At 32.9% G+C, this 144,179-nt stretch overlaps 6 protein-coding genes across 7 annotated transcripts; 3 read left to right on the top strand and 3 right to left on the bottom strand.

Moving 5' to 3' along the window:
- The first annotated feature begins 16,050 nt into the window (after positions 1-16,050).
- On the top strand, positions 16,051-23,215 carry LOC134719602 (heavy metal-binding protein HIP-like). Of its 2 annotated transcripts, none has more exons than XM_063582593.1 (3): positions 16,051-16,250; positions 19,512-19,583; positions 22,769-23,215. In XM_063582593.1, the coding sequence occupies exons 1-3, from the start codon at positions 16,139-16,141 to the stop codon at positions 23,164-23,166; spliced, it is 582 nt and encodes a 193-aa protein (XP_063438663.1). In that variant the 5' UTR covers positions 16,051-16,138; the 3' UTR covers positions 23,167-23,215. The 2 variants fall into 2 exon arrangements, with proteins under 2 accessions (XP_063438663.1, XP_063438662.1); XM_063582592.1 differs by having other exon boundaries at positions 22,766-23,213.
- A 28,137-nt stretch (positions 23,216-51,352) lies between these two features.
- LOC134718785 (uncharacterized) lies at positions 51,353-55,970 on the top strand. Its single transcript, XM_063581507.1, has 3 exons — positions 51,353-51,473; positions 52,835-54,737; positions 55,594-55,970. The coding sequence occupies exons 1-3, from the start codon at positions 51,468-51,470 to the stop codon at positions 55,731-55,733; spliced, it is 2,049 nt and encodes a 682-aa protein (XP_063437577.1). The 5' UTR covers positions 51,353-51,467; the 3' UTR covers positions 55,734-55,970.
- A 5,202-nt stretch (positions 55,971-61,172) lies between these two features.
- LOC134719601 (uncharacterized) lies at positions 61,173-68,670 on the top strand. The gene is made up of 3 exons (XM_063582591.1): positions 61,173-61,281; positions 65,301-67,197; positions 68,509-68,670. The coding sequence occupies exons 1-3, from the start codon at positions 61,267-61,269 to the stop codon at positions 68,634-68,636; spliced, it is 2,040 nt and encodes a 679-aa protein (XP_063438661.1). The 5' UTR covers positions 61,173-61,266; the 3' UTR covers positions 68,637-68,670.
- An 11,333-nt stretch (positions 68,671-80,003) lies between these two features.
- On the bottom strand, positions 80,004-106,552 carry LOC134718784 (procathepsin L-like). The gene is made up of 9 exons (XM_063581506.1): positions 106,403-106,552; positions 103,756-103,901; positions 102,798-102,903; positions 102,255-102,401; positions 101,627-101,750; positions 101,074-101,174; positions 99,773-99,935; positions 94,774-94,879; positions 80,004-80,487 (listed from the first exon to the last, which is right to left on the bottom strand). The coding sequence occupies exons 1-9, from the start codon at positions 106,406-106,408 to the stop codon at positions 80,388-80,390; spliced, it is 999 nt and encodes a 332-aa protein (XP_063437576.1). The 5' UTR covers positions 106,409-106,552; the 3' UTR covers positions 80,004-80,387.
- Positions 106,553-107,778: 1,226 nt separating this feature from the next.
- Positions 107,779-121,650, bottom strand: LOC134718783 (procathepsin L-like). Its single transcript, XM_063581505.1, has 9 exons — positions 121,504-121,650; positions 120,026-120,171; positions 119,549-119,654; positions 118,448-118,600; positions 116,038-116,161; positions 111,779-111,879; positions 110,559-110,721; positions 109,828-109,933; positions 107,779-109,195 (listed from the first exon to the last, which is right to left on the bottom strand). Exons 1-9 carry the CDS (start codon positions 121,507-121,509, stop codon positions 109,096-109,098), a joined length of 1,005 nt encoding a protein of 334 aa, XP_063437575.1. The 5' UTR covers positions 121,510-121,650; the 3' UTR covers positions 107,779-109,095.
- Positions 121,651-126,287: 4,637 nt separating this feature from the next.
- On the bottom strand, positions 126,288-138,649 carry LOC134718782 (procathepsin L-like). Its single transcript, XM_063581504.1, has 9 exons — positions 138,511-138,649; positions 137,080-137,225; positions 136,503-136,608; positions 132,006-132,158; positions 130,797-130,920; positions 129,306-129,406; positions 127,924-128,086; positions 127,164-127,269; positions 126,288-126,909 (listed from the first exon to the last, which is right to left on the bottom strand). Exons 1-9 carry the CDS (start codon positions 138,514-138,516, stop codon positions 126,810-126,812), a joined length of 1,005 nt encoding a protein of 334 aa, XP_063437574.1. The 5' UTR covers positions 138,517-138,649; the 3' UTR covers positions 126,288-126,809.
- Positions 138,650-144,179: the final 5,530 nt, after the last annotated feature.

The raw sequence follows: 144,179 nt of genomic DNA, 5'->3' as shown, positions 1-144,179 counted from the left end.
TATTTTATAACCATAAATAATTATTTTCTTACTCCTTATAGATGAACACATACTATGAGTTTATGCTTCACTTGTTATACTAATTGAAAGAAAATATTACATTTTTCAAGCCTGAGTTGTATATCTTTATAAGTTTTAACATTAATAAGTAATAAAACAAATTAAACTTTACTAAAAAGTAAATGTTAAACTGATAAAATAAATTGAAAAGTAGCTCAATGACATATGTATAGAAATGACAGTTGTGCATGATTACCAATGGGTCAACTCTCCACCAAATACAAAAGAATTCATATCCTTGATTTTATATATTCTTATTTTAAAAACTTATTTCCAGAAACAGACTATAGACGAAAAGTGCCATTTGAATACATGTGAGCAACCAAAATAAACTTGAGTTACCTCTCTATTTGATTAAACACTTTTGATGGGAAATGCCTATTTTATTAGATTTTGAAAAGGTCAAAACGTGATTTAAAATAGCCAACCAATGAAATTGCTGGATGTTTTAAGACAGGTGAAGGTTATCAAATATTGATTTTTTTTAAAGGAAACACATAGATTTAGGACTTGATTTTCTTCCTGACATAACTACAATATAACACTTTGTATAACAAATATTATATACAGCAACAAACAAAATCAAATGAATTACAGGATTACGACTTATAAGAGGCACACAAAGAAGGCGGACGGGACAAGTAGGTTTGAAAGAGCCAAGCCTCCTAAATAAAAAACGTATCAGCACAACACAAGAATATATGCATGTATGCAAAACAATAAATGCAAAACAAATATGAGTTTATAAAAAAAACAAAAAATAAGGCAACTACGCAATAACATTATAAATGTATGACTTTTTTTTTACCAAAAAATAAAATATGTTATACGATCAATCATTTAAGTTGAGGTTTTGGGCAGGCATGTCAGTTAACTGCTAGTAGTCTGTTGTTTTATATGTGTTATTGCCATTTTGTTTATTTTCTTTTCTTACATCTTCTGACATCGGACTCGAACTTCTCTAGAAGTGAATAAATAACATGAAATTAAACCTAATTTAGGCAAACCTTTTAATAATTTTATGTTCAGAAAGGATCAGTGTGTTATTTCTCGATGTCGAATTGGTCATACTAGAATCACACACGAGTATATATCTTCTAAAACATGAAGATGAACCACAATTTGTACCTTGCAACTTCAAGTATAATATGACGAAGGCGCTACCTTTAATGCCAGCTTTATACTAGGACAATGTCCTATATATTGATTGGTTGTTGGTTGTTTAACATCCAGTGGCAAATATTTCATGCATGTTCAGAATGAATGTCCTAGGCTACATTAACGTATTGTTTATGTCTAAAATAAAATTATAAGTTTAGATGGATGATGTTTATGGAACGAACATTGAACTTGAAAAGACATGAAGGGGGTTATGGTATTTCTCCTGAAAAAAAAAATTCTGATTCCCAAATTGATGAATAAAAAATCTGAAACTTCTGCTGAATAGAAATATGTGGGTTCACCTGATACCTGTTTTCAAATTAGTCCATTTTGAAGTTTAAAGGATCCAAATTTAAAATGTGTTTGATTTCAACTGAAATAAACAATTTGGTGTTAAATATACATCTTTGGTCGTATCTGGCTGTGTGGCGAAGCATTTATTGCCTTTAGGTTGGTATTTTTTTTTTGGTCATGAAAATAAATTTGTAGTTCTGTTGTTAAGTTGCTATTAAACATGAGAATATCCAAATTGCACCTAAATTGTTTTAACCATCTTTTTTTATTGAACCAGACAAAATTTTATTCTGTGCTTTTTTTGTAGACTATCCTTGTTTACATTATGGTTACTCCAATTTAATTTAAGTCCATGTAGAGTCATTAAAAAAAGGGTTTGCAATTACATCCAAACAATCCCTGATACTGTAATGAGGTCAATACCTAAATTCTATACATCATTACATGTATGGTTAATTTCAAGTCCTTAAAACTGGGATATAAACAGATTTTGTTTTGTTTCTTCAAATATTTCGAACAGTTTGACATTATTCCATGCTTTAACTATTATTTTTTTAAGATAAATGCTGGTACCAATGATCGGGTTGTTGTCGCTTTGTCACATTCCCCATTTCCTTTCTCAATTTTAGTTCTTTGATTTTTTGTTTACAAACTGTTTTTGTAAATATATTGTATTAATTTGAATCATTGTATATAAAAAAGATGTGGTATGAGGATTTTCAGGGGTCCGTTGATGGCCTGTTGCAAGGCAAACTTTCTGTCCCTATCCAATATACCCTCATTTTCCAGTGGCAGTCCAAATTTCCCCGACCATCATCTCAGATGGCCTCTTGTTCTCGTCCTGAATATGCATGAAATATTTGCCACTGGACGTTAAGCAACCATCAATCAATCAGTGAATTAGCTTTCACTTGTTTATATACCTTTGATGCAAATGAGTAATGCTTCTTGCCGGCCGCAATGAAATTTTAGGTTACTGCTACTAGATGTGTTGTTCACTTCCATATCAAGTCTTGTGGGTTAGAATAGATTACAACTATTGTTTGTAAAGCATGAAGGACCCTTCTGCTATTAAAGGGGAGAAGGGTCTTGACGGCTTCAACTACAATGTTAGTCAATACAAAATGTACCTTTGTAATTGTAACAACATACATTAACATTCTGAAATATGCAAATCAAATCACTCTTTTTGGAAAATAATTTCTTTTGTTTTTATGTTTATATATATATATAGTTGTTAATGTTTGAGTCATTTTGGTCATTTGTGGATAGTTGTCTCATTGGCAATCATACCACATCTTCTTTTTTATATGGGTTGTCGCTTGCTACTGAAGACCACACGACAACCCCTAGATGATGTTATTTTTCTAGGTTCTAATGTTTCATTGGGTATTTTTTAATCATTGGCGCATGCCCCGTATCCTTTCTTTTTCATATATTAAGTTTATTGACACATTTATGACAGCTTAGATCTTTATGAAAGTGGAAAAAGAAGAAAAAAAACAGCATCAAATCCAATAAAAAGAAAAAATGCATAAGGAACAGCTTAGATCTTTATGAAAGTGGAAAAAGAAGAAAAAAACCAGCATCAAATCCAATAAAAAGAAAAAATGCATAAGGAACAGCTTAGATCTTTATGAAAGTGGAAAAAGAAGAAAAAAAACAGCATCAAATCCAATAAAAAGAAAAAATGCATAAGGAACATTCATACAAGTCTCATATCGTAGGTTACCCTTTGTTGTATCTTTTGTAATCTTATACCTTGTAATAACTTTTTTTTAAATCTCTTTTACAGTCTCGGATTAGGTGGGTATGACTCCAAATTTTTTTCTAACTCTAGAGCTTCTATAATGGGCGACTGCAAATAATTGGAAACTATTATTGACAGTGGCGGATCCAAGATTTTCCATAAGTAGGGGCCCACTGACTGACCTAAGAGGGGGCACGCTTCAGTGATTCCCTATATAAGCAACCACTTTTTTCCCAAAAAGGGGGCCCCTGCCCCCTAAATCCTCCTCTGATTGAAATGCAATATTATGTGTATTTGTCAATAATATTTTTTAGCTCACCTGGCCTAAAAGGCCAAGTGAGCTTTTCTCATCACTTGGCGTCCGTCGTCGTCGTCGTCGTCTGTCGTCGTTAACAATTTTTCAAACATCTTCTCCTCTGAAACGACTGAATGGATTTGAATGAAACTTAGCATGATTGTTCCTTAGTATATCCTGCACAAAATGTGCGCTTCGATTTTTGATCCGTCAAAAAATATGGCCGCCGTTACTTAAAATAGAACATAGGGATCAAATGCAGTTTTTGGCTTATATCTCAAAAACGAAAGCATTTAGAGCAAATCTGACATGGGTTTAAAATGTTCATTAGGTCAAGATCTATCAGCCCTGAAATTTTCAGATGAATCAAACAAACCATTGTTGGGTTGCTGCCACTTAATTGGTAATTTTAAGGAAATTTTGCAGTTTTTGGTCATTATCTTGAATATTATTATAGATAAAGATAAACTGTAAACAGCAAAAAGGATCAGCAAGGTAAGATCTACAAATAAGTTAATATGACCAAAATTGTCAATTGACCCCTTAAGGGGTTATTGTCCTTTAATGACAATTTATACAATTTGTTCATCATATTTGCTAACTTTAAAAAATCTTCTCCTCTAAAACTACTCAACTAAATTCAACCAAACTGCAACTGAATGATCAGTAGGGTGTATAAAATAAAGTTTGTGCTTTATTTTTTATTTCGTCAAAAAACATGGCCGTCATGGCTAAAAATAGATCACAGGGTTAAATGCAGTTTTTGGCTTATATCTCAAAAACTCCAGCATTTAGAGCAAATAAGACAAGATGTTAAATTATTTATTAGCTCAAGTTCTACCTGTCCTGTAATTTTCAGCCGAATTGGGTAACTGGTTTTACAGGTATAATGCCCCTGAATTGATGATTTTAAAGACATTTTGCAGTTTTTGATTATTATCTTGAATACTATTATAGATACAGATAAAGTGTTAATAGCAAAAAAATGTTAAGCAAAGTAAGATCTACTAATCAGTCAATTTGACCAAAATTGTCAATTGACCCCTTAAGGAGTTATTGCCCTTTAAAGACTTTTTTCACAATCTTCTCCTTTGAAACTGCTGTATCAATTTCAGCCAAACTTAGGCTAAATGAGTTTCAGAGTATCTAGTATAAATTTTATATTTCATTTCCTTGTATGTCAAGAAACATGGCTCCTATGGCTAAAATAGAACATAGGAGAAAATGATTTTTTTTTGCTTTTGAAGAAAAAAGGACGATTCAAAGAACATTTAAATAAATTGAAAAGCCAAAATAATCATTGATGAGAGATTTAACCAAAAAATTAAGGTGAGTGATTCAGGCTCTTGAGAGCCTCTTGTTTATTTATCAATAATTACATCAGATGTATGTTTCATTACAGTACTTTATTTTGATTGGCTGAATGCACATCACGTTTTATTCCATAGGCAATTGCAACACTCAATAAAACTTTTCGTTCATGATTACACGTGGTCCCATAATAAAGTGCACAGGTGAATAAAATACAAAAATTATAAAATTCGCATTTTCATGATCATAGATCATCATAGCTAAAAATTGTGATTGTTAGTATTGAATACTTCTTCTTGTAACTTTATAGGGTTGTAAAAGCGTTGACCGTGCGCACATTTTTAGTATGAAGCGCTTCCGCTTACAAAATGTACTTCGGTCAACGCTTTTACACCCCAATAAATTACAAAAAGAAGCATTCAATTCTTAAATATCAATATTAATGCACTAAAAGTCGCAATACAAGAGATAAACATTATTTGGTGTATTATGGAATTTTTTGTCAATTGCATCAATCAGAATTGAAATAAAAATAATCCTGGACGAGTCTAAAATTTCAAAAACAAAAAGTTTCTAACCCTTTCCTTTGTAAATTTCCTTTTTTTTCTTCTGTTGTTTCAGTTTCAATTTATCAGGTTTTGGCGGAATTAAATCTGAATCTGGATCTGGTGAACACGTTCTGATCCACTTGAAGATGTCGGACTTAATTCTCTTGGACTGAAACAAAATATACATGTAGTGATCAATTAAACTCCAAAAAAAAGAAAAATATAGCAACAGAAAAATAACACATTCAAATAATAATATTTATTTCAGACATTTTCAAAAAAAAAAAAAAATACCAATCTGGACTAAGATTGTACTTTGAACTTTTTTTATATAAATTGTCTTTTATACACGATTTGTAATGATTTAAATAATATGAATTCTACATATTATGTATTATCTTCACAATCTGGAAGTTTACTGTCGTCTATTTCATACCAATCTGGTATGTGCTCCCCACAATAACCTCTAAACCTTGACATATGGACAGTTATATAGAGATGATGTTTCCTTCTGAAAAAAAATAATATATGTTAACCAATGCAAGGTGAAGGTGTCACAAAGGGAGGGGAGGGCATATCTTGGAAATCTTCTTTTGATTTTACAGGAAATTGTACTCATTCTATATTTTACGGTACTATACATTTGTGCCAAGTCTCAAAAGAATTCATTCATCCGTTTTTGGTGTAAAACTAACATAACTATTTGACCAGGGACAGACAGACGGACAACTGGACATACACCATGTACACTAAACAGAAACCATCACACAGTACATCATAATTTAACTATGTATGATAGAGTGAAGAAAAAAAAATACACAATCAAAAATATGACAGTAATTGATATTTAAGTTGTTTCCTGTCATGTTTCTGTGAGAGAAAAAAGACATAACTAGTCCCCATTTACCAAAGAAACAAAAACAATTAACAGAAATACTTAATAGTTTCATAGTATAACGTTCCCCCAAGGGTGACTGGGGTATAGAAATATGGTCACTTGGTCTTCTCCCGACCGGCAGTAAAACGCTTGCCGAAGTGGGGCGTCCGTTTGGCTGTGCGGGATGTATCAAGTTCGCAGTCACGTCCGGTCAGAAGGAGGACGTTAAATCCGATGTCTCGTGTAAGGAGAGTGCCACGCTCTTTGCACGTTAAGAACCCTTGCAACAACTCTTTGAGGGGTCCGTAGGTGGCCTGTTGCAAGGCAAAATTTGTGTCCCTATCCAATATACCCTCCTTTTCCGGTGGCAGTTCAAATTTCCCCGACCATCGTCCCAGATGGCCTCTATTGTACAACCTACCTATTGTATTTATTGTGAACTTGTTCTCGTCCTGAATATGCATGAACTATTTGCCACTGGACGTTAAGCAACCAACAATCAATCAATCAATCATAGTATAACGTTGATAGGTCTCTCAATTTACAAACTAAGAACAAAACCCGCCGACATATTTGATATCTTTAAAACCAAATTTGAATTATACTAAGGCCGTGTTCACATTGACCTAAATTCGGTGTTGTGTTAGTGTAACTCACACGTAAACTAAACACAATTGCGTTCCCATTGATAAAACTCAATGTTTACATGTACATTTTATGTAGTTTAAATCAAGTTTTACCTACACACAGTCGATAGTCAATGTAGGCCTTGTGTAAGTTAAGTGTACACAAAACTAGGCATTTAGGACATTAGTTTTTTTCGTGTATATATTTAAGGAGGAAACTATTTTTGAGTAAAATTGATATTTTTGATAATTATTAGTTGTCTAATTCAAATGTTAAAAAAAAATAATGTACTTTATTTACCCCTAATCAAGACTCAAAGCAACATTATTGCAGATACCTATAAGGTAGCAACCAATTGATTTTCGGGGGGGGGGGCTATTATAGTTGAGTATAAAACATAAAGGCAAGGGGTGGGGTCGAGAGCTATGGATTTTGTTTTGGGAACAAAAAATGTTTCCAGTTTTTGTCCCTGAAAAAAATGTGTTTGTTTAACCCTTAGCTGCCACTATATGTAATGCTAAAATTGATTTCGACTTGTCACCAAAATTTGTCCTGGAAAAAAAATCAATGGCTCACGCCCCCCTCCCCCTCCACAAAAAATGAAGTAAATAGTTGCTGCCTAATTCATTTGAAAAGGTCTTCCCGAATCGACTTGACGTACACAGAAATATTTGCCACTGGTCTTTACTCAAAAAACGATTCACGCATAAATGCATGACTAAAAAAGTGTGAGGTAAATGATATGTTTGTCTAGTATCTCAGATCCGTTAAATAACACGTAAAATAAATTAAAAAAAAAAACGTTATCCTATTCCTTTACCAAATACTCCATGGAGAAGAAATACCATTTGAAACGAACAGAAAAGATGTAGTGATCCCTAATATCTCAATCCTTTTTTTTCGGCTGTAAGCACGCTGTTGCAGCTAACTTTTCTAATGCGTTATCGAGACATCTCTAGTATATTCAAACTACTGCAATTTGTAAAAATGGCTTTCATAAAGTAGCAACCACTTAACTTCAAAGGGGGAGGGTTATTTTTTTTTATCTGAGTCAGATTTTTTTTTCGCACGTACGTTTTTATTCTTTTTCTTCCATTCCCATCCCCCAACATCCCCCCTTCTGAAGTCAAATGGTTGTTCCCTTACCGCTAGAAAAATTTTCCAAAAACTTTGAATTCAGTTCTACGTAATAAACATTTAAATGACATACAGTTTACAAGTGGGAACAAATCTTATGTACAGCTAGCTAAACAAGGTGTATAGATGTGAACAAATGTAATGTGAAACCAGTGTACACTACACTAAACTAATTGTAAACATGTTTACTCTACACGGCGTTTGGTGTGAACACGGCCTTAGAAGTTAAAAGATGTGTGAAAAAGGAAAAAGTTATATAATATGATTTAAGGTTTCATAATATTAAATAATCAGAGAAGTTTGCAAATTTACAGTAAAATGTGATAAACATTATCAATACAACGATGTCAGGTTTCTTATTATATTTTATACAATTATCTTTCGAATATGGTCGATTTAAGATAACATCTGAATGAATAATCCAAAAAGTGGTAAAATTTACTGAAAAATAATGCAATTTTTCAATAAAGCTGTAGTTTGTTCAATTTAAATTCGAATACAATTCATATTAAAAAATCATCTTGATCAAATGACCGTTTTCAGGCCAACATCAAATACAATTATAAAAAAAACGTTTCCAAATTTACAGTAATAAATGAAAAAAATATCAGTACACCGATGGCAGGTTTGATGCTACATTCTATTCAAATATCTATCAAATATGGTCGATTTAATGTTTTATCAAGTACAATTCTCCAAAAAGTGGTCAAATTAGCTGAAAAAATATAAAAACAAAGATGTTGTTGGTTCATGTTTACATCAAATTCAACTGAACATCTCAGAAAATTAGTTTAAGGTAACATCAAATATAATTATCAAAAAAGCTGTCAAATTAACAGTAAAATGTGGCAAAATTATCAAATACACCGATGGTAGGTTTGGTGTTACATTCTATACAATTATCTTTAGAATATGGTCGATTTAAGAAATCATCTGAATGAAATAAAATCAGTTCTCCATAAAAAAAAAATAACAAACTTTAGCAACATAGGTGTTTCAATCGTTATATTCAACTATGACTGTATGAACTTTGTGCGGTAAGATTAAGTAAAGGATGTGCAATGTTATCTTTAATCACCAAATGCATAATAAGTATTATTTGTTATCTACAACTGTCTCTCGATGATTATTCTTGTATACAGTATGATTTCCCTATTACGCTTTGTAAACATAGTTGAACTAATTAGCACAAAAAATATGTTTGACACATGCGCATAAACTTACTATTTGCATTCTCGTTGTTTTCATTTTTAACCGGATTTTTGTGACAAAAATGTCGGTTATTGATTGGGGGATGCTCGGCGGGCGGTCGGTCGGGCGGGCGGCAATCAAATGTTGTCCGTGCATTAACTCATGAACCGTTCAACCAAAGCTTTTAAAATTTCAATATGTTGTTACTGACAACTAAATGAAGGTCAAGTTCAATAATGGCGATTTTGACCTTTACCGTTCAGGAGTTATGGTTCTTGAAAGATTGAAAAATGGAGTTTCCAGTCGTGTCCGTGCATTTACGCATGAACTGTTCTACCAAAAGCTTCCCAAATTTTTATATGTTGTTACTGGTGACAAAATGGAGGTCAAGTTCAATAATGACGATTTTGACTTCTACCGTTCAGGAGTTATGGTTCTTGAAAGATTGAAAAATGGTGTTTCCAGTCGTGTCCGTGCATTTTCTCATGAACCATTCAACCAAAGCTTTTCAAATTCTAATATGCTGTTACTGATGACAAAATGGAGGTCAAGTTCAATAATGCTGATTTTGACTTTTACCGTTCAGTAATTATGGTTATTGAAAGATCGTAAAATGGCGTTTCCAGTCGTGTCCGAGCATTTACGCATGAACCGTTCTACCAAAGCTTCCCAAATTTTCATATGTTGTAACTGATGAATAAATGGAGGTCAAGTTAAATAATGACGTTCAGGAGTCATGGTTCTTGAAAGATTGAACAAGAGGCTTTCAAGAGCCTGAATCGATCACCTTAAATTGTTTGGTAAAATCTCTCATTAATGATTATTTTGACTTTTCAATTCATTTAAATCTTTTTGAATCGTCCTATTTTCTTCAAAAGCCAAAATAAATAAACCATCTTCTCCTATGTTCTATTTTAGCCATAGGAGCTGTTTCTTGACATACGAGGACATGAAATATAAAATTTATACCAGATACTCTGAAACACATTTAGCCTAAGTCTGGCTGAAATTAATACAGCAGTTTCAAAGGAGAAGATTTTTTAGAGTAAGTCAACATGATGAACAAAGTGAAAAAAGTCTTTGAAGGGCAATAACTCCTTAAGGGTCAATTGACAATTTTGGTCAAATTGACTGATTAGTAGATCTTACTTTGCTTAACATTTTTGCTATAACAGTTTATCTGTATCTATAATAATATTCAAGATAATAACTAAAAACTGCAAAATTTCTTTAAAATCATCAATTCAGGGGCATTATACCTGAAAAACCAGATACCCAATTCGGCTGAAAATTTCAAGACAGGTAGACCTTGACCTAATTAATACTTTAACTTCTTGTCTTATTTGCTCTAAATGCTGGAGTTTTTGAGATATAAGCCAAACACTGCATTTTACCCTGTGTTCTATGTTTAGCCATGACGGCCATGTTTTTTTAAGAAATAGGAATAAAACACAAACTTTATTTTATACACCATACTGATCATTCAGTTGAAGTTTGATTGAATTTGGTTAAGTAGTTTTAGAGGAGAAGATTTTTTAAAGTTAGCAAATCTGATGAACAAATTGTGAAAAAGTCTTTAAAGGGCAATAACCCATTAAGGGGTCAACTGACAATTGTGGTCATATTACATTTTGTAACTTTTTTGTAGATCTTACTTTGCTGATCATTTTTGCTGTTTACAGTTTATCTTTATCTATAATAATGTTCAAGATAATGAACAAAAACTGTAAAATGTCCTGAAAATTACCAATTAAGCAACCCAACAATGGGTTGTTTGATTCATCTGAAAATTTCAGGGCTGATAGATCTTGACCTAATAAACATTTTTACCCCATGTCAGATTTGCTCTAAATGCTTTCGTTTTTGAGATATAAGCCAAAAACTGCATTTGACCCCTATGTTCTATTTTTAGCATTGTCGACCATGTTTGTTGATAGATCAAAACTTCGGATACAATTTATAAACTAGATACCCTAAGGAACATTCAGTTAAAATTTGGAAGTTTTTGGCCTTGTAGTTTCAGATCTAGAGGAGAAGGTTCTTGAAATAGTCGACGACAGACGACGGACGACGACGGACGCCAAGTGATGGCATAAGCTCACTTGGGCCGTCGGGCCAGGTGAGCTAAAAATAGTGTTTCAAGTCGTGTCCGTGCATTTTCTCATGAACCATTCAACCAAAGCTTTTCAAATTTTAATATGTTGTTACTGCTGACAAAATAGAGGTCAAGTTCAATAATGACGACTTTGACTTTTACCGTTCAGGAGTTATGGTTCTTGAAAGATCGTAAAATGGTGTTTCCATTCACGTTGTTGCATTTACTCACGAACCATTCAATCTAAGCTTTTCAAATTTTAATATGTTGATACTGATAACAAAATGGAGGTCAAATTTGATATTGACGATTTTCACTTTCACTAATCATCGGTAATGGTTTCTTGTGATATTGCCAGGACACAAATAAATGTTAATACATCCGGTTCGCTGTCGTTGTGACAGCCTCTTGTTATCTTTATAAAGTTAAAATATTTTATCTGCTTACATAAAATCTATTAGTTATTGACATAAACCATCATATAATTGCCCTTTAGTAGTTTTTAAAACCTTATTAAATATGAAAATGCCTGCAAATGGCTGCAACCGGTATCGTTGTTATGGCTGTTCCGTCCATTTAGCAAACCTCCCATGTTAATCCATATGTTTGATGACTCATCGTCTGTTGTCAAAATGAATAGATACACAGTATCGCCGTTGAAAATTGGACTCAGAGTAGATTATAAAGGGGCATCTTATAAAATAACAGACCACTTCATGGAACAAAATGCTGTTAGGCAATACATAATACAATCTATGGCTGATGGAGGAACAACAAGGGTTTTCAGACACGAGATATGCGATGCCAGAGTTAGTTCAGTTTTCTCAAATTTGACAGAGGACACCATATTCATTTTGAAAATAATGAACAGTCACAGTCAGATGAGGAACCATCCCAGATTGATGAAGAATTAACTGCTAACTGCATAAACCAAGAACCACCTGCCAAAAAGCCCAGATTTAAGGAGCTGCCTAGCAAAGAAGAAATTGAAAAGTTAGGGCTTGCAAGAATGAGACAAGAACCAACCAGCAGACATTATGGGGTGTAAAACTTTTAAGAGGTAAAAACCATAAAATGCAAAAATATTTCGTAGATGGGAAAATATAATCATAAGTTGTTTGTAAATTAAACATTTTAATGATAAACCTAGAAAATCGTGAGGTAATGGCATTCGGCAATGAGTCAGCAACCTAGCAATATTTTTTACTGTTTCAAACATAAAAATTACTCTTCAGTGTTAGGAACTATAACGTAATAAACAAGAAATCAAATGATTCAAATTACAAAATGTAATATTCTTTCAATTAGATGAGATGTAATTCGATTGTCACTGTCAAGATGCTGATTTAAAATAAATATATTCCTTTATATTTTTCTGTACATACGGTAGTGGCATTTATTATATATGTAAGCATACTTAAAATAAAATATAAAAAAGAAATTATTAACAGTTATGAGCATGCTGAAGTAGTAAATAAAACACCCCGGTGGGGAATCGAACCCCATCCTCCTACAGATAGGTGTACTTCCAAAATACTACCAGAGTTTAATATTTTGTTCAGTATTACAGCAGCAAAAGCATAACATATTTTCACTACACAATTTTGAATGACACAAAAATGTTAGTACATGAAAAGAAGACAAGCTGAATATTATATTTTTAGTCTAAATAAAAATATTGATAGAATACTGTACATGTATATACATAGGTCGCTCTCGTCTACATGCACCGACACCAACATGCTTTGAGCATAAAACGCTAAATTAAAACATGCAGGCCTCTGTTATTTATTTTAAATGGATCATGTCTTTGAAATAAATTATACCCATATAAAATTCATTACAATTGAATAAAATATTTATAAGAATTACTTAAATACAACAAAAAATAATGGTACAAATAATTTCACGTTGGCTAACTGAAAACAAGTACGGCAACAGTTTTGAGGAACTAGATGAAACTAACCTAAATACAGATTGTGCTACTTTTATGCAAGTTTGCAGACCAAACAAGGCAATGATTATTCAAAGTCAGCACTCGTCGGTATTCGATCAGCCATTTCAAGACATATAACTGGTCCACCTTATAATCGTGACATTAACATTATAACTGACAAATCATTTATGCCATCAAATCATGTAATCACGGGAATGATGAAGAAATTGAAAAGGGAAGGAAAAGACATAACAGTACATTAAAAAGGTAGTAGCTGAGGGTGATATTCAAAAGCTATATACAAGTGGTATATTCAGTACTGATCACCCAGTAACTCTTCAAAATAAGGTTTTCTGGGACATAATGCTCAATTTTGGAAGGAGGGGACACGTCACAGGAGGGGCTTGCTGAATTTAAGAAAATATCTTATACCAAATCTAAAGATGACAAAGGTCAAGAATACTACAAAATTACTTATAATGAATGTGACAAAACACACCATGGTGTAGATTCCTAAGAAAACTCAAGGGACGTACGAATGTATGCTAAACCTGGGGATATCCACTGTCCAGTGTTTAGCTTGGACTTTTATCTAGGAAAGCTTAGTCCAAGGTGTACAGCATTTTTCCAGCAAGCACTCCATTACCCCAAACAAACGGTATGGTATGCAGCTCAGCTTATTGGGAAAAACAAATTCGCCAGTATGATATCAAGAATATTTGACGAAGCGGGTCTATCTATAAGATATACCAAACATTGTCTGCGAGCCACTGTGGCGACAGGATTAAAAAGAGCGGGGGTCAATGACCGGGCTATAATGTCTGTGACGGGACACCGAAATGTCAAATCATTGGATAGTTACATTGAAGGTCCAACCGACAAATAACGCACAGAGCTTTCCAATACACTACATGGAGTTGCAACCGCAAATTCTGATTCAGCTTTAATTGAAAACAAAACAGAATCAACTGCCCTCGCCACATCTGCACAGAATAACTCATGCCAGCTCGCTGTTTCTTCCACTTTAGCGAGAAATCCACTGTCTGACTTAAATATTTTCACCAATGGTACAATCACTGGGGGAACAATCCATATCAACGTGATAAATAAGGAATAAATGTGTCACCTTCATATGCAACCGTCACCCGCTATTTCCACCATCGTTGTAAGCTGTGACGTTAGGAAAACTTGTCGTTTGATATCTAATTGTTCTTTTTAAGAATAATAAATGTTAAAATTATTTATCAAAAGTTTTTTATATCTGTGTCTATCATAATTCCATTGAGTAACTTGTTTCCGGTATATTTTGTACACGTTTATTTGGGAGGAAATTAGAACAGCCAAACAACCCTAAGGTATTCTCGTACGCTTCGACCTATAACAATACCGTATTTGTCCTACTAGAATCGAAATTATTCCTTCATGTCATAATGCTCCGTGTAAAAATCGACAAATATAATGCCTACCCATGTTAAAATGAGCATAGAGCATGACAACGCTCCGTGTAAAATATCGACAAATATAATGCCTACCCATGTTAAAATGAGCATAGAGCATGACATGAAGGAATTATTTCTTAATTATTTTTCTTATCTAGTCAATTGATTGAATATAAAAATGGAGGTTCCTATAAGCTTTCTAGTACATGTATCGGACATCTTGCATGTGTAAATACAACAACTGTTTAGCGGTTTTTTTTCGCAGGGTGTAAATGTTCGCTTATTGTCCTGGAAAGAACGAAATCGACAACATAAATTTCTGTCAATTCAAAAGTGTACATGCAAAGGTATAGATGATAGTTTTAATATGCTAAAATAATATCTGCCAAAATCTTTCGTATACCTTTTGCAATGAAAATTGCGAAATTTTACACCCGCGAAAAAAAAAACTTATATACTGTAATACGTAAGATGGCAAGATATTATCTAGCCTTGCTTCTCATTTTTGCGTGGTCAAGTTTCTGTAAAAACCTGTTTTCAAGTAAGTAAACAAAATGGGAAACGCATTACTTTAAGTGTGACAACTCCATATTTTTTAATTGATACATTTTGTAGCTTTGCATGGAGGAGTTATATTTTCTTTCTTATCAGCAAATCTCAATAAAAAATCGGTGTTTTTATGCAAGGTCCGATGAACTGGAAACTGGACTGATGATACCATCTGGGATTATGGTTCACTAGCAATGTTATCGACCAAGAGATAGTTATAACATATACGGTTTCTATTCATCCATACCCGATGCACAAGTCAAGGATTAATCTATTTTCGTTGAGGCTCGAGCCCAAATTATATGAAAATCTTAAACAAAACTAATGTAGACGTTGAAAAGCTGATCAAATCCAACACATTTAAAATAAAACAAAATCAATGACAATGCATCAAAGATTTGCATGGGGAAGATAGTATCACCTAATTAAAACCGTTTCATTTTTGTTAAAAAGCAAATGTCAATCAAAACGATATCAGTATTTACATGCCAATTCAGAACTTCTACCTACTGAGCTCGATTTAACATTGGGCTATAACATACATAAGTACGTTTGGACTTTTGCGGCGCTCGAAGCCAAATATATAAGGAAAACACCCACAGTTATAAAAAAAATATAATCGATAATTTTACATTCAAATCATTGCCGTTTTACAGCGACATCAAACATTAAAATTATAATTAATCGGTACACGCTAGGTTTAAATGTAGAATGAACTCTACCCGTTTTACCTGACTGATTATTTTGAATAATGATTTCCTCCTTTGATTATGTGTTGTGTATAGTTATAGACAACGAAGTACACACCATGTTATGATTTAAATATCCTCAACACTAGAATTTGTTTTGAAGAAATCCGTTCAAAGACATGTATTATGTAATTTTGTTCTGTAATGCTATTGGTATAGCACTGATGGCCAAATACGTATACGATAATGAAAGAAGAATTAAGGAAATATCTGCAACGCATGATCAAACAGGTAATGAGTGTACACAACCTATTGTGTTATTTAAGACTTTGCATATACTTCTTCCTTTTCTTTCGTTAATCAGCAACGGAAAAATACCGTCACGCTGATGCTGTGTCATCAAGTGCAGATTCTGTACTAGTTGTGATTAACAAAACCGAAAAAAAAAATAATTATATACAAGTTTGAAACTGTGGTTGGTGCAGGATAAAAACAAGGATGTTCTTTACCTCATCACTGTGTCTCTGGTGTAACCAGATGATTTCCTTTAAAATGTCCGAGTCTGTGGTAGTTGTATTTAACATCCTTTTTACACGATTTCGAGTTTATTTTTAATAAACATATTCCATCCATGTGTTATCTTACGAAATATGCCGGGGAAACATTTATTTGAATTGAGTTACGGGACTTTAGGGGTGCTGTTTTTTCATATGTCGCGTCGTATCTCAAAAACTATTTATGATTATTGCATAAACTTTATAAACTTTCGCAACCTTGTAAGTTATATTAATATGAAGGTCTGTATATTTTTTGCATAATGATTCTTTATATTATTATTAAGTTATTGAATTTGTATTGAGATTTTTGGTAAAAAAAACCATATAAAACATGTTGTGAGCAATTTGTTTTTCTGTCTCTTATATAAATTTCCTATTGAACAGGAATAATTATTTAGAAAGGATATAGTTAGCATGACTTCCTGTACAACCCCCGTGTTATTCTAAAAACATTAATTATGTTAATTTCAAAAGACGCTCGTGGTGCAGCTTTTTATTAATGGGTGGTTTTATTGTCTTTTTTGTTTTGTATTTCATTTTTATTTATATAATTTATTGTCTAAAGAATCGCTGCTTTTATACTATCATATCAAATTGTTGCATTTGATAATGAAATTAGAATTGACTCTTGAAACTTTAAGACATCTTCTTTATCTAGCAGTTTTATAAAGTCAGCTATCTGTTTGAATCATACAATGTCATGTGTTAATGTAAGTACTTATTTTTTACCATGCATATAAGTTTTAGCAGTAAAAATGGTTAAATATACTGTTTTCGTATTTTTTGTATAGATAGTAACATTCTGCGTTTCTTATATGGGCATGACAATGTTTCCCTGGCAACAATTTTGTTCAAAGTAAACATTCACTTCCTTGCGTCATACTTTTTTGTGAAAAAATTGATATTAATCTACCTGATGATTACATACTAATTGGGTGCCTTTCGCCTAATTCTTCAATAACACTGAACTCATAGTTTTTGAGACAAAAGGGTTGAAAAAAAACATAACAATAATTAAAAGCAAATTGTTCAGAGAACAATTGATGCTCTTTCCACCAAAAACAATGTATTATAATATGAGAATTGTAAAATTAAGTTTTAAATGTCATTTCAATCATCAAATGATAGCTTATTGTACGCTGATTCCAAAAATATATGGTTTCTATACAATATTATTTAAATAAGGGAGATAATTTGTTACTTCCTGTTTGAAAAATGGTACTTGCGATAATATTTGAATCTTTACTTGACACTGATTCCAAAAATATCTGGTTCTATATACATTTATATTAATAAAGTACAAAAAATTGCAACTTCCGGTTTACATGAGGTCACTTCCGGTAATTTTTTTCAAGGTTAACTGGTTTGTTACCTTTTGCCTAACTACTTATGGCTTTATCATGTTTACATTTGAGGTTAAAGCAAAGGTCAAATTAAGCTATGACCTTGAGTTCAATTTCAAGGTCATAAACAAGGGCCTGAAATCAAAAGACCATAGGTCTTAATTATATTTGGTTAATGAGTTATATCACCATACAAGTATTTTTTAATACAACAGGGGAGAAAACTCCCTTTTACTTTCAACGTACCCTTGCAATCAAAATTACGTGTTACGACATGTCGCAACTAACAGTTTAGTATAAATATTATTGCACATGTTATAAAGACAGATAACAGAGATATAAAAAAAATTCTTATACAGATTTAAAAATAAGTGAACATAAGCCAAATTCTAAAATTAGAATATTACCTTGACCTTTGACCTTGACCTAATGTTCATTTTTTTGGACACAGGACCTCAAATCAAAAGATCCTAGGTCTCTATCACTTATGGTTTACACGAGAGAAATACATATCACTTATATCAAATGCATTTGGGGAAATAACTCTCATACGGAGCATTCATATTGCTTCGGTCAAAATTGGACAAATCATGCAAAGGATATAACGAGCAATTTTATAAAATAAATTTGACGTAATCTTTCACGGTTGCGAAGGAGAAGTGGACACAAGGAAAACAGTGTTTTGGGAGATAACTCCTACAAATAAAAGTAAACTGTTCGATATCATATACCAAATATCTAAGCGACAAATTGCGAAACAAATATTTATCGCAAGAACAAAATTAGGCAGAAGAAAAAAAAAAGATCAGAAGAAAAACAATAGGTCTTTCCACAGATAACTGGAAAGATCCAAAAATCAGAAGAAAAACAGAAGGTGTTTCTACAGAAAAGTGGAAAGACCTAATTACTGGATCAATATACAATGAAGAAGATATGGTATGATTGTCAGAAAGACAACTCTCCACCGTGGAAGTTAACAATAATAGGTAACCATAAGACCTTCAATGTCTTGTGTATACTGTATATAACAAAAATGAACTTAAATACAGAAGCAGCTCATATACATATATTACACAACAATAATATTTATGTAAATCTTCTTGCAATATAATCATTAAGGTATCTAATAACTTCATGAAAATGTGTAAGGTACCGAAAAAAACTCATAACAAAATTGTTAAAGATTTATGTTATAACGACCAGTTTGAAAATACTAAGAATGCAAAAAATGACATACATATTTGTTAGTATGGTATTCATAAGTATTGAATCTGTTACCAGTGGAGAGAACTGTTGGCGAAAATTGGCAAGTGGTTCAAGCTTGTCCCCACATCATAACGATAAACGTGTTTTTAATTTCGATACTACGACAACATCTAACATCAGGGGGTTCTTCTTAAATAATAAAGCTGAAAATCGCAGTCTTCCATATCATATAATATGTTTTGCAAGATTTTTGTCTCGCCAACGAATAATAATTTATCTACTGTGTGAACATCATGATATCTTACTATGTTTTGCCTATCTGTTCAATTGGAATTTTATACAGCTACAACACTCATCTTTGCAGATCAAAGCTCTGAAATTCTAATTTTGCAGTGTGTCTCAATTTAAATGGTACATATATATTCTTAATATTGTTTTCCTTATAGGTAAAGCTTTAGCGGTATTTTCAGAGACAATAAGTACTATGCAGAATACCAAGAAAGAATTTCTTGGAGACAGTAAGTTTTATGTTTTAGATACACGTAAGTTAAACAATTGGCGTGCACACGGCTTGAAAATTTGAATATTGAGATATTGAATAAATTCAAGTTATTCAAATAATATGTTTTCAGTAGCCATTTTATCAATATTTCTACAAAAGAATACAATTTCAAATCGAGCATACGTATTTAAAAGTATATAACAAACTTAACCCATTTCTCTGACGTCAGTCTTTTGTTCTAACAGTGGATTATTTTTTCCACTGACCACAATGTTAACTTAAGATAACTTATGTCATAACTTTAAGCTTTTAACTTACGAAATGTAATCCTCTCAAAAACGACTGAGAGATGAAAGGCTCGAACCCGCGCGCATTTTCGTCAGTGAAGTCTGTAGTCTATGCATCATACCACTACACCACGAGCGCTTATATAAATAAATTTCTTAATATCACTCTTAAAGCGTATATTTGTCAATACATGTACATGTCAATAAACTGTATTTCGGTCTTTTTTTTATATATATAATAGAATAAATAACACCATACTATCAAGGAATTGTAAATATGACTTATTAGTACATTTTTTTTTATCAAATAAAAATCTATGTACACATTACACTTATCACTTTTAACGTACAAGGCCTTCCTCTTTTCATCATAACAAATTCTTAGTTTTGGAATTAGTAATATAATGCTATCATACCTTCACTTTTTGTTTATTTGATTATAAATGGTCCAAATATACATCAACATTTAACTGTCTCTAAAGTTAATAAGTTGTGATAAGCTATAACTGTAAAACGTCTTCTTTGACTCTAAAACCAAAACCAAAATTGTCAACTTGTTATGAAAAATGAAATATAGAAACCTCTCAGATTCAAAAACATATTTTGGTAGAGAAAAACAGTAAAATGAAGAAAAAAATATTCCCGGTCCTAGGCTTGAGCTTGGTACTGTTGGTTTCAAAGTTGTGTGTTACTGTGCGAAAGACTAGTCGATCACGGCTATGAACAGATTACATGTTACACTTTCAAATTGACATACTCATATATTGCACACTTGTAGCATGAGCAATTCTGCTTGGGTTTCAGAATGCGTACCACAAATATCACTAGTTTATTTAATGATTGAAGATGGATGCCTAATGTAACAACGTTGAAATAATCTAAACATATATAATGAAAGCGAACCAGTTTATACAATATTTATATATTATTGTTCAATTAAGACCAATCATTTTTTTTTTATTTTGTCATCAGCTGGAGTCTTGTGAGGTGGTTTTATTGTGGCATTTAAACTTCATTCATATTTTTAATAATCTTAGTCCGTTTGTACATATGTTGTAAATCCATTCTGTATAACTCCAATTAATTGAATTATATTGACACTATTGACATGCTCATTTGGTTGCTTAATACTTTTAATGCAAATATTCAAGGTTTTCAAATGTTGGTAACTATTTTATTTTAACTTTCCAAACAAGATTATAACAAATCTGTATCATAATTATACGTCTTTTTGAATAAATTATAAATATTAAAATCTAATCAATATAAAAAACTTGTAATGATTAAACATTGAATAAAATAATTATTTACAAGTATACAATCTGGAATTAAGAAGGGTAGGTAACAACCGATTTAAGTTAAACTAAACTTATATTAAGTTAGATATAAATGTGAACCGTGAGGATCTAACCATTTCCAGCTATTAGAGAGTAAAAAAAGACAAAATACGAATTTATTTTCATGAAATTTCGTTGATTCATTGTCAAATCATCAAACAGATAGTCGTTTTACTAGAAATGGGTTAAGTTAGAGAATTGATAGTCGTTTTACTAGAAATGGGTTAAGTTAGAGAATTGATAAGAAGTGGTGGATTCGACAACGATAATCAACTCGCGAGTTGATTATCGTTTTCGAATCCACTACTTCTTATCAATTCTCCAATATATAAAAGAAACAAAAATACATCAAAACTTTACAAGAATTGAGTAAAGATCATTTAGTCGTCATTGATTTGAAATTGTATTAAAAACAGAAAAGCTATCGATATGAAAAGGACATTCAGACTCATCAGTCGTAACTAAACTAACAACGCCATGGCAAAACAAGTTATTAAAGACAAATAATAAAGAAAACACAACATCGAAAACCTGGCCAACAAGAATCCAACCAGAAAACTGGGGGTGATATCATATGCTCCAGAATGGTTGGCAGATTCTGCTTCACACGTTTTGCACCATTCGTGTTGCTCATGTTAGTACAAATTATATAATTTATATATTTATATATATTAGCCATGGCGTTGTCAGTTTGTTTTAGATTTACGAGTTTGACTGTCCCTTTGGTATCTTTCGTCCCTCTTTTATATAACATTTGACTTGAATAGGTATCGGATGTAAATACAAAAGTTTATTTCATGATATGAGCAAAACAGTCCTTATATAAAGATAACTCAGAATGTGCAATTCTAAGTAAATATTGGTTTTCGGACAAGGCCGTATTTGTTCATGTGTTAATACGTGATGAGTTCACTTATGGTTTCAACTTTCTTACGCCTAAGCTTACTTAACTTTCGAATATCAATATGCATAAAATACATTTGTATTCATATTTTTGAACTTAATATAAAAAAGTTTAAATGATGGTCAGTGTTTTGTAGCGTTTTGAAACGGAAATATTTCTCAGACTTTTCGAACACGACTTTTTACTTATTCGATTACTCTTTCATTTTTTTTTTATCAATAATCAGAATGCAGGCAATTCTAGAAAATAATTACATTCTCTGGGTTTTCTTCCCAGCTACCTTTTTCAATGATTATGTTTGCTAGATAAAACTAATTATAATAGCATAATAAAAATTGCTTGAACCAGAAATAAAAAAATACAACTGACAATGAAAATTTATCATCAAATGTGGAAAGACAAGTTCAAAAAGAAATTTCTGTAACTTCTTTAACTCCATGCAAGTTACTTTGTTAGTTGCTTATTTAATTGAATAACTAAGATTATTTAATAAAAGTGTTATGAAAAGGCTGTTTCTGTATTGGCCATGTCAAAGATATTCGATTAACTGTAGTTGCTCTCGATTTCTTCGAGTCTCGGATCCAACACAATTGACCTCGAATCTATAACAGTAGCAATACACAAACAGTCAGTTAATAATACTATATTAGTGATTTGTTTTTGTTGATAGCAGGTTCACCGATCCCTTCCAGTAAAGTTGCATTTCATGCAAAATTGGTACATTCTATAACCCTTGGTGAGAGACAGAGTGTTATTTTTGACCACGTGATAACCAATGCTGGTAAAGCATATAACCAACATACTGGTCATTTCACAGCACCCTTGGATGGAACGTACTTCTTTGCCTGTACATTTCTATCGGACGGTAGTACACGTCTACATCTTCAAATGTTTCTGAATAGCAGCGAAATATCAAAAGGGCATGCACGAAGTGGTGAAGCAGCGTCAGGATCGATGAACGCAGTTATATATTTGAACAAGGGAGATGTTGTCAATGTGCGTCATTTTCCTGGCCAAGGATCGCAAACTATACATGGCGATTGGAGCTACTTTACGGGTTATCTTCTCTAATATCTCAGTATTAAAAATGTTTATAGAGAATGCTTTTTGTATATTTGATGTGCATAGCAGCACCATATGTTTGTATATATACACATGGAAAAAAGTATTGCAACATCTTGATTTTTTAAAACTTGAAAAATCAACCTCTTTTTTTGGAGTAAATATAGAAAATTATTTGTATAATATATTATAACATTGGCATTTAAACGAACAAAAAATGTATAAATTTTTTTTTTATATAACCTCAATTTTGTTAACAAAATGAAATGATGAAGTGTTTTTTGTACAAAAAAAATGCATTTTACAACTATTACTGTAGTCGAACATTACAATGTCAGACATTTTAAAATTAATCTTCTGATGACTGATGACACATCATGAGTGATCGTTATACGCCAAAGAATTAGTACTTTGTGCGCAGCCTCCATTCAAACGGATAACCGCATCGTAACGTCTTCTGATTCCTGTCATAAATCGACTAATTTGTTTCTAAAATAGCAGCAACCATTTCTGATGAAAGGCATTGTTTATTTCATGATGTGTTTGAACTGTGGTGTCCTTTCGCGCACTTGACGCCCAATAGTGTCCCATATATGCTCGATATGGTTCACATCCGGGCTACGATCGGACCAAGGAAGATGAACCGAATTCTATAGGACCAATGGATCTTCCTCCACGATGCTAATTTTCAACTTTGGCGAGATCTGCACTACATTGGATACAGAAAACTGTGTGTCTGCTCGTAAGCAAAGGTATCCGAAATGGTCTTTTCGCACGATAACCAGTAGCGATGAGTCGATCTCGAACAGTTCTTGTTAAAAGGCTCCTGTTTACCCACCACTCTGTTTTAGGATGGTATTGTATGCAATAGGTTTCCTTCTGACCAGGCTTCATTATGCCTAATTTTCCCTAGCAAATGGTATAGAGGGTCTTCTTTATCTCGGTAGGTCTTTAACAACGTTTATTGCCTGATTTTTATTCTCAAAACGACTTATAGTGGAATGGTGATGACCAACAATACATGCATGTGTTTCAGCGACATCCCTGCTTCGCTCATGCTGATTATCTGTCATCTTGCTGCAGTTAAGAGTTGTCGAGGACCCATTACAAGGTGTCAATAACATAACTTCAAAAACTTGGTTATTTAAAGAGTTGAAAACAATGAGGATTAAAACACCTGTTTTGCTGTTTACGGGTACAGTAGCTGCATGTGCAGATAAAAACTTATCGAGTCGATATTTATTGATTAAACTCAGGTGATACTTAAACAAGGTTTAACTAATTCTATTTTACCAAATTATATCACAAAAAAAAAATGGATTTTTAATTTGAATTTTAATTTGGTGTTGCAATACTTTTTTCCAGGTGTATAGAATGTTTCTCTAGAAACGCCAAAAAATTCAATTATCATTTTCAAACAAAAATAGAAACCTTTGAGAGATACATATTTAAAATCCCATTAACCACAAAATTTCCTGCAAGAACATATCGATTTTTGTTTTAAATCTATAAAAAAAAACTTGATTAAATGCATAAATCAACACTCAACAGTTGAAAAAAAGACTCTGTTAATGCAAAAGAAATGTTTTACAAAAAAAACTCTTTATAATTTCTATAATGAGCACGAGTAAAAACAAAGTTATCTAAGGTACAAGGACTATAATTTAATACGACTGACGCGCATTTTGTCTTCAAAAGACTCATACGTGACGCTCAGAGCAAAATAATTATCAAGACAAACAAGTACAAAATTGAAGAGCATGGAAGAACCAAAATCCTAAAAGTTTTGCCAAATACGACTAAAGTAATCTATTCATGGGATAAGAAATCCTTAGTTTTTAGAAAAAGGCTTATCAGTGACGCTCAGATCAAAATAGTTACCAAGCCAAACAAGTCAAAATTGAAGAGCATTGAGGATCAAAAATGCCAAAAGGTTGTGCAATATACGGCTAAGGTAATCTATTCCTGGGATAAGAAATCCTTAGTTTTTCGAAAAATTCAAAGTTTTGTAACAGGAAATTTATATAAAATGACCATATAATTGATATTTATGTCAACACCGAAATGCTAAATACTGGGCTCGTCATACTCTCGGGAACAAAACATCAACCAGCAGTGTCATCGACCTAGTGGTGTAAATCGTTATCAAAGATACCAGGATTATAATTTAATACGCCAGACGCGCGTTTCGTCTTCATAAGACTCATTAGTGACGCTCAGATTAAAATAGTTATCAAGCCAAACAAGTACACATTTGAAGAGCAAGGAGGACCCAAAATTCCAAAAATTTGTGTCAAATACGGCCGAGGTAATCTATTCCTGTGATGAGAAATCCTTTGTTTTCGAAAAATTCAAAGTTTTGTAACAGAAAATTTATACAAAATGATTATATAGTTGATATTCATGTCAACACCGAAGTGCTGACTCCTGGGCTGGTGATACTCTCGGGAGCGAAACGTCCACAAGCATGTCATCGACTCATTGGTGTAACAAGTTATCAAGGAGTATCATTTAGTACGCCAGGCGCGCGTTTCAACTTCATAAGACTCATCAGTGACGCTCGACTGTTGTCTTGTGATTGAACAACGATGAATACAAAAAGTTACTGAACTCTGGGGAAAACTAAAAAAGGAAAGTTCCTTATCAAATTGAATTTCAAAATTAAAATCTTTCAGTGTTTACCTTTTATGAATGAGAGCCAACAATAGCACAGCGATACTATAATTTTGCCAAAAAAAAAATTAATATTTAAACCAAAACAATTAATAAAGTTCTGAGGATTCATACAGAATTGAACCATCCGGTGGACAGAGAGCGTAAGCGTCGCCTGCTATGTAACATTAGCTTGCAAATCAATAATAATCCGGTTGAAATTGAACAATAAGAAATAGTACTCGTCTTTTCTGTTTTCTTATAATCATAGACCATGACACTATGTTTTTTTTTTTATCTGAAATTTGGACATATCGTATGTGATAAATTCTTGTTCAACGTAGTCACCAAACTAATAACTATTTAGTGAGAAGACAGCATATGTAAATCGGAACATAAAGTTAAAGGACAATAAATAGAAAATAGAAATTTCAAAATTGACTGATACAGTCCATCTAAGGCATTTGCGTACTGAACTGTAGTATAAGTTTGAATATGACTTTGCAAGTTGAACAGCTTTGACAACTGAAATGCAACATCGTTAATGAAATACGTTGCCGTTATTATGTGTTACATTTTGATCACTTAGTTTATAATGTTTGGTTCATGTTATTATCTCATAGCACTAAGTACATTCGTATAACATAACACAAGAATAAACACATTCTAAACTTTATAGCTTTAGTACTCAATCATATGATTAAAACAAACCTATACACTAACGCATTAAAACGTACATTTTTAAAGCATGAAATAAGTAAAAATACAACTTCTCATAAATAAGATTGAGAAAGGATACAACATATGTCTCTATATGGCTAGGAATATATGAATCTTACTCAAACATCTGCCTGAGATCCTAAGCTTGTCTCAAATGCAGCTGAATGAGTAAGGGCACAGCTTTGCAAACATATCAGAAAATGGTTTCAGTCTAATCTACAGTTTATTGAGTAATTGTACAAGTTCTCATTCATCTGATTAAGGTTTAAATGAATGAAATCTTCTTACAAGTGCTTAATCACTGTTTCAAATTGAAATCTTGTAACTAGTGCTTAATGATTATTGCAGACTGGTATCTTGTTACTAGTGCTAACCGACCGTTTTTGATTGAAATCTTGTTACTAGTGCTTAATGTTCGTTTCAGACTGAACTTTTGTTACTAGGGATAAATAATCAATTCAGACTGACATCTTCTTACTTGTGCTGAATGACCGTTTCAGACTGAAATCTTGTTACTAGTGCTAAATGAACGTTTCAGACTGAAATCATTTTACTAGTGCTTAATGAAGTTTCAGACTGTAATCTTTTTACTAGTGCTTAATGACAGCTTCAGACAAAAGACTTGTTACTAGTGCTTAATGATCGTTTCAGACTGAAATAGTGTAACTAGTGCTAAATAATCGTTGAAGACTGAATTTTCTTTACTAGTGCTTATTAATCACTTCAGACTGAAATCATTTTACTAGTGCTTTAAGACCGTTTCTGATTGAAATCTTGTTACTAGTTCTAAATAATCATTGTAGATTGATCTTGTTACTAGTGCGAAATGACCGTTTCTGATTGAAATCGTGTAACTAGTGCTAAATAACCGTTTCAGACTGAAATCTTTTTACTAGTGCTTAATGACCGTTTCATAATGAAATCTTGTTACCAGAGCTAAATAATCGTTTTAGACTAGAAACCTGCTTACTAGTGCTTAATGACCGTTTCAGACTGAATTCTTGTTACTAATGCTAAATGAACGTTTCAGACTGAAATCTTGTTACTAATGATAAATTACCGTTTCAGACTGAAATCTTTTTATTAGTGCTTAATGACCTTTTCAGACTAAAATCTTGTTTCTAGTGCTTGTAATGATTGTTTGAGACTAAAATCTTGTTTCTAGTGCTTGTAATGAACGTTTCAGACTGAAATCTTTTTATTAGTGCTTAATGACCGTTTCAGACTAAAATCTTGTTTCTAGTGCTTGTAATGATTGTTTCAGACTGAAATCTTTTTACTAGTGCTCAATGAACGTTATAGACTGAAATCTTTTTATTGGTGCTAAATGACCGTTTCAGACTGAAATCGAGTTTTTAGTGCTTAATGAACGTTTCAGATTGAAATCTTATTTTTAATGCTAAATGACCGTTTCAAACTGAAGTATTTTTACTAGTACTCAATGAACGTTTCAGACTGAAATCTTGTTACGATTGCTTAATGACCAATCAGATTGAAATCTTCTTACTAGTGCCAAATAATTTAAACAATATTGGTTCTTGTTTCAAATCAAGGAATTGAAGTACCTTTTTCCTCTTACATAGAAATCAGACTATTTTTCAACATTTTACATTTCTTGTACTCCTCTTTCCATGCTTTCATTGTGAATAATACATATAAGTGGCAATATAATTACTTGCCCATTTTCGCTACGCCCACAATAGTATAGGCGTGCTTTTATATGCATGCTATAGTATAGACGTGCTAATATATGTGTGCTATAGTGTAGGCGTGCTATAATGGAGGTGTAGTAGAGTGGATGCGTGCTATTATATTAGTGTTATATAGTGTAGGCGTTCTGATATATGTATGCTATATTGTAGGCGTTCTATTATAGGCGTGCTATGATGGAAGCGTATTATAGTGTAGGCTTGCTATTTTAGGCGTAGCAAGAGTTGCTGAGAAGTAACGATTAATTGAATTCGGGTAATTCTCCAGAACCTTTAATTGTTTTGATCAGGGTTTTTTCTGAATACGTTTTGGAGTAGGTCACATTATTTATGAGACTCTGAACCGTGATAGTACCGTATAGTGGGTTATTTTCGCGGGGTGTATATAATCGCTAATTTTTGCAGATGGAACAAAATCGCCAAAATAAATTCCGCCCATTTGAAAGTGTGCAATCAAAGGTATTGATGAAAGTTTTGAATTCTCCAAAATAATAACCGCCAAAACAATTCGTATACCCTTTTTCATGAAAATCGCGATATTTTATACTCTAGAAAAGAACCCGCCATACGGTACGCCGAAACACGATGTACATGCTGAGGTGTGATGGTTTGAAGCTTAACTGGTCAACATCAACTTTAAAAGTCAACGAAGACGTCAATTTTTTGTTAGAACAAATTATCTGATTTAATTTCTACGGGGTGACCGTGTTTAACCGAACAGCAAGATATAAAGAGCAACAAAAGGGACTAGTGTTAAAACATTCAAACAGAAAACAAACGGTCTCATCTCCATAAAAAAAGGTCATTTATTACCCACATCGACACACAACAACCACTGAATAACAGGTTTCTGACCTAGGACAGATGTAAACAAATGATGTCTTATTAAACGCTTTAATATCTACCAACCTTCACCCTTGCCTGAAAAAATAATGTAATATCACAAAATAGAGTGACGCACTTTAAAGTATCAATTGAAATGGCTTCACTTAATCAAAAGACACATTAACACAAACAAGTGAACAAAAAATGAACGAAAAAAATTACATACCATTCAGCAAACACATTTCGTATTCTTAGTCTTGTGTTCATTTGTCATTATGAGTCATTCTGTTTATATAACTCCTTTCTAAGCAGTAGTGTTTTTCTATGTGCTACAAATAACAAAGCATATAAACGATTAAATCATTTAATGTTTTTACACGATCGTAAACTCATTTTAGTAATGGCATAGTTTTAAGTCATGCTGAATCCTCTTCATTTTCTGGAATAGAATATTTTTATGTGAATAATGATTATCAATCATCTTTGGAACTTAATCAATACTAAAAGCAAGAAATGATATCATCTTTATCAGTCGGAAACCCGAAAAAAAATCCCAAAAATGGTTAACAATTGTCTTTATACACTAAAATAATCTAGTCTGCCTTTCCTCGAAATTTTTAATTAGAATTGTTTTAAATGTTCATGAATTTTTGAAAATTCCACCTAAAAACCTGTCAGACAATAGTTTTAAGTTGAATTAATGCAGACAAGATCATTAACTGATGACCATTAGCTAGTTGATACATTTGTCTTTTAAAATACAACTGATATATAAGGATCATAATGGTGCAATGTGAATAAATTTATCGGTTTCCAAAAGCAAAATTGGTAGCGCGTCATCCCTACAATGGCTTCCATTTCTACGAGTGTGAAAATAAACTGGCGTAATGGGGAGATAATTCTGACGAAGTAGAATCCTGACTGGAAAATTCATAAATTCTTCCCCCTTAAACTTTTTAAGTTAATTCCTTTTCAAATTTAATTCAATTTAACATTTTACGAAGTAGCCTAACCAGATTTCAAAATCATTAGTCATTCCATCATGTAAACTTAACCTTATCATGATCCACGAAAAGATCATGAAAATGAGGTCGCAGCCAGATTAACATTGCTAGACGTATATTTGTACAAGTGACAGATGCCGATATAGGATTTTGAAAAAAAAGGTTGAGTCTCACGAGATACAGACCAATATGAAAATATAAAACATTGACTAATGAACCATTAAAATGCATGTACAAAAAAATAGGTCAAAGTCATATCAGCCATACCAAACAGACATATATACCTTACAATTATTCCATACACCAAAATATATTTTAAGTATTGCTTAAACAGGTCGGGACCACTACCTTATATGGAAATGCATAAATTAGCATTCTTATGTTCTCTCACATGTAATTATTTACATGTGACGCAATTTATTTTTACCTAGGTTTTTGACCAATCCACTAAATGAGTCACAATGCATGATGGACTACTACGTGTTTACAATCAACCAAGAACACGTGTTATTTACTGAAATTCAACACATTTTTTCGTGCAATGCGGGATTCACAATTTCGCTTAGTTTTTCATTTTGTGTATCCTCATTTATAGTTCATGATATAAAGTATTACTTCCCTGCTCAGATTAACGAACAGTTGTTTCTATGCGAAGAAAACAGGGTTTGAATTACCCAATATATAGCCATTAACATGTTTGATGATGGCACAGATATTTCATGTATTTGTCCACCAGACAACAACGAAACAACAGCGAATAAACACAATTACCCATAAGACAAACTTACTAGTGTAAAGTAAGCCGTCGATAACAGCCAGTGCTGATATTCACAGGTATAGCAATTTTCGTATAGATAATTAAAGGCAGATGTGTGATCCTTGAATTTTGTGTAACAGTTTGTAAAAAAGGCGAAGAAGTATTTACATACATGGCAGTGTTAACAAAATCTATAAGTATTTATTTTTTTCACATTTCAGTATATGGGACTTCCAAACTGTTCCCTTTGTTTTCAAGGTAGTAAAGGTCAGCAACTGTAGTTTCAGTTTGTTCGTTTTTTAACGGGCTCAAACATTTGCCAAACTGAATAAAATCATTACAGCTGATTTCTTATACCTGCAAAGTAAAACTTTGATTGGCTTGCTTGCTTTGTTTGTATAGTTGTTTATACAAGCTTTGAAAATAAAATGACATCTTTAAACAATAAACATATATAGACATAGTTTAACTTGTATATTTTATATTTTGTACAATAAACAAACTAAGCAAGCAAGCTAACCAAAGTGTTGCTCTACATGCATTAGGAAATAAGCTGTAATAATGTTATCCATATGTATGTGCGACAAGGTGGAAAATTTGATATGTTTTATGAAAATTGCAGCGTTGGATCTATAATAATAAAAAAGCTGTGATATGATTGCCAATGATACAGCTGTCCACGAGAGACCAAAATGACACTTAACATTTATAGATCACCGTATGGCCTTCAACAATGAGCAGCCCATACCGCATAGTCAGCTATACAAGGCACCGATATGACAATGTAAATCAATTCAAACGAGAAAACTAACGGCCTTAATTATTAAAAAAAAATGAACGAAAAACAAATATGTAACACATACACACGACAACCACTGAAATACAGGCTCATATACAATATACTTTTTTTTATGGGATAGATTTTTCTCCTTTTATATATTTACTTGGGCCGTTTTTTTTTTGTTTTTTTTTTATTGTTTTACACAAGTAATTTTTGGGTCATTTATGGCTTACGTTTCATCGTTGAACCTATGACTGCTTACTTTACTAAATTATTTTTTTGTTGGAAAGATGTCTCATTTGGCACTCATACCTCATCTTCTTATTTCTAAATACAAAGCACGTTTTAGAAAGAAGAAAAACATAAGTAATATGGCACCCACTATGATCCAGAGGCTTTTAGTATTGGAGATATTTTGTGATAAAATTAGCAACAAATGGATGTTATCGATGGATGAAACTATAAAAAAAAATGTATTGAGCTATATACCATACCCGCTCAGTGGCGGATCCAGGGGAAGGGGGTCACAGTCCGGCGGATGGACCCCACTTTTTTTTTGAAGGATCAGTGCATTTGAATGGCGACATGTAGTTTGAATCCCCTCCCCTTTTGTCTAGGGTTAGGATCCCCCTTTTAAAATGGCTGGATCCGCTCCTGCGACTTTCATAACACCTATCTTTAGCATACTTAATATTTTGATGTTCTTACTTTTCGTTCAGGTCCTGATAAAAAAAAAATACACATTCAGTACAGAAAGTAGTGTTTCAATAAATGATTTCGTGTTTTTCTAGGCAGAAATGATTTTGGAATGACATTATATCGGTTTAAAAGAGCCTGTTCAAATGATTTTCTTACTGGACATTGGTCACTTCATTGGATATTTCACTGTTTCATGTCGTGAAATTAATTTAATGTAGGTTCAATTCATAACAATGCAGAAAACCGGTTCAACTACATTTGCGAGGCGACAAAGAAATGTGAATCGTGAAGCCAGTATACAATATTTTTTAAATCTGAGCATGCAAATTGAGGATTACGTTATATATTTTACATTAAATATATTTGCAGAATAAAAACATTGGTAATGAGAGTCCCAGACAATATATTAGTTGACTGTTTTCCTACTAATTCCACGTGTTTAAAGTAGTAGTTTACTCGTAGTAGCCCACAATGCATTATAGTTCATTGAGTCGATTGGTCAGTTTTTCAAGGCCATATTGGCCTTTTGTTTTGGAAATTACTATGCAAATATATTCTGACGTCAGAAAATCTTGAGTTCTCGACCTGTTAAAGCTTAGTTAACTAACATACACTGTTCTCTCCGACATTGTACTTTGTTTTATGAATATTTTGATATGAGCGTCACTGATGAGTCTTACGCATCTGGCGTACTAAATTACAATCCCGGTACCTTTGATAACTATTATCACAGAGATATGTCACGCCTTTTTGTTATTTGTATAATGCAGATGTTGAAATTGAAATAGCAACACTTGAACATGTAAGTTTTACAACTGTTCAAAGTCATTGAACCATAACTGAGGGTACATGTACATGGCTGAACAATTGCCATGGACATGAGATGTACCAATGGTAATACAACTACATACCAAATACCATTGACACACCAATAGTGGTTCTCTCATAAACCGACTTAATCACAAACTAATACATAACAAGAGTGCACACAATGAAATGTCTTGCCTTCTTTACTAATCGTTGATATTATGTTGTTAGTCCTAAATATTAAGCTTTATTACAACTGTCACATAAATGTAGCATCAACCAAGAAAACTAAATATTGACCAATGAACCATGAAAATGTTGTCAATATTAAAAAGAAAATGTGGTACGATTACCAATGAGACAACTATCCACAAAAGATCAAAATGACACACACATTATCAACTAAAGGTCACCGTACGGCCTTCAACAATGAGTAAAGCCCACACCGCACAGTCAGCTATAAACGACCCCGATAAGACAATGTCAAACAATTCAAACGAGAAAACCAACGGTCTTATTTATACAATGAACGAAAAACAAATATGTAACACATAAACAAACGACAAACTCTGACTTACTGTCTCCTGACTTGGGACAGGCACATTCATAAATAATGTGGCGGGGTTTAACATGTTAGCGGGATCCCAACCCTCCCCTATCCTGGGACAGTGGTATAACAGTACAATATAAGAACGAACTTTACAAATCTGTTGAAAAGGGTTTATCTCATCAGATGGACAAAAATACAAGTGGACGTAGCCGGGTAAGGTCAGATGAACCATGCCAGACAGGTATATACATCTAACAATTCTTCCATACAACAAATATAGTTGATCTATAACACAAAAATTTAACACTGATCAATTAATCATGAAAATGAGGCCAAGGTCAAATAAAACCTGCGTGACTGACAAATATACCATAAAATATGTCCATACACCATATGTAGTTGACCAGTTGCATATAGTATTTGAAAAAAGACCAAATCTCAAAAACTTAACTTTAAACATGTACTAAACCATGAATTTGAGGTCAAGGTCAAATAAAACCTGTGTGACTGATAAAAAGATCATAAAATATTTCCATACACCAAATATAGATGACCAATTGTATGTATGTAGTATTAGAAATAAAGACCATAACTTAAAATCTTATCTTTGACCACTAAACCATGAAAATGAGGTCAAGGTCAGAAGAAAAATGTCAGTTACGTTCGGAGGACGTGTTTTTCAACAGACTGTCGGCATCCCAATGGAAACAAACTGTGCCCCTCTACTTGCTGACTTGTTTCTTTATTATGATGAGGCTGACTTCATGCAGGAACTTCTTAGGAAGAAAGATAAGAAGTGAGCAATATCCTTTAACTCTACTTTCCGCTATATAGATGACGTTCTTTCACTAAACAATTCAAAATTTGGTGACTATGTGGAACGCATCTATCCCATCGAATTGGAGATAAAGGATACTACAGATACCGTTAAGTCAGCTTCATATCTTGACTTACATCTAGAAATTGACAATGAGGGTCGGTTGAAGACAAAACTTTACGACAAAAGAGATGATTTCAGCTTTCAATTGTCAACTTTCCATTTCTAAGTAGCAACATTCCAGCAGCACCTGCATACGGGGTATATATCTCTCAATTGATACGATATTCCCGTGCTTGCATTTCCTATCATGATTTTCTTGATAGAGGGTTACTGCTCACAAGGAAGCTATTAAATCAAGAGTTCCAAATGGTGAAGTTGAAATCATCCCTTCGTAAATTTTACGGACGCCATCACGAGTTGGTTGACCGTTATGGAATAACCATTTCACAAATGATATCGGATATGTTCCTTACGTCGTAACTACAATCACCTTCCCTTTCATGAATTTGACCTACCGAATTATACTATTTACCGGATTTGTAATCACATAAGCAACACGACGGGTGCCGCATGTGGAGCAGGATCTGCTTACCTTTCCGGAGCACCTGAGATCACCCCTAGTTTTTGGTGGGGTTCGTGTTGTTTATTCTTTAGTTTTCTATGTTGTGTCATGTGTACTATTGTTTTTCTGTTTGTCTTTTTCATTTTTAACCATGGCGTTGTCAGTTTGTTTTAGATTTATGAGTTTGACTGTCCCTTTGGTATCTTTCGTCCCTCTTTGGACATTTACTGATCCTTAAAATGAGGAGGAAGTCAAGTGAAAACTGTCCGAGAGGCGCGAGGGCCTTGCCAGGTAGGCACATACCAAATATAGTTATAATATCACTTATAATAAGTTTATTTTCAAGACGTCACTGAACCATGAAAATGAGGTCAAGCACATTGGACATGTGACTAACGGAAACTTCGTAACAATAGGCATCCTTTTAATCATTTTACAAAGTATGAAACATCCAGGTCTCCCACCTTCTAAAATATAAAGCTTGTAAAAAGTCAGCTTACATCGCCACCAGATGACTATCCCTATGTCGAGCTTTCTGTGACTAGTCGCAGGCTCGACTCAAACTACGCAAAAGTTTCAAAGACAATCAACCATGACTGAGGGGGCGGGGCCAAATAATCCCCATGGGAATGAGATATGTCAATGATTATACAACAGCATACCAACTATCACTTACATATCACAAAAGATTCCTTATAAAGTTACCTAATCACAAACTAATACATGAAAACTAAGCAAAAGTTTCAAAGTCAATAGACTATAACTGTTGGGGCGGGTCCAGATAATCTCCATGGTAATGAGATGTGCCAATACTGATACAACTGCATACCAAATATCTTTTACTTACTACTAGGTGGTCAACATCAACTAAACCTTATCACTAACTAATTCATTGTCGACGCAGCCACCCCCGTCGCCGGAAACAGCATACCTATGTCTCGCTTTTTGACTCCGTCAAGCGAGACAAAATCATAAAATCTTTTCAGTCCAATTTATTAAGAACTGGAGGTCAAGGTCATATGAATCTGTCATACAGATGTGTACAATGTATAACTCACAATCATTCTACACTAAATGTAGTGGCCTTTTTGCTCATAGTAACTTTGAAATAGACTAGAACACGAAAGCTTATATTTTTTCAATAAACCATAAAAATGGGGTCGAGGTTAAAGAACCCTGCCAGTCTGACATGTACACCTTACAATCATTCCATGTATAGCTTGTTGTTCGGTGTGAGCCAAGGCTCCCTGTTGAAGACCGTACATTGCCCTATAAGGGTTTTCTTTTATAAATTGTTATTTGAATGGAGAGTTGTCTCATTGGCACTCACATCACATCTTTCTTTATCTATCTTTAAAAATAGTTCACTTATTACTTATAGTATCTGAGCTATTTGACTACAAAAACATGATATGAGGACGAGGTTATGTTAACCTTGTCTGACAGACACGTTTTCCTTGTAATGAACCCTTTTCATGTGAGTACAAATGTAGGTAAGTAACATCTAACAATCTTAATTAAATGTTTGGCTTCATTTAAATATTTTAGATATTTTTCATTAACACAATATCAAACCTTGCGATTTAAAATATGATTAAAAAAATATAGTAAATATTATGTGTTACACATTTGTTTTCCGCTCATTTTTTTTACATTAATAAGGCCGTTAGTTTTCTCGTTTTAATGGTTTTACATTGTCTTATCTGTGCCTGCTATAGCTGACGATGTGGTATGGGATTTGTTCATTGTTGAAGGCCGTACGGTGACCTATAGTTGTTAATGTATGTGTCATTTTGGTCTTTTGTGGATAGTTTTCTCATTGGCAGTCATACCGAACATAAGAATTATCATCCGACTTTAACTGGACCTCCATGTCTAAACTATGTAAAATTGTATGGTCGTTTTTACATGAGTTTTCTAGAATTTTTATATTTTGATTATTTGTTTGTTTGTTTGTTTTAGTTTTTAAAGGATTATATATATTAACTTTTTTCTATTTGTTTGTTTGCTGCAATGAATACAATATACCACTAAGAATAGTTTAAGGTGGTACCCAACACTTTCACTAAAATTAATTTTGGCTCGTTTAATTTTCATAAAATTTTGACAAAGTATAATATTTACTTTGACCCTTTAACAAGTATATACAAATTTCAAAAATTTTGATCAAACTGTTTTGTCAGAAAAATTACGCTGGTTATATAGCAGTTTGACAAACGACAATTTTGATCATTGAGAAGCTTAATATTCCCTTTACAACATAACGTAATTAAAACGTTTAGCTGATTTTACAGAGTGATCTCACTTTAGTGTTAGGTACCACCTTTATACGATGCCCCTATATATTATTATTTTTCATGGTATGAGTAGGGGTTGGAGGAACATGTATAACATATTAAATAAAATGAAACCAGTTTAAATCTTAAGGAATATTTAACTAAATACACCGATTTTTTTTTATACCTTATACACCCTTGAGATATTCTTCCGGAGCACCTGAGATCACACCCAAATTGTGTTGCTCAGTCTTTAGCCTTCTGTATTGTTTTTAGTAAAAAAAAAATGTCTGAGTTGTCTTTTTCGTTCTTAGCCATGGCGTTGTTAGTTTATTTTATATGTATGAGTTTGACTGTTCCTCTGGCATGATTCGCCCCTCTTTTCGTCTAATTGTTATTTCGAAAGTTACACGCAAATGTTAAAATAAAAATAGCAATTCTTCGAATATCTGAAATATTCGCAATCAGCGACTCGTGGCCAAGAGTACAGGGCCTATACACGAAATATCAATGCTTATACAACTTCGTACCAAATATTATAGTTTACACATCATAAGTAATTCCCCTTAAACTCACCAAATCACAATTTAAAATGTAAACTATGTAAAAGATTCAGAATTAAAAGACCATGTATGTTGGATTGGGGCCAAACATTTGCCATGGAAACGAATTTGCCCAATTGAATGTTTACGCAACTGAATTCCAAATACCGATTTCAAATTTGTAAAACACAAAAAATATTGTCGGACTGAGCTTCCTTATAAATGCTCAACATAAAATGCGTGAAGGAATTGCAAACTTAAATTCACATGGAAACAATAGGCATGCACAAGAGGTGGGGGTTGGGGTGGGTGAAATATAGCATATTACATGCAGTTAATTTGACATTGGTTTCGGAAAAACGGACAATCAATTTGAATGTTGAATAATAAGTGACATGTCTCATTAAAAGATGCATTGATGTCTTACTTGACTCTCTGTGGTAAAGACTTCGTGTATAATCAGGACGCTCAAATCAATACAGACAAAAACCTAAGTGGGATAACGTATTTTTCAAAAAGGAACTTACAAATCAACAATTAAAATGTACTAAAGCACCTCCAACAATGACATTTGCTCTTCGCCACCCAACCTCCCTGATTTTGTTAAACTATTATATATTTTTCCAGTTGTTGCCATATTAAAAATATCAAGATACTTGTGACTGCCAAGTAATTTGACTGTCATTGGCCGATATAAGTATTCAAGTGTTTGATCAGTATAAGCTATAATTGGCCTTTTCTATATATTAATAACATACGGAAGCTCTTCCGCTTATACATTCAATTATCTAACACGAACCTGCATCACAAATTTCATCAGTCGCTACTTTTAAAACTTAAATCTAATAGAAATATATAAATAATCAATAATTAACACAAGAAAGTTTGAATTTAGTATTTGAAATACATTTTCCGGGATCGCGGAATCTAAAATATTGAGTTTTTCAAACTTTCGAAATCATATAATTAAATAACTTGAGCCACGTGCATGCCCTAAATCTATATTAAAAAAGTGCATAATATCATATCTATTATAATCTAAGTCAAAACTTCGTTGACAATTCAATGTCAGATAGTCTTCTGTGACATATGCAAGATTCAAGAGAAAATGAGAAAAGATTTTAAAAGTCGTGTTTTTTTCATAAATAACACAAAACGAAAATAGCATTGGATAAAATGAAAGAATAAATATATACCTTGTATATGTGGTTGTTCGAAAAATTACAACTTTTACATTTTAAAAATCAATCCGTTTCTTCTTAAAAACATGGCTGGTTTGATTGGCTATTTAAAAACATTGAGGATCGAAAAACACCAAACCAATGGAAACCCACAGAACAAGACACACCCTCGACACTAAAACTACTCACATCATTCATTTGACCACAGCCTTTTGTTATCAATTAACTTTTGGATCGAGAATAAGTAGCCTACGGACACAATGTATTTATAATAAAGAACGGACTCAATATATTAATGATAAAGAACGAACATTCTTCTTAATTCTAACTAAAAAAGACTTGAAATATTTCTTTTTATAATAATTATATTTTTCCCGACCATTTGCTCAATATACATGTGATATTTTAAATTTTGCCCGTTATTCCCAATATTTTATAATTTAGAAACCCCGTTAATGTCTATCCTTTTTTCTTTCTTTATTCGTGGTTTCTTGTATTGCTATAACAAAATAGCATGCGACTTCGCATTCTGTTTCCATTTTTTTTTATATTTCCATGTATATTTTTAGTAAATTTTACTGAATATCTACCTGGGTAGTCATTGGTAATTAAACAGGGAAACTTGTTGAAATGCTTTCCCAAGTCAGCAGCCTTGTTGGCATGACACGGGTTATGTTCTTCTCATATATCTTATGATGGTATGATACTAAACCCCTAACGGGAAGGATTGTGCCTGATGTTCATATGATGAAATCATAATCTTTCAGTCAGTTTAATTGAAGTCTGGAGCTGGCATGTCAGTTAACTGCTAGTAGTCTGTTGTTATTTATGTATTATTGTCATTTTGTTTATTTTCTTTGGTTACATCTTCTGACATCAGACTCGGACTTCTCTTGAACTGAATTTTAATGTGCGTATTGTTATGCGTTTACTTTTCTACATTGGTTAGAGGTATAGGGGGAGGGTTGAGATCTCACAAACAAGTTAACCCCGCCGCATTTTTGCGCCTGTCCAAAATCAGGAGCCTCTGGCCTTTGTTAGTCTTGTATTATTTTAGTTTTAGTTGCTTGTGTACAATTTGGAAATAAGTATGGCGTTCATTATCACTGAACTAGTATATATTTGTTTAGGGGCCAGCTGAAGGAAGCCTCCGGGTGCGGGAATTTCTCGCTACATTGAAGACCTGTTGGTGACCTTCTGCTGTTGTTTTTTTATTTGGTCGGGTTGTTGTCTCTTTGACACATTCCCCATTTCCATTCTCAATTTTATGTTATTCAGTTGTTGTCATTTGTTTATGTGTTACGTTTTAGTTTTTCCTTCATTTTTTTACATAAATAAGGCCGTTAGTTTTCTCGTTTGAATTGTTTTACATTGTCTTATCGGGGCATTATATAGCTGACTATGCGGTATGGGCTTTGCTCATTGTTGAAGGCCGTATGGTGACCTATAGTTGTTAATGTTTGTGTCATTTTAGTCTTTTGTGAATATTTGTCTCATTGGCAATCATAACAACATGTGCAATAAAGAATCAATTAGAGTATTAAAAAAAAATATTTCCATGCTGATATTTTCAGATTTAACTTTATTCAGGCAGCAGATTGAAACTGAAACATGAAATATATTTTATTTTTTTATTGTTTATTGGTATCGAATATTAACAAATAATTACAATTATCTGATAAACAAAACAAAAAAAATTACATCTTTAAAAAGGATTGTACTCATGTAATGAATAACATGTATGCATATCAAATGTAAGATAATGTAACAAACAGCAAGATAGGAAAAAGAAAATGTCAGAAAACTTACTGAAAAAATAAAGAAGCAAAACAAACGAACTGCAAGAGAAATTCAGAACGGGAAGTCTTTTATAACATGAAAAAATCAAAAGCTCATTACAAACACATCTGACGAATGGAAAACAACTGTCAAATTCCTGTTTTGTACATGTATTTCTTATGACCATTTAAACCTCGGGTTTATCGCCATCTTACTGGAATAGAAAATATTGTCCTTTGTATATGCAGTGATTAAATTTGTGAAAAAGCAAGGGCACTTGGTCCCGGCCGGTTCTATCTTAATTGTATCGCTTGGCTAAAAGCACCACATTTTAAACACCAGCTGCTCTCCATTATACTAAAGGTTTTCCGACTGATATATATTTTCATAGTTTGTTCTTATGATGTACTGTTACACTACTGTTCCAGGTTAGAAGGAGGGTTGGACTCCCGCTAACATGTTGTGTATGTGCCTATCCCAAGTCAGGAGCCTGTAATGCTGTAGTTTTACGATGTGTTACATATTTTTTTTTTTTTTTTTATACTTTATACATTACAAGATTGATCGTTTATATAAATATACAGTGTTACTTTCAATTGTTTAATGCAAGCGTCCATTTTAGATAAATATATTTACTGAAAAGTACGGTTCCTTATTTGTGCCTTGTGATTAAAAATTCGTATGGCTCATTTCTTTCAATTTTTTACAACTCTGTCTTGTATTCTGGTCGTACTTTTGCAAATATTCAATTTCATGACTGTATCGTGTGTCTCCAACAGTTTACCAGAGTACTATCACATGGTTAGGTTTGAAATTAATGGTAAACCCTATAGGTTTTAGTGTTTAAAGTCTAATCTTACTGTTTTAATCTATTGACATAATTGCACGACTCGATTCTCAATTTTAACAGTGGTAAGATAATCGTTGCAAAGAATCCTGTTCAAACTTTTGTGTAAGACGGGTTTAACTTTGCAGTGTTACGAGAGTGTATGTTCTATGTTGAAAGCAATTGTAGTGACTGCAATACAAGAAACGTTCCACTGAGTTCAATTATATGTCTTTTGTTTCTGTCTCTGACCTAAGTTTTCTGAATTTAGCATGTGAAGTGCATCATGACATAAGACATATGTGTATTTTTGTCATGGAACTCTTGACCAGACTATGACTTTTTGACTCTTGACCTATGCACGTTGGCAATGGGTGTGTCATCATGATACAATGTGTTCTTTGGTATATTTACCTTATATTTCATTTCATGGACATGTAGATGTGGATATTCTGTTCTTAAAAATCCACACAGAAGATTACGCATATCAATAAAATGAACTCAGTGCAAAGAGCTTTAAAGTACACTTAGACAGAGAGCTCAATTTAGTGTAATACTTTCTTATGCTGGTCATATGTACTTGAAACATCACTGTCTGTTACCAAACTGCACCGAGATACTGAAAAAAGTATGCAAGTTAATTCTAATAGAAAGAGAATTCAATGAAAATAAATAAGCTGTTTACTGAAATAAATGTAGAATATGTATATGAGCAACAGATGCCTCTGCTTGTGAAAAAATTCATGAGTAAACTTCCACATATAAATACAGGATTTACGTTATTTTGACCGTTTAGTGATCATAAGCATTGTGTATAAGCTTCTAAACATTTGGTTGAGGCAAACTAAAGAACGGAAACAACAGATCTAGCATGTTTCCTATCTTAGACTCCGTGTTGACATTTGTATCATTGGGTAATCGTACCACATCTTCTGACATCTAATAACTCATGAACAGTGACGCCACCCAATATCGAACTTGATAGATCTGTGGTATGGGGATAATAAGCATTGCGTATAAGGTTTATAGCATTTAATTGAGTCAAGCGTATCTAAGAGAATGGAAACGAAAAAATCAGCATGTTCTATGTTTTTAAGGGGACATGATAACTCATGAACAGTAAAAGTGACGCTACCAAATTTCAAATTTGATTTTGTGTCGTGTGGTAATAAGCATTCCCAGGTTAGGTGATGGTGGGAATCCCGCTGGCATGTTCAACCTGGCTTATTCGGTATGTATGTGGTTGTCGTTTGTTTTTTGTACATTTTCCGTTTCTTTTCTCGTTTGAATTGTTTTACATTGTCATGTTGGTGAATTTTATAACTGACTATGCGGTATTGTTTTTGCTCATTGTTGAAGGCCGTATGGTGACCTTTACTTTTGTTTATGTGTTACATATTCGTTTTTTGGTTCATTTTTTTTTTACATAAATTAGGCCGTAAGTTTACTCGTTAAATTTGTTTTACATTGTCATCTCGGTGCATTTTATAGCTGACTATGCAGTAAAAACTTTGCTCATTGTTAAAGGCCGTATGGTGAGCTATAACAACTGTTGTTAATTTCTTTGTTATTTAGTCTCTTGTGGAGAGTTCTCATGGGCACTCATGCCATATCTTCTTTTTTATATTGTGTATATACATAAGTTTTGTAAATTTGGTTGAGGCAAACTTAAGTTAAGAGAACGGAACCCTTTTTTGTGGGACGTTCGGGACGGACGGACAAGGGTGCAAATCCCCCCCCCCCCCCCCTCTGCTACGGCGCCAACACAGAAGTTATGTGAGCAGGTGAAACTCATCCCACCAACTGTCATTAACACACACACAATTTTATTATAAAAATATTCAATCTTTATTTTGATTTCTTTATTTTTGGCCGAGGGATTATATGCCTCATATGGTCCGGAACATGTATAATACTTCCATGTTATGATGAACCTAAATACTAGTGTTATATTTTGACTAAATAATTTCAATTGTTAGTGCTGAAGGGCTACATTGAAAAAATCCGACTCGAACAAAAAAACATTTGTATTCCTGATCATCTTCAGTTTATGTGTTCAACACCAATTTCATGTACTAATTCAGTCAGTTTTATAAAATAAATAAATAAATAAGCTTTATTTAGGGTCAGCACGGAAAACAAGCAGAGACAAACATAAGCTTTTAAGAGCTTTTAACCCACATAGTGACTGAACAGTGACTGTCATTCTTGCATATTAGTTTTGTTAGCTTACTTTTCAAGTTTTAATTATATGACAGCAAAATAAAATTGAGAATGGAAATGGAAAAACAGGGTGTTTTAATTATTTTATCTATAATTTGTGCATTTTTCCTACGATGCGTACTCCTTGATAATGTCGACTTCAGCATCATGATAAACTTATATATTTGGTAAGTATATTCACAAAAATGTAATCTAGCATTTTTGAATTTTTCACTGATTGTGTGAAAAGTTTAACAGAAAATGTACAAAACACTTGATATAAAAATTACATTATCTACAGAATTATTGATAACTTTCCTCACAATATACATGTATTCACAAGGACATAGAACTAACATATTGTCCATGCTATTCTGATCTGAGTTTTTATTCATACATATACTGGCATGGTTGGTGCTGTTTCAAGCTGTCTTCTTTTTCTGTTTCTTGAGAAGTATTTGTTTAACCTGTTCAGTCACTATAAAGTATTACAATTCTTATTTAGATGCAATACCTAAATAGTGACCAAAAAGGGACTGTTTTCACACGAGAGAAGCTAGAAAAAAAATTAAATGTTCACATTTTCAATATTTTTGTAGAACTTACTATCATATAGATATGTAGATAGAGACTTCTGCTGAATAGATACTTTTTTTCAAAGTAGTCCATATTGAAGTTTTAATTAGTCGATATTGAAGCTTAAAGGATCAAAAATTAAAATATGTTTGATTTTAACTGACATAAAAAAATGGTGTTTTTTATATGATAAATATACATCTGTGGTAGTATCAGGCTGTGCATGCAAAGCATTTTATTGCCTTTAGGTTTGTACTTTTTTTTTTGTCATGAAAGGTCATGAAAATAAAATTGTAGTTCTGGTTGTGAAGTTGCTAACATGAGAATTCACAAATTGCACCTAAACTGTCATTTTTTTACCAATTTTTTTTTAAGTACCAGACAAAAGTTTATTCTGTGCTTATTTTGTAGACTATCCTTGTTTACTATATAGTTACACCAATTCAATTTTGAGTCTATGTAGAGAAATTGAAAAATGGGTTTTAAATTACATCCAAACAATCCATGATACTGTAATAAGGTCAGTACCCAAATTCCATACATCATTACATGTATGGTTAATTTCGAATCCTTAAAACTGGGATATAAACAGAGATTTTGTTTTATTTCTTCAAATATTTCGAACAATTTGACATTATGCCATGCGTTAACTATTATTTTTTTAAGAAAAGGATGCTGGTAACAAATTTAATTTGCCCATTTTTAAAAGATGATATTAAATAACATAACTTCACATGGTGAAAGATTTTTATGGCTGAAAAGGGCAATTTGGTTAATGAGTACAATTTTGGTACTGTGATGTTATATAACCATAAGTGTGTATTGCTAAATAGGTTGAAATGTGAACCTGATAGTGATATAGTGATTAAGTACTTGGTAGAGTGAAAATGTTTTGATCTGACAGGTTTAAACTGATGCATACAATATGCAGGCAACTGCTGCAGCTTGACTTTAAGGATGTAGCCCACACACTTCCAAGTAACATGCCCTGTATATACCTATCAAAGTCATGGTATTCTTATGGGTTATCGTAATAACTCCATCTTCCCATAATATCCAATTTTGAACAATATTGGAGCATACATTATATACAGTAGTCAGTTCTAAATGTACTACTCAGACTCAAGTCTCCTTTTATGATTAAACTTAGAGAGAAAACAAAACAGTTTCCATCTCCTGGGACTGTATAAGGTGTGACATAATCAATGATAAAACTTGTTGCAAGTTTGCCAAAGGAAGTACAGAATTAGAAGGTTGTGAAATATATGAATAATTTTTCATGTTTTAAACTTTTGTTAAGTTTTGAATTAGTCTGTGGGCTACCATAAGATCCAGAGGGGGGCGGTCTTGGGGAAAAATGTTGATTATATAGGGAATCACTAAAGCATGACTAGAGCGCCGGTCAGCAGGCCCTCCTTAAGAAAAATGTTGGATTCGTCATTGACTATTTGAATAACCGAGATCACATTCAACAGTATAATTATCAGTGTCCCTTGATGTGGGGAAAAATGTGGCAGATGAACATAAGTAGTTATGGTCAACCATAGCTGCGGAGCCGTAACTCTTAGGTCCGCAGCTAGGTCACCGGAGTTTTCCCACAGGGTATTGAAATCCTATCAATAAGGGGGTAAACATATACCAAAGTCGACTATCACAGTAGAGCTTCTTCTTTAGAAAGCCCTACTGTGATAGTCTACTTTGGTTTATTTTTACCCCCTTATTGAATATTGATAGGATTTCAAACTCCTGTGGTTTACCCCGCATGCCGCATGGCCATTATAAAAAAAATATGTATAATTGTGATGCTTGTAGAGGTTTTTTTTCTGTGTTCCCATGGCTGGACGGAACTTTTACGCTAAATATGTTATCGTTTACAATGATTTTGTAACTTTCAAATGAAGTACCTGTGATTATTTAGGTGATGTGTTTTCCCTCACTGATAATGGAATGTTGAAGCAGACGAAACATGGCGTCAGATGTTGATGTCGTAACTTCGGTAATTTCTGTGATACAATGCCGAATAAAATTTAAATAAGTTACAGAAGTAACCAAAATTTCTGAATTCTTGTTTTATCAAACAAATAAAAATTCATATCATATTTAACATCGATCTGTCCCGTTTTTTCAAGATCGCGTAGAAACGTTAAAATCGGCCGCCATTAAAAAAAAATCGTACGAGATTTTACGAGAGTGACGAAACTTTTAAGATGGGTCATGAAGAGAGAGTTATCGTTCTTTATTCCAAAACAATGCTTCTACCATAAGTGCCAACTAAAGCTGGCATATTATATTGGTTGCAATGAATTACATTGATTTCCCAGTTAAATAAAAACCGATAATTTCACATGTGAAATAAACGTGGTAATTTCACTCTCTGACGTAATACAACAATAAGCGTTGTCAAGACGTCGATAACGTCGGATCAAAACATGCGTAGGAAAAACATATAGTTCCTTACATTTTCAACATTAGTTTCATAAAAAAAGAGCAATTTGCCAATGTAATAAAAAGAATAACTTATCAAAAAATTCAAATATCGAAAAATATTCAACTCGTGACCGAAAAACACTGATAATTAACTCATGCGCTACGCGCATTCCAGAATTAATGTGTTGTTTGGTCACTCGTTGAATATTTTTCTCTATTTGAATTCTTCAATTAGTTATTCTATAATTATTGAAACTATAAAACTGAACAAGTTATCCTTTAATTCTCTTAACATGAACACGACTGACACTCAGCTAACCGAGAGATTGGTCGGTTAATCTATATTGAGTATGCGGCTATTTCGGTGGTAGATCTGTTATTCGGGTTGGCTAAAGTCTGTTAACCATCTGAGTCCCAAACGGACATATATACTGCAGCTGTGCTATTTGAGCAGTCAAATTGCATTGACTGTATATTCATATGTCATATACAGTCCATGACCGTATATCACCTTGTTTATGACGTTGACTCGACCACATTCGCTTTCTACCTGTTTCTAAGCCTTGTACAAATAACTTTGATATTTCGAGACAATGTATGGTTATTCTATATATATGTCCACCACCGACCGAGTCCCAAGAGGACATATATGTCCGTTTCAGATTTGCGTTTTCTTTAGTATTTCAAATCTATGTAAATTATGGATCAAATTCGATAGATGAACACTAATTTCAAAGCTTATGATGCACAGAAGTATTTATGCTACACATCCTATTCCATACGGTGATTAGATGCACTTTTATGGCCCTTTGTATTTAGACATTTCTCAGTTGGTAACGTTAATATTGTGCTTCCGAAAGTAAAGAGAAAATTTACCAGTGTATATTTGTCGTTAAAACATTAGAAAATATTTATTTATAAACTGTGTCTTATTTGCAGGAATATTGAATGTGAAATGGATAAATTTTATTGGAAACAGAAGAAAATTGTTTTCATACAGCGTCAATGTGACGTCATTTATTAGTTTACTTTGAAACGTCAAAAATCAATGCCATAACGTTGTGTGGAGCACCTGTCTGTGTTTAGAACTATGAAATCTTTGAAAAATTTTTGCACACATAATTGTTTAGTTTTAACTTGTCTATTATCGTGTAAGATAATGCATATTATTTTCTAAAATAGTGTGTTTATTGAACAATTTTATAAATGATTTTTAATCAGTTTCAGTATCAGTTTCACTACTTTTTTTGCATCATAATAAAATAAAATTTAAAAGTACTAATCTTTACAGATCTTCTCAAATGATTTAGCAAGCTTTGAAACCAGAAATAATACGATAAAACTTGGAAAGATGTCTTAATTGGACAAATAAAAAAAATCCGCGAAACTTCATGAATGCTTTTGGCGCAAAAGCGTTATGGGTAAACGTGACGTCATACGAATGAAAACTTACAAACGTGAGGTTATTACGTTACCTGTACGCTTCAAATTCGGATAAAATAACATTAAAACGGCGAATTGGAGGTAGGTGTTGTTTTATTTCGATTATATAGTAGTAATCAAACATTTTTTGATTCGATCATTTCAAAATGGTTGTTTCTCCTTAGTTACGCCTGGTCAACTGTGGGTTTGACGGCAACTTTCAGCCAATGAAAAACAATGTTACATACGAAATGCATTAGAATTAAGGAATAACAGTACTGTTATTCCGATTCTAATGCATTATAAAAAGAAAAAATATGATAAAACTTGAAAAAATGTCTAAATTTGTCAAATAAAAAAAAATCCGCGAATCTTCATGAATGATTTTCGCACAAAGACGTCATGGCTAAACGTGACGTCATACAAATGAAAACTTACAAACTGGAGGTTATGACGTTACTTGTACGCTTCAAATTCGGATAAAATTACATTAAAACGGCGAATTCGGGGTAGGTGTTGTTTTATTTTCGATTATATAATAGTAATCGAACATTTATTGATTCATCAATTCAAAATGGCGGGTCCCTCCTTAGTTACGCCTGGTCAACTGTGGATTTGACGGCAACTTTTAGCCAATGAAAAAAAATGTTACATCCAAATTGCATTAGAATCATTTTTATACCACTTTTATAATGAACTGTGGCCTAATGAATATGCATTCTGTTCACAAAAACTGTCAAAAACAGGTATATTTGCTTGAAAAAAATAGTACAGTATTTTGAGGTGTGAAATCAAAAATAATTTGGTACTCAGAGGGTTCAGGTGTTATCGTTCTTATTAAAATTATTGATCTCTAACAAAACAATTCAATGTACTGAATCCAGTGGTGTAATAATTATTTTTCTAGCTTCGATGAACGATCTTTAAAATAAAATGGCGGGTTACTCATCAATAAACTTATGCATATTTTACACACAAAAAACGTACACAAAATGACAAGTTGGTGGAATTAACTTGCATGCAATATTTTGAACATCGAAAAAAGACAGGCACTATGTTTGTTAACCAAATTGATATCGTTGTTTGAACATTTTTCACGAAAATTTGTATTTATTGACATAAATCAATCTTTATTTAAAACCTGGTCTGTTAATGGGTCGGATGTATAAAACCCGGTCTGTTGATCGGTCTGTTATGAGTTTTTAATGGCAATAAAAGTATAAATGTATGGTATCCACGAGAATCTGCATGGAGACGCAGAATATAGAATAATAGTTAAGGTCAGTTGAGAGTGATGCATTGCTAAAAAAGAGAGAAAAAATAATAATTGTTTAAGAAGAAAGACATGAAGCACCACTGGGTGTTGAAACAGTAACGGATGTTATCATATTGGTAACACATACTAGAAGTTTACATGCGGACAACTGCAGTTCTCCTCTACACTAATGTAAAAAGGAATTAAACTGAATACAATGAATTAGCACTTAAGAGAACCAAATGTAGCTGCATTGATTCGCTCCTTTCCATTCACTTGTTTAGAATGATTTTTAAATAACAGATGATTAAGTAACAAAATAAGAGAACCAATTGGATGATGCTGACGAATTAGGTTTAAACTTCCAGTGACAAATATCATGTGCATATCAGAACGACATATGTACTCTGTGTTGTATTAGAAAGACAATTTCAGTCGGATTTGAGAACGTGCTACACAAACATTAAGGCTGATTGAAAACGTTAATAATAAATGCATGCATATTCCACCGGCCCATCCATATCATGCTATATTGAAGTGACACACCCCTCAATAAAATGCAAAGAAAGTCAAAGAAAATTTCATTCCTAACTTTTTCAATGGGAAAATATAAAGGTAGCAAAACTATTGTCGTGGCTAAATAACTTTTAACTGACACAATTTCAATTGTCCAACCCATTAACAAAAATTTTCGTTACATTGAAGACCTGCTGGTAACCATCTCCTGTTGTCTGCTCTATGGTCGGGTTGTTGTCTCATTGGCACATTCCCCATTTCCATTCTCAATTTTATTTATTCCCATAATGTTCACTAACACGTGATTTTACTAACGTTATTTTACAATTATGCAATATTTACTATTGTCAATTTACATTTTAGGACCAAAGAACTATTTTGTGTCCTTTAAATGATATCTAAAATTGTTTATTTCGCCTTTTATTAAAAAAATTGCTATGCCTATAAGTATAGATACTACATACTTGCGCGACGCCTATTAATTTTACTGAAAACTGCGCAGACTTTAAAATGATTTTATAGGCGAAAAATGTTCTATATCATTTTGTCAGTCACTTTTCTTTTTTTTATTTGGTTCTTATAATATGCCAAAAATCTGTATATTTAATAAAATTGTACATTAAATTGTGCGTTTTACTCTTATCAGACGTGTAACCAACCCGATTAACAGACCAATCGCATATATAGGCGCATACTCAATATAGTTTAACCGACCTTTCTCTCAGTTAGCCGACTATCGGCCGTGATGAATGAAGATGATTTATGTGTCATATTTTCAAATAGCGAGGTAACGGACCGAATATGTGATTTCTGTTCGGGACAATCTAGTCTGATAGTTGACCTGATTATACTGCATCGTTTTAAAGCACTTAAATTTATTTATTTTCTACCTTCCAACTGTCGCATTTTATATTAACGGTTGTTGGATTCCATATAACAAGCCTGTTATTTGTGTTGAGTTTGTACAATGACTTGATCATAATAAGTAAAAATATCAGATTAGAACTTGTTTGCATACAGTTTTACAACAGACATATATATCTTATAGCTATAGAAAAATAAAACGAAAGTATGTCATTTGAATTACAGCACTTAGGTCCTTACATCTGTCTCTTAGTGACTTTCGTAAAAGTGCAGTATGTTTTTTCCTTAACTCACAGAAAATTTATAAAATGTCAGTAAGATATAATATGTCCACTTTGCTGAACAAAAACATTAATAGGAAACGTGGGGTGTTGGTCCTAGGATGTTGGTGATGTGAATTTATGACGTAAGACGGAAGTTTTTTACATCTTGTACATATTACAAACTCTTCCGTAGTCCTGTTGATATTATGATGATCATAAATGAAGTGATCATTATAGATAAGGTATAGTTAGGAACTCAAGTCTCTTAGGGTGGAATCACCGACAAAGTTGAAGAATGAAGGTAAAGGTGATTTCGTATATGTTAATGGGTAGCTGTTTCAAATGTTTTGTGAGATATTTGTCAAGTATTTATAATTATGTATATATTTTTTTCTTGAAATTAAAATGACTTTTCAGGTTTAGTCAAAATTTATTCCAATATATTTGTTAAAATACCGTTTGATTTCACAGATTAAAAAAAACGCGTCTGTACCTTATTATTGAATCTTACTACTGCAGACTGTTATTTTTATTTACTAAATTCATTTGTTTACATTTAAGGAATTAAAGAAAAACTTCTAACCTCAATTTTTCTCAACTGCTTTTGGCCGTAAGAAATACATAACTTAATATGTTACATGCTGTGTTTATATAGCATTGTTTTTATCAACATTATATATTGCTTAAACTTTATCATTGTAAATATGCTCAATGCTTCGACGACTGTAAAAAGGCTCTAAAATAACCTGTTATTCAAGATGGTCTGTTCAGAATATCATGCAAGTAAAAGCACACATAAAATGAAGGTAACTACTTGTACACATGTATGTGTAATAGTAATGACCGTACAAAATGTAGATTCGTATTTGTTAATTCCATCTTACTGTGTAGGTTGAAGCAGCCGAAAATAAGGATTGAGATATTAGATTGATTGATTGATTGTTGGTTGCTTAACGTCCAGTGGCAAATATTTCATGCATATTCAGGACGAGAACAAGTTCACAATAAATACAATAGGTAGGTTGATACGATAGAGGCCATCTGGGGTGATGGTCGGGGAATTTTGGATTGCCACTGGAAAATAAGGGTATCTTGGATAAGGACAGACATTTTGCCTTGCAACAGGCTACCTACGGACCCCTCAAAAGAGTTGTTGCAAGGGTTCTTAACGTGCAAAGAGCGTGGCACTCTCTTTACACCCCGCACAGCCAAACGGACGCCCCACTTCGGCAAGCGTTTTACTGCCGGTCGGGAGAAGACCAAGTGACCATATTTCTACACCCCAGTCACCCTTGGGGGGAGCACTAATGCGTCTTATACGTAAGACATACTCTTTTATTCGGCTTATTTTTTTTGATGAAATTTTATAATCATTTGTTCAATACCAATGATGGTAGACGTTTCGTTTTATCGGGTGTCACCGTGCTAGTAGCATCTTTAATCCATTCCTTCTCTGTAAAAAGCACAGATTTGAAAATGCTGTATTATTCGAAACACTATCTTTAATAAGTTTTATCAATACTTTATGAACCTTAACGATACATTTCAAAGGTCAAGGGTTTAATAAAACCTCAATCTGGTATATGAAAAGGTCATACAACGATAATAAACTATGTTTGTATGAATATCATACATATATGTATATTTCCTGTACATTTGCAGGTTTTAAGTGCTGTTTTCTGTGTCTTATATGGACTGATTGGCTCCGTTGTTTCCTTTCATTGCGATGAAAATGCTGCACAATGTTTTACATCACTAGATATAAAATCCGCTTTCACAATGATTGGCGAAGGAAACATCAGTCAAGTGTACGTAAAGGATCGGGCAATTTATCCAATAAATGCAGACATAACCGACCAAGTTTCTGTAGATGATATAATAACTGCTGACGGTTGGAATCAAACAAGACATTTAATTACTGCCAACGGATCAATGCCAGGACCATCTATTATCATTTATGAAAACCAGAAAATAACGATTCTAGTTACAAACAATATGATAAATGAAGCAGTGACTATTCACTGGCACGGTATTGACCAACTTGGACACCCAGCAATGGATGGCGTTGCATTTGTTTCTCAATGTCCGATACTTCCAGGACAGACTTTTGATTACACCTTCCAACCAACATTTGGGGGTTCCTACTGGTATCACTCACATGTAGGTAATCAACGAGATATGGGCTTGTACGGTGCATTTATAGTTCTCAGAAAAAGGGACCCAGTACCATTTAAATTCCAACATATTGTACAGATACAAGAATGGAATCATCTATATAACGCAATGGACCTATTGTATGCAAATGTGAAAAATGAGGTAAAATCCCCAAATTCTATTTTGATCAATGGAAGAGGAGAGTTAAAAGATAACCTTGCTCCTCTAGAAATATTTCATGTTAATAAAGGAGATCGATGTTTGTTTAGACTTATAGGGGTAGGATCAATGCACGTACTCTTGTTTTCTATACCTGGTTTAAAGTTAAATGTAACAGAAACTGATGGTTTTGAGGTTGTTCCAACTGTCGTTGACAAAATTATCATATATCCCGCTGAACGTTATGATTTTGAACTCGATCTGGATTATGCAAAGGAGGGTATACATAACATTACTGTCAGTATCCTTTCGTCACACGAACTTACAATTGAACCTCCTATTGGACTTGGGTTTCTTAATGTTTCTAACAGTAATAATCTACCAGCAAAGGTTTACGAACAAAATATAAAAAATAGAGTCCTGAATTGTCCGTTTGAAACCTACCCTCGTGAGAAAGACATCATTTGCATTCCTGTTAATGAATTGAAAGACAGGGGAATTGTAGAAGATGAAAACTTTTTTGCTTTCGCTTTCGAGACTACACAAGAGTCAACTGAAACAGCATTACATTTCTTGAATTTCGGTTTTCCAAAAGGTGATTCCTCCATAAATGGTCGAATAATTCGTTGGCCAACCGTATCCGCTCTTACACAGCCATATGAGGTTGACACTGACTGTAGTAAGTGTACTGATGAAGACACGTGTCACTGTAGCCATTCACTAAACTTAAAAACTGGGTCTGACATCATTATGGTTTTACTTAATCTTGGCACCGGAGCTTTCATTTCGCATCCTATTCACATGCATGGCCATACTTACAAAGTTCTCAAAATGGAATTTCCTGAAGTTGCTATTGATGGCAAATTTAAGTTTACAGAAGATATAGAATGCAGCAATTCACTTCAAAATAGTGACAGCAGTTGTAATAACGCACGATGGAGGAATTCGTCGTGGAATGATTACAATAAAATCCCTGGTATAAATACAATAGATGCTGTACGTAAAGACACAATAGTTGTACCATACGGAGGATATGTGATAATCAAAATAAAAGCTGCAAACCCGGGAGTATGGTTCATGCACTGTCACATTGATAAACATATGGTGGAAGGTATGGCACTGATGCTGAATGAATCTTTCGAGAACACTGGGCAATATATTCCAAATGGATTACCAACATGTCATAGCTATCTGACGGAAATGTCAGGTAAACTAAGCGCAACATCTGCATCTCAAACAAGTTCTACAACAGGTATGATAATGTCTTTTGAAACATTTATCGGGAAGCCAATTTGAATCTTTTGCAACTTTATTTAACCGAACAATATTATCTCAATATAAATATAAGTACCTAACTCTTAGATTCATGTAATTCGAAGGCTCATAATTGTTTTGTGTAAAATCTTTTTTTAATTGCGTATTTGTTGTTTATTTAGAATTGGTTTTAATGATTATCAGTATGATAACAGAATAATCAAATTTCTATACAAAAGAAGATGTGGTACGATTGCAATGAGACAATACTCAACAAGAGACCAAAATGACACATTTATTCACACCGTACAGCTATAAAAGGCCCAGAAATGACAATGTAAAACAATTCAAACATGCAAACTAAAGGTCTGATGTATGTACGTACGAAAAAAAATATGCAACACAAACAAACGACAACCACTAAATTACAGGCTCCTGACTTGGGACAGGCACATACATACATTTAACATTGTATTAGCTAAATGCAGGTCATATATTTAAAGCAGTTGATGTACAATGAAGTAATTTACAAGTGTTTATCATCTATACTTGAATTATGTATTACTGTTGAACTATTGGGAATTTTTGAAAAAAAGAATGAAAATATGCGTTCTTTGATGGTTAATTTTTGAAATCACTGAAAAGACCCTCGTTTGCAACTACATATGAATCAATTGGATCATGTTAATTTTTTTTTATTATTATTATTTATTCTTATCAACAATAAATTAAAATCATATTTAAAAAACGAAAATAAAAATGAATAGTAAGTTGGCGAAAACACATTGAAGAACGATACTGGGATATTTGCAGCTTTACTAGTATATGTTAATATTATTTCATTGTTATTTTAGATTCAAAACCATATATCCTGGGTGCTGTTATTGGTGTTTTGGCAGTTGCTGTCCTACTGTTGATTGGTTATATGATATTGAAAAGGAGGACAACCTCAACAGCTTCAAATAATGCAGAAATGACACCGCCGAGTACTTAGAATGATTTAACCGTTAACATTGAGTTTCTCTCCTTTATAAAATGTACATGATGTATTGTGCTGGCTTATCTGAATATTTATCATTCTATATATTCTTACAAATTATACATGTAACTCTATTAATTAAAAATTGAATAATAAAACTATGATAATCATATCCCTTTATTTTTTTTAAGCAAGCAAAGATGTCAAATTCATTGTTTTTCTTTTATATGAAATAAAGTTATAAAGATGTAATTTGTAGATTTAAAAAGCTCTCAATTTATCATAACAGTTCTGTTTTATTAACACGAAAAAGCTGAAAAAAAGTATTTTACCTATATATATATATATATATAACTCGTCTAAACATCAACCCAACAATGTTAGATCGGTAAATTTGCTTTCGAAAATTTTTGGTTCTTTCCTCGTCGGGATTCGAACCCATGCTACATTGATATCGTGACACCAAATCGCCTGCACTACAGCCGTCCCGCTATACCACACGACCACCTGGGCTCTACAATAATAAAGCTTTCAGTTGCCGTGTGTTACCTTTCCTCGTCAGTTTTAATCTAGCGTCGTACTACAGTACATGATATAAAAGGCATGGAGATGTTATTGTTACAGATCAGCTCAATGTGGTCTAGCGGGACGGCTGCAAATCATTAAGATTGATTAAATGTTGATTATACACAATCATGAAACCGTACAATATTCAATCTACCTGGGGTCAAATGTCACCAAACACGCTTTTAAACAAATTTTCTCATGTTTTAACAAGAGAACCCATATATTCTTATCTCAAAACTGGATAAGAGACTGACTAGATCAAACGGGTAAATAGGGTAAAGCCTTAGCGTCATCGGGACAGATCTGATAACAGCCGTATATGTATCCCCAATGTAAAGACACATATATCTTCACTAGAGTGACTTATGCATACAGAGGGTTTCGTCTAAATCATCAAATAGAGCCATATTCGTAGCTCCACTACTAACCGTGTATTAAAAGGACATACATTTGCTTGAAATAATCATTAAAATAAATTAACTGTTAAATAAGGCATATTTGTAATCTACGTAACCGATATATTCATTTGAAAGACGAGAATAACTAAGCTTTACCTAATTTTGTTTACGAATCATAGTACTAAAGTACTGAACATTAGATGACTGCAAGTTCTTGTGGAAGGTCGAAAAGGACAGGTCTCAGAAAAAAAAATCACATCTCTATACCTGAAAGTGAGGTTAATATACAGATATATTTTTTTCTGGGGCAGGTTCGTGCGTAAATGATAAACTAATGACAGTAAATCTATCCCTACCGTAATGACTATAGTGATACAAATAAACCCATCATATATACCAGGATCAAAACCTTATAATAAAAATCATTATACTCTGGTTTATTGTTATTCATTAAATTTATACTTGTATTTTACTGTTACATGTATATTTGCAAATGCAATTTTCATGCATTTGTATATCATTCTATTTTACTATATTTATATTAGTGCAGTGCATGATAAATGGTGGACACGTCACTCTTCTGTCATTATTCGATTTTTCTAATAGAATAGATTTGAGTCAGCATACGTTATTGAGATATTCTATCGTATGCAATAAAATGATTTTTCACTTATGTATATACATATAACAAAACATTTTGATATTATAAATGTATCTTCTCTAAGAGTATTTGATGAGTTTTCCTTGAAGATATTAATTTATAACAAGTGATAAGGAATTCGGCGAAGTTATTAAGATATACTATCTTATCCTTGCCTTTAGAAGACATTGTACTTAATTTATCCTCGTCAAGACAGTGTGTTTCTATATATAAATAAATATCATATATGTAAGATGAAATACGTTTGAAGATGACTATTTTTTCTTCAGACAAAAAATAGAATTTAGCCACTTGTAAACGATTACTTGTGAAACAAAACAGCAACATTAAAGAAATAATGCAGGGAAGCCATACATTTGTTTAAAATCTACAATTGGCATAGGCCGTCATAATCGAATTCTATCCTGAGCGTAAACTAAAAGATTCTAATGGCTTGCACGAATCATTTCATAAATAACCATTAGACAATATGTACTTTTAGTTTTGTTCATTCTGAAACCGATTTGCCATTTCTTATTTACATTCATTTTTTCGTCAGCTAACGTCAAATCCAAAGTTGACATTTTTTTTATCAAATAGTTGTCATATATAAAAAAGAAGATGTGGTATGAATGCCAATGAGACAACTATCCACCAAAGACCAAATGACACAGACATTAACAACTATAGGTCACTGTACGGCCTTTAGCAATAAGCAAAGCCTTTTCCGCATAGTCAGCTATAAAAGGCCCCCATACGACAATGTAAAACAATTCAAACGAGAAAACTAACGGCCTTATATATGGAAACAAGAATGTGTCCTCAGTACACGAATGCCCCACTCGCACTATCATTTTCCATGTTCAGTGGACCGTGAAATTGGGGTTAAAACTCTAATTTGGCATTACAATTAGAAAGATCATATCATTGGGAACATGTGTACTAAGTTTGAAGTCGATTGGACTTCAACTTCATCAAAAACTACCTTGACCAAAAACTTTAACCTGAACCGGGACAGACGGACGAACTGACGGAAGGACGGGCAGACAGACGGACGTACGAACGGACGCACAGACCAGAAAACATAATGCCCCTCTACTATCGTAGGTTGGGCATGAAAAATGAACGAAACACAAATATGTAACACATAAACAAACGACAACTGCTGAATTTACAGACTGCTGACTTGGGACAGGCACATACATAAATAATGTGGCGGGGTTAAACTTGTTAGCAGGATCCCAAACCCCCTAACCTGAGACAGTAGTATAACAGTACAACATAAGAACGAACTATAAAGATCAGTTGGAAAAGGCTTAACTCATCAGATGGACAAAATAGAAGTGGATGTTGACTTGCTAAAATCAGTGAATATGTGAATAATGAAATGAAATAGAAAATAAAACAACTCTACTTCAAAAATCAATATCAAATAAAAATGATAAAATATTATACTAATTTCGATAGTTCGTGTAACTGAAAACATATTCAAGCGTTTTCATATTTGATGTTATATTTTTAAATGACTTTAACCTGCCAAAGACATTTATGGAATTGCACCCGAATAAATATAAAAGTTCAATAGGATTTTTTTTAATTCCAATATTGAACACATGAAAACGGCAAAGTGTTTGTAAATAGGTCTAGAGACGCGTGGATTGACATGGGAGATAATATTCATTATTATGTATATGTATGAGTCTGCGCTTAAATACAAGTTCCTCTTTATCTGATCATTTTAGTACTGAAATAACCGGTTTCGTACAGTCACTATGGATATATCGAGAATTTTAGCACGGTGTTGTTTACAAAGCGGAAGAATCATGTCATATTAGAATGTTTTTTATGTAATTAATGCATGAGAATATGCCAGACCGAAACTACCACATAATTACAGTTTCGGAAATACCTATTGTCAGGAATATAAGTAAGAAAATACGTTTCACTAATAATTCTAGGCGTGATAGGGAATAATTAAATAACAAAATCATGTTACATATATTTATATATAACTTTACAGTACTTTAAATATTATGTTACAGACCTATGCAATATGATCAGTTCCGGGTAATCTATAATTTAAATCTTTATTTTCTTACTAAACGCTTTCTTTCTATTGTAGCAATTTTAAAATAGAAATTCATTATGTTCAACGAAGGAAATAATGCGGATTCCGGATTAGCATCAATGATATCAAGAAACGGATTGGGTTTTTGAAACACAATAACTAAAAACATCTATCAGAAAATTATAAAGACGGGTTTTTCCCATGGAATGTGTCATTTGAAAACAATATCAAGTTGTGAATTTGATTTATGTAGGTTCTGTGAACTAAAGGCGTGTAATCAAGGAGACTACAATCCGGGTATCAATCAATTAGTCTCTTAAGCTCACCAGTAATATAGTTGTTGCATTAAAAATCTAAAATCAATCTAAAACTTACTAATGCTTAATACAAGTTCCTCAATATCTGCTCATTTTCAGTACTAAATAACCGGTTTCGTACAGTGATTATCTGGTATCTTTTGATCCTCTTTTATGTATTATAATGGTTGTATAAAATATAACAAACAAGACTTAATAGTATTTGTGTCAAAACATATTACTTATTAGCTTAAGTTGATAGATATCCTTACAGTATGATACTTTTACACATAGCTTAAATGCAGGCGAAACTAATCAGAAATAAGTGTGGCCATGTCGACGTCTGTGTGTCATTTTACCCAAGAAAAAAAACCCACATTAAATATATTTTAGCCTGATGTTTAATCAAACGATAATTAGAATTGTGATAATTTTTTTTTTTTTAGATATACATATTTATTTTCAATCTGGCTTTAATAAATTCGTTTATCGGAATAATCGGATTTGACTACATGATTTGGACATGATACGTCAATGATATACCAACTAAGATCAACGTAAAGACGAAATATTTGGTTGTCGTTCTCAGAAATTTTGTTAACAATTTCCATTTATGTACTAGGGGTTTGGGTTAAGATTAATGTTGGTTTAGATTTTCGTTGTTGTGAAGTAACATACACGTGGTACCTTTTAATTTTAAGTATATGTAAATAAGATAAAAGAAGTCACCACAACATCATTAACATGATAAATGCCAAATATCTATCACCATTGCTATATGTTCAACTACAACAATCGAACATGGCACTAATTAGATATAGGAAGATGTGGTGTGAGTGCCAATGAGACAACTCTCCATCCAAATAACAATTTAAAAAGTAAACCAGTATAATACATGGCCATAATCAAACGTATATCAAATTTTACAATATAACAAAAGGTCTATAAAATTAAATTTAAAAAAGGTTACTATTGTATGTATAAACGCGTCGGACATTTAAACTCCATTAATATAAAGCTTATATGAGGAAAATTATCAGTTGAATGCGGGACTAGCTTACATTCTCAGTCTGTTGATTTCGGTTTTTTTCAACAAAAAAAACTTTAGTCTATACAAAAACCTTTAAATCAATCCAGTTGAATACGTGCAAAAATAAAAATAAAAAAACACACCTGTTTTGTGTTTTTTTTAACAACTACGAGTTTATTTGTTAGTTAAGTGTCAACAGAGTTTTCGTTCCAGTTTTTAAAATTGTCTTCATCTTTTATTTTTATCACATAGACTGAACTAAATATTACTTAGTTGAGCTCCAACTCCTAGTTCACCTATAAAAATACATTTCACCTTTATATATAATCTATTTACGTAGATTTGTATTTTTAAACATCCCCGAATATAATACAACAGGTTTTACATATAAATAAAAATAAACAAAGAAACGCCTTTCTAAGAAAAGTATCTAAAAATAAAGGATCGGTATTCTCCCGAAAATAAATACAGAATAGCATATATAATGCCCCATTTTGGATATAGTGTATTTCATTCACAAAAGACAACCGGAACTGCTAGCATCCGGCAATGGAATTTCTTAAGGTAAGTCTTAATTTTTTATTTTATTTTTCTAATACATCTGACGATATCTTAAATGAATTTACGTATTGTTGTCTCTTTGACGCGTCCGAGTCTTATGTAGACGAAACGCGCGTATGGCGTACTAAATTATAATCCTGGTACCTTTGATACTATCCTCATTTCCGTTCTCAGTTATACTTGAGATGTAGCCTTATAACATTATCCTTGAAAATAAAGGAGTAGGTTCAGTAAGACCCCTTTTTGGCCCGAAAATATAGCAGTTTTACAAAATTGTGAAAATGCAGTAAAATATTTTAAATACATACGGTCGCACTTCGACTGTTTCTACTCTTATGAATATTTGTTTTCTCTTTGACACATTTTTAATTTCTATTCTAAATTGTACTTAAGGTGGTACCTAACACTTTAACTAAAATTAATTTGGCTCTTTTAATTTTTTAAAAATTTGACAAGGTATTTACTTTGACCCTTTGACAAAAAAAATATCAAAAAATTTGAACTTACCGTTTAATCAGAAAAAATACACTGGTTATATAGCAGTATGACACATACTTATTTTGATCATTGAGAAGCTTAATATTCTCTTAAGAACACAACGTCATGAAAACATTCTGCTGATTTTTCAGAGTTATCTCCCTGTAGTGTTATGTACCACCTGAATATGTAGCCTTATAACATTATCCTTGAAATTAAAGGAGTAGGTTCAGTAAGACCCCTTTTTGGCCCAAAAATATAGCAGTTTTACAAAATTGTGAAAATGTGATCATATAGCTATCTTTTGGAAAGTGGAATGCTTCTGCTACACAAATATGGGCTGGTTTTTTTACAATACAATGCACATATATCGGGTAAAAACATCATTAAGTCATTTTAAATTACTAAAATCTTCAAAATTTTATCATTTTCGTTAACTTTTCATCTTTTAGACGGTTTCCGTCTTACATGAAAGTGACCGCATTCGTGTTTATTCATAATATTGAAATGTAAGTTGTATTTGATGATAATAAATACCATATATAAAGGTTGAAGATGAATACGGATGCGGCCACTTTCATTTTTGACAAAAACCGTTTGAAAAGTGACGTTTTTTTTGCATATTTGATAGATTTATCATTTTTAAGCTTGATTCGGAGTATTTTAATGACTTAATCAGTAAAATCTTTCACAGAAACTAATTGAATCAATTGAAATAGACACTTACGTGTTTGAAAAGTGTCAAAAATATTTCGTTAGATGAACCTGAAATTTGGGCCAAAATCGGCCATTACCGGATCTACTCCTTTGCATTTTTCGTTTGTCAGAATAACACTTTTAAAGCATATTTGAAGCAGACAAAAATGTTAAAAGTCACCCATAGACTTAATATATCTCAATGAAATTGAGAATGGAAATGGGGAATGTGTCAAAGAGACAACAACCCGACCATATAGCAGACAACAGCAGAAGGTCACCAACAGGTCTTCAATGCAGCGAGAAATTTTCGTACCCGGTGGCGTCCTTCAGCTGGCCCCTAAACAAATATATATACTAGTTCAGTGATAATGAACGCCATACTAAACTCCAAATTATACACAAGAAACTAAAAATTAAAATAATACAAGACTGACAAAGGCCAGAGGCTCCTGACTTGGGACAGGCGCAAAAATGCGGCGGGTTCCAACATTTTTGTGAGATCTTTACCCTCCCCTATACCTCTAACCAATGCAGGAAGGTAAACGCATAACAATACGCACATTAAAATTCAGTTCAAGAGAAGTCCGAGTATGATGTCAGAAGATGTAATCAAAGAAAATAAACAAAATGACAATAATACACAAATAGCATCAGACTAGCAGTTACCTACTGACATGTCAGCTCCAGACTTCAATTAAACTGATTGGAAAATTATGTCTTCATCATATGAATAATCGGCATAATCCTCCCCGTGAGGGGTTTAGTATCATACCATCAAAATAGGGTGGCTAAACATTATAAATCTTTAACAGTTTAAGATTCAATATGACCTCGTATGCTTGCATCCACTTACCCAAATACATATTTATTAAAAGCCAAATTATTTTGTATTTGTTTACATTAAAATGCTACAGTATAAATGACGAATTCCGTACCAGAACAAAAACTGTTAAATGGCAAAAAATTTGAGCCATTAACTTTAACCAATTTCTGCAGGAAAGCTAGCCTAATATATAAAGTACATTTTCACAATGATGTTGATTTCCTTTGTTTGATGTTTTTTCCTCGAATTTGTTGAAATCTTTAATTTTTCAATGATTTTATCAGCCAAAATCATACTCCAAATATATTGTTTTTGTTACTTGTATGATTAAGACTGTTATCTAAAGCACTGTTAGGTTCTATTTCTTTACACATATTAATAAAAATACTACTCGTCATATGTTGTTTTTTTTATTTAAAGTACGGGTATATCAATTTGATGATATTTTTTTTACCCTAAACAAATAACCGTTTTGTTACATTCATTATTCGTGTAAACAACTGATATACATATTAAAGGGGCACTAGATGTCAAATTAATGATAACCGATTTGACTCAAATTCTCATATTTTAATTATAATAATGTAAATCATTTATCCAAACTACCAAAAGTCTAAAATAAACAGTTAAAAAGCATGGGGTTGAGAATATGTAGGTTAGTTTCGTGTGGATTTTAGTCCAGACGCCATCTAATTAACTATCGATTTGAACTTAGATGACCATATAAGCAATGTAAACATAAATACAGATGTGAATAGATTAAACCAAAACGTGCAATTGGGTTTTTTAAGGTCTGTTCGATTTTATTTTATAGATTAAACATATATGTCTCTCATTGTTTTAAACCGTATACGAATGATTGTATATGGATCGAATAAGTGATCAAACGATTTACCGTAGTTTTACTTTCATTGTTGACATTCTTTTTCTTTAAAAATAACCAGTACACGTACAATGCATGCGTTGTTAATCTCTAGCTGAGGGTTAAATTCAAGTTCACATGCATACGGATTTAATGCGGTCGAATTATTCATTTGCAAGTGAATCGGTAATTATCAATGTTTCTTTGCTTAATTTGATAAAATTGAATCATTTTGGCTGCTAAAAGCGAATTATTATTGCACTATTTCACTTTCATTATTGATTGAATAAAATAAATCTTACTTTAGATTTTTAATATATGTCGTAGGTAGTGCCCCTTTAAGGAATACTTTTAGAACAGAACAGATAAATATATGTTGTTTGATGAAAAGCATGTAAGCCCTTGTGTCTTTTTCATAAAAGGAAACAAGGTTTTTTTTAATTTCATTAACCCCCAGAAAAATATAAGATGTGCACTTTGTAGAAAAAAACATTTGAAGGAAATGTGGGGTGTAGGTCCTAGGATGTTGATGATGTTAATGAATGACGTAAGACGGAAATTAAATGATGTTTACAAATTTCTTTTCATTTTCGCGTTTGAACATTAATGTGCTATTTCTTTGTGGCCAGCTCATATTGGTGATGGAAGCTGGAGTATAAAACAAAAAAGGAGTACCTTACTCAAATTAAGGCACGTATCCTCGCTCCTATATGCATTTGACATTTCTTCGTTTTTGTGTATTATTTTCCTATTCCAAGAACGATATTTGAACATCATTACATTTGAACAAAAGTATATATTAATAATACAGAAACTTCCCTACATTTCGACAAAAAGATATGATCTCAATGTTGTATTTTCTTAGATAAAAAATAATTTTATGATCGAATAAAAGAGGGGTGAAAAGTATCAGTGGTATTATATTCAAACTCATAGATAAAAAAATAAACTGACTACGCCATGGCTAAAAAATAAAAAAAGGCCAGAAGAAAAATAGAAACTTAATAGTGCACACGACTAAGCAACACGAACCCACACCGAAAATGGCCAATGATTAAATACAACAACAATTTGGTATATGAAGAGTTCTTACAACGGGAACATACTGTTTTTTTTTTTTTAATATCATACATATATAAATTAGTTCCTGTTTATTTGCAGGTTTTAAGTGCTGTTTTCTGTATCGTATATGGAATGACTGGTACCGCTGTTGGCTTTCATTGCGATGAGAATGCTGTCCACTGTTTTACGTCACTCGATATAAAATCTGCGTTTACCATGATTGGCAAAGGAGACATCGGTCAAGTGTACGTAAAGGATCGGGCAATTTACTCAATAAACGCAGCAATAAACGACCAAATCCCTATAGATGATATAATAACTGCTGACGGTTGGAATCATACAAGACATTTGATTACGGCAAATGGATCCATGCCAGGACCATCTATTATCATTTATGAAAACCAGAAAATAACAATTATAGTAAAAAACCATATGATAAATGAAGCTGTGACTATTCACTGGCACGGTATTGATCAATATAAATGGCCTGCTATGGACGGCGTGGCCTTTGTTTCTCAATGTCCGATACTGCCAGGACAGACTTTTAATTACACCTTTCAACCAACATTTGGGGGATCCTACTGGTATCACTCTCATGTAGGTAATCAACGAGATATGGGCATGTACGGTGCATTTGTCATTCTCAGAAAAAGGGACCCAGTACCATTTGTATACCAACATATTGTACAGATACAAGAATGGAATCATCTATATAACGCAATGGACCTGTTGTATGCTAATGTGAAAGATGAGGTAAAATCTCCAAATTCTATTTTAATTAATGGTAGAGGAGAGCTAAAAAATAATCTTGCACCTCTAGAAATATTTTCTGTTACAAAAGAGGATCCATGTCTTTTTAGACTTATAGGCGTCGGTTCAATGCACGTACTTTTATTTTCCATACCTGGTTTAAAATTGAATGTCACAGAAACCGATGGTTTTGAGATTATTCCCACTGTCGTTGATAAAATCATTATATATCCTGCTGAACGTTATGATTTTGAACTCGATCTTGATTATGCAGAGGAGGGTATATACAACATAACGATCAGCATTCTTTCGTCACATAAACTTACAATACAACCTCCTATTGGACTTGGGTTTCTTAATGTTTCTAACAGTAATAACCTGCCATCAAAGGTTTACGAACAAAATAACAAAAGTCGAGTTCTAAATTGTCCATTTAAAACATACCCACATCAAGAAGACATATCATGTGTTCCTGTTAATAATTTGAAGGAGAGGGGAATTGTTAAAGATGAAGATTTTGCTGCCATTGAGGGTATGCAAGAATCAACCGAAACTGCATTACATTTCTTGAATTTCGGTTTTCCGAAAGGTAAATCATCCATAAATGGTCGAATATTTCGTTGGCCAACCGTATCTGCTCTTACACAGCCAACTGAGGTTGATAACGACTGTAGTAAGTGTACTGATGAAGACACGTGTCACTGTAGCCATTCACTTAACTTAAAAACTGGGTCTGACATAATTATGGTTTTACTTAATCTTGGTACTGGAGCTTTCATTTCACATCCTATTCACATGCATGGTCATACTTACAAAGTTCTTAAAATGGAATTTCCAGAAGTGACCATTGATGGAAACTTTACTTTTACAAACGATATAGAATGCAGTAATACTCTTCCAAATAAGGACAGCAGTTGTAATAACGCACGATGGAGGAATTCGTCGTGGAATGATTACAATCAAATCCCTGGTATAAATACAATTGATGCTGTACGTAAAGATACAATAGTTGTACCATATGGAGGATATGTGATAATCAAAATAAAAGCTGCAAACCCAGGAGTATGGTTCATGCACTGTCACATTGATAAACATATGGTGGAAGGTATGGCATTAATGCTGAATGAATCTTTCGAGAAAACTGGGCAGTTTATTCCAGGTGGATTACCAACTTGTCACAGTTATCTGACGGACATGTCTGGTAAACTAAGCGCATCATCTGCATCTCAAACAAGTTCTACAGCAGGTATGATAATATCTTTTGAAACATTTGTCGGGAAACTCAATATAAATCGTTTGCAACTTGCTTTCACAAAGTAATGTTATCTCAATAAAAATATTAGTACCAAATACTTAGATTCATGTTAAACAAAGTCGTATTATTGATTTTTATATTAGTACGTAGTCGTAGAATACCGCTGTTCGATATTTATAAATCGATTAAGAAAAACACAAATCCGGTTTACAAAATAAAAAATGAAGGAAAGACATCAATTATAATTATTGATTAATAATGATTATATAAAAATGCAACACACATTGCAACGAACTATAATATATCAATGACTATTTTCCAGACATTGTACAGGACATTTCAAAATTTAAAATATTGGGTTGAACTTGGTTGCGTGGCATGTTAAACCTCCCACTTTTATGACAATGTTAAATTAAACATTAAAATGACAACATTACTTGACAGGACGACAATACAAATAAACAAGAGAACATATAGGACTCAGAAACACTAAGAATAATAGCTAATAAAAGGTACCAGATTTATAGAATTACCAACCATAATATTGTATAAGTTAAACATGTATGTCAAACATATGAAGCAGTCGTTATATAATGTAATAGTTTGCGATTGTTTATTATATAGAACTGCTTTATGTATTGCCTTTGAAATATACAAAAAGCGATTGGTAGGGTACGTTTCTTTAAATATATATATATATATATATATATGCGTTTCTGATGTATTACTTTTTAAATCCCTGAGCAGAACTTCTTTTGCAATCAGATGTCAATGAAATTAGTCATATTTTTTATGGCAATTTAACTTTGTAAATGCGCGTTGACATGAAAAGATACCGATAAAAGAATTAACGCTGATATTCGAGCTTGTTCGAACGAGAATATTTCTTTAAAGTTGAAATCACAAACATCAGAAATTAATCCTTGCTATCTGAGCTTGATAAGAAAGACAAGCATACACTGCTAACATGTATTCTAAACAAAAATACAACATATTTTCTGTTTTTACAAACAATTCTTCTTTCTTGGCATGTACAATGTATCATCTGTTCATCCATCTTAAGAACTTTGTAGACGAAACGCGCGTCTGGCTTATATAATAAATTTAGTCCTGGTATATATGATGAGTTTATTTTCTTGACAAACCAATATGTATTATTCATTTATTCATATGTCTAATCTAAAAATAATCTGATAACAAATTTGAGAAAGATAAAAATGGTAAATAGAAGAGAACACATTGAAGAAGAGTACTATACATTTTGCAGCTTTTTATAATGATAGTTTTACATTGTTATTTCAGATTCAACAACAAATGCATTAGGTGGTATTGTCGGACTTTTGTTAGTTGTAATACTTCTATTAATTGTTTATATAATTTGGAAAAAGAGAACAAGCTCAACCACATCCAATGATATGACAATGACCTAACCGAGACTACAGAATTATTTTACATTTAGCGCTATTATACAATCAACTCTTGTCTATATAATGTAGTTTGTTGGCTTATTTGATATGTGATACAGTTCATCATCATTTGTTCATCGTATTTAAAGAAAAAAAATAACATTTAAACATATGCAAAAAAAAAAAATAATATTATGTTCACTATATATGTATAAACAGCACAAATTCATGAGTATTTTAGTTTAATTCTGCTAGATAAGAGATCAGCACCGATTTAAAATTTGAAGAATCAAATCTGTGCATGCGGCCATTTTTTCAATCTGTTTAGAAACAACGATATATAAACCATAAAGGTCTAAAACCAGCAGTAACCTAACGTAGCCGTAATTAAGTGTCAATATACTGTCAAGCAGACGGTTGTTATATCAAACAAGGAGTCCGGGTCACCAAAAAGATGATAATAGAAACAGTTATTCAACTTTTTCTAACTCACTTGATACTGAAAATATAATTTTATATTTAACATTTTTTTCAAATACCTACTACTATAATCTGTTGTTTTGTAACAATTTTGTTTTTGAAATAAGTTTTTGAAACAAAAAAATTCCATATATTGTTGGTGCTTGTAAAATTGCTTTCGTAATCTATCGTTTTATTATTTTTGTTATGTAGTATAAAAAGATGCAAACTTCCCCTAATCTGATCACCAGCATGGCTAACGGAATTCCTCCCACATGCATTCTGAGGTGACAAGTCCAGGTATTCAAGCGATTTCCTGTCGGGCTATTAAACTCTTATTACACAATAACATAAAGCAATTTCGTGTATCACATCACTTCTGATGATATTGATAAGTGTACACGGCCGGTAACCCGTAACTTTCCATTTTGAAAATACAGTTTTCTTGCGTGTCCGATAGTGATATTCTAGTCATTACCAAACTCATACTCTTGTTTATAAATAACAGTTCTGGCGTATAGAATGATATTAATGAAGATCTAAATAATTCCAAAAAACACAATTTACGCACTTGTCGATCATTGGTTGATACGCCAAGATAGAAAGTTACGGAACTATAGGTAGTCGCAATTCAGAATATATACATGTATATAAAATATACGAGAGAAACAACCAAATGAATCTGATTAAGATACATCGAACTTGCATTGGTTTTTCAAAGTAATGGACAAAGTGAAATCACAAATTTATATTTCAATTAGAATATTTCGAACAGTTTAAGAAATTCGTCATCAACACAATTGTTTTTTTTTTTTTTTTTAACTACTTATGATAATATATATTTTTTTTAATGATGTGTAATATCCGGATAATTTTAAACATTTTTAACGTTTTATTATGTTTTTATTTTGTATTTGTTAAATAGATATATATTTGTATATATAGTGTCTCATTAGCCTTTCTAGGCTGGGTATTTGTCTTATTTTATTTTTGTGCAATGTATATTATATAAACTGTATAAACAATCTGTAGACAAGTATGTGACACTTTAATAAAATAAATTATTATTATTTATAATGTATAATATTGTGAATATGGTTATAATAAGTTTTTTTTACCACATAATTAAATATTTATTTCAAATATAAGCTTGTTGTAATATCCTTCAGGAGTCCAAGACCCTTCTGATGTTCCCTGTTACATTCCACTTATAACTCAGAGAAATAATTAGTTGCAAGATTCATATTACATTCGTACATCAACTATTTATTAAATAATATCACTTAATATATAGATATAGGAAGATGTGGTGTGAGTGCCAATGAGACAACTCTCCATCCAAATAACAATTTAAAAATTAAACCATTATAGGTTAAAGTACGGCCTTCAACACGGAGCCTTGGCTCACACCGAACAACAAGCTATAAAGGGCCCCAAAATTACTAGTGTAAAACCATTCAAACGGGAAAACCAACGGTCTAATCTATATAAACAAAACGAGAAACGAGAAACACGTATATATTACATAAACAAACGACAACTACTGTACATCAGATTCCTGACTTAGGACAGGTGCAAACATTTGCAGCGGGATTAAACGTTTTAATGGGCCCAAACCTTCTCCCTTTTTCTGAAACAATAGCATAACATCACAACATATAAAAACATACGATAAAATATCAATTAGCAGACTTAACTCAATCAAAAAACGTATGATTACACAAAGAACGAATAAATATGATCTGTGATATCTGAATACAAATGCACAGTTAATTAAATGTTAAGAGACAAACAGTCATGACCAAAAGGCTATCAAACAAATTCAAACACACTGAGAAATATTTAACCAATCAATGTTCACTTTAGAAAAAAACCGTTTTTTTATAATCTTGAAGTTTATACAAATGTTGTAAGAATAAGTGAAAAATTGAAGATATTACAAATAATCAAAGCTGGTATACAGCCAAGATCCATATAAATAAAAAATGACAAAAAAGCATTATAAACAGTATCAACAGGTCGAATTAACAAGAAAATACGATTTGAGAGTACTCGCAGTTACTGACAGCTAGTTAAAAGCCAAAACCAATTAATAGTAAAAAATCATGCATCAGAGACTAAAATCGACTAAAACACATCACATGGATTTAGTATTTTAACGTCATTAATAGTCAAAGAAGACATGACTTGTGCAATGCCAAAAATAAATGTATCGACAGGTAGTAGTATAGTGAAGAGCGACTTCTATAGAAATAAAAGTTAACGTGGCTGTGTCCCCTATACATCTCGCCTCAAAAGATAATGAAATTTAGTTATGTTTTAATTTGCTAATGACAAAATCAATATTAGTGCCAATGTGAACTATATTCAGAGATCTAATTACAATATTGGTACGATAACCCTTACTTATAAGTTTGTTTAAAGGTTCGATGAGTTTACAAGGATCACATAGTGATTTCCTCGCTTTAAGTACAATATTACCATAAAATTTAGGATGAGAAATACCATTTTTAATAAGCTTTCTACAGGTATAGCCAAATTTACTAATCAAATCTTTGTATCTATGAAAGAATTTAGTAAAAGTTTTAAGTAATTTATGGTATCGAAATCCCTGACACAACAATTTACCAGTGATGCATTGATTACGTTCGTTAAAATCTATGACATCAGAACACACACGGGCAAACCGAACGAGTTGCGATATATAAACACCGTATGATGGAGCCAAAGGCACATCGCCGTCTAAAAAAGGAAAATTAACAATAGGAAATGAAAAATCGTCTCTTTTGTCGTAAATTTTAGTGTGAAGTTTCCCGTTTGAAATTGAAATGTCTAAATCTAGAAAAGGACAACTGCTGCTGTTTATGTTAGATTTAGTTAAAGTAAGTTCGTTTGGGTAAATTTCTGAAGTATATTTAGAGAACTCTGGATTATTCAACGAAAAAATATCATCCAGATAACGGTAGGTATTTTTGAATGTATCAACCAAATGTAACAATGATGGGTCTTTACTGAGTTTGGTCATAAACTGAGATTCATAGCAATATAGAAATAAATCTGCTATTAAAGGGGCACAGTTGGTGCCCATAGGAATACCTACTACCTGACGATACACTTTATCGCCGAAACGTACATAAATGTTATCAAGCAGAAAGTTTAAAGCTTCAATCATATCCTCACATTTCCAGTAAGTGTATCTAGCATACTTTCCTTTTTCGTTACAGAAAAAGGCCTTAAACGAGTTACAGCAAATAAAATTACAATGAGATTTTTCGAAAGACCATTTTATCAAATACAAAAACTTTTTCTTTATAAGATTGTGTGGAAGTGTAGTGTACAGAGTAGAAAAATCATAACTGTCAACAGAATTGTAAGGACCATTGAAAGCATGTATTTTATCTAAAACCTCTAAAGAATTTTTAACACACCAAAAATAATTAATACCATTATTTTCATAAGCTTTATTACAAAAGTTAATAACCAGTTCTTTGATAGTAGTAAGGGAGGTTGTTAGAAGCACTGATAGATTAGTAGTAGAACACTTACTCGAAGCGGAGATGAAACGGAATTTAAATGGTTTTTTGTGTAATTTCGGTAACCAGTACATGGTAGGGACTTTCAAATGTTCGGAAGATGCTTTAAGCTGGGCAGTGGCGGTGGTATGCTTGTTAACGATTTGACTCTCTGTGGTACGCACTGACCTGAATGTAGAGGAATTTATTATTTCGTTTTGAAGAACTTTCGTGTAGTATATGCGTCACACCACCACTACATTATTTGCTGCCTTGTCTGCCGGTACGAACACAAACCGCTCTGCGAGTACCTTGAGTTTGTTTTTTATTCTAGAAATGGGTATATCATGGTTCCTATTATTAATTTCAGAATTGTTTTCTAAATGAGATATTCGAATATCAACAGTATTCATAATTTTATTCAAATAACTGTCTAAAGATTTTTTATCGGATTTTTCACGTTTGCACCAATTTTTACAATAGGCAGACAGAGCGTCTTTAATGACCTGACGACACTGTTTCCAATCTATTGTAGATGGAGGACGGTATTTCGGTCCTTTCTTTAGAAAAGTTATGACTTCACGGTCATCGACTATGTTGAGGTCTCCTGTGATAACATGACCATAGGGAACATATTTAAAACTAGATGTTTCGCAATCTCAAGTGGAAGGAACATTATTTTCTATATTGACGTCTGTTGTAATTGACGTATAATTGAAAATCAAATTTCTGCTCGTTTTTTTATAAGAATACGAAATAATGGGTTGTTCTATATTATCAAAATATGGAGGTATTAAGCTATAGACAGAAGAGTCATTGAATATGCTAGACAAATTAATAAAATCAATACCTCTATTTATATATTTTAATTTGAGAAAATGTCGTTTACGATTTTCAGGTTTATCAATAATAGGAAAAAGCCTGTGATGACAAAAGGCTGTAATAATACGGGTGTATTCATAAAATGGGCTAAAAAAAGAAATTTTATCACTCAAGAAAAATAGCATATAATTTACTTATAGGTATCTGACCCAGTTTGCATAATACTTGATGTCTGCCATTATTCTTTATTATAGATAACAGATCAGCAAGTGTATAATTTATACGATGTTTAATACGTTGATTGCGGTTCTTGCGTTTACCATGAGACCTATTATTTCTAAGTCGTTTATCAACAATATTAATGACATCGATGTGAGTTTTAGATATGTTCCCCTGCCCTAATATTTTATCATTTAGACCGAGAGGATAAGCTGTTTGAAGTCTTTTTATCCAAAACAATTCGCGAACTTCGCGTGATTTTTCAAATTGCTTGTGTGATTCTCCTGGTTGTTTTTGAACGGTTTCGAGCGGTTGGAATTTTATATATTTCAGATTATGATTATGCTTATCTAAATGCTGATATACCAAACTTTTGAATTTTTTGGGTCTACGAAAGCGGTACAGATGTTCTTGATTTCTTCTGAAATACTCTCGTCCCGTCTGTCCCACATATTGAATACCACACTTAGGTTGGGTTCAAGTTACCACATATATTAGGTTTTGAGTTTTTCAGGTAATATCACAGGAAAAGGAGAGCGAAAAGGTTCTCCCGTTCACTGTTGACCTTATAGTATTTTGAGAAGTTAATCTAAAACAAGTTAGTCATTTTTTGGCATTGCACGGGAAAATTTGTGGATATCCACGTGCATTTTTGTTAAATAATGCATGACTTTTCATATATTATATAATAGCTAATAAAACATTACTTTGAATAGAGAAACATACTCATCTTTTGAACTCATTTAGAACAAATGAGAAAACATTGACATTTTTGTCTTTTGATCAGTAATAGTACACATAGAATAACCGTTTCACATGTATTATCGGATTACTACAATATCCTTCCCTTGGTCATGTATGAGAACTGGCGATTTAGACTATTTGCAGGTGTAGTTATAATATAAGCAAAACGATGTATGCCACATGTGGAGCAGGACCTGTTCACTCTACCGGAGCACTTAAGATCACCAATTTTTTTAATGGGGCTCATGTAGCTGAGTCTTTAGTTTTCTCTGTTGCTCTTCTATACTATTTTTTGTCTGTTTGTCTTTATTTTCATATTTAGCAATGACGTTGTCAGGTGATTTTCGATTTATTGGTTTGACCGCTACTCTTGTATCTTTTAGTCCCTCTTTTTGTTATCAGAGATGGACACTTCTGTTTTTTTCCTCATTTTTACGTCATGTTTTTTTTTTATATCTGCATCCGTGAATCCTTGAGGCCAAACACTCTAGTAAAAATCGAAATGACATGAATTTAACCACGACTTTTAAAGATGGTGTCAGTTTAATACACATGTATTGTATTTACACAACACTAGACAGAGGCAATGATTTACTGTTATTACTATAGTCAAAAAATATAATAAAATATAAATCGTACATTTTGATTTAATAAGTTGCACGGCTGATCAATTTTCTTTTGGAATTAATATTTGGTTAATAGCTACTCCAAAAGTCGTCGATGCGCTTTAAATCGCGTTATTGGGTGATTATCAGGCTTAACATGAGATTAATTTACTGCCAGCATGCCAAAAGATTTAAAATACGTCACCAAAGTCAGGAGGTTCAACTATTTTGAATTAATAATTCCAAGTTTTTTTTCTTTATTAGTGCGCATAACAAGATAGAACTTTAGGAATATGTCTTTTTCATGGTATTAGGAACAAAATAAAATAAGTAAAAAATCGCGAATTTTCACTTTGAAATATCTCTATATACCAAGTTTACAGGTAAACTATTAACTCATTGCATAAGGATTATAAAGTGTTATTATACCAATGCGGTCTGCTGATTCGAAAAACTGTTACTGTATACCTAATGTAACAGTTGTTATAATATCCAGAGAAATACGATATAAAGAGAAAACAATAGAGATGATATTTCAAATAAACACCTAACAAATTATATAATTTTGTTGCAAAAGATATGTTCAAGACAAGCTAGACAAAAGGGGTTGGAAAAGCTGGAGAGGGGGAGTGTCCCTGTTCCAAATTAGGTTTTGAAGATACTGTATTGATCGAGGTTTTTGTTCTTTTGAAGTGTTTTTTTATTACAAAAAGTCATATATTTATTGTTGTATAGTTGTTGTGCTATTTCATTTTTTTCATTCTGGTTTAAAGTTTTGGAAACGAAATATTTCAGTACATGTAGTTCAAAATCAATAAATGTAATTGAATGCAAGTTAGTAGCGGTGATTCCAAAAATGATAACAAAAGACCATGGAACCGTAGAATACTCAATCTGCACTTAAGGGTCTACGATCGCTAAAAACACCTTCAAGCAATATTCTTTAAAGCAAATAAACAGAATCCATAAAATATTGTCTAAAACTGGAGAATATGAGATATTATATTAAACGAGTAAATGATTTGAAGCGCTAGCAACATAAGGAAAATCTGATAACAGCCGTATTTGTATCATCAATGTCAATACATACATATACTTTCTAAAGTGGATCATAAAATTGAGAATGGAAATGGGGAATGTGTCAAAGAGACAACAACCCGACCAAAGAAAAAAACAACAGCAGAAGGTCACCAACAGGTCTTCAATATAGCGAGAAATTCCAGCACCCGGAGGTATCCATACCTATGGTGTCGTCTACAATAATGATCAATAATATAGGTTACAATGAAACAATGGAACGAGTTTCGAAAGTGAAACTACAATAAAGCAATACTTAATTACCTTTTTTTTATATTTATTGTATTATTACTCGCAGTAGAATGACTTGATACAAATATCGCTATTTACATCGTCAGTTTTTCTTCACACCTCGTTTATATGTTAGACAATGCTCAGTGAAGTAAATAAATCGTATATCGCAATCCTCGCAACGCTTCAATTTGTTTCAGATTGAGGTCATATTAAACCAAATTATGTTAAATATTCAAATGTGTGGAAAATAAAAACGATTATAGCGTTCAATTACAACAATAAACAGTTTATTTATATAATTTAAAGGTAGGGTGAATTTATGATAAATCTAGATCTACAACTAGGTAACAAGTAGACATATCATCAAGGTTAAAACGAAAACATTGCACAATACCACCAAAAATACAATAAAGTTACATAGGAAACCCTAACGATTGTTTCTACAAATGCAGCGCACGCATTTAGGTCATAAAAGAAACCAAGACTTGGATGTTGTTATCGAATTGTCCGTTTCTATATATGTTGGCGCTTGTTTGTGATGCAGTTCTGTGTTTTCTTCTCATAGTTGATGATTTTCCTCTGTTTTCGATTGTGACCCGTATTTGTTTTCCGTCATCGATTTATGACTATTGAACAGCGGTATACTATTGTGAAACGAATTTCGTTAACTCACTGTGATACGAATTTCGTTAATTTACTGTGATGCATTTTTTTAAACGTTTTTTTTTGGATTTTGTGTTGAAAATATTTAACATAATTTAATATTTGCTGTCTTTTTTCTCAATCATGAAAGTATGTGATAAAAAGATTTGTTACATGTCATTGTCCATATTGGCCGTGATATCAGCCCACAACCTATATCAAGCCTTTGGTCTAAAGCCTTACAATTGGTGTTAACATTTTATTTTACATGTATGTACTGGAATGCGTCTGATAAAGGTACCAGTCTATCAACATCATAAGTTCGTCTTACGCACACAAATTTGAAGTAAACACATCCGGATATTTGTACGATAGTGTTTAGTATAGGTAATAAATCGTCTATTGCATTCACTACATTTTTTACAGGTCGAGGTCAGATTAAACCAAATTATGTTTATTATTTACATGTGTTAAAATAATAAATTGGTTATCGGTCCATGCCAATTGTAAACTATTCATAGGTAAAATTTACAGGTTCAGTACATATTTGTAAAAAAAAATGGTGTTAGGGTTGTAAATTAACGAAATTCGTATCACAATGAATTAACAAAATTCGTTTCACAATAGTATACCGCTGTTCAATCGTCATAAATTGGTGACGGGTCACAATCGAAAACAGAGGAACATCATCAACTATGAGAGGAAAACACAGAACTGCATCACAAACAAACGCCAACATATATAGAAACGGACAATTCAATAACAACATCCAAGTTCTTAGTTTCTTTTGTGACTTGAATGCGTGCATTAAAAATGGATACTTTTTAGAAAAGAGGGACGAAAGATACCAGAAGGACAGTCAAACTCAATGTAGAAAGATAGGAGACAAGAAGGGTTAAATACCGCACTATTATTGTAAACAATATTACATTTTTATCGATAGTAATACTAGATATTATTTTTATAATGATAAACATGCCTCGATAATTCGAAGCAGTGTATTTAAACCACGACAAGAACAATAGACCTATTCAACTTGTAAAAAAAGATAAATCAATGAAAAATAATAATATATTCCGTTCAGGTCACGTATATTCGAGTATATTGATGATTTTATAAAGTTGTTTAAAAATGTCTGATTAAATAGGAAAGAATTTTTAAAAATCTACAGGCAATATAAACAATGGTACTCTAAAGATATAATATTGTTTAATAAAACATTACGATTCAACGGATTTGAACGAAACTATAAGCAGTGTCTTTTTCAGATTTGATTACTTTCCAGTACATGTACACCTTTCAAGGAAAAGATAATTGTGAAATTTTATGAAAAAAAAAGATATTAAACAAAGACAACAAATGAAACAGGTTTCTAATCATCATAATGAATATAAGCTTGTATGTTATAAAATTTAAAAACATATTCCCTAGAAGATCATTTTTTTTCATTAAATCATTTCTTAAAATTGCAACAACAACTGCATTACATAACTAAAAATAAACGTTTTGTAGATATTTAAATTTTGGGAAAACATTCACATGAATTCATAGAATGTGTTCTATTCCGTTATCTGTTCAGGTGTATGTTGAAATTAAAATAAACAATTCATTTAATTTATCATAAATTTGTTAAGATTTCTTGAAAATGGTATTCCAATGAATAAATTTGTTTTAGAAGATACATTTGAAAACGACGCGTATAGCATGACATTAAAATACAAATCATTTGATATGTTTGTATTTAACAATACTTTTAGATATTTGGATGATATATTGGCTCTCAATAATGACGACTTCAGTATGTATACTTAAGAAAGTTATCATGTTGAACTTACTTGAAATAAAGCTAATACTAACAATGACCACTGCCCTTACCTCGATCTTGATATCTATATCATTAACGGGAAGCTTAATACAAAAAAATTATGATAAAAGAGATGATTTTTCATTTCCTATCGTTAATTATCTATTTTTAGATGGAGACGTTCCCTTGTCACCATCTTATGGTGTTTATATATCTCAACTTGTACGATTCGCTTGTGTATATAACAACGTATTAGATTTTAGCGAGATAAATTTATGTATTACTGAAAAATTATTACACCAGGGTTTTCGATATCACAAACTAGTAAAAACATTTACTAACTTTTATCACCGGTATAAGGAAATAATTCGTAAATATAACTCAACATGCAGACATCTTATACGTTCAGGTATTTCACATCCAATTTTTTATGGAAATATTCTTTATAAAGTACAAACATGTCAGAATTCTCCTCAGAAACTAACAAAACCTTTAAATAGACTTATTAAAAAGGGAAGTAGTTATGACACTGTTGTTAGGTCATTAAAGATTGCATATTTTGTCTTTAATATTGATTCACTGATAGGGTCTTTGAATCGGAACTAAACACATGTTTTACTAAAAAACAGTTTTTGACATGACACGGGTTATGTTTGTCTCATATATTTTATGATAGTATGATACTAAACCCCTAACGGGAGGTATTGTGCCTGCTATTCATATGATGGAGACATAATCTTTCAATCAGTTAAATTGAGGTCTGGAGCTGGCATGTCAGTTATGTGCTAGTAGTCTGTTGTTATTCATGTATTATTGTCATTTTATTTATTTTCTTTTGTTACATCTTTTGACATCGGACTCGGACTTCTCTTGCACTGAATTTTTATGTGCGTATTTTTATGCGTTTACTTTTCTACATTGGCTAGAAGTATAGGGGGAGGGTTGAGATCTCATCAACATATTTAACCCCGCCGCAATTTTGCGCCTGTCCCAAGTCAGGAGCCTCTGGCCTTTGTTAGTTTTGTATGATTTTTAATTTTAGTTTCTTGTGTATAATTCGAGTTTAGTATGACGTCAATTATCACTGTACTAGTATGCATATGTTTTAGGGGCAAGCTGAAGGACACCTACGGGTGCGGGAATTCTCGCTATATTGAAGACCCATTGGTAGCCTTCGGTTGTTGTCTGCTCTATGGTCGGGTGGTTGTCGCTTTGACATATTCACCATTTTCTTTCTCAATTTTATATATCTGTGAATAAAGAAGAGAATAACTGTGGTATAAAACCAGTTTTGTCTGATTTTGTATAAACATACAAAAATACATGTACTATGTATGGGACTATAAATATCGTGAAAATTCTACATTAGATTACAATTATTACAGTCAAACCTGTTTAAACCAAATCTCTTCTGGACTCAACATTTTGTTCGGTTTTGGCACATGTATGGCGTTATCACAACGCAAACAATTTGATATGACAGTTCTTTATAATATGTTTATTTTATGCAGGTTTTTGTTTTATGTAGGGTTTGGTTTAGCCAGGTTTCACTGTATTATCTAATTATTGCAAGTTTATATATGTAAAGGTCCTGTATTTCAATACAGAAATAAAAAAAATTATAATAAAAGGTAAATAATAAAAACGTAAAATCAATTCAGACAAGCGGATAGAGCGCATCGGTGGCTATTGCACATTGGTTGTTTTTATTCCTTGACATTTTGATGTATCCATCCATTCCCCAGAATGCACTCCAACTGTAAGAAAAAGGATAAATGGACAGTTAGTGTGTATATTAATTATAGATAGCGTGTTTCTAAAAAAAAACACCAGGGTTAAAAGCATAATATTAATTCTGTGCTAAATTTAAATTTGAAAAATTTTCATAACAAGATGAATTATATCTAGAATAACATGCTCCGTGAGTATATATTGTATATACGTCTTGTATGTGCTGATAATACCGCATTCCTGTTTTAATGTTTTCCAATGAAAAAGAATAATCTGTTAAACCGTGCTAGCGCGAGTATTATGCTATTATATCCTATGATAATAGTACAATAATGTTTCATAATTTATAGTTTATTACATCAATTAATGTATTTCATATGTCTCATCTGATCTTTATCATCATATGATATTTCCGTATTTTGTTTATCCCTTAACGAGGAGACTACTAGTTTACTTACTAAAGAGGAAATGTAAAACTAAATAATGCCTACATAAAAAGACCAGATAAAAACCCTGTAGAGTACATTATAACACTATTAACCTGTTTTTCACCAACCAGTAATCCTGACCATTCTCCACCCCATATCCAACAACTAATACACCATGTAGAGTACATTATAACAATATTAACCTGTTTTTCACCAACCAGTAATCCTGACCATTCTCCGTCCCATATCTAACAACTAATACACCATGTAGAGTATATTATAACAATATTAACCTGTTTTTCACCAACCAGTTATCCTGACCATTCTCCGTCCCATATCCAACAACTAATACACCATGTAGAGTACATTATAACAATATTAACCTGTTTTTCACCAACCAGTAATCCTGACCATTCTCCGTCCCATATCCAACAACTAATACACCATGTGGAGTACATTATAACAATATTAACCTGTTTTTCACCAACCAGTAATCCTGACCATTCTCCGTCCCATATCCAACAACTAATACACTATGTAGAGTACATTATAACAATATTAACCTGTTTTTCACCAACTAGTAATCCTGACCATTCTCCGTCCCATATCCAACAACTAATACACCATGTAGAGTACATTATAACAATATTAACCTGTTTTTCACCAACCAGTAATCCTGACTATTCTCCGTCCCATATCCAACAACTAATACACCATGTAGAGTACATTATAACAATATTAACCTGTTTTTCACCAACCAGTAATCCTGACCATTCTCCGTCCCATATCCAACAACTAATACACCATGTAGAGTACATTATAACAATATTAACCTGTTTTTTACCAACCAGTAATCCTGACCATCCTCCGTTCCATATCCAACAACTAATACACCATGTAGAGTACATTATAACAATATTAACCTGTTTTTCATCAACCAGTAATCCTGACCATTCTCTGTCCCATATCCAACAACTAATACACCATGTAGAGTACATTATAACAATATTAACCTGTTTTTCACCAACCAGTAATCCTGACCATTTTCCGTCCCATATCCAACAACTAATACACCATGTAGAGTACATTATAACAATATTAACCTGTTTTTCACCAACCAGTAATCCTGACCATTCTCCGTCCCATATCCAACAACTAATACACTATGTAGAGTACATTATAACAATATTAACCTGTTTTTCACCAACCAGTAATCCTGCCCATTCTCCGTCCCATATCCAACAACTAATACACCATGTAGAGTACATTATAACAATATTAACCTGTTTTTCACCAACCAGTAATCCTGACTATTCTCCGTCCCATATCCAACAACTAATACACCATGTAGAGTACATTATAACAATATTAACCTGTTTTTCACCAACCAGTAATCCTGACCATTCTGCGTCCCATATCCAACAACTAATACACCATGTAGAGTACATTATAACAATATTCACCTGTTTTTCACCAACCAGTAATCCTGACCATTCTCCGTCCCATATCCAACAACTAATACACCATGTAGAGTACATTATAACAATATTAACCTGTTTTTCACCAACCAGTAATACTGACCATTCTCCGTCCCATATCCAACCACTAATACACCATGTAGAGTACATTATAACAATATTAACCTGTTTTTCACCAACCAGTAACCCTGACTATTCTCCGTCCCATATCCAACAACTAATACACTATGTAGAGTACATTATAACAATATTAACCTGTTTTTCACCAACCAGTAATCCTGACTATACTGCGTCCCATATCCAACAACTAATACACCATGTAGAGTACATTATAACAATATTAACCTGTTTTTCACCAACCAGTTATCCTGACCATTCTCTGTCCCATATCCAACAACTAATACACCATGTAGAGTACATTATAACAATATTAACCTGTTTTTCATCAACCAGTAATCCTGACCATTCTCCGTCCCATATCCAACAACTAATACACCATGTAGAGTACATTATAACAATATTCACCTGTTTTTCACCAACCAGTAATCCTGACCATTCTCCGTCCCATATCCAACAACTAATACACCATGTAGAGTACACTATAACAATATTAACCTGTTTTTCACCAACCAGTAATCCTGACTATTCTCCGTCCCATATCCAACAACTAATACACCATGTAGAGTACATTATAACAATATTAACCTGTTTTTCACCAACCAGTAATCCTGACCATTCTCCGTCCCATATCCAACAACTAATACACCATGTAGAGTACATTATAACAATATTAACCTGTTTTTCACCTACCAGTAATTCTGACCATCCTCCGTCCCATATCCAACAACTAATACACCGTGTAGAGTACATTATAACAATATTAACCTGTTTTTCACCAACCAGTAATCCTGACCATTCTCCGTCCCATATCCAACAACTAATACACCATGTAGAGTACATTATAACAATATTCACCTGTTTTTCACCAACCAGTAATCCTGACCATTCTCCGTCCCATATCCAACAACTAATACACCATGTAGAGTACATTATAACAATATTAACCTGTTTTTCACCAACCAGTAATCCTGACCATTCTCCGTCCCATATCCAACAACTAATACACCATGTAGAGTACATCACAACAATATTAACCTGTTTTTCACCAACCAGTAATCCTGACTATTCTTCGTCCCATATCCAACAACTAATACACTATGTAGAGTACATTATAACAATATTAACCTGTTTTTCACCAACCAGTAATCCTGACCATTCTCCGTCCCATATCCAACAACTAATACACCATGTAGAGTACATTATAACAATATTAACCTGTTTTTCACCAACCAGTAATCCTGACCATTCTCCGTCCCATATCCAACAACTAATACACGATGTAGAGTACATTATAACAATATTAACCTGTTTTTCACCAACCAGTTATCCTGACCATTCTCCGTCCCATATCCAACAACTAATACACCATGTAGAGTACATTATAACAATATTAACCTGTTTTTCACCAACCAGTAATCCTGACCATTCTCCGTCCCTTATCCAACAACTAATACACCATGTAGAGTACATTATAACAATATTAACCTGTTTTTCACCAACCAGTAATCCTGACCATTCTCCGTCCCATATCCAACAACTAATACACTATGTAGAGTACATTATAACAATATTAACCTGTTTTTCACCAACCAGTAATCCTGACCATTCTCCGTCCCATATCCAACAACTAATACACCATGTAGAGTACATTATAACAATATTAACCTGTTTTTCACCAACCAGTAATCCTGACTATTCTCCGTCCCATATCCAACAACTAATACACCATGTAGAGTACATTATAACAATATTAACCTGTTTTTCACCAACCAGTAATCCTGACCATTCTCCGTCCCATATCCAACAACTCATACACCATGTAGAGTACATTGTAACAATATTAACCTGTTTTTTTACCAACCAGTAATCCTGACCATCCTCCGTCCCATATCCAACAACTAATACACCGTGTAGAGTACATTATAACAATATTAACCTGTTTTTCATCAACCAGTAATCCTGACCATTCTCCGTCCCATATCCAACAACTAATACACCATGTAGAGTACATTATAACAATATTCACCTGTTTTTCACCAACCAGTAATCCTGACCATTCTCCGTCCCATATCCAACAACTAATACACCATGTAGAGTACATTATAACAATCTTAACCTGTTTTTCACCAACCAGTAATCCTGACCATTCTCCGTCCCATATCCAACCACTAATACACCATGTAGAGTACATTATAACAATATTAACCTGTTTTTCACCAACCAGTAACCCTGACTATTCTCCGTCCCATATCCAACAACTAATACACTATGTAGAGTACATTATAACAATATAAACCTGTTTTTCACCAACCAGTAATCCTGACTATACTCCGTCCCATATCCAACAACTAATACACCATGTAGAGTACATTATAACAATATTAACCTGTTTTTCACCAACCAGTTATCCTGACCATTCTCCGTCCCATATCCAACAACTAATACACCATGTAGAGTACATTATAACAATATTAACCTGTTTTTCACCAACCAGTAATCCTGACCATTCTCCGTCCCATATCCAACAACTAATACACCATGTAGAGTACATTATAACAATATTAACCTGTTTTTTACCAACCAGTAATCCTGACCATCCTCCGTCCCATATCCAACAACTAATACACCATGTAGAGTACATTATAACAATATTAACCTGTTTTTCATCAACCAGTTATCCTGACCATTCTCCGTCCCATATCCAACAACTAATACACCATGTAGAGTACATTATAACAATATTCACCTGTTTTTCACCAACCAGTAATCCTGACCATTCTCCGTCCCATATCCAACAACTAATACACCATGTAGAGTACATTATAACAATATTAACCTGTTTTTCACCAACCAGTAATACTGACCATTCTCCGTCCCATATCCAACCACTAATACACCATGTAGAGTACATTATAACAATATTAACCTGTTTTTCACCAACCAGTAACCCTGACTATTCTCCGTCCCATATCCAACAACTAATACACTATGTAGAGTACATTATAACAATATTAACCTGTTTTTCACCAACCAGTAATCCTGACTATACTGCGTCCCATATCCAACAACTAATACACCATGTAGAGTACATTATAACAATATTAACCTGTTTTTCACCAACCAGTTATCCTGACCATTCTCCGTCCCATATCCAACAACTAATACACCATGTAGAGTACATTATAACAATATTAACCTGTTTTTCATCAACCAGTAATCCTGACCATTCTCCGTCCCATATCCAACAACTAATACACCATGTAGAGTACATTATAACAATATTCACCTGTTTTTCACCAACCAGTAATCCTGACCATTCTCCGTCCCATATCCAACAACTAATACACCATGTAGAGTACACTATAACAATATTAACCTGTTTTTCACCAACCAGTAATCCTGACTATTCTCCGTCCCATATCCAACAACTAATACACCATGTAGAGTACATTATAACAATATTAACCTGTTTTTCACCAACCAGTAATCCTGACCATTCTCCGTCCCATATCCAACAACTAATACACCATGTAGAGTACATTATAACAATATTAACCTGTTTTTCACCAACCAGTAATCCTGACCATTCTCCGTCCCATATCAAACAACTAATACACCATGTAGAGTACATTATAACAATATTAACCTGTTTTTCACCAACCAGTAATCCTGACCATCCTCCGTCCCATATCCAACAACTAATACACCGTGTAGAGTACATTATAACAATATTAACCTGTTTTTCACCAACCAGTAATCCTGACCATTCTCCGTCCCATATCCAACAACTAATACACCATGTAGAGTACATTATAACAATATTCACCTGTTTTTCACCAACCAGTAATCCTGACCATTCTCCGTCCCATATCCAACAACTAATACACCATGTAGAGTACATTATAACAATATTAACCTGTTTTTCACCAACCAGTAATCCTGACCATTCTCCGTCCCATATCCAACAACTAATACACCATGTAGAGTACATCACAACAATATTAACCTGTTTTTCACCAACCAGTAATCCTGACTATTCTTCGTCCCATATCCAACAACTAATACACTATGTAGAGTACATTAAAACAATATTAACCTGTTTTTCACCAACCAGTAATCCTGACCATTCTCCGTCCCATATCCAACAACTTATACACCATGTAGAGTACATTATAACAATATTAACCTGTTTTTCACCAACCAGTAATCCTGACTATTCTTCGTCCCATATCCAACAACTAATACACTATGTAGAGCACATTATAACAATATTAACCTGTTTTTCACCAACCAGTAATCCTGACCATTCTCCGTCCCATATCCAACAACTAATACACCATGTAGAGTACATTATAACAATATTAACCTGTTTTTCACCAACCAGTAATCCTGACCATTCTCCGTCCCATATCCAACCACTAATACACCATGTAGAGTACATTATAACAATATTAACCTGTTTTTCACCAACCAGTTATCCTTACCATTCTCCGTCCCATATCCAACAACTAATACACCATGTAGAGTACATTATAACAATATTAACCTGTTTTTCACCAACCAGTAATCCTGACCATTCTCCGTCCCTTATCCAACAACTAATACACCATGTAGAGTACATTATAACAATATTAACCTGTTTTTCACCAACCAGTAATCCTGACTATTCTCCGTCCCATATCCAACAACTTATACACCATGTAGAGTACATTATAACAATATTAACCTGTTTTTCACCAACCAGTAATCCTGACCATTCTCCGTCCCATATCCAACAACTAATACACCATGTAGAGTACATTATAACAATATTAACCTGTTTTTCACCAACCAGTAATCCTGACCATTCTCCGTCCCATATCCAACAACTAATACACCATGTAGAGTACATTATAACAATATTAACCTGCTTTTCAACAACCAGTAATCCTGACCATTCTCCGTCCCATATTCAACAACTAATACACCATGTAGAGTACATTATAAACATATTCACCTGTTTTTCACCAACCAGTAATCCTGACCACTCTCCGTCCCATATCCAACAACTAATACACCATGTAGAGTACATTATAACACTATTAACCTGTTTTTCACCAACCAGTAATCCTGACCATTCTCCGTCCCATATCCAACACCTAATACACCATGTAGAGTACATTATAACAATATTAACCTGTTTTTCACCAACCAGTAATCCTGACCATTCTCCGTCCCATATCCAACAACTAATACACCATGTAGAGTACATTATAAGAATATTAACCTGTTTTTCACCAACCAGTAATCCTGACCATTCTCAGTCCCATATCCAACAACTAATACACCATGTAGAGTACATTATAACAATATTAACCTGTTTTTCGCCAACCAGTAATCCTGACCATTCTCCGTCCCATATCCAACAACTAATACACCATGTAGAGTACATTATAACAATATTAACCTGTTTTTCACCAACCAGTAATCCTGAACATCCTCCGTCCCATATCCAACAACTAATACACTATGTAGAGTACATTATAACAATATTAACCTGTTTTTCACCAACCAGTAATCCTGACCATTCTCCGTCCCATATCCAACAACTAATACACCATGTAGAGTACATTATAACAATATTAACCTGTTTTTCACCAACCAGTAATCCTGACTATTCTCCGTCCGATATCCAACAACTAATACACCATTTAGAGTACATCATAACAATATTAACCTGTTTTTCACCAACCAGTAATCCTGACCATTCTCCGTCCCATATCCAACCACTAATACACCATGTAGAGTACATTATAACAATATTAACCTGTTTTTCACCAACCAGTAATCCTGACCATTCTCAGTCCCATATCCAACCACTAATACACCATGTAGAGTACATTATAACAATATTAACCTGTTTTTCGCCAACCAGTTATCCTGACCATTCTCCGTCCCATATCCAACAACTAATACACCATGTAGAGTACATTATAACAATATTAACCTGTTTTTCACCAACCAGTAATCCTGACCATTCTCCGTCCCATATCCACCAACTAATACACCATGTAGAGTACATTATAACAATATTAACCTGTTTTTCACCAACCAATAATCCTGACCATTCTCCGTCCCATATCCAACACCTAATACACCATGTAGAGTACATTATAACAATATTAACCTGTTTTTCACCAACCAGTAATCCTGACCATTCTCCGTCCCATATCCAACAACTAATACACCATGTAGAGTACATTATAAGAATATTAACCTGTTTTTCACCAACCAGTAATCCTGACCATTCTCAGTCCCATATCCAACAACTAATACACCATGTAGAGTACATTATAACAATATTAACCTGTTTTTCGCCAACCAGTAATCCTGACCATTCTCCGTCCCATATCCAACAACTAATACACCATGTAGAGTACATTATAACAATATTAACCTGTTTTTCACCAACCAGTAATCCTGAACATCCTCCGTCCCATATCCAACAACTAATACACTATGTAGAGTACATTATAACAATATTAACCTGCTTTTCAACAACCAGTAATCCTGACCATTCTCCGTCCCATATTCAACAACTAATACACCATGTAGAGTACATTATAAACATATTCACCTGTTTTTCACCAACCAGTAATCCTGACCACTCTCCGTCCCATATCCAACAACTAATACACCATGTAGAGTACATTATAACACTATTAACCTGTTTTTCACCAACCAGTAATCCTGACCATTCTCCGTCCCATATCCAACACCTAATACACCATGTAGAGTACATTATAACAATATTAACCTGTTTTTCACCAACCAGTAATCCTGACCATTCTCCGTCCCATATCCAACAACTAATACACCATGTAGAGTACATTATAAGAATATTAACCTGTTTTTCACCAACCAGTAATCCTGACCATTCTCAGTCCCATATCCAACAACTAATACACCATGTAGAGTACATTATAACAATATTAACCTGTTTTTCGCCAACCAGTAATCCTGACCATTCTCCGTCCCATATCCAACAACTAATACACCATGTAGAGTACATTATAACAATATTAACCTGTTTTTCACCAACCAGTAATCCTGAACATCCTCCGTCCCATATCCAACAACTAATACACTATGTAGAGTACATTATAACAATATTAACCTGTTTTTCACCAACCAGTAATCCTGACCATTCTCCGTCCCATATCCAACAACTAATACACCATGTAGAGTACATTATAACAATATTAACCTGTTTTTCACCAACCAGTAATCCTGACTATTCTCCGTCCGATATCCAACAACTAATACACCATTTAGAGTACATCATAACAATATTAACCTGTTTTTCACCAACCAGTAATCCTGACCATTCTCCGTCCCATATCCAACCACTAATACACCATGTAGAGTACATTATAACAATATTAACCTGTTTTTCACCAACCAGTAATCCTGACCATTCTCAGTCCCATATCCAACCACTAATACACCATGTAGAGTACATTATAACAATATTAACCTGTTTTTCGCCAACCAGTTATCCTGACCATTCTCCGTCCCATATCCAACAACTAATACACCATGTAGAGTACATTATAACAATATTAACCTGTTTTTCACCAACCAGTAATCCTGACCATTCTCCGTCCCATATCCACCAACTAATACACCATGTAGAGTACATTATAACAATATTAACCTGTTTTTCACCAACCAATAATCCTGACCATTCTCCGTCCCATATCCAACACCTAATACACCATGTAGAGTACATTATAACAATATTAACCTGTTTTTCACCAACCAGTAATCCTGACCATTCTCCGTCCCATATCCAACAACTAATACACCATGTAGAGTACATTATAAGAATATTAACCTGTTTTTCACCAACCAGTAATCCTGACCATTCTCAGTCCCATATCCAACAACTAATACACCATGTAGAGTACATTATAACAATATTAACCTGTTTTTCGCCAACCAGTAATCCTGACCATTCTCCGTCCCATATCCAACAACTAATACACCATGTAGAGTACATTATAACAATATTAACCTGTTTTTCACCAACCAGTAATCCTGAACATCCTCCGTCCCATATCCAACAACTAATACACTATGTAGAGTACATTATAACAATATTAACCTGTTTTTCACCAACCAGTAATCCTGACCATTCTCCGTCCCATATCCAACAACTACTACACCATGTAGAGTACATTATAACAATATTAACCTGTTTTTCACCAACCAGTAATCCTGACTATTCTCCGTCCGATATCCAACAACTAATACACCATTTAGAGTACATCATAACAATATTAACCTGTTTTTCACCAACCAGTAATCCTGACCATTCTCCGTCCCATATCCAACCACTAATACACCATGTAGAGTACATTATAACAATATTAACCTGTTTTTCACCAACCAGTAATCCTGACCATTCTCAGTCCCATATCCAACCACTAATACACCATGTAGAGTACATTATAACAATATTAACCTGTTTTTCGCCAACCAATTATCCTGACCATTCTCCGTCCCATATCCAACAACTAATACACCATGTAGAGTACATTATAACAATATTAACCTGTTTTTCACCAACCAGTAATCCTGACCATTCTCCGTCTCATATCCAACAATTAATACACCATGTAGAGTACATTATAACAATATTAACCTGTTTTTCACCAACCAATAATCATGACCATTCTCCGTCCCATATCCAACAACTAATACACCATGTAGAGTACATTATAACAATATTAACCTGTTTTTCACCAACCAATAATCCTGACCATTCTCCGTCCCATATCCAACAATTAATACACCATGTAGAGTACATTATAACAATATTAACCTGTTTTTCACCAACCATTAATCCTGACCATTCTCCGTCCCATATCCAACAACTAATACACCATGTAGAGTACATTATAACAATATTAACCTGTTTTTCACCAACCAATAATCATGACCATTCTCCGTCCCATATCTAACAACTAATACACCATGTAGAGTACATTATAACAATATTAACCTGTTTTTCACCAACCAGTAATCCTGACCATTCTCCGTCCCATATCCAACAACTAATACACCATGTAGAGTACATTATAACAATATTTACCTGTTTTTCACCAACCAGTAATCCTGACCATTCTCCGTCCCTTATCCAACAACTAATACACCATGTAGAGTACATTATAACAATATTAACCTGTTTTTCACCAACCAGTAATCCTGACTATTCTCCGTCCCATATCCAACAACTTATACACCATGTAGAGTACATTATAACAATATTAACCTGTTTTTCACCAACCAGTAATCCTGACCATTCTCCGTCCCATATCCAACAACTAATACACCATGTAGAGTACATTATAACAATATTAACCTGTTTTTCACCAACCAGTAATCCTGACCATTCTCCGTCCCATATCCAACAACTAATACACCATGTAGAGTACATTATAACAATATTAACCTGCTTTTCAACAACCAGTAATCCTGACCATTCTCCGTCCCATATTCAACAACTAATACACCATGTAGAGTACATTATAAACATATTCACCTGTTTTTCACCAACCAGTAATCCTGACCACTCTCCGTCCCATATCCAACAACTAATACACCATGTAGAGTACATTATAACACTATTAACCTGTTTTTCACCAACCAGTAATCCTGACCATTCTCCGTCCCATATCCAACACCTAATACACCATGTAGAGTACATTATAACAATATTAACCTGTTTTTCACCAACCAGTAATCCTGACCATTCTCCGTCCCATATCCAACAACTAATACACCATGTAGAGTACATTATAAGAATATTAACCTGTTTTTCACCAACCAGTAATCCTGACCATTCTCAGTCCCATATCCAACAACTAATACACCATGTAGAGTACATTATAACAATATTAACCTGTTTTTCGCCAACCAGTAATCCTGACCATTCTCCGTCCCATATCCAACAACTAATACACCATGTAGAGTACATTATAACAATATTAACCTGTTTTTCACCAACCAGTAATCCTGAACATCCTCCGTCCCATATCCAACAACTAATACACTATGTAGAGTACATTATAACAATATTAACCTGTTTTTCACCAACCAGTAATCCTGACCATTCTCCGTCCCATATCCAACAACTAATACACCATGTAGAGTACATTATAACAATATTAACCTGTTTTTCACCAACCAGTAATCCTGACTATTCTCCGTCCGATATCCAACAACTAATACACCATTTAGAGTACATCATAACAATATTAACCTGTTTTTCACCAACCAGTAATCCTGACCATTCTCCGTCCCATATCCAACCACTAATACACCATGTAGAGTACATTATAACAATATTAACCTGTTTTTCACCAACCAGTAATCCTGACCATTCTCAGTCCCATATCCAACCACTAATACACCATGTAGAGTACATTATAACAATATTAACCTGTTTTTCGCCAACCAGTTATCCTGACCATTCTCCGTCCCATATCCAACAACTAATACACCATGTAGAGTACATTATAACAATATTAACCTGTTTTTCACCAACCAGTAATCCTGACCATTCTCCGTCCCATATCCACCAACTAATACACCATGTAGAGTACATTATAACAATATTAACCTGTTTTTCACCAACCAATAATCCTGACCATTCTCCGTCCCATATCCAACACCTAATACACCATGTAGAGTACATTATAACAATATTAACCTGTTTTTCACCAACCAGTAATCCTGACCATTCTCCGTCCCATATCCAACAACTAATACACCATGTAGAGTACATTATAAGAATATTAACCTGTTTTTCACCAACCAGTAATCCTGACCATTCTCAGTCCCATATCCAACAACTAATACACCATGTAGAGTACATTATAACAATATTAACCTGTTTTTCGCCAACCAGTAATCCTGACCATTCTCCGTCCCATATCCAACAACTAATACACCATGTAGAGTACATTATAACAATATTAACCTGTTTTTCACCAACCAGTAATCCTGAACATCCTCCGTCCCATGTCCAACAACTAATACACTATGTAGAGTACATTATAACAATATTAACCTGTTTTTCACCAACCAGTAATCCTGACCATTCTCCGTCCCATATCCAACAACTACTACACCATGTAGAGTACATTATAACAATATTAACCAGTTTTTCACCAACCAGTAATCCTGACTATTCTCCGTCCGATATCCAACAACTAATACACCATTTAGAGTACATCATAACAATATTAACCTGTTTTTCACCAACCAGTAATCCTGACCATTCTCCGTCCCATATCCAACCACTAATACACCATGTAGAGTACATTATAACAATATTAACCTGTTTTTCACCAACCAGTAATCCTGACCATTCTCAGTCCCATATCCAACCACTAATACACCATGTAGAGTACATTATAACAATATTAACCTGTTTTTCGCCAACCAATTATCCTGACCATTCTCCGTCCCATATCCAACAACTAATACACCATGTAGAGTACATTATAACAATATTAACCTGTTTTTCACCAACCAGTAATCCTGACCATTCTCCGTCTCATATCCAACAATTAATACACCATGTAGAGTACATTATAACAATATTAACCTGTTTTTCACCAACCAATAATCATGACCATTCTCCGTCCCATATCCAACAACTAATACACCATGTAGAGTACATTATAACAATATTAACCTGTTTTTCACCAACCAATAATCCTGACCATTCTCCGTCCCATATCCAACAATTAATACACCATGTAGAGTACATTATAACAATATTAACCTGTTTTTCACCAACCATTAATCCTGACCATTCTCCGTCCCATATCCAACAACTAATACACCATGTAGAGTACATTATAACAATATTAACCTGTTTTTCACCAACCAATAATCATGACCATTCTCCGTCCCATATCTAACAACTAATACACCATGTAGAGTACATTATAACAATATTAACCTGTTTTTCACCAACCAGTAATCCTGACCATTCTCCGTCCCATATCCAACAACTAATACACCATGTAGAGTACATTATAACAATATTTACCTGTTTTTCACCAACCAGTAATCCTGACTATTCTCCGTCCCATATCCAACAACTAATACACCATGGAGAGTACATTATAACAATATTAACCTGTTTTTCACCAACTAGTAATCCTGACTATTCTCCGTCCCATATCCAACAACTAATACACCATGTAGAGTACATTATAACAATATTAACCTGTTTTTCACCAACCAGTAATCCTGACCATTCTCCGTCCCATATCCAACAACTAATACACCATGGTTGTAAGTCACAGAGCTACACGTTGGATCGTCAAATATACCTGAAAGTATTAATTATCTTTAGAAACGAATTATGTGTAATAATTGATAAACGAACATTTCATATAATACTTTGAGACACGAATTAAGTTTTCGTATGACATGCGAATTCCTTGAAATAAAAATAAATATGTATTTAAAAATAAACCTAAATTGATAAATGTCTATTTTGATAATTTTGGTAATATTAAATCTAACGTTTCAATAATACGAATTAGTTGATGCGTTTTGAATTTGATTAACGTGTCATTGCAGCAAAGGATATTCCTGGCTTACAAATTTTTCGATTGAAGTTTTCCTGATAACATTTTGTCATGAAAAGCACTGCTTCATATAATATTTTATTTTGGTTACAAGAATTACTATCCCAGGCTAAGTATACTTTTAAGATTTTGTTTGGTTGACGCACGTCGTTACAAATCCAATAGCATAGGTATGTTGCTAATCCTTGTACTCAGACATTGCTAGCCATTACACAGTGGAATTTTGCACGCGTTTTCCTTAGTTTTAAGGTTTTTCCTTTAGAAATATAGATTTATTTAAATTATCCATGATGTCTGTATTAAATATGTATTCAACAAACGATTTATCTTTTTATGTCGATCATTTGCACTCATTTTAGTAAATATGTCACTTGGCTGCCACATTGTGCATGTATAGGACTACTGACCTTTAAGAATTAAAACAAAAAATCAACGTCTCTTTTACGTTTAAATTTAGAAAGGAAATGGGGAATGTGTCAAAGCGACAACAACCCGACCAGAAAGCAGACAGCAGCCGAAGGCCATCAATGCGTCCTTTAGCTGGCCCCTTAAAAATATGTATACTAGTTCAGTGATAATGGACGTCATACTAAACTCCGAATTATACACAAGGTACTAAGATTAAAAATCACAATGACTTGGGACAGGCGTAAAATTGCAACGGGGTTAAACATGTTAATGAGATCTCTACCCTCCCCCTATACCTCTAGCCAATTTAGAAAAGTAACACGGGGGTACATTCGTTATCTTCATTCGTATTCGTAGATAAATTATACTTGAATTGTGTAAGACAGTTTATACAAGGATATGACGTACCAAACTACCTTAAATGAAGAAAACACATATTACGCCATTGGCTCATAATGTATAGGTATGAGCAATAAATTGATTTATATCTGTAACAAAACGTATATACAACTCGTCTAAACATCAACCAACCAATGTTCAATCTGTAAATTTGCTTTTGCAAATTTTTTGTTCTTCCTTCGCCGGGATTCGAACCCATGCTACTGAGATATCGTGAGACCAAATTGCCTGCACTGCAGCCGTCCCGCTAGACCACACGACCACCTGGGCTTGACAATAATAAAGCTCTCGGTGGCCGTGTGTTACCTTTCCTCGTCAGTTTGAATCTAGCGGCTTACTACAGTACATGATATATAAGGCATGAAGATTGTATTGTTACAGATCAGCTCAATACGTATATATATAGAATTAAATTCATAATAGTGTGGTCGACGGTAAAACGTTTGTTAGTAATTATACTGAAAAAAATCACCGATAACTTGTTTGTCGTTGGCGATGATTTTATGCTCACTCAGTCTATCGGAGGCCTTCAAGTGGGGATTTAAATAATCACTTGTTAACACATTTTTAAACATAAATGAAACTTTCTTTTCACAAATCATTTATGAAACTTTCTTTTCACAAATCATTTATGAAACTTTCTTTTCACAAATCATTTATGAAACTTTCTTTTCACAAATCATTTATGAAACTTTCTTTTCACAAATCATTTATGAAACTTTCTTTTCACAAATCATTTAAGGAATTTGTTTTAAATAAAAAAAATTACCATCACTTACTACAGTTTCACTTTTAAGAATGATAATGTTCAGAGCTGATATCAATAAATAATGATAAAAAAAAATATTCATTTAAAAAAAAGAACACTTTTAAGTAATGGGGTCCCGCGTTATTTCACAAAATATCTTATTGCAATGCTAACCATGTGGGCTTTGTTTGTGAAGAGATCCAAATGACAAAAAAAATCATTTTTTCGTTGTTGTTATAAACCATAAATCGATCCGTTCATTCATATATTTGTCAATTTGCCTTGGCTCTTAAGTCCAACACACAACTTTTCACGAAATTGGTATTTTTCTTACAAAAATTACATTCATGTGATGTATTCTTTTGATGGAGAATGAATGTTGCACCTTATTTTATTTTTTGTCGTCTTTTTGGTGTATGTATCATTGACGTATAAGACAACCTGACTCTCCTTTATTCAAAAACATTCATGACAAAATAACTAAATTAAACTTACAGCAAAAGAGAGATAATGAACACCCCCTTTATAGTCTACTAAAGATCGAAGTCACTGGTCTTTTTAAAAATGATGTAAACTTATAAAGGAAACAACAAACAAAATAGTTCGAATATTTATATTGGAAAAAGTAACGGTGTGTAAATTATAACAATTATTTTATTTCAATTGAAAATCAAACTGTTGAATTTTTCCGCTGCGAGCAAATTTTTACTTTTGGTCGTATTTGAAATTCAATATTAATCTTGTATTTTGGTTAGAAATTGCTCTAACTGTAGTTTATACTCTTGTATTTTTTAATGCCACAAAAATCCAACACAGAAAAAAAAATGGTAGGTTTAAGAAATAATTGATACAAACTATACTTTATTGTAGTTTTAACATGGTTAGGCATTATATTCATGAATATTTTTGCCCGAGCGATATCGAAAAACTATTATAAAAAGTGTACTAGTTCAGTGAAGATGTACGATGTACTTAACCCCTAAACAAATAAATGAACAAAAATTAATAAACATACAAGACTTCTGAAGACCAGAGGCTCCTTACTTGGGACAGGAGGAACAAATGCGTCCAGTATGATTTTGTAAATAAATGCATCTTTTAAAAATAGTCGAAAACAAAATTGTCTGTCCAATGGAAAGGTCGAGGCCAAAAAAAGATGAACGGTGCATTATAGAAACATAGAAGCTGGTTGCAAAAGTTGACGACAAGATCTTTTTACAACTTAAGTATGGCCTTATACTATTAACCTGCAATAAATATATTTGTAACAATTCTATTGAGACGAATAAATGTTGTCTTTGGCTTGTTTTGCTCTTTGGTTGGGTTGTTGTCTCTATGACAATTCAATTCTCATTTTTATCATAGATATAACTGCATGTAAAAAAAAGAATGTGTTGTGTGATAGACAATCATACAAATTCTTTCCAGGGACCAACAGGCGTTAGCAAACTATAGGCCCCCGTATGGCCTTCAACCATTAGCAAAATACACTCTTTATAGAATGAAAGCTCCAAGAGGTCTTGGCATGTAAAAGCAAACACGAAAGTTGAGCGAGAGAAAAACAATAAGGATACCGCATGAAAATTGGAAAATGGTTCGCAATTTTACTTTAGTAAACTCTCTAAGTTGAAATTAAAGACCTGGCGAATTTTAGCCTTTTCAATGGATTTTAAAAAAAATCATGATTTGTTTAGACATTTAATTCAAGTCTTGGTTGTAAATTATTTGCAAGTAAGTTTAAAACAAATAATCACTCACAGACAGACGTCAAATTCATCAACAAAATAAAACAAAATGAATAGACGACCTATAACGCACAGAATATCATGTATGTGTTCGGGCCGTATGAGTATTTGGACCATACGCGTATGGTCCGAAACATATTTTATTTGCGATCACAAAATGCACGAAGTCGTCCATTTCTATGTAAATTGGGTCGATTTGAATATAAATAAGATAAATGCGTTTCTCTGCCAAGTATATTTTTCACAAAGTAGTAGCAGTATAGCAGAACAGTTTTACCAATAGTAAATGCATGCAAATTTCACAAGGTTTAATCCAAATAGCTTTCGTACTATCCAATAACTTTCAAGCACGAAAAAGATAGGGCAGAAGTATATTTTGTCTATATGTTATGTATTTGCACAACTTTTGAAAGTGGATTATGCATTCGTTCTAAAATAATTTTTTAGACCAGATAAAAAAGTTAAAAGATGACATTATTCGACAATCGCAATAATTAAATAGCTTTGACGTCCGAAAAAGATAACCGATCAACACATGCATTGCAATTTTTAAAGCCAGTAAGTTATTCTTTTTTCAAAACACAAATTCCTGATTAGTATTTCGAATTATTTCATTTAGGCGTTGAAAACCTTTGGTGACCCCACAGTTTAAATGTCTATACTAAGGACGTCGTGAGCAATGGGCGTTATGGACGAACGTTCACCTAATCTGTCCCAGTCAGTGGGAGTTTAAAGTGCGCCAATCAATGTCCACAGCCACACTGTTATGAATTCGATTCTATATGTATATATACAACTCGTCTAAACATCAACCCAACAATGTTAGATCTGTAAATTTGCTTTCGCAAATTTTTGGTTCTTCCCTCGCCGGGATTCGAACCCATGCTACTGTGATATCGTGACACCAAATCGCCTGCACTGCAGCCGTCCCGCTAGACCACACGACCACCTGGGCTCTCAAAAAAAGAGCTTTCGGTGGGCATGTGTTACCTTTCCACGTCAGTCTATATATACACATAACTCGTCTTAACTTCAAATCAACAATGTTAGATTTCGTGATTTTGTTGTTCTTCCCTCGCCGGTATTTGAACCCATGCTACTGAGATATCGTGACAACAAATCGCCTTCACTGTATGCGGCGCGCTAGACCACATGACAACCTCGGCTTCATAAAAATTAAGCTTCGGTGGCCGGGTGTTACTTTTCCTCTTCAGTTTTAATCTAGCGTCGTAATACAGTTCATGATATATAAGGCATGAATTGAAAATGTCAATGCTGGAGATTCGATGAATAATGTTGTTGTAGAGTTGCCACTGGTTCAGGCGTACATACCTGATCTGTATAGTTGAAAAGACCTCTTTACATCAATCCCGACAGCTATTGGTCCCACGGTAGCTACTGCAGACTGTAGAGCCTTTTCGTCTCCAGATTCAATGTTAGTAAATCCTTTGGCTGTAGCTCCAACATCATTCTCCTTAAATCTACAATTGTCATCCTGCAAATGTTAAATTATTTGGTTATAAAAAGATCACATAATTTTGTTTAGGAATACTATAGTATCCCGTTGAATAGGTGAGGCCACCGCCCAAAAGCAATAAAAAATTTAAAAAATACACCAGAGGTTTTCAAGATTGGAGTTAATTGTTTTTTTATTTGTTTTATAACTGAACAACGATAATACCCTACGACACAGGCGACTTACATGTTCAACAAAATCTGATATTATCTATATGATGTAAAATCTATTCTCTGTTAAGCCTCAGTCACACCTTACCGGATAACTCGAACGGACGCCTAACGAATAACTTTTTTTCAATCCGTTCATGTCCGTTAGACGTCTGTTCCTATCCATTAGGCATCCGTCCATATCCGTTGCATGTCCGTTAGGCGTACGTTTTATCCGTCGACGTCCGTTCTGCCCGGTGAAAAATTTTGAGCATATTCGTCGTTAGGCGTTTGTTTTGTACGGTACTCGTCCGATTCGTTTACGTTTTGTATCCGTTACCTGTCCGTTATACATCTTTTAGAGGTCTGGCAGATAAATTCACCAATGGACGTCTAACGGATAAAACGGATGTTGAACGAACGTCATGAATTATTATTATTGATAATCGATCGTAGAATCAGGGCATATCTTTACAATCAAGCAGCTGTTATTCAGGTCAGACTCTGCCCTTTAGCGGCATTTTGAAGAACAAACCAAAACCAGTGACACAGAACATTTTCAATATTAATGCGATTTACATGTAATATTATTGTCGCCTTTAATTTTTTCGTATATCTTGTTTATCCGTTTTATCCGGTACGCTTCCGTTAGGTGTCCGTTTTATGCGGTACCCGTACATTGGATGTACGTTGCATGCCCGTTATGCTTTTGTTACGCGTCCGTTGTAGTTGGTCAGTACATCAACGAACTCCCAACAGATAACAATTTTGTCAAGGGACAACTTTTATTTTCATCCGTTAGTCGTCCGTTCGTCTTATCCGGTCAGGTGTGAACGAGGCTAAAGCAACCTATGATATCCTTTTTCTCTCTAAAAATATCAGTATTGTTCTTTTCTTTGCTGTAATGACAAATTATTCGACCTGCAGGTATTCTAAATAGTTTTCTAAATATGTCCCTTTTAACTAACCGTAGCTTCATAGGGATACGAGGATTCGGTATCTATCCCTCCATTGTCTTTAATGTACTGATATGCTTTAGACACATACCCGCCGTGACAGCCTTTGTTACCTACAGTTACAAAATGCATAATCATGAAATTTAAAGAACATTTAAATACAATCAATAACACATTACGATTATAGTTTGATTGAGCTATTATTCTTAACTTTAAAAGGTGATTATTTTATTGCTTGCTTGACTGTTTAAGTGATTCAAAATCCAGTGGCAAATATTACAAGTTGTTTAATGAGTCCCGTTGATTAAGATGCGATCTTTAAGGTAATGAGTTTGGCTATTCTACTATCGTAAACTTTAGAGGGATATGATTGATAGGTTGACTGGTTGGGTGATTTAATTACCAGCGAGAAATGTTATACAATTTGTTTATTGAGCCCGTAAATTTAGAAACGATACGTGTAAAAAGATTGAAATCGTTGTTGATGACAATGTGGTGTCCTGTTTTTGATCCTTGTTATTTGTATCCTCTACACTCTCATTAGTTTTAGAAACTAAATACTTACCGTAATCAGATGAGCAATCCACAAGATTCTGTTCCGACAACGACACTAGTTTCCCGGTCTTTCTGAAATGTTGACCTTCCAATGAACCCGTGGCTGCAAACGACCAGCATGATCCACAATGTCCCTGGAAAAAAGAGATGCACGCGAGACAAGAAATTTAATTAATTTTTAGCCCACCTACGATAATATAGAGGCATTATGTTTTCTGGTCTGTGTGTCTGTCTGTATGTTTGTTCGTCCGTTAGTTCGTCCTCTCGTCCGTCTGTCTCGTTCCAGGTTAATTTTTTTTTTTTAAGTTTTGGTAGAGGTAGTTTTTGATGAAGTTGAAGTCCGATCAACTTGAATCATCTTCCTTATAATTGATCTTTTAAATTTTTATTCTATTTTAATACAAAAAAACACGGCTGGCTATCATAAATGAAATCTTTTTTTGTCAAAAGTAAATATTGCCGAAACATTCTTTATAAACCGTATTCACTTTGAGTCATGTGTATGCTTTTAAAAATGCATGTGTACAAATATGGATTTGTGTAACGGAAAATGTCTTGAAAATAAATGTTTGAAATATCGTGATTTGTGTGTGGACTGTATATTATATATATGTATGGAAAACAAAGATAATTGATACCTGATTTTTCACTGGTGTGACGTATCCTTGTTTCCTCCAGTCGACTTCTTCGGGAGTATTTACATTACTCGGTGGGAGGTAAGTAGACCCGTCTAATGAACTGTTGTTTCCGTATTGTTTCATCATCTGGCTTACTTCATCTAAAGACTACACAGGTGTTTAAATTAATAAATGGTATGTAAAGATGACTTTTGTCCAACCATTTACAGTTTAGCACTTCAATCCCCCCCTATCCTTTCAGAACAGTTGTAAATATATTAGCATAAACTTATTGACAAATTTTAAAGTTTTATTATCAAATTTCCATATGTCAACACATAAAGGCAACTGCTATCATTAAACTATGATGCAATTCATTAGCCATCTTATTGAAGTAAGAGGTGTTGCATGCAGCTTGCAACCTTTCAAATATATTTGTAGGAGCAGTAACTCACAAAAACCTTCGGACCAACCACAACTTATGATAGGACGTCAACTTTAACTTGTGCAGTGGTGTTTTACCTTTCTGAAAATAAAATGCTTTTTAAGAAAAGAAATAATTACCATGTCAGCGAGATGATTTATTCCAAGCCAGTAGCTATGTTCGCCTCTATCTGCCGCCATATTGTGGTGTTCTATAAAACGAACATTGTCCTCCCATATCTGGCGTCTTTAATAAAGAAAAACAAAAGACAGATGAAAAAATGTATTGAATATACAAGATTTAGCTTCAGATATTACCATCTGTTTTCTAATGAAAACATTTAAGATCTACATGTAGTTTTGATGTCAGGCTCCGCTATCACAACATACTTGAGCATTTAAAATTAGGATTGCACCCAGTTACATGTAACTTGCTTGTAGAGTAGGGAGTTAAAAAATCGAAACAGGGTGCCTTCCTGTGCAAAGCTAAATTCATGCTTATACTGAACAATATATTTTCGAATGAATAGACGGGATTTTAAAAAAAAACCTGTCCATCCATCTTGACTACAAAATAAATAACTGGAATGAATACACGGGACTTTCGAAAAGCTGTCCTTCCATTCTGACTCTAAAAATAAATCACTGGCATGACTACACGGGACTTCCAAAAAGCTATACATCCATCTTGACTCCAAAAGAAATCACTGCAATAAATACACGGGACTTTCGAAAAGCTATCCAACCATCCCGATTCAAAAATAAATTATTGGAATAAAAATATGAGACTTTCTAAAAGCTATCCAATCGTCCCGCCTCAAAAATAAATCTACACATTACTTTGGGAGTTTAAATTAACACGAAGATGAATACAATACATAAACATATTAACCCTTGTGTAGCAATATATATTTATTTAATTATATAGATTTATTTTCAGTGAACCGGAGTTATTTCAAAATTCCATTTGTCTAGTTCTTTAATTATATACATGTAACTAATTGTATAACAACTGGATTTGAGACCTATCCCTATACGCAGTATGTTTGAATTATTATTAGACATACATTTGCGCTGAACAAGTTTTCGTTTTACTCACCTTTTCAAATCTTCAACATTATCTGAATACATTTTGTTGTAGGATATTTTAAACAGTTCCCATTCATTGTTGAGTTCTGCTGGTGTAAATATCAATGGACCAGTCAGAGCATGCCCAACATATACTAATGTCAGGAATAGTTTCATCTGTAAATAAGGAAATATAAAAAATGAAAATATGGTATAATTGCCAATGATACAACTCTCCACAAGAAACCAAATGCCACATAAATTAACAACTGTAAGTCACCGTACGGCCTTCAACAATGAGCAAATCCCATGCCGCATAGTCAGCTACAATATAGGCAGAAATGACAAATGTAAAATAATTCAAACGAGAAAACTAACGGCATAATGAACGAAAGACAAAAAATGTTTCAACATCAACTAACGACAACCGCTGAATTACAGGCTCCTGACTTGGGACAGGTACATACATACAGAATGCGGAGGGGTTAAATTTGTTAGCGGGATCCCAACCCTCCCCTTATTTTGGACTATGGTGTAACATAACAAAATGAAAATCAGTTATAGATATACAATGTACTCGATTAGATTATATAAATCGTGGGTGTCATCCAACACACCAGCTAGTGTATGTCCAACACACACTGATGGCCTAACCCTTCGAGTTTTAAACTTCATGTTCGTACATTACATGTAACTAAACCCATGATAGACATACACAACAAAAAATAAAACACCAATAAGCAACCAAAAAGTAAAGGTCCAGTAAAACACATGCCACGTTTCCAACATAAAAACGACAAAATTTAAAGACAAACAACAATAGTAAGCTACATGTATATACAGAAAATAATTGGTAAACACTAGTTTATATATAGCAAAATTTATCTCAACACAATATGGTGTTCTCCAGAGTAATCAACACAAGCAAAACGAGTCAAAAGATATATTGTATCGAAAAAACTGAATCTTATTATTATTAAGATTACAAAAAAATAAGCTTCCTAGACGCTTAAACAAATTTAGACATATATAATTTGTATACATTAAAACAGAGTGTCTAGTTTCCTGATTATATTTGTAAATGACAATATGGTGGGATACACTTGTAATTAAACTTCCTGTCGCTTTCCTATGTAACCTCAATATTGATAAAAGAAATTAACTAGATATAAAAAAAATATGATGATTTATTAATTAGTGACTGCTAACAGTTCAGTGTCAAATAATAATAAGAAAGACAATCATCCCGTACAGTTTTGTATTATTATCATTTAAAGTAACTGCCGAGCTCTATATGGATAATTTTACTCTCTCCTACACTCTAATATTGGTCGCTGCACTACCACGTAGTAATACGAATTATAAACAACACACAGAAATATGATATTGCGCAATTCAAAACGATGATATCGGTAAGTGCATCGCCATTTTCACAGAATTTTACAATGAAATTACGCGTGTCCATAGTCTACCAATCAACAGAACAAAACATATTGCTGTTGACAGTTAATGGTTAAAATAAAGAATAAAAATTGACTTTGTCAAAGAGATAACAACACGACCAAAGAGCAGACGACAGCTGGAGGAAACAACTACATGTAGGTCGTCAACGCAGCGAGAAAATCCCGCACCCGGAGGTGATCCTCAGCTGGCCCCTAAATAAAACTATGTACCAGTTGAGTGAAAATGGAGGTCACACTTAACTCCAACATATAAATGAACTAAAATAATAAAAAAAAGACCCACAAGTGTATGATATCGAGCTGTCCAGCACAATGCTGCCGTAGTAAGTTCTAACACTTATTATTTGACGTGACAGACTGGCAGCATGAAAACTACAAGCTGTTATAGTTATAGTATTGCTTTTGATTAAAAAAAAACAGTACATACGGTCGTATTTGTTTCAAGCGGGGCACGATAACTCTTAGCTTATGGTAAACATGTAACCGAGTTATTAAAATGGTAAATTATCTGTCTATGGGACAAAATAAGTCAGATTTAGAACATATGTTTTATAAGTTCTAAAGTAAGGAAAGGAAGAGGAAGAATATTTAAGTCAACACAAACATGTTTTACCCCGCCGCATTTTGCGCCTGTCCCAAGTCAGGAACCTCTGGCCTTTGTCAGTCTTGCATTTTTCTAACTTATAGTTTCTTGTGTACAATTTGGAGTTTAGTATGGCGTTCATTATCACTGAACTAGTATATATTTGTTTAGGGGCCAGCTGAAGGACGCCTCCGGGTGCGGGAATTTCTCTTTCCATTGAAGACCTGTTGGTGACTTTCTGTTGCTGTCTGCTCTATGGTCGAGTTGTTGTCTCTTTGGCACATTCCCCATTTACATTCTCAATTTCATATTTACTTGGAAAAGTACGTCCGTGTAAGTTGGCAGTTTTGTTAAATTTAACAGTAAAATGTTTAGGTTTTACATAATTTCTTTAAGCGAATTTCTACAATAAATATGAATATTATTGTAATACATTTTGTTATTTAAGTCGATTGAATAAATTATTACCAAAGCGGTGCTAGCACGTGTTTTGTTTTCAATTTGAACTGTGAAATTCAATTCTGATTTCAAGAACATATTTATTCACAATAACCACAATAATATCTCACAAAATCCCACGTAGACAGCTACGTATCAACACAAATAAAGAAAAACATTTATATAACCTTTACCTTCATTCTGTAACTTTTTTGGAATTTTCGATCCAAGAGGCGTCTTACAAAAATGTATCTACATGTAAGCTGTCTTATACTTAATATTACTTGTTTTTATTATTGAATTTTATCGTCGTTATCAACAGGAAGAAGGAAGATCTTGTAATTGAACCTTATGATTTCCGTTCGTCATTAATTTATCTTATAAATTTCACATGACATATTTTCCTCCACTGTTGAGTTTTTAGTAACAAAATATTAACTATAGTTTGTTTTTGAAACTCTTCTGTAAGTTATTGAAAGATCGTCAAAAAAATTGGGATGGAAACGAGGAATGTGTCAAACAGACCAACAACCCAACCAATGAGCATTAAACAGCCCCTGAACAATGTGTACTACTTTGTGAAAATGGACGTCACACTCAACTTAAAAAACATAGATTAAGTGAAAAAAAACAAAGAAATAAAGGCTAGATACTCCTAACTTGGTACAGGCGCAACATTTTGTGGTGTTTTACATGGTTTGTGAGTTCTCAACCGTCTCCGTATAAAATACATGTATATGAATAGAATTATTTATTTCATAAAAGAAGTTGTAAGAATAAACGTTAAAAAAACGAAAATCAAACAACCCAAAAGGCTGAAACACATCTAGAAATTACCAAAGTTATGCAATGTCTTGTTGAAACAGGTTGTGCATATCAGCGTTTACAAAATGTAGTCCAACAGACGATCTTCAAAAAATATAACCAATGGCTTTTGACAGTTTTTTTGAGATACTTTTTCGCATTCAATTTGATTCGCATTCAATTTAATTAATCACAAAAACGCTAGATGGTGTGGTTCCAAATGCACATGACAACTATCCAATAGAGTCTAACGGACTTTGGTATAAGACATTATATAAAGATAACACTACAGCTTATAACAATGAGCATGTTACATGTACGTGGTGTATACATGTAGTCAGGTTAAACAGGTCTCGCCAAGACAAAATTTCAATAATTTGAATGAGGACATAGACAATGAGACGACTACTTTTAGTATTTAGAAGATATAAACGACTCGATTTATACACCTACATAAAATTAAAATTGAGAATGGAAATGGGGAATTTGTCAAAGCGATAACAACCCGACCATAGAGCAGACAACAACAGAAGACCACCAATGGGTCTTCAATGTAGCGAGAAACTCCCACACCTGGAGGCGTCCTTCAGCTGGCCCTCAAACAAATGTTACATGGCAGACTTTCAACAAGCTTTCAACAATATTCGTAACACATAAATGTCCCGGTTTTGTAAAATGTAAATCATAAAAAAAAACCAAAAAAAAAAACCCCAAACAACACCGGCCTGCTTACAATGTATTTTAGTAAATAGAATGAGAAAATAGTTTTACAAATATTTCCAGTTTTCATGATATCTCTGGAATAAAAAAAACCCTCATCAGCCTCAAAAGGTTAAACTTATAAAAATGTAAGGTCATGTATGACATTTTTACAGTTTAACGTGATTCTCAAATAATGCCACTCTATTTTCTACCTATGATGATAACAGCCACTTTTTATTCATTTTTTTTTATAAACATATGTACAATCTAGAATAGTTTTATTCGTTCTTATTCTCGGTTTCAGCTCACTAAAGACGATATTTTCTCATCACTTGGCGCCCGTCAAAACGACATCGATCGCTGTTTAAACGGTTAATAAACAATGTCAACTACGACCTGATACTTACTGTAAATGATCTATAAAAGAGGGACGAAAAATACCAGAGGGACAGTCTAACTCATAAATCGAAAATAAACTGACAACGCCATGGCTAAAAATAAGAAGATGAACAGACAAATAATAGTACACATGACACAACATAGAAAACTAAAGAAAAAGCAAAATGAATCCAACCAAAATCTTGGGGTGATCTCAAGGGCTACGGAAGGGTAAGTATATCTTGCCCCACATGTGACACCGATCGTGTTTCTCATGTCATAACAAATCGGGTAAATAGTATAACTCGGTAGGTCACATTCATGAAAGGGAGGGGGATTGTAGTTACGACGCAAGGAACATATTCGATTTTATTTATGAAACGGTTATTCCATAACGGTCAACCAACTCGTGATGGCGTCCGTAAAATTTACGCAGGAATGATTTCAACTTTGCCATTAAGAACTCTTGTTGCGATAGATTCCTTGTGAGCAGCAACCCTCTATCAAGAAAATCATGATAGGAAATGCAAGCACAGGAATATCGTATCAATTAGGAGAAAGATACCCCGTATGCAGGTGCTGCTGGAATGTTGCTACTTAGAAATGGAAAGTTCACATTTGGAAAGCTGAACAGAAATATGACATATAGAATGAAAAAAAATAAAATGGAAAGAGACCAACTACCGATCAGAGACCAAATTAAAAAAAAATGTATAGTAGTTTAGCGAAATAAAAGCCACATTAAACTCCAAATCATGCAAATGAACAGAAATTTAAAAACCAATACAAGACTAACAAAGATTATAAAGGTTCCCGACTTGAAACTGTTGGACATTGCGACAGGGTTAATTATATTTTATGATATCTCAACCCTCCCCACATATAGTACCTCTAGCACAATATACACAGATTTATGCACAAACAATGTTTATTAAGCAATGCCATTGTCATAACAAGATGCTATTAAAGTTTAATTTTGACGTCTGGTCCTCACAAGTTATTATCACACAAGAGGGTACATGGCGTAAGAAGCTATTCCACATTGGTTGTTTTTGTTCCTCGACATTTTTATATATCCGTCTATTCCCCAGCTTGCACTCCAACTGAAAATAAATACCAACATCATTGTATTATCTTTGGAACCATGATACGACATTGAGAATCTCCTATTTATTAACTTGATAAATTTTGTGAAAAGCTAAAGTAATAATTTTTTATGATAACCATACACTGTTGGTATACAAGAAATAGAGTATGTAACATACATCATGCAATCGATTAATATATGTTTTATCACAAGTAATAGCTTTTCATAAAAAGCTAGCCGTCTCTTAGCTGATGAAAATGGAAAGTGTTCTCGCTTTGTAGATTAATTCACACAACAAATGTATGTCAATTAATTCAATCAGCTGATTATTCACTGGGTAGTCAGTGGATTGTAACAGGGTACGTCAAGAGAGACTTAGAATCTATATGGTTTATGTAACAAGCAATATTTGATGGATACAAAAATAATGTAGTTAAACAAAAAAATATTGACCATTGAAACAGTTCAACTCTTTTAGTTAAAAAATGGTGAAAATAGTGTGTAAATATCAGAAATGTGGTATGAGTGCCAATAGGACATTTCTGCATCAAAACCGCAATTTTTTAAAGTAAACCATTATAGGTCAAAGAACGATGTACTAATTATATATAGAACATGATAGCTGAGGTATAATAAACATTTGCTTACCTATTTTTAACCAGCCAATAGTCTTGTCCATTCTCTACACCATATCCTACGATTAGAACTGCATGGTCAGTGAAAGTGCTGTTACACTTCGGTTCATCAAATACACCTGTAATATAAATACAAATCGTAGTTAATTGAATGATAAAAGATTACTGGTAGATATAAAAAAAGAAAGATGTGGTATGATTGCCAATAAGACAACTGGCCACAAGTGACCAAAATAACACAGACATTAACAACTATAGATCACCGTACGGTCTTCAACACTAAGCAAAGTGAGAATGTAAAAAAAACTGTCGTCTGTTGATGTGGTTCATTAGTGTTTCTCGTTTCTCTTTTCTTTTTTTTTGGACTGTTGGTTTACATTTATTTAGTAATTTTGGGGCCCTTTATAGCTTTCTGTTCGTTGTCAACCTAGACTCATAGTTAAAGACCGTGCCTTGACCCATAATGTTTTATTTTTCTTTTACAAAGTGTGACTTGAATGGATCCAGAGTTGTCTCATTTGAAACTCATACCACATCTTCTTATTTCTAGAAACTAAAGTGACTATAAAAACTGCAAGACACATACATATGTCTAGATATAAACTAGTTTTATGGAAAGTTATTTATTTTGAAACTGAACCAGCAGACATCTTTAACAAACAAGTACGTATTGTTTAATGGTACGTTTATTTTCTTCTTATCTAAAACTACTATGACGACATTACAATTTAAATAAGAACCTACCATTTTTGTAAAGTTGAAATTTGCGATCTGCGTCAATCGCTATTGATATTGGACCAACTGTTGCTACGGCAGATTTTAAAGCCTCTTCATCCCCCTTCTTTATTATTTTCATTCCTGTTACTGTAGCTCCGACTTTAGATTTTTGAAATCTGCAACTGGCATTCTAATAAATAGAGAATAAGAATAAGAATAAGAATTTTATTAGTTTAAAATCCAAACAATAGGATTGTTACTTAATAAACAAACCAATACTAAAACCAAAACAAAACAAACAAACAGGCGGAGGGAAACATTGAATTAAAGTTACACAAACCAGAATATTGAGCACGTGGTTTTTTTAAAGTCTTTTAAAGGTTAAGTTAACAGTAGGGTAATTTCCTGAATTTTTTTAAAACTATTCAGTGTCAATTAAACATTGCTTTGTTAGCGGAAATCCTCCGTTATGTTTCAACATGACATCTTTGAAACCGTATATTACTAGTTTCGAATACAAAAAGTTTAAAACAATCAGAGTCATTGTCAAATACCAGAGTTAAAATTATAGGTGTTATCATTAAGGACCAATTCGAAATTATGGATCCCTATAAATGTCTAAGAAGGTTACTTGCCGGGACCAGTAGACTGTAAGTTTGTATGAAGTTAAATACAGATATGTCTGACCCCAATCGATCCAAACATCTGTTTGCTTTCATTTTAACAAATAATACTGAAAGTGGCGTTAAACATTCTACAATTGATTAAATCACACACGAGACACTGGAGGCTGATGATTTTTCCATTATTCATTAATATTATACATGTATTTCTCGTAAAAACATTTTTTCGGGCTTAGAAAAAAAGACAATTAATTAAAAACATGTTTCTGTTGATAATATAGAAAGGAAGATGTGGTATGATTGCCAATGAGACAACTATCCACAAAAGACCAAAATGACACACACATTAACAACTATAGATCACCGTTCGGCCTTCAACAATGACCAAAGCCCATACCGCGTAGTCAGTTATAAAAGGCACCGATAAGACAATGTAAAACAATTCAAACCAGAAAACTAACCGCCTTATTTAAGTAAAATAAAATAACGAAAAACAAATATGTAACAACTAAACAAACCACGATAAGCACGTATTTCGAAAGAAAGCCTATTATAACAATAAAACACTAAACCGCACATAATAACAAAACAAATAAGGATAAAGGTGTATAATGATATGATTACCTTAGCTTCATACGGGTAAGATGACTCTGTATCTATTCCATTATTGTCTTTGACATATTGGTATGCCCGGAATACAAACCCACCATTACAACCACCGTTACCTGTAAGTAGAAAAAGTAAAATCACACAATTACTGAGGAAAATCTTATCGGAAAGTCCAGAATCACATGGCAAAATCAAATGACAAAACACATCAAAAACGAATGGAGAAGAATTGTTATATTCCTGACTTGGAACAGGCATTTTCTAATGTAGAAAATTGAGGATTAAACCTGGTTATATAGCGCTAAACCTCTCAATTTGATGACAGTCTCATCAAATTATGTTATATCTAAAATGATGCGTGAACTAAACAGACGATATACAGACACGTACGAGCTGAGCTGCATATAAACAAGATATGAAATAATCAACAACTTAAGTCAAATAGATTTATTGTTAACAGTGTCCATTATCTAAAGTCTCTCGACATTGGCAAAACATAATAATAATAAAAGGACTGACGAGAGAAGCAACTTCATTGTAAATAACATTTACAAATCCATCACCGGGACCTTATTCTTAGTGAGAAAAGGTTTTGGTAAACAACCGACTTATAATGTATAAGTTAAAAAATCGATGGATGGTGTGGGGGTGGGGGTTGAGGGGATAGAATTTGGGGTTGATTATAGTTATCAAAGGTACCAGGATTATAATTTAGTACGCCAGACGCGCGTTTCGTCTTCATAAGACTCATCAGTGACGCTCATATCGAAATAGTTATAAACCAAACAAATACAAAGTTGAAGAGCATTGAGGATCCAAAATTCCAAAAAGTTGTGCCAAATACAGCTAAGGTAATCTATGCCTGGGATAAGAAAATCCTTAGTTTTTCGAAAAATTCAAAGTTTTGTAAACAGGAAATTTATAAAAATGACCACAAAATTGATATTCATGTCAACACCGAAGTGCTGACTACTATGAAATTGGAAAAGAACCAGTGCAGATTGACTGTCCTTCACGAAATGTACATTCCATCATTATTTCCTTCATTACACGTCTGTCCATCTAAATTAAATTAGGTTTCGTAGCAGATTCGGTAAACGAAATTAATTACTTTTTGAGTGTCAAGAACTCGTTGGAAGTACATGATAAATTGCATGCTTATATTGGTGATTTTGAATCTGTTCAAAGTTTTGATTTTTCTACCCTGTATAATACATTGCCTCACATTCTCATTAAGAAAAAAATCACCCACCTAATTAAATGGGCATTTAAAAGTCAGAATGTGAATATATATGTTCAAACTCTTTTAGGTCATTTTTTAGTAGCAATAAAAAAAAAACTATGTCAATTGGACATGCTGTGATACTATATATGCACTTGAATTTTTACTAGATACCATTTTTGTTCGCTGTGGAGATATCATATATCGTCAGGTTATCGGAATTTCAATGGGGACTAACTGAGCACCACTTATTGCATACCTGTTTTTGTATTGCTATGTGTTACAATTTATGACAAAAATCAGCAAAGACCCATCGAAACAACATTTCATAAACAAATTTAATAATACGTTTAGATATTTGGATGATATTTTGGCTCTCAATAATGACGACTTCAGTATGTATTCTAAAGAAATTTATCCTGTTGAACTTACTTTAAATAAAGCCAATACCAACAATAACCAGTGCCCTTTCCTCGATCTTGATATCTATATCACTAACGGAAAGCTTAATACTAAAATTTATGATAAAAGAGATGATTTTTCATTTCCTATCGTTAATGATCCATTTTTAGATGGTGACGTTCCATTGTCACCATCTTACGGTGTTTATAAATCTCAACCTGTACGATTCGCTCGTGTATGTAACAATGTTTTAGATTTTAACGAGAGAAATTTATGTATTACTGAAAAATTATTACACCAGGGTTTTCGAGATCACAAACTAGTCAAAACATTTACTAAATTTTATCATCAGTGTACGGATAGCATTCGTAAATATGCAGACTTCGTATACCTTCAGGTATTTCACATCCATTTTTTTATGGAAATATTCTTTATAAAGCACAAAAATGTCAGTATTCACCTCAGAAACTAACAAAACCTTTAAATAGACTTATCAAGAAGGGATATAGTTACGGTACTGTTGTCAGGTTAATAAAGATTGCGTATTTTGGCGTTAATATTTATTCACTGATAGGGTCTTTGCATCGGAACTAAACACATTTATTCCAAAAAACAGTTGTTGGCATGACACGGATTATGTTCTTCTCATATATGTTATGATGGTATGATACTTAACTCTAACGGGAAGGATTGTTCCTGATATTCATATGACGAAATCATAATCTTTCAATCAGTTTAATTGAAGTCTGGAGCTGGCATGTCAGTTAACTGCTAGTAGTTTTTTTTTTTATGTATTATTGTCATTTTGTTTATTGTCTTTGGTTACATCTTCTGACATCAGACTCGGACTTTTCTTGAATTGAATTTTAAATGTTCGAATTTGTTATGCATTTACTTTTCTACATTGGCTAGAGGTATAGGAGGATGGTTGAGATCTCATAAACATGTTTAACCCCGCCGCATTTTTGCGCCTGTCCCAAGTCAGGAGCCTCTGGTCTTTGTTAATCTTGTATTTTTTTAATTTCATTTTCTTGTGTACAAATTGGAAATTAGTTAGGCGTTCATTATCACTGAACTAGTATATATTTGTTTAGGGACCAGCTGAAGGACGCCTCCGGGTGCGGGAATTTCTCGTTACATCGAAAACCTGTTGGTGACCTTCTGCTGTTGATTTTTCTATGGTCTGGTTGTTGTGTCTTTGACACATTCCCCATTTCCATTCTCAATTTTATTAACCTTTCACTGAAACACTTTGTGATACACATTCCCTTTAAGCTCTCAGCAATTTAACAACATATGCTAATACATTAAGAGTTTCCTTCCGGGGAATCTCATCGCATCAATTCAACATGTAGAGAATGGTGGGATTAGCTCAGTTTTCGGTTAAAAATGGGTACCAAAGTGCTGCTGAAATGTGGCCCCCTATTAATGTATTAATGCATAATATTTTCAGCCGACTCATATATGGCGGTGGTTATGAGCATGGAAACACCAGAAATTGGGTGCGGATCCAGGATTTAATGCAAAAGGGGAGGGATGCTTGGGGAGGTGCGAACAATATTGTTCTTCGGAACATGTTGAGAATATGTTTAGGTAAAGTATCAAAATTAGCAAAAAATTACATGCCGTTATCATTTCGGCTTTTTCTACGAGTATTATGGTCTGCTAAAGAATAACAGAAAGGGTTGAGAAATTACTTCTGTTCTAGTACAGAAATGTGGCTGGAAAGTCATATACAAACTTTATGTCTCATGAACCAAAGTATACTTCGTTGGTAGTTTCTAGTAAGTTGAAATTTAAGTAACAAGGTCATGGCAAAAAATAGAAAATTAAGGTCAAACAACAGTATAAAAAACACAAAACAGACTGAGCATTACGAACCCCATCAAATACCGAAGATGATCTCAGGTGCTCAGGAAGGGTAGGCAGACCATGTCGCGCGCGAGTGAAGTTCATACACCAATAACGCGTAATGAATTAGCGTAAGTACATAATTTAATCTTGGTTGTCTCCCTTTTACCAAGAAAAATCAACTAAAAATTGAAAAAAGAACACAGCGTGCACGATGTGTTCCTTAAATAATACAAATACATATCACATATGACTGGACATTAGGAGAGAATGCATGCTGTGTATTTAGTTTTTTGCTTAAAGGATGGTTACAAATAATGTATGTTAATTCAGATAGAAGTCTTGCTTAAATATATAAAAGTGGTAAATCATTGAAACTGGATCGTCCGGGATGAAGATAAACTAGAGAACGATAAAGTAGTACCCTACCGGAGCCCTTGAGATCACCCTTAGTTTTTGTGGGTTCGTGTTGCTTATTCTTTAGTTATCTAAGTTGTGTAATGTGTTCTATTGTTTGTCCATTTGTCTATTTTTTTTATTTTTACCCATTGCGTTGTCAGTTTATTTTCGAGTCATGAGTTTGACTGTCCCTCAGGTATCTTTCGTCCCTCTTTTTTAAACTATATATTAACAAGGTTTTAACTTGTTATATTTCTAAATTGTCAAAGCTTATCCTGCCATTTGTTTCATCAAAATATTAATACAAAATAACACTATAGATCAGAACATATGTAAACCGCAAATGAAAAAAATTAAAATACTTGTCTTCACTTCGTTTTCAAATATGCCTTATACTTACCATACTTAAATGTACAATCCACAAGGTTCTGTTCTGATAAAGAAACCAATTGGCCTGTTTTCCTGAAATGTTGACCCTCCAAGGCACCAGTTGATGAAAATGACCAGCATGATCCACATTGTCCCTGAATAAAGGAAAGATTTATACATTGTTCAGATTTGTTTTTGTTCAAAGTAGTTCCTGTATCATGAGATTTGGACCATAACATGCGTCTCTATTACTTTTGTGCTGACATGAATTGTCATTGATATGGTTATATTTATAAATTTACTGTTTACAAATTGTTGATTTTTATAAAAACTAAGGCTTTTCTACCTCAGGCATACATTACCTTAGCTGTATTTGACAAAACTTTTAGAAATATTGGTCCTCAATGCTCCTCAACTTCGTACTTTATTTTGCCTTTTTAACTTTTTTGGAGTCGAGCGTTACTGATGAGTTTTTTGTAGACGAAACGCGCGTCTGGCGTTTATACTAAATGTAGTCCTGGTATCTATAATAAGTTTATTAACTCCTTTGAACGATGTCGATCGACACAACATATGCCCTTTACCCAACGTTCTTGACCTTATCTGATACACATGTTTGTTGCATTTGCATCTCTTTTGTTATATTTACTGTTATATTTACTGTCAACACAAAATAAAGCCATTATCAACGTCACCATGGTTATCGTGAATATTATTTGCAACACAATTTTAATAAATGATTATTTTTACTAGCAGGTGCATATGCTGATTTACTCAATTATATAGATCTTACATTTTTCTTATAGCATATATAGTTTAAAGTAAGTTAATGTTTAGGGTTGGATATGTACTACAGCCACAAATTGCCATAACAATTATCAGAAACATGTCAGATCAGGTATGACCTGATTTGGCTCATACACTACTGCCCAGGTGGATTTTACTTTGTCCACCTGTCCACAGTGGGAGTGGGCACCGGGTGCGCAAACTTTCTAGCTTGTCCAAGTGGACATGTAAGTTCTTATGTTTAATCAAAAGACTTGGAAGTTCAATCAATTGAAAAAAGCAGATAAGCATTTGTAATCAATATTTTTACAAAAAAAGAGATTATAGCTGGAGTGGGCACGGGAGGGCTGTCCACGGTGAGCCGGTGGAAAAGCTAAATCCACCTATGTTGTTGTGAATCTACAACACATGGAGATTTTCCGGTGAATGACCGTCTTGAAAACAATCCTCGGCAGCAGATGGATTTTATTTACTTGGTTCTTTGTCATTCCAGTCTTATGTCTTTCAATCTAACCGTTGCCATTTTGTTCACATACGCGTCATTTTGTTTTTCGTCGTTGGAACAATAATTTATTTTTATGGTGATAGAGTTTGAAATACAGTGTTGCCTGCTACACCCAAATTTATGATTTGTTTACCTTATATGTCCGTTTGCATTGGCAACAAGACATGTAAATTGTTTTTGATATGTAATTTTTGTGTATGCCACTGTCATACTAGATGTACAACCAGGTTTTATCCACCCGTTCTCCGTTAGGAAATGCCTGTTCTAAGTCAGGAGTATGGCATTTCGCAATACATTTGTTTGATATGTTTGAAATTTGACATTGCATTAAAAAGAATTTCAGATATTTATTTGCTTTGGAGAATGGTGTTTTTGTAATTTAACTTTTTATACGTCAGAGAAGTCATTTTAATTGAAAACAACTCTAATAAACTTGAGACTCAAACTGATATATCTAAAACATATCAACTTGATAAAAACTTGATAAAACGATAATTTCATTACGCATGTATGATTTTGAGGCTTGTCCAAAATTCCTGGCATCAAATGATAGTTACCACAAATAGTTCATATTGATTCCGAATGAGTATGTGTATACATATTCAGTGTTTTGGGTAATTTCAATTCATTTGTTAATACAGGTTTCATTACACAGATGTTGTCATATTTATCCTGTGCATGTCTTAATGTCGTATTGGATCTATATCAACTGTATTGATCTTAAGTATTTGCTCGCGAAAATACAACTTGCATTATACATCTACCGAATCATCTTTGCCTAAACACACTACATCATTGGTATAGTAACACCCAATACATAACACTCTTATATGCATAAAAGGGCATCAGTTATTAAATATCAGTGGATAAAAAATTAAATCAATACTAGAGCTTGCTAAGAAAATGTAAGTACCAAGTCAGGAATATGATAGATGTTATCCATTCGTTTGATGTGTATGAGCTTTTAGTTTTGCCATTTAATTAAGGAATTTCCGTTTTGAATTTTCCGCGGAGTTCAGTATTTTTGTGATTTAAGTATTTGCTATCCTCAGTTGATGACATTAGATATTAAATATATGCTAGGAAAAATAAAGTAAAAAAAACCCAACATTTAAACAAGTCTAAAATAGCAATGACAAAGTATACCGACCTGATCTTTTACAGGCGTAACATAACCTTTCTGTCGCCAGTCAACTTCATCGGGAATTTTGACATTGTAAGGCGGTAAATAAGAAGAACCATATTTTATGACATCGTGTGACATTTTGTACCCCTTCATTTTCTGACTCACTTCTTTCTCTGACTAAAATTGAAGAACACAATTTGACCTTAAGCTACGATTTATGAAGATGATCAGACTTAACTAGACTCGTGTGTTCATCAAACATCCTAGTTTAAATTGTTCAGTTAGTTCATTTTTTTTTAATTTTTAAATTAAGTTGATGGTGTTGTTTATATAGCATCAAGTTTGTACAATCGGTTTGGTTTTAAATTTTAATAAGTTAATCAAATGAGAGGTTTAGCTAGCTATACAACCATGGTTAATCCAATACGTTCTACATAAAGGAAATGCGTGTACAAAATGAGGAATTCTTTTTCGAGACACAGTTTTTTTGGTTTAAACAAATTTATATGTTTAACCCCGCTGCATTTTTGCGCCTGTCCCAAGTCAGGAGTGTCTGGCTTTGTTAGTTTTGTATGATTTAAATTTTAGTTTCTTGTGTATAGTTCGGAGTTTATTAGGACGTCAGTTATCGCTCAACCAGTTGAACATATTTGATAAGGGACCAGCTGAAGACTCCTGCGAGTACGGAAGTTTCTGGCTACATTGCAAACCATTGGTAGCCTTCGGTTGTTGTCTGCTCTACGGTCGGGTTGTCGGGTTTTTGACACATTTCCCATTTCCATTCTCAATTTTATAATGACAACGAATATTTGTCTTCTAAATGACGGAATTCCACATGTTACATTACATTTAATAAGGTACCATAGTCGAGTTTATATTTATTCTATGAAACACAACGGCTTGTCGCAATCACATATTCGATTAGAGCTTAGTTTGCATTTTTATGGCTGCTTTTATAATGAAAGAGGGACGAACGATACTAGAGGGACAGTCAAACTCATAAATCGAAAATATTAGACCTTGTATCACTTTGTTTACAATGTATCGACAATACATAAATCTTCGATTTGTTTTGATTTGCTTTTGTGTTCATCTAATATCACTGTTTGCATATTAATCACTTACCATGTCGGCAAAATGATTAATTCCCAGCCAGTAAGTATGTTCTCCACGATCTGCTGCCATATTGTGATGCTTAATAAAACGGACATTGTCTTCCCAGATCACTCGTCTAATAAATAAAAGCAGTGTATTGCATATTATTTTAAATTAGTTTTAACTAATTGAAATAACTTAATTATAAATGACGAACTGCATGAACATATAAAACATTAACAATAAGTGACGTCAGTTTAAGATGTAAACATTTACTTTATCGCAGATATTTTGGTGACCTTTGATTGTAGGTTTTCTTTTTGTTCAAAGTAACTAGTATTGTGTATTACTTCATGTTTATAAACAATGAAACAGTTCATTATTGCGTTGTAACTTTTATATGTCATTAAGTTTAATGATATGGACAATCGTTTATGAGATCTTTCTTATGTAAAACATATCACATACACAAATATATCATTCTAATTTGATGTACTAAAAGCTAACCTTTGTATTTCTTCAATTTTATCTTGATATATTTTATTATATGATGTCTTGTAGAGTTCCCATTCATTGTCCAGGCGAAAAGATGTGAACTTCAGAGAAATAGAAACTATATTGCCAAACAATAAAGTACACAGTAGTACGTAAGTCTGAAATATTAAGTGTAAAATTGGTTAGACCACTGGGTCGATGCCACTGCTGGTGGACGTTTCGTCCCCGAGGGTATCACCAGCCCAGTAGTCAGCACTTCGGTGTTGACATGAATATCAATTATATGGTAATTTTTATAAATTTTCTGTTGACAAAACTTTGAATTTTTCGAAAAACTAAGGATTTTCTTACCCCAGGAGTAGATTACCTTAGCTGTATTTGGCACAAATTTTTTGGAATTTTGGGTCCTCAATGCTCTTCAACTTTGTATTTATTTGGCTTTTTAACTATTTTGATCTGAGCGTCACTGATGAGTCTTATGTAGACGAAACGCGCGTCTGGCGTATGAAACTATAATCCTGGTACTTTTGATAACTAATTAGACAAAAGATATGGATCGGTCTTCTTTTTGCAATTTCTAAAAATACTTAAAAAAAAAATCACCAAAATACAGAAGAAAGTCTCTAATCAAATGACACAATCAAATTATGAAACAAATCAAACAAATGTACAACAGCTGTCATATACTTGGTACAATAATGTTGAAGTGACACAATTAAATGTAAATAAATATGTAATGAAACATAATGTCGACTTTACAATGTTTGTTATGCTCTGTGAACATGTTTCTGTCGTTTAGTTTAATGTATTCTCTGTGTATTTTCTTACACATTCATTTGTATATAAGTACAATGTATGTGTAAACACAATGTTGTATTTTAAATTATCTAACTGAAATGCAAATTAAAACAGGATCACTGACTTGTTTCGTAAACAAATGTTTAAATAACGTTTAATATTGACAGTCTGTAATGACTTTCCGTATTTTAGTTAACTTTAAAATGTAAAAGTTTTTTTGTCCTTTTGTTAAGCCAGTGTAAACAATGCAGTCTTATAGAAATAGAAGAAAAAACTTTACGATTCAGATGTTAGTAAAACTAAGCATGCAAAGAGAGTTGCCATATTGTATAATGTAGGTTTTGATTATATTTGGTACGTACTTGCATTTTATCTGATTAACTGTAGTTTTACTAATACATTTAATCAACAAATCAAACTATGGTGAGTGTCACTGTGACTTCTTAAATATATATAAATGAAATTTAAGTGTTTTGATAGCGTTTCATAATGGCAGTGTGTAACAACTTCCCCTATTCAAACTAACCTTGGAGTTTAGCAGTTTGTTTTGTCCGTTTGTTTAGCCTAAGTAATCAATGCAGTTTTATTGTAGTAGAAGATAAAGATGTTAGTAAAAATAAGTCATCAATGAAGCGTAGAGATTTACGTCACCAAATTGCCGAATGTAGTTTTTCATTATATTCAATACGTACTTGCATTTTATCTGAGTAACTGCTATTTCAATAAAATAAATCCAACATTCAAATACATTAAAACAGGAAGAACAAATTATCTTGAGTGTCACTTCGACTTCCTAGTTATATATGAATTTTAAATACCTGAACTTAAAACAGAACAATACTTCCTTATTAAACAGGTTGAATAATTCATGACATCTAAAAACCTTGTATATAGGTTATTAAACAATGTAAATACATGTATAAAGTTCATTGGTATGTTATTACATAGTCTATTCTGTCCGACCAAATAAATTGATTTTTTTTATTTCTCATTAAATGAACGTCTCCATACCAAATATTATGCATCTGCAGAATAAGTTAACTATATTTACAACAAATTTGATTTACAAGGATTGGTCAACACTAAACACGAAACATTAGAATGACCGCAGTGAACTTACATTGGCCAAACAAATCCAGTTTTCGAATATAGTGTTGTCAGGAAACAGTATTGGAATTTCAGGAAATATCAAGTCATAATTTTTCATAACAGTGCATAATTGTTACGTCATTGTAACAATTCAAAAGAAAAGGAAAGCAATTAGCCAAGTCTTTTAATATATATTTTCATATATTGATGATGTACTATCTCGTAATAATAATAGATTCAGTGATCACTTACATTTAATATATCCAAATGAACTACCGACACAGATAAATCTACTACATATTGAGAACTTTTTCTAGAAATGACTACTGATGGTACGTTGAATACCAAAATGTATGACAAACTCGAGGATTTTAATTTTCCTGTAGTCAACTTTTCATTTCTGCGAAGCAGCATTAACATATGTAGTATATGTGTCTCAATTGATACGTTACTCTAGGGCTAGCTCAAGTACGTTGATTTTGTTAAACGAGAAATACTGCTTTTAAAAGTTGTTAAGACATGGTTATGAATCAATCAAATTATGGTCATTACTCAAAAAATTTCACGGTCGTCATCATGAGTTGATTGGCCATTATGACAAAAGTGTGTCAGAAATCCTATCTGATATTCTTCCTCAGTCCATCATTACCGAACTGAACAAAGAAATATCACGACGGGTGCCGTGTACGGTGCCGGAAATGCTTACCCTTCCGGAACACCCGATTTCACTCCCGGTTTTTAGTGGAGTTCGTGTTGTTTCTTATTTCTTATTTATAACTGTTGATGTAAATGTCCCTTGGTTTTGTGAGTCTTTGTTTACTCCTTGGTTTTGATTATTATTGTCTTATATTTGTTTTTTTTGGTAAGACATTCTTGTATATGGTTTTACAAATGTTAAAGTAAGGATTTGAATTTAAATTTCTTAGAGGTTTATGGTCTGTTTCGACCTATCATCAACCTACTTCTATAGACAACAACTGCATAATGAGGGTATACTGGATTGAGCAGGCACGCACAAGACCTGTGCATAAATCATGGATATAACACACCAATGTCGGCCTGACGTATCGACGAAATATCTAAAGATTTTTAAAAGTCAAACGAGTATCTGAGTTCTTAAATTGTACATAATTGCTCGGCCTGCAGAGATAGTACTCTACTCGTTGCAATCCCATATATGAACCGATAAGACAAACATGTTTGTAACCTCTTTATAGACATTGAGAGGTCAAAAAGGTCTCCCTGTCATTTAAGAGGATGGTGATTACTTTTCTAATATACTCAAGAGAATGACAAACGCAATATATATATATATATATATATATATTATACATATAATATACAAAATATTATATATATAATATATATAATTAAAACTTTTGCTCCAAGAAGATCAAAACCAAAAGTTAACAGTCTCTATACAACAATAGGGTTCTATAGTACACGATGGACAATACTCTAGAGCAAGTGTATACATATCCGTGTGAGAAGTAAAGTGTTATTCGTTAATTTGACAGCCACCCGATAAAGGAAACACAAAAAGGGCAGACAGTGAATGGTCAAATTGTTGTCAAAGTTTATCAATATTTGATCAGAAAACCAATGATAAGTACATATTTATGTTCTTGATAGTCAAAGGACAAATTAGCTGTGTGTACACATAGGCGAGTGACATTCAGACCTAAAAATATTTTTAATGCACCTATCTAACACACAGCTATATTATATATCAATTGATAGGAAAAAATGTGTAGATTCCATTTTTGCTGGTCGTAAAGGTGAAATATGGTGCATTTTTTTAATTAGGGTCAACGGTCATTCATTTAAAATTGAAAGAATAACACTTGTGTAGTATTATTGTCTAATTTGAAGCTGCTGGTAATAAAGTAAATTAAAATTTTACTTTACACGATACTATGATAACGTCTCTCTGATTCTTAGTTGCATATCGTTCATGGTTTGGCGATAATAACGTCATTTTGACGTTTTCATTCTGCTTTAGGTAAAACAGTACTTTCTACAAAAACAACGTATAATAACAAATATTTGACCTTAAATGTGTTAATATTTTCTATCATTGATGGTGTGCCTTGCAAAATAAAATAATATGATGAAATATTTGTTAGTTGGACGAGTAAAAGGGAGAGAAAACGACGCAATAAAGAGAGTAAAAAGTAGATGTCTTTCTCAAATCAACAGTGACAATAGTCTCCTGTTTGTTAACAGTCTACACACCGTGTCAAGATCGGAAATCACTTTCTTACATGTTTAATACAACCACAAGCAAAGTTAAAGAGGATATATTAATCACATTTTAAGTCTGTCCGTCCGTCAGTCTCCACTTTTGCGGCCCGTGTCGAATTAAATCAGGTTACTTATACATGTATACAGATATACAGTTCATCCAGAAACCAATGATTTCAAATATATAATGCATTGCCTTTACTATATAAAATTGAGAATGGAAATGGGATATGTGTCAAAGAGACAACAACCCGACCGTAGAAAAAAAACCAGCAGAAGGTCACCAACATGTCTTCAATGTAGCGAGAAATCCCCGCACTATAGAACTGATGTTGAACGCACTTAGTTCAGAGATGTATTATGGGATGAAACGTGGTTCTTCATAAATCAAATCAGTTTATTTTGACATTGACATTGACATTTGAGCCGTCAAATTTTCAAACATTGTTTGTTTCGTTTTTGTCTGGGTTGTGTCCGGTCCATATCTTTAGAACCGTTGAACCTGGGTTTTTCAAACTAATAAAATTGAAAATGGAAATGGGGAATGTGTCAAAGGGACAACAACCCGACCAAATAAAAAAACAACTGCAGGTCACCAACAGGTCTTCAATGTAGCGAGAAGTTCACGCACCCGGAGCTATATACATCATATAATAGGGGATGGTCATAAATTAAAATCAGGTCACTATGATATGGATTCAATCATAATGTAATCCTGTCCGCGACATATATAGCAGCAAAACTAAGGTTTATCAAACTTCAGATACAGAAGTCGGTTTCACAAAAAAAACATAAGACAAGATTAATCGAAAGTAAACTGAATTATTCATGACTTACGACCAGCTTTAGTCGTAAGATTTGTTGTGAAACTGACCCAGGATGCAAAATTAGAATGCGGTGACCTACAAACTAAAGTTAGGTCCCACGGTGACCTTTATTTTGACATTTTGGATTATATACTTAACAAACACTTTAGTATCTTAACGTGGTTTTTTTATTATTACGACTGCATTTATTTTCACTCACGTTTGTGTAGTCAAAAGTTTTGCCGTTAAAAATGCTAGCACTAATGTCTTACCAGTATTCAAAAACTTAGATATAAATAGATATTAATCAACTAATATGCATTTGCGGGATATAGTTCGGCTAAACCTATATATAGTTTTTTTGTCATTCTAGAGGAGTTTCTGTGAGTGATCTATTTCTTTAAAAGAAACGAAGTAAATCTAATTTATAACAAATAATGCAATTTTCTATTTTGTGATTTTTAACAATATAAGACAGTCGAAATTCAGATTTTAAAACTGAGCCTGTGAAGCTTGTGCTTTACTGGAACAATACCTGGTATTTCGCTGTTACTGATATAATTCTGTGTAACAGATGCTTTCAATAATTTCAGGACATGTACATGTTCCCTAATGTATGTATATATCTTTCCTTCACAAGAACAAATTTATCAAATCCTGAAGAAAGTATGACGTATTAAGACTACTTTTGTCATCCATACTTATACTTATGTAAACCTACTGCCGTATTTGTTTGTTATGTCTTTTTCGAAGCGTTTAGGTTCGTTAACTTGAGAACAATTAACAGAGAATTCTATTTGGGAAATTTAATCGAAAAGTGGGAGTGTGTAAAAATGTAAAAAGAACCCAGAATAATGCAGTGATAACGATATGTATTAAACAAGAATTGAACTTTTGAATAATACGAACATCTTCAATTTTGGCTTCAAGCCGAAAATATCTAAGAAACGAAAAAAAATATGAAAATTTGCACCTTTTTTTATAAAAAAATCCAAAATTGTTACAAAAATCTTTTTTTTTCTCGCAAAAACTACTCCTTAAATTTTTGAATAGTTTTTTTCTTAAACATTAACATGTTAAACCTATATAATTTTTGCATTGTGACAACAGAAAATAAAGCTACATGTTAATTTTTCAAGCTTCAACACTGTTTGTCATTTTTCAATTTGGAATTATTTCTCGATTTTAATTCATTTTTTACAAAAATTGCAAGGGTTTTATCCAGCGTTGGGTTTGATCAAAGACTTAGCATACACGGAACAGTGATTTTCTATACGTTCTTCTTTGGTGTTTACCAATTTGTCCATATCCCATGCAAATACAGTGAACTAGTTGCGTACAATACAGATACATTTATATTTACAAAAAAAATTCTCTGATGTAGTACACATTAACATCCTGATTCAAAGTAATAAAAAACAAACAATAAAAAACACAGTTATTTTATACAAAATATATGTTCGTCTTAAAGGAAGGAACATTCATTCTGTAAATAACGTTGCATGTTGTATATAAGGAGCACACACATATTGTATCGTTGTTCCTTTCCATACGATAGAGAGAACACACCTACCAATGTGAATTACAATTTCGAACAAAAAACAAAAAACAAAGCAAAATATAGAATATAAAATCTCACCAAACTTGAAAATGATTAAAAAAAACACACTTTGTCCGTTAAGTAATTGGTCCATTGGCAATACTATCAAACACGAATCCCATGGGGACACAATTTTTTTTCTTTACAATATGTTACATGTATGTAACAAGATGTTACGTGTCTATACAAAGCAGTCATCACGATAAGCTATGAACCACAAGACCTTTGGTGCAATGTGTTTTGTCTTCACGAGAAGCTATCAAACGAGTGGATACATTGCGTAAGAAGCTATGCCACATTGGTTGTCTTTGTTTCTGGACATTTTGATATACCCATCCATTCCCCAGCTTTCACTCCAACTGAAAAACAAATATATACAATGTACTATAAACAATGTGTTTGTCGTATGATACAATGGCTTGGTATTCATCTACATTTTATATTTGATAAATATGCCGTTAAAAATTTGTTCATCAATATTATCAATATAATCAATCATTTCGCTAATCAATATTATTTTGCATATCTAATTTTTTTTCTCACTTTTTAATGCCTATCTTTCAGAACTACTTTTTCTGAACTAAATCCTTTTTCTAACGAAATTTCGTCATACCTGTTTTTAACCAACCAATAGTCTTGATCATTTTGTACACCATATCCAACAATTAAAACTGCATGGTCAGTGAACGAAGCATTACAGGCTGGTTCATCAAATACACCTGTAATATAGTTAACAAGGACCGTATATTAAATAACCAGGTAGAAATATTTAGTGTTTGGTAATGAGAAAATAACCCCCCAAAAAAAAGACATTTAGAGGTAACATAAAATGCAAAGACACAACTGTAACCCCGAATAACGCTCTAAATCGGCAGGGATGTATTTTAAAAAAAGACAAACAAAAATGAAAAATGATAAACACATTCACACACATACCTTGAAACATGCTAAGACAAACAACAAAATGAAGCAACCAATACGATAAAAAGTAATTCCTGAGGACACCGACTATTTCAGCGTTATATAGCATGTTGTAGGGTTGATCTTTTATATATCATACCTCGATCATTGGAGAAACAGTATATACAATTAAAACAAACACATTAATGCATAATATTTAAAACACAAAGATAAGACGAACGATATTAGACTATATCGTTTCACTCATATTATTAAAAGCCTTCAATCTAATACAAGTTCATGCATTCCTGATTATAAAATCGATAGCTGTACGTAATGATATAATTCAAATAAAGTCAAAACAGATAAATCGGGCCCTTAAAAAACGGCCAAAGAAAAACACTACTGTTGAGTAAAGTGTTTACATTTCTGTTAACTGTAAAGTCGAATTTTAATATTAATAAGGAGCCTACCTCTCTCATAAAGTTGAAATTTTCTGTCAGCATCAATCGCTATTGATATCGGACCTACTGTTGCGACGGCAGATTTCAAAGCCTGTTCATCACCTTGTGGGATTTTGGTATAACCTGTGTCTGTAGCCCCGACATCGGACTCTTGAAATCTGCAGGTCCCATTCTAACAATTATACGAAGGAATAATGATTTGAAGTAGCTGACACTCTTTAAAGGAGTAATAATTATCATATTAAGTGCGTTATTTTGTATTGTATGTTTCATTACATATTCATAAAATGTGTACACTGTAAGATTCTCAACTGAGTATGCGCATATTGTAAATATATTACGGATTACAAATGTGTCGATGTTTGTGATTGGATAACAACACAGAGATGTCAGTATATATTCAGGAAACTGCCGGGGTATATACGACGTTTTTATCCCCAATTGGAACCTCAAAAACGTCATCATAACACCGGTTACTATGTGACGTAGTCAAAAGCTATCAGACTGTAAGAGGCTCACAGAGGGAAAATAATTACGTGCTTCAGTCAATAATACATTTTTGATACAAAATCACGCAATTAACACTTTTAATACTTAAATTTAATGTTAAAAGTGTTATTATAAATTATTACATACACGATCACAGCAAATTAAAAAATCCTTCAAGTACGCCGAACATATCAGGTTGGGTTTGTCAACTTAAAAATGTGTTGTCAACAAATACCTGCACTGGAAAATAACAATACGTCAGGGGTTATCCGTAATATATGTGTAATTCAGGTCTCAGAAAGGGTAGATACTGTGACATTCCCGGCTAAGGGCTTACATCCCCTTCGCCTTTGGCTCAGGGGATATAAACTCTAAGCCGGGAATGTCACAGTATATACCCTGTCTGAGAGCTGAATAACATATAATATTCTTGTTCGTTTGAGAAAAAACGCACGGATCTATGTTCAGTTTTATTTCTAACATATATATTTGACACTGATAACGCATGTTTTTCCTTTACGATTTATATATAAAAACAAATTAGGATTTACAAAAAAGTTGAAGTATAGTAAATATAAACGTTTTGTTTTCTAGTTACCAAGCTGCTGTCTATTGTTTCTTTTTGTTATTCACATTAAATTAAATGAACAAAAAAGTATACAGTCTTGTACGCTATTGAATGTGTTCAATTGAAGAATTAAATTTCCTGTTTGCTTACAAGTTGTTTGAAGAGATCATATTTAAAAAAAAAGACAATACTAACATAGAATGAAAAGTGTTATTTTTGGGTTTACAATGGTTCTCTCTTGGTCAAAGATATATTCACTAAGGTTTCGATTCTGTGAACATACTCATAAATGCACATGCAATTTATAATGATTTTTTTACACTAATATAATAACCTTTGCCTCATATGGGTAAGATGTTTCTGTATCAATTCCATTATTGTCTTCAACATACTGGAATGCACTGTACATCCAGCCTCCAGCGCACCCATCGTTACCTTTAAATATAATAATAAGAAAAGTGTTACGTCTACAAATCCGCAACTGTTATAAAAACATATTGTGACATTGTTCCCATTGACTTCTATTTAAATATTGTATTGAAGTAGTAATTATCATGTAGGATTAGGTTCAAGGTGGTTTAAATAAGGGTCTACGGTTTTGAAAATTTTGATTGTGATTTGAACACAATACAATGTATGTAAGTAGGTAAGTTTTAGTCGATCCACCCCTTATATTTAAAATTAGTCTCATGACTAAGTATCATATTTTCCATGTCTACAAGACAAGCTCCTGTCTAGGTATTCAATATCAATATAGATAATATCATCAACATGTGCTGACTCCGGAGCATAAAACTTGTTTGAAGATATTTGTTTACAATGTTTACCTAGTATTGATGTTTTCGTCCTGTCTAGACAGTACTCAATCAAAGTTGTCAAAAGCAGAGCCGGAAATTACACATACGACAAACGTAGCATAGTTATATGGGGTCTGTTTTCCAACTTGTTGATAAACAAATCATGTTACGTACTTTAACGATCATCTGTTAAACACATGATTACATACAACGCATGATTAAATTGTGTAGTTATTTATATATCACTTATAACGTTTAGTCATATGATTTTAAAACTGATTATTGGATATTGTCAAGTAGTTAGTGTTCAATACAAAGTAATTTTGTATTTGACCTTATAACACATTTCAAATTGATTTGTCTCCCGTTGATGAAGAAGAATGTAAACTATGTTCCGTCATTAATAGACCATTTCGATAGTACAGACTTTTGACTCCGTAATTTATATTTTTTCTACAGGTTACCTTCTCTGTTGTATGACATCCTGGTACTCAGGCAATAAAGATTAACGTAAATAAGTAAGATTTTAATCGGATAGATACATTTATAAATCATCAGAAATAGGTAAATCCCACCTTACTATCACGAAAAAAAACGAGTGACACTCTCACTCTCCTAAAATGACGCATCGATTCAAATACCTAAAATGTCGACAGAACATCGATAGGTCTTGGAACATCACGTGTAGCCATTGACGGACGCCACAATATAGTATTGAATGAAAAAAAAGAGTTCAATGGATTACTGGATTTGTATACCTCAAGCATTGTTTGGATAGCATAATTTGAAATAAAGAAGACACGATTTAAAAATCATCTAATTTCCCTTCCACGCAATCAATTTGCAAATCATGTACTCATATGTTTGGCACTTCTTATGGTTCTGATGCAGCACCAGCTGTATTTACACCCGTTATCATTTGTTTCCTTGTAGAGGGGAATGATAATCGTTTATCTGTTTGTCTATTTGATATCTTCAAATATTGTCTTGTTATTTCATAACCAATAACAAATATGCCAGATATTTACCATACTTAAAAGTACAATCTACAAGGTTCTGTTCTGATAAGGAAACCAGATTTCCAGTTTTCCTGAAATGTTGACCTTCCAGAGCACCAGTTGAAGAAAATGACCAGCAAGATCCACACTGTCCCTGAATAAATGAAAGATTCCTACACATTGTTTTTAATTACAGCGTATGACCTCTTTAATAACATTTTTATCGATATGAAATATATAGTTCAAAACCAGATCTTCGAAACGACCAAGTTTTTTTTGCTGCATATGCAATTTGTTTGTTATATTCGTTATCGAAAGACAAATATATATTAATCCATTTAAGGTGGTATGGGTGCCTTCCTCCATCTTGGATTGTAAAAAACAGAGAACCAAATGTCTAGATTTTCTATCAAGTTAGCAAAATTTGATGCAGGAATGCAGATATTTAATGCGAATTTTTATTGAAATGAACCAATTTATAAGAATATAACTTGAATATTTTTGAAAATGTTGATTATTTTTGGTTGTTTAAAAAAAAAAATTAAATTGGCATTTTAAGGGGAGGTAACTATAAAACAGCGCATTTTCTGAATGATTCTACAGGGAATATTTCTATTTTGTATTTTAGCCGAAAAAAAAAATAAGGTGACACTATCTTTTCCTTTGATATTCTCAGAGCATAGTCTGAAAGCTATCTTTTCCTTAAGTAATAAATAAATACATTCTATCATTTTTTGTTAGTTTCTAATAAGGAAATGGTGTTTTTCCTTTATAATCCATACAAAATATGTCATTTTGTCACGTCCTGTAGCTTGAGAAAATGCGCGGTGACCTATCATTTTATTATATTTTTCAACATATATCAATAGATACTACGTTTTGGCAAAGGATGCATAAATTCTATCATTTTTATTTTAGACTCCCATACCACCTTAAAACGTTTTTTGGTAATAATTTTCTAAGAATAATTTTTCAAAAATTTCCATAAACATATTTTATCCTTTAAACTCATAGTTTGTTGATCAGTTTACTTGTAACAATTTTCTAATGGCGAAATTTTAATCGGTAAACTGATACTGACTATGCTATAATGATTGTAATTATCTCAGATAAAATATGAAAACTCAACTCTAATGTTTGCTCTCTTGAATTAGAATATTATGGTGTTAATTGGCAGTTTTGAGAAAAGAAAAACGACGAACACACAAAACACATCTGAGAAAGGATAAAAATACCGACCTGATCTTTTACAGGAGTCACATAACCTTGTTGTCGCCAGTCAACCTCATCTGGAACTTGTACATTATTTGGTGGGAGATATGTAGAACCCCCTATTACGACATCGTTTGACCTTTTGTATCCTTTCATTTTCTGAGTCACTTCTTTCTCTGACTGAAATTCAAGAATACAAATTGACCTAAATGTTAAAAAAACAAAGATGAATGGACTAAACTCGACAGTCATGTTTTCATCAATATTGATATATATATAATTAATCATTAATCGATTTTATGCAATGTTTTGTTATAATTTAAGTTATGTTTCAATAATTTAATTTTGGATGTAACGCATCTTCTTATTGGCCTGCATTATTTTGTTATGAGCCCATTTACATAATTTAGTCATGTGACTGTGACGTCATCAACGTTTTTACATGGTTTTCTACGGTTTAAAATGGAATTTAGAATTAAATTTTAAGAAATGACTGTAATATTTTTTTGCTGTCTATTCGAATAACATAAAAAATTTGGTGCACACTGTTAAATAACCAGCAACGCGCGGTATTCATTGTGCAACAATTTTTTTATGTTATTTCTTCATAGACAGAAAAAATATGACAGTAATTCCTTAAGGCGAAGTGTACGTAATTAAACTACACAATGGATTCTTTTTAAATTTCACATACGAATTCTGCTTGTAAAATTACACCAGAAAATGAAATAAAAAAAGGGGGTAACCGTTTTCGTTTTTGAGATACGAGCCGTTGAAATTAACTACATGATACACCAAAATTGCAAAGGATATATAGGAAAAATCATCAAAATTAGCAGATATTTTAAAAATATCCAGATTTTCTATTTTGTTGGACAATGGATTTTTTTCTAAAATTGATATACGATTTAGAAATAAAAGACGAATCCATCGGTGCAAAGAAAGTCCTTAGCAACCGTATTAGTTTTTACGCTACTCTCTGTTGAAGTTTAGTTTTTTGGCCGGAACATTAAAATTATCTGGCGACTTCATTGTCTGCAGTAACGTCGCCACAACTTCTACGTCGAAACTCTATTATACCGTGCAATGTCGTAGCAATGGCGTGCGTGTGTATTACCCATCTTCCTATGTATCACAAATGATATAAGGCTATAAATTGATAAGAAAATAAACTAACTAATTTTAAAGAATATTTCTGTCGCAAAAGAAAATGCAAGTTTGTGAATTAATTTACCGAAAATGAAAGAAATTTACCGTAGACTCTAATTTCATCTTTTCTATATTAGAGTGATTTCCGAACCTTTTTCAATGCTGGCATGGATTGTTTAATTCTTTTATGAATCAAATATCGAGTTTGAATTTGTCTCGGTTAACACAGTGTTGTCAGAATTAATTGATCGGCTTTAATACTAAGATCGGATATACAACTCGTTTTCAATCTTACTTCTGCATGCTTGTATTAAAAAAAGTAGACCTATTTTCTGCATATTTTCATGTTCGTCATTTCTGCATGTTGTTGATCTGAGGATTTGCACACAATATAGTCTACATCATAAACCTATTTCATTAGTCATGTTTACACACATGTTCAAGACGCATCTCTGCCAAAACATATTTTATTTTACCAAATTTCCAATCTCGATCACTTTCCCTTATCTTTAACTAAATGACAAAGAATGTTGTAATGTTTGCTGAATGAAGTTTCAGTAACATAAGAAAATATTTGTTTTGTCCATGCATTATTTGTTAAAAATCAACATTTAAGGATTTAAATTGATTGATTAATTGTTGGTTACTTAACGTCCAGTGGCAAATATGTCATGCATGTTAAGGACGAGAAAAAGTTAATAATAAATACAATAGGAAGTTTTGTTCATAACAGAGGCCATCCAGGATGATGGTCGGGGAAATTTGGAGTGCCACTAGAAAATGAGGGTATATTGGATAGGAACAGAAATTTTGCCGCGTGCAACAGTCCACATACTCAACCCTTAAATTATAGTTGTTGCAATGGTTTTTAACGGGCATAGAGTGTGGTACGCTCTTTACACGAGGCATCGGATTGAACGTTCCCATTCTGACCGGACGTGACTGTGAGCTTAATAAATCCTGCTCAGACAAACGGGCGCTCCTCTTCGGCAAATGTTTTACTGCTGGTCGGGAGAAGACCAAGCGACCATATTTCATTTCCCCAGTCACCCTTGGGGTAACACGGATTTAAACAATAAGCATAATGCATACTATGGCTCTTCAACTATTTTAGTTCTTATACATCCGTGGCTTTAACATGTTCTGCCTTTAGTGTCCCTTATCTAGGTTAATCCAGAAAAGCGCTTCATTTCATTTAATCTTCAGAACTTTTTAGACCGCAATGACGTTAAAAAGAAGGACTCGCTTATGTATACATTTTAATTTTTTTTTAGAAAAGATCGCAGATATTTCATACATGTATATTCAAATGAAAACCTTACACCTTATATGATCCTTTTGAGATCGACGTACCTAGTCAGTGCAATAACGACCGTAACATACCCATGCAGTGTTATGCAATACAATTTGTGCAGGGGAATGCTTTAAATAGCGATGAATATAGAGTAATGCTTTAAATTAACTGGTGTAAAATTAATTATATAAGAATGCAACCTTATGAGAATTATGTTTGATGCTTTAAAAATTTACCTAATAAAATGTTACAAGAATGTACTCAGTGTAATGTACGGAGATTATTCATACTGTTTTGCCTATTGCTACACGGGTTTACCTAGCGAAGTGCCGTACGAATATAGCCTCTGCATAATGCAAATGCATAGCTTTCCTATTTATATCATATAAAACAATAAAGAGATGTGGTATGACATCCAAATAGTCAACTACCCGCCACTGGTTAAATGAAGTCGATATAAGCAGTAACTATTAACAACCAAACTCTTTTTAACAATTAAAGGGACAAAAACATAATTTGTAGGCCACAAAAACCCCGATATGAAAAAAGCAAAAAATGTCCAACGAGAAAATCAACAGCTTTATTCATGAAAAAAATAGTTACGAAAAACAAATACCATGTTGTGAAATGACAGACTTGAACCAAAGTGAATAACAACCAGTAAACTATTAAACTATTAGTCCAATGATACAAAACTTTGGAGTTTAAAATGATTTACATTCAACGATTTTAATCGGACACATTTTTTTTTTGGGGGGGGTCAACGTTGATAATAAAAAAAGTAATATCCTATAAAAAACGTTTAATGTAAACGTGATATGAAACTCCAAATTCTTACATTATTGGATAAGTAATTGACAGATCCTTACGGGAGTTGGGACCCCCCCCCCCTTTTTGGACCGATCAATAATTTTTTTCTGGCTCTAATTTAAAGTTATGCACACAGGCACAATAAAAGAAAACAAATGTTGCTATCTCTTCGAAATTGGAATTTGAAAAAGAAGAAATGACGTGATATATTTTTATCATACATGAATCATGTGTATTTGTACTTTCAATTTCAATTTGGTTCTAAATTTAGATTCAGTTTTCCCATAAATTTCGGACGGAATAGAAGACACCTGTTTATTTTCGGCACATGTAGAAAAAGTTGAAAACTGGAAGTTGAATGACATAGTTTTTACTTATTCTAAGATAAATGTTTAGAGTGATCACTTTTTAGCTTACTATGAGTATTTTTTTTGGGGCCTGATTTGTTAATTTTCGTCTTTGTTCTTCTGACTTGTAAGTGTTGCTCTAGGCTAGTGGTTAAATTATATTTTCTTGGTATCGTCTTATGTTCTAAATGGACATAAAACATGTCCTTAAATTTCCATTTGCACAAAATACGAACATGTCAACGTTTTTTAAATCTAATAATTAATTTCACATGTCATTCATTAATTGTTCGGTAATCTAAAACTTTATGTTGAGTACTGTGTGTTTTCGTTCAAAACTACGGCTTTTAAAGCGATATTGTTGGGTCAATTCAGGTTTCATTTTAATTAATTTGATATCAATAGAAGTAGAATCGTCACATGTTTATTTGTTTATAATTCTGTTGTGAGGCGTTTTTATCTGTTGTGTAAGTTTTACACGAAATCATGTGGTAATGCCTTTCATGTCCCATGCGTCTAAAACAAAAAAAAATCAACTGGTATTAAAGTCAGCCGGCTGCACGAAACAATTTAAAGCTTTGGTTTCTAACTGGAGTAATTCAGATAATTTCTCATGATTCGGTTTTTTAAGGCAGCACGGGCGTGCTTGTTGAATTTATGATAGACCGCACGAAGTATTATCTCTTTCGTGTGTCCTTTCTTGGAGTAAGGGAGATAACTTGCGTAACTAACGTCGAACGTTGTTAATCCCGTATTCCGCTAGGGGCGTGCAATTACGTACACTCAGCCTTAAATATTTTGAAAAAGTTGCTTTAACGACAAAACGATATTTTTACGGTATGAACAGAGGGTGTGGAAACAACATGTATTTTCTGACTTGTACATTTTAATTCAATTCATGATTGGCGCTTATAAAGATCTTACCATGTCGGCAAAATGGTTAATTCCCAGCCAGTAAGTATGTTCTCCACGATCTGCTGCCATATTGTGATGCTCAATAAAATAGACATTGTCTTCCCAGATCACTCGTCTATTTGTAAATAACAATTTCAATTAGATTTAATCTTTAATTTCTATATATTACTTTTTAAGAAGTAGCCAATTTGACTAGTACATGTTAGACATGAAATTTGACTTGAACAGTGTTGAAACTTACCTAAATAAAATTTATTCAAAACACATGCATATCTGTATATATCCTATTTGTCGGAAAATTTGTAAATAATATAAATGATGAACCATATACATGTACAAAACATTAATAAAAAATGACCTAATTATAACAATCTAACACTTAATGATTATTGAATTACGTGTCTTCTTTTAGACAACAGTAACATTGTTCGTGTATTACCTAACTGATACACATAATATAGTTCCTGGTTGCAGTATTTTTATTTTATTCATAAAGTATTTTAAATCAAATACTATGGGCATTTAGGGTGCAATACAAAGAAAACTCGGGCCTATATTGTTGATAATCGAAAAACGTGAAGCCTACCTTTGTAATTCTTCAATATTATCTTTATACACTTTATTAAATGATTTCTTGTACAGTTCCCATTCATTGTTTAGACTAATGGATGTGTATTTCAGCGATAAAGAAACTATATTGCCAAACAATAATGTAGACAGTATGATGTATTTCTGAAATATAAAACAAGAAATAGATAGCATAAAAACAAACATTAAGCCCTTTCCAACTGATTGTTTACTTATGTTGTACTATTTCATCACTGGTCCATGTTAAAATTACAGAAAGGGCAGGGCTATGCGCTTTCAAAGATGTTCACCCCTTCCCCATTCTGTTTTGATTTTTACATAAGGTCTTTGTGCATTTCCTTATCTTAACAAAAAAAGTATGTGTTTCCGAATATTAAAACAGTTATGCCATGTCTGTGTTGACAAACAGATCGCAACATTTAATGTACAAATGCATGTTTGTATATATTGGATTTTCGAATGATGTCACGTTTGGTCTTTTTAATTATATGATTTTTTTTAAAAACTCAAAGGGACAACAAATATCTGATTGTGATTTGTTTTATGATCTGCTAAGCATCATAACAAGACACTAAATTAAATAATTAATATAATATTAGTTAACTACTTCAAGTACCATACGTTTGAGGTCAAGTTTTCGAACACTGTAAACTATGTTAACCAATTGTAAGTGTAATTTTCCTGTTTCAATGCAATAAATACTTCGTCAAACACAATCGTATTATGTTTATCTATAAAGACTCGTGAGCATGACCATGCTATTTTCAAACATACACTGTGTTCCCGGAATTTGTAAACTTGTTTTAGTCTGAAGTCCTGCTAGAAACTTAGAACTTAAAAAACAAAATAAAATGCACAAATCATGCCAACCCATAAATACTAAAAGATTTCACAAATAGCAATGAATAGTGAATACATAATTGATTTATCAGTGTTGGGGGCTTACCTTTTCAGAGTGGTTTTTATATAGAAATAAACCTCACCAAATAGTTTTTGGAATTTATATTTAAACATATTATACATGTAGTTGTAGTTTGAAACATGTCGACTTAGTTGAAAGGATAATATTTAAATGCAGGTGTACATCCACCCCCTACAGAATGTGAAAGATTTTTTGTAAAATGTGTCAGGAACGTGATTATCGTTATAATACAGTCCTTTAATTTTACATCCTTATTATTATAGTGTGTGTCTGCGATTTGATGAATAAAGCTAAACCACTGAACACATTAAAATATTTTTAACCAGGCCTCTTACAGTCGTGTGGTAAAAGATAACACCTGACCGTACGTTTACAACGCAGTCAAATCCTATAGTAAAAACAGTTTACATATAAGAAATATACACAACAGTGACACAGTTGCATGTTGACTTAAGTTTTTGTGCAAAATTACAAAATATAAAAATAAATATTATAGACAATACATACCTGCATATTGTTGCTTTAGTTTCAATAACAGAAATACTGCAATAATAAGTGTAACGACAGATTGAGGAAAAACTGATGATATTGACTCACGTTCTCGTGATGCCTTCAACTTCCTCGTTAAACATAAACTGTTATTACCTGAACTTTAAACTTATTCCGGTCGATAGAATAACACACTTAAGTCTTGTGAAGAAATTTCGATATTAAATTGCTACATTAAGTATCATTGATATTAGTATACATAAGGGTTTCGTGTTAAAAATAGTACAAGCACTTACATTTACACATGATAGAATTTTAATAGCAAATAAGGTTCAATTTTGAAGTAGGTCTCACTAAGCAATATCATTAATAAAGGCAACAGTGTCCTTCTGGTATGTTTATCCCCTCTAGTATACTGCTGTTCAAAAGTCATAAATCGATCGAGAGAAAAAAAATCTGGGTTACAAACTAAAATTGAAGGAGTATAAAATATACATGATTTCTTGCAATGTAAAAATATATGAATATAAGATTATCATACTGAGAAAAGACTTATACATTACTTTAAATTGACACATACGTTTTGTTACCCCCTGTAACCGCCAAATGCAATAAAAAAAACAAACACATCACGTGTATTGATTAAACAACAACTGTTACAATACAATAGTGACCTTAACCATTTAAGTTCATTAATTCAAAAACAAAATCGTTATAACATGTTTTTATTATAAATGTAAACACTATATGTGCAATACCATGTGTAAGTACATTTTTCAGGTAGAGTATTATTTCCTCAATACATCTTTTTTTGTGATATATTTTATATCGAAATTTCTTTTGATTATTATCAAATTATTCAAATATAACTTGTTTTAAAATGGTTCGCCAAATATGATCGTTAATAACTGATTTGTCGAATTTTAGAGTTACCTGGTACAGATTTATGCATTATTAGGACGAGGACGAAATTACATTTAATACAATGTTTGCGGATTTGGTAATTTACTGAATGGATCTATCTGAATGTATTTTTGATTGCCCTTGAAATTATCTTGCACATGTAATGGGGGAAAAGTATACATGTATTTATCGTGCCTGAGGGATATATGAAAATTTGTTCATCCTAGAAAATCATATTTCACGAGGGCATCGCCATAGGTCCACTGCATATACTTTTGTTTTTAGTTTGAATATAAGATATCAACTTACATAATTGTACGCTTTTCATAGTTATCTTTTCTAAAACGAAAGCATCGTCAGTTTACCTATTTGAAACACTTACTTATAGGCGAACCTTAATTCTGCAAAGGGATTAGTCAGGATGTTATCTTGAATTAAATTATCTTTTTAAATGTAACAGATTAATAAAAATCATCATTAAAACAGAACAACAGAGGGTTAACAGAAAAATGGAAGATATCTTAACATTGTAAGAAAGTACGACATATTGATACCATAGCGAAGTTTGATATTGATATTTAGTATGAGTGTGATACGAAATGTAATTTGATGAAAAGTTGTCAAATCTTAGGGGTACAGTTTAGTCGTAACATCTGCTGCTTCTAATATGTACTCAATTTACAATGTCTGACAGTTTTAAAATTATTTCAAGTATTAACACATATTTCAAATTTAAACGTAGAATATTATTGTTTTAAACTTGTTAATTGTAGGCTTTGATTCCTCTTTCTCGTTAATTATTATAACCCTGGAATGTTTGAAACCAAAAAACAAAAATTGCTTTAGATATTGAGTTGTCAATTAATTACGTACATGTTCATTATTTACACTCACAATTTCATATACGTAATTAAGGGCATATGTTACATTTATTTTGGAGTTAATGATGTTGCTAACGTAAAATGATATTTTCAAAACGTCAGATTGTAAATTATCGGGAAAAGGTGCATTTTTTGACTGATTTTAATCATTTGGGACAATACCCCTAACATGCCTAAATAAAAGGACCTTGAGATGAGGAACACAGATTTTTGACTCTCATTCAAAAAATAGTCCACCATGTATATGTGGGAGCTGATGTGATGTGAAAAAAAGTGTACAAAAATAACTTGATCAAAACATTACATAGGACATATTTTTTAATGATTTTATGGTCAGAATTTTGGGATTATTTCCTGTGGAGAGTGACATTATTCACTTTCTTTTGGGGGTTGGGCACTTGACGGGAAAACGAATCACACTTGCCACCCGGAAAATCGTACCAAACATATGCAAGTGTCTCAGCTTCAAAACGAGCTACCTTATATATATCCAAGTTTACGATATGGCCTGAGCAACAGAAGTAAACAATAACACTACCGCCTACGGAAAATCTATTACGCATGTTGCCCCATTAAAACTGATTTAACTTTTAAACGAGTTCATGGACCCCTCTTTTTTAAAATGACATTCGGTTTGATTACGTGCGAAGAGCATTTGTACCAAATTTCATGTGTCAATGATACAGCAAAAAAAGAAAACAACGTTTTTTGTCTACATTTATGAACACTTGATACATTTTCGTCATTTCTAAGCAAAATATTTTATAAATTTATAGGATATTGATATGAAAAAGAACTTATAAATATATGAACACAAATAAGCTTGTGTTTATCTTTTAAAACAAAAATATTGACCATGTATGCTTGACTCTTCCATGAATTATCCGAATTTGTTACTATCTATGTATTCTAATCTAAAATAACATCGAATCTGTTAATGTCCGCTAAATATAAATGCAGGCCTATTTATTAACCTTAATATTGTTTTCGATTATGATTATTTGCACGTATTTCTTCTTTTAAAATGACACACAAGTTAACAAACGACCATGTATAAAGGACGACGGCTGAAGTATAAATGGGCACCAATGACGACTTACTGTCAACCATAAAACAAAAAAGGCCTAAGAGACTACCTACACTCCTTTCATAATTATTATCTTTCGAACACTAACAACTTTGGTTACATACAGCTGTTATCAAAAAGACATACACCTTTATACCAGCTGCTTTATACCATAAGAATACTTTGGTGAATAATAGACATGACCAAAGACCAACTTCGGCTTGGAATTATCTGTATCATTTTTCAAATCAAAAGGGTGTCAATGCTGCTGACATTTCATTAAGATACCAATTAAGTCATTCAGTAAGATACGTTATCATTTTTCATATTTCGTAGGTAAATTCAGTTACGGTTATATGCATTTGTAACTAGTATTATAATATAATGTAAAAAGGCATAACGTGTCCTCATATTTAACATGTATGATCACAAATTATAAAAAAGGTCGCAAGGACAGACACTATCACAAACAAACATTTTTTTTTATTAATTCTAGAAAGAATGACCTTAACCAAATGTCACAATTTCATTATTTAATAAATCACACTATCAATAGCGATAATGATATAACATATTGAACTGTTTAACTCAACTTGCTAGTTGTTGATGTCAAACAAAAATAAAAATGGCACTATTTTCATCGATTACATATTAAAAAAATCTTACATTTTTTTAGTTAGATGGTCAAATTGAATAATAATAATTAGTTTATCATTATCAGTGCAATCACTATTTTATTGTTATTTCCGTCCAAGTATGGACACGTATTTAGGAGAACCTATTACCTTAAACGTGTTCCGTTATTTATGTGCTGAGGTCAAACACTGTTGTCTTAACACTAAATGAAATGCAAAGGTGCAATTTATTAAAATGTTGTAAAGTCATAGGGAAAACTTTAGAAGAACACATGCTAATATAGAAAGCCTTTTTTCCCTTTTTTTTTTTTTTTTTTTTTTAAATTTGACAGTTTTCACATTGTGTTATTTAAATTCTAACACATATCCTAATTAGTTTAGATTTTTTTTTTTAAACTTGCTAAGTGACATGCGTTGATTACTTATCATCGTTGAATGTTATAACCCTAGCATACATGAAACAGTAGGCTCACATGAAGTTATTATTTACATTTATTAGGTGACAGGCTAGCCTTTTAGGATCTACATTTTCCCCTCAAATAAACATCCGATGATTAAACTGTCAAATTTCGAATTATCGACACCTATGCTTATGAATATAACTGTCAAAACACCTATGGTGTCATAGTTTTTTTAAATAAAAAAATAACATTGTTTTCGGTTACTCTTTGGTACCGAAATTTTCGATATAGTATAAATCAAGAACACCTTTTGGTTAATTTTGCACAGAACATGTTGTTCGTCACTGAATTACACTTAACGTATTCGAACTATTTCTGTTTTAAATTTTGTTCTGTAGATTTGTTTGTTTTTGATTTTATCTATATGATAATGTTTCAGATTTCTTATTAAAGATATCACTATCTTTCCTTTTTAGCCTGTTCTCAAACCTTCAAGATGCCTATCAGTATTTACAAATTAGTAAACTGTATGTCAATATCGAACAAAATATGAACAAAAACAAATAGTAGTGTTGTCAGGAGCCTGTCAATTCAGTGGTTGTCGTTTGTTTATGTTTTACATATTTGTTTTTCGTTAATTGTTTTACCTAAATAAGGCCGTTAGTTTTATCGTTTAAATTGTTTTACATTGTCTTATTGGGGCCTTTTATAGCTGACTACGCGGTATGGGCTTTGCTCATGGTTGAAGGCCGTACGGTGACCTATAGTTGTTAATGTCTGTGTCATTTTGGTCTTTTGTGGATAGTTGTCTCATTTGTAATCATACCACATTTTCTTTTTTAATATTGTTCATCATTATGTTTTCGAATTGGGACAGAAAGTATTTCATATTTTTTACAATTTATATTGCACTAATACCAAATATTATTTTATTCATCCTGTAATCGACCTTTTTACTATACTAAGACAGATGAAATTACGTTTTACAAGTACACAAGACGGTAATAGCCTACGTATTTCCTTCTTCCAGCAAACGGTTATGTCAAATTATTGTTAACAATGCGGTTCAATGTGGGGACCTTATTGTAGCCCACATTTGAGTCATGTCGGTTTCATTTTAAAACAAATTTGACAATTTGGAATGGGATACAAATGTATAAAATTAATTGCAGGAGAGAAACCATCACTGTGTACTGTCATTTGAGATATTATAAATACCCTTATATTTTACAATTATTGGATGTTGCCTTCGTTGTTTATTTGAACTTTTCTTATTTTCTCATTTTATATTATGGTGTTTGAATATATAAATGCACATTCAATTAAGCGATTGTTTTAGATATAGTGACTTGGATGGAGAATTGTTTCTTGTACATTCATTTCGCATGTTATTATATATATATATATATCATGTACTAACATATGAATGGACTGCTACTCTGAAAATACGATTACATATTATACTCAAATATCAAGGACCGTCATATAGAATTAGCAAGAATCAGACCGACAACTGATAACCATTAGAGAGTTGTCAAAGTGTGATTAACGGCATTATACAATTAAATAACGCACTTTATACCGCTGACGTTAGACATTTAACATTCGAAAGTACCTTTAAACTCTATTTGTGAACTATTGACGTCAACCAAATAATTATACAAATTGTGACCGATGAGACTTTTTTTATAGTAAACGTATCATATTACTTTGTGAATAGATATAGGAAGATGTGGTGTGAGTGCCAATGAGACAACTCCCCATCCAAAAAACAATTTATAGAGTAAAAAAAAATATAGGT

The sequence above is a fragment of the Mytilus trossulus genome, chromosome 5, assembly GCF_036588685.1.
Source record: "Mytilus trossulus isolate FHL-02 chromosome 5, PNRI_Mtr1.1.1.hap1, whole genome shotgun sequence".
NCBI lineage: Eukaryota > Metazoa > Mollusca > Bivalvia > Mytilida > Mytilidae > Mytilus > Mytilus trossulus.
This window is presented reverse-complemented; position numbering and strand designations above follow the sequence as displayed.

What these genes read in the sequence shown, in the direction of transcription:
- LOC134718785 (XM_063581507.1), top strand. An exon ending in TCAAACAAGTTCTACAACAG is followed by an intron (nt 54,738 to 55,593) that starts GTATGATAATGT and finishes TTGTTATTTTAG; the next exon opens with ATTCAAAACCATATATCCTG.
- LOC134719602 (XM_063582592.1), top strand. Translation starts at nt 16,139, where the DNA reads ATGTATTATGTAATTTTGTTCTGTAATGCTATTGGTATAGCACTGATG. An exon ending in TGCAACGCATGATCAAACAG is followed by an intron (nt 16,251 to 19,511) that starts GTAATGAGTGTA and finishes TTTTCCTTATAG; the next exon opens with GTAAAGCTTTAGCGGTATTT. An exon ending in GAAAGAATTTCTTGGAGACA is followed by an intron (nt 19,584 to 22,765) that starts GTAAGTTTTATG and finishes TTTTGTTGATAG; the next exon opens with CAGGTTCACCGATCCCTTCC.
- LOC134718784 (XM_063581506.1), bottom strand. An exon ending in TAAATCATCTCGCTGACATG is followed by an intron (nt 102,402 to 102,797) that starts GTAATTATTTCT and finishes ACACCTGTGTAG; the next exon opens with TCTTTAGATGAAGTAAGCCA. An exon ending in TACTGGTTGGTGAAAAACAG is followed by an intron (nt 80,488 to 94,773) that starts GTTAATATTGTT and finishes TTTTTCTTACAG; the next exon opens with TTGGAGTGCATTCTGGGGAA.
- LOC134718782 (XM_063581504.1), bottom strand. An exon ending in ATTTCAACTTTATGAGAGAG is followed by an intron (nt 127,270 to 127,923) that starts GTAGGCTCCTTA and finishes ACTATATTACAG; the next exon opens with GTGTATTTGATGAACCAGCC. An exon ending in TATTGGTTGGTTAAAAACAG is followed by an intron (nt 126,910 to 127,163) that starts GTATGACGAAAT and finishes TTTGTTTTTCAG; the next exon opens with TTGGAGTGAAAGCTGGGGAA.
- LOC134719601 (XM_063582591.1), top strand. An exon ending in TCAAACAAGTTCTACAGCAG is followed by an intron (nt 67,198 to 68,508) that starts GTATGATAATAT and finishes TTGTTATTTCAG; the next exon opens with ATTCAACAACAAATGCATTA.
- LOC134718783 (XM_063581505.1), bottom strand. An exon ending in AAAATTGAAGAAATACAAAG is followed by an intron (nt 119,655 to 120,025) that starts GTTAGCTTTTAG and finishes TTTATTTATTAG; the next exon opens with ACGAGTGATCTGGGAAGACA. An exon ending in GGATTGTACATTTAAGTATG is followed by an intron (nt 111,880 to 116,037) that starts GTAAGTATAAGG and finishes TTCTACTTACAG; the next exon opens with GTAACGGTGGTTGTAATGGT.